Below are 144179 nucleotides of genomic sequence, written 5' to 3' on the forward strand. Positions count from 1 at the left end.
CATGTTCACCTTCTGTATGTATGATCTAAACATAGACACATTCATGAATAATGGAGTACAATGGTTGTTGTTGTTGTTGTGCAGGACGAAAACCTCAATGGTATGCCTTGTCATTCAGATGGAACATATTTTATTCAGTGTCAACAAATTGTAATGTTTACTGTATTTTAGCGAGCACAGCTTGAAATCTCTCTTAGAGAATCTCTCTGTGTTTGGTATTCAACTCTCTGTCTCTCTGGTATTGTTCTATGGTCATTTAATTAAGCGTATTCTTTGGAGTGAGAAATCTTTGAGGTTCTTATCAACACGCCTCTTGCAAAACATCTCCAAAATGTAAATGAAAAATGTGTCACCTCAACAACAACAAAAAAACACACCTTGAAAAACAGTTTTCGTTGACGTAGTAGAAAATTAAATCAACAAACCACAATGACGTACCACAGGGGTAATTTGTAATGTCCCAATCAATCCAGTCTAGTGTAGACACACAGGGACATAACAACTGTCAATCAATCACGCTAGTGACGGTAATAAACCACAGAGTTGTCTTTCTCCTCTCTGTCTGTCACACACACATACAATCACGCACACACACACACACCAGTCAGTCTGTCACCTGTCTATTCCTCTGGATCGGATCTGAGTAGAGTATGGATGATCTGTCAGCCTCCGTTGATTGAAAATCTATCTCATTTGCTGTTTTCCTAAACAAATCAGCCACGTCAATCATGGGTTTTGTGCTGAAATGGGTCCTATAGTGTACTAACACAAGTTAGCTAATAGAAAACTCTGGCACTTAAGTTTGTTTTTCCTTTCACCCTTCCATAGCTATTACAAATTGTAACCCTAAAAATACATGGTACCACAAGAAGTCTTACGCTGTGGACATGTGAAACACAATGTCACAGAATGACTGCTCTATGAACTTATTCATATTTCCTCCAAACACCTCCAGGCTTCAACCACATAGCTGCTCTAACAGAATATATTTGAGGGGTGGATCGAAGAGAATAATGCCACATCACATTTTACAGCTTCAAGGAAATCTCTCTGTACAATATCATCACTTGAAGAGGGAATTTCTTTGGTTGTGCGGCCCTTATGATGTTGTCCCCCTCCTCCTCCTCCTCCGTCTTCTTGTTCTCCTCCTCCGTCTTCTTTTTCTCCCCCTCCTTAAACTCAGATGCAGAACCTCTACACACAGTGTGTTCGTCCCAAATGGCACCCTATTCATTACTTTTGACCAGCCCCCATAGGGCTCTGGTTGAAAGTAGTGCACAATAGGGGACACAGTGCCATTTGGGACTTAGACAGTTTTACATGTTAATCATTTAGAAGACGCTCTTACCCAGAGCGACTTACAAGAGCAATTAGGGTTAAGTGCCTTGCTCAAAGGGACATCGACAGATTTGTCCCCTAGTCAGCTTGGGGATTGAAACCAGTGACATTTCGGTTATTGTCCCAATGCTCTTAACCAGCTAGAGTACCTGCCGACAATGTTTCATCAACATTTTTCTGGTCCCTTAATTCAGTCACTGACTGTGGTAACTGTGGTGTTATCTCTTAACCTGCGTCCATACACTTTCTAAACCAACTTAATTCATGTTTGCTTACAGCTAAGGAGCACGTCCCAAATGGTACACTATTCCCTATATAGTGCACTACTTTTGGCCAGGGCCCATAGAGCACTATGAAGGAAATAGGGTGCCATTTGGGATAAAACATGGGCCTTTCAGACGGCATTCTGCACACTCTCCCTTTAATGCAACTGAGTGGTCTAATTTTGGCTGCACTTTAAGTTGACAGGTACTCTGCAAACGCCTGACACCATGTTTTGGATGGTGATGGCACTTGACTAAGGAGGGGTTTGAACCAGGAGACTGCATAACCGTGTACCAAATGGTACCCAATTCCCTATATAGTGCACTACATTACCAAAATGTAGTGCACTATATAGAGAAGAGGGTGCCATTTGGGACGAAGACCATGACTGCAGCCGCCTTTGGAAAATAAAATATAGGTTCTGCTTTCAAAGAAGATGGAGATCAAGTAGTGTTATTATTGGCACTCTCTCCCACCATCTACAGTGCCTTCAGAAAGTATTCATACCCTTTGACTTATTCCACATTTTGTTGTCTTACAGCCCAAATTCAAAATTGATTAAAAAAAAAAAGATCACCCATCTACACACAACACCCCATAATGACAAAGCGAAAACCGTTTCTTTAAAAAAAAGCACATTATTTGAAAATTAATTACATGAATATCTAATTTGCAGAATTGAGCTAAAGTGTCTCCAATTTCCTCTGATCATCCTGGAGATGTCGCTACAACACTGCAATGGCGCCGGAGAGGATGGCTGACATTTTATTGGCTCTTAATTAAGCATTTAATTAAGCATTTCACTGTAAGCATTTCGCAAACCCTCCAGGTTTTGCAGAGGTAGGCCGTCATTGAACATAAGAATTAGTTCTTAACTGACTTGCCTAGTTAAAGAAAGATTCAATAAATACAAATAAAACAAAAGTAAGGTCTACACCTGTTGTATTCAGCGCATGTGTCCGCCGTATTCAGATTTGAGTCCACCTGTGGCTAGGGCTGTTATGGTGACCTTATTCCCGCCGACTGTTTAGTCATGGTAATTAGGCTTCTCCAAGCACTGCTGCTGCTGATGGTCATTAGTAGCCTACCAAACTTGCTAACTCTGTCACGGCATCATAAGAATTAGACCAAAGTGCAGCGTAGAGCGCGTACATTTTCCTTTTATTTTAGTAAATGTCAACAACAAACGAAAAACAACCGGGAAGCTTACAGGGCTATAGTGCCACTAACAAAGGTAACTACCCACACTGAAGGAGGGGAAAAAGGGCTACCTAAATATGATTCCCAATCACAGACAACGATAGACAGCTGTCCCTGATTGAGAACCATACCCGGCCAAAACATAGAAATAAAGAAACATAGAAAACAAAACATAGAATGCCCACCCCACATCACACCCTGACCTAACCAAATAGAGAAATAAGATGGCTCTCTAAGGTCAGGGCGTGACAAACTGCCTGGTACTCAGCACTCTATTGTCCCTCTAATAACTCTAAAATCAATGCAAATGTATTCAAATCTAATCAAACACTTCATGAGTGCCCATGGGCTCATGTTGCGATGCATTTCTACAGGCTTTGCAATTTCGTGAGAAAACATAGTGATGGCCTCTATTAAAAAGAGGAGGATCCCATCAGCTTTCTATAGGCTAGGCCTACTACAGTATATTTATTTCTCAACTTCCCTAATATTAAGCACATTGCTTATCTTTACAACAGGAGTATAGCCTACCTGCCTGGCATGAAAATAAACCACGGGGAAAAAGCATCCTCCATTTGCTATTTAAGTGCATAGATTACATTTTTTTCCCCTTCCCCTGTTTCGAGATAGGTGCATGATAATGGTCCATTCTAAATCCAAACAAATTTCACATATATATTATTTAGTATATGTAAAGACAAGATTAAATCAAGAATAGTGTGATGGTGACAATATTAGCCTATCACTTGAATGATGTGAATGAAAGCTTTTATTGATGTGAAAGCTTTTATTTTGTGCGACTTTTTCAAATTATAGTGCACACCTCATGTAGACTAGCCCATAGGCCTATAGGTTTGTATCACAACTAAAGTGTAGAAATAACTCAAAATTAAGCACATTAAATCAATGACAGCGGGTGTAGAGCCTAACTGGCATACATATGCAGCGCGTGAGTTTCAAGTTTGGGGAAGACAGTTTTCACCATAAAAATGCACCTTTATAATAAAAGCATTGCATGCATATTCACATTTGTGGTCACTTTTGAGAATGGTGTTTCCTGCTAATGGAACATAGCGCTTATAGCCTACTGCCATGTGTGCTTATAATGTGAAGAAATTGCCTAATAGTTTATTAACATTTGAACTAAACATTCTCATCTGTTGAGTCAGCTCATTGCTTAAAACAGTTTTTTTGATGCTAGTGGTTGTATTAATTTGGGATCTATTGCATCCCACAACTGTCCCAGACTATGTTTGGACCATTCATTTCTTGCACAGAATAAAATAGATAAACTTTTGTGCTATGGGGGATAGTAGATTGACATAGGCTAGTGGTTTTGCTGTTCATTAGGCCTACTCATCTTGTTGGCTAATGAAATGTAAACGTGGACAGTATCTTCAATATGCATTTAAGGGGGCATTACGGCCACACAAAGGGGATGTAACCAGGAAATGTTATGCATTATCCTTGTGCTTGTGAAATTGTGAATGAGAGACTGATGAAGTGTGTATAGCCTGCACAAAAAAACAAAGCAGAGCTCATGCTTTTCATGCAACTTTTTCAAATCATCATTAGAGTCGCATCATACAGCCTTATAATGTATTAAAACAGATAGCCCAACATTTGTATCACAACTAAAGTGACATAAAGAAAACTCTAAATTAAGCATGTAGGAGTAGCTGTTTCTTTGTTAACCGCTCAACACTGAATAGCTGCATGTGCGCATGTCACGCCCTGACCTTAGAGAGGCGTTTTATGTCTCTATTTGGTTTGGTCAGGGTGTGATTTGGGTGGGCATTCTATGTTCTGTTTTCTATGTTTTTGTATTTCTATGTTTTGTCCTGGTATGGTTCTCAATCAGGGACAGCTGTCTATTGTTGTCTCTGATTGGGAATCATACTTAGGCAGACTTTTTCCCTTCTGTCATTGTGGGAAGTTGTCTTTGTTAGGGGCACTATAGCCCTTGTAAGCTTCACGGTCGTTTGTGTTATTTCTTGTTTTGGTGGCGACATTTTAACAAATAAAAGAAAATGTACGCTCACCACGCTGCACCTTGGTCTCATTCCGACGACGGCCGTGACAGCGCACTCCCTCAAACCTTTTGGATAAATCATCCTTTCTATTTTATTCAGCTATGTTCAATTGTATTCTTCATACTATAAAATAATGTAAAATAATGCCATGGAATTCTAAGCACATCTTGTCTGCTAATTGAACTAGTGTAGCCCACAGCCATATGGCATATTCAGATCAGGGCCTAACACAAGGACAACTCAGAGTATACTATTCTTTTCTTCTGAAATAGACTACATTTTCTTCATATGCTTACAGTATTTAGGCCTGTCTAAAATAATTAATGTATTTATTGTGATGGTGTAGGCTATATTATACTTTTTTTACATGTAGATGTTCCAAACCTCTGCATCAGTGGCTTGTAGGCTATGCATGGAAGCCAGGAGATGATGAATGTGTTTATGTTAATTAACAGTCAATTAATTACCGTGAGACTGACAGTTATTTACAGCCCTACCTGTGGGCAATTCAATTGTTTGGACATGATTTAGAAGGAAACACACCTGTCCATAAAAGTTCCCACAGTTGACAGTTTATGTCAGAGCAGAAACTATACCATGAAGTCCAAAGAACTGTCCGTAGAGTTCCTAGATAGATTTGTGATGAGGCATATTTCTGGGGAAGGTTAGAAAACATATATCTGGGGAAGAGAGTGTTGAAAGTTTCCAAGACACCAGTGGTCCCCATCATTGGGAAATGAAAAAAATATGTAACTACTCAGATTGTGCCTAGAGCTGGCCGTACCACTAAACTGAGAAACCAGGAAAGAAGGACCTTGGTCTGAGAGGTGACCAAAAACACAATGACCACTCTCACAGAACTACAGCCAGGCGGAGATGCAAAATCATTTGCAAGGAGATTCCTTCAAAAATATTATTTGAAGATGAACCTGCTAGTAGGAACGGTCTCTACAGTACTTCACCAATCTGGGCTTTATGGGATAGTGGCCAGACCAAAGCCACTTCTGAGAAAAAGGGTGTGAATATTGTGTAAATTAGATAATTCTCTATATCAATTTCAATACATTTGATGAAGGCACTGTATGGGATCTTTTTTCTAGATATTATCAATGTACCTTCTCTCCAACTCACCGGAGCCCTACAGGAGCTGGCAGACACAGCAACACTATCTGGAAGACAGGCATCAATGTTGTGATTCCACATATCAATCACAAATGAAGAAGTTTTGGCAACCATTGCCTCACCTCTCACGATAGTGCAGTGTGTTGCCAGATTTCATGACAGTTGTAAATTGGCATACACAAAGCATTGTGTAAAGTTATTCTCCACTACAATGAAAAGGTCATCTAAAGTTGATCATTTATGAGGGCGGCCAAAACGTTCAATATGAAAATGTTCATTTTAAAAGGGTAAGGATAGCAATTTACTTTAGAGTTTGGTTAGTAGGTTCTGTAGTCTTGCCAACTCCTATGGCCATTGTAACATCAAACACAAGGCTGTACAGCAAAAACAGATCTGGGACTAGGCTGGGGTAATAGATGGCAGGGGGTGGGGTTAAAGGTCCGTTCTAAAAGTATCCAGTCAGCAGGTCTTCTGTCAGGAGACAGCCAATCAGAACGGAGCCAGCTGGCATGGTTTGGGATGCCAGAGGAAACGACAGGCAGGTTACAGGATGGTCCTCCCTCCCCCTGTGTCCGTGAGTGTGTGCATGCTTATATCAGCATATCCCACGTGTGTGTGTATGTGTTTGTGTGGATTCCCATATAGGACAATCTGGTTTCTTTTGCAGTCACATCTTAAAGGAAAATTCTCCTTCTTACTAGATAAATTAGAATTAGAACTAGAAGTCACTGTAAAACACCACACCTTCAAGGAACCAATGATTAAACTCTCAAGGTTGGCCTTTCTTTACATTTTCCAACTGTAGACCCACCATGCATCCATCCCCTGAATCATAACACTCTTATTCAGACTACACATTATTGTATTGTACCCTAACTTCAAAAAATTGTCACAGCATTCTAAATCTGATTGATGCTGGCAGGAGGATCCGGAGGACGTAATGAGTTTGTGTGTTTTGTTGAACTTTTTGTTTGGCCAGGCCACGTTGGCCATATGGCTAATAAGGCTGAACCAAGCCAAAGGGATGGTCTCTGTGTGCATTTCGGTTGAATATGAGTTTTATAAAAAAATTATTAACTGTGTTGAGACGATTCAGGAGGTATGGGGGATCAGCGGAGCTGTCTGTACGTCTGGAGAGGATGAACGGTTGTAATGTGGGGCTGGAGGGTGCAGGTAGCCTAGTGGTTAGAGCAGGTAGCCTAGTGGTTAGAGCGTTGGGCCAGTAACTGAAAGGTTGATGGTTCACATCCCTAATTGCTCCTGGAAGTTGCTCTGGATAAGAGTGTTTGCTAAATGTATCGTAATGTGATTTTGTGGAGGTTGTAGTGGCTTGCTATGGGGGTGGTGGTGGTTTTAGTGTAATGAAGATGTCTGATTAAAGCAAGACAAGAAGTCAAGTCTCTCTCTCCCTTTCTCTCTGCTGTGGAGGTGAGAGTTCAGGTTGGCAACAAGCCTCCTTCTATCCCAGCTGCACTGAAATGAGGAGCCAAACAGCCCATCAGTTCAGCCACTGTGGGAGACAGAGTTAAAAACCGCGAATGCATCGTTAATTACTTGGGTTTGGTTTGTGGGTTAAGGACTTCAGAGCTCCCCTTTGTGTACCTTGTGTGTGACCTCCCTCTTCTCTCTTCCATCCTCTTTCCTCCCTGCTCCCACCTCCATCCACCCCAACCCATCCCCATCATGAAGAGTTCTGCAGCCAGGTGGAGGTGTGTGTGGGTATGGGGGAAGGAGAGCAGCATCTTCTGTCACTCAGACCAGACCGTGTGTGTGGGTCTGGCAGGCCCCGCTAGGACCAAGTGGCAGATGGCTGCTCCAGGATAATGAACCTGTGACATCTGAAGCGCCTTAGGGCCAACCCGCCAATGGCCCGACAGGCTAACAAACTCACCTGGATCCTCCGGGGAACCAGTCCATTCTTCTCCTCTCTTCTTCCCCCTCTCCTCTCTTTGCCTCCTCTCCACCTCCTCTCCTCTCTCTCCTCCCACTCCACCAGCTAAAATAACTTAAGAACTAGAATCAGAAGTAAATTGATTCTCCTCCACACGCAGGATAAGAAGTTAAAGGTCTGGAGGATAAAAGCATAGACAGAATTTAGGTGGGTGTTTTAGTGGAAGAATAGTGCTGTCTTGGATTGAATTTTCTGTCATTCACTGGAAGAGAGACAAATCAATTCTGGCGATGTCTTTATTTGTTAAGTGCTGCTGAATTGGATTAGGTTAGGTTTTTGTTTTGCGTTGGTTCGTGCCGTATTCGAAGTTCAGCTGCCTGCCGTAACCAACGGGCAGCATATAAACAAATTCAGGTTCATGTTTACAGCAAGTTATAAAACATGTTAACTGCAGGCTTTAAAGGGACATCCAGCAGTGGGCTACATTAATAATATGTACCCATTTGATTCTTGAAGAATAGAACTTGCCTCATGAGCTTAGTTTAAATGTCGCACCCCGTCAGAACCCAATATATACGTTTATTTTACTCCAATGTTGTAAACAAAGTAAATGTAAACAAACTCAAAATATGGTCTTGCTTTAATGGCCATGTACTATCTTAATTTCCACCCAGCACAGCCAGAAGAGGACTGGCCACCCTTCGGAGCCTAGGTCCTCTCGGCTTTTCCTAGGTTCTTACCGTTCTAGAGTTTTTTCTAGCCACTCTGCTTCTACATCTACATTGCTTGCTCTTTTGGGGTTTAGGCTGGATGTCTGTAGAAGCACTTTGTGACAACTGCTGATGTAAAAAGGGCTTTATAAAATAAATGTGATTGATGGATTAAAGCCCCCATGCAGTCTTTGTAATGTTATTTTTAAATCATCACTGTATGACTGATAGGATGGTTTAGAACCCACCCCCTTACTCAGATGAACAGTCATTGGTCTATTATAATCAGATCACATTGTGAAAATAATGATAATGCTCTTTTTGTGTAAGAGCTGTTTGAAAAAATTGCATTATCATTATTTTCACAATGTGATCTGATTATAATAGATATCATTATTTTCACAATTTCAGAGTGTAATTTCGACCTCATAGTGTGGAAATATCCTAAAAGAAATAACCTTTTTTAACCCTTTTTCTCCCCAGTATTTGTGGTATCCAATTGGTAGTTACAGTCTTGTCTCATCGTTGCAACTCCCGTACAGACTCGGGAGAGGTGAAGGTCGAGAGCCGTGCGTCCTCCAAAACATAATCCAAACCAGCCACACTGCTTCTTGACACAATGCCCGCTTAACCCGAAAGCCAGACACACCAATGTGTCGGGGGAAACACTACACCTGGCAACCATGTCAGTGTGTATGCCCCCGGCCCACCACAGGAGTCGCTAGAGCGCGATGGGACAAAGACATCCCTGCCGGCCAAACACTCCCCTAAACCCGGACGACGCTGGGCCAATTGTGCGCCGCCCCGTGGGTCTCCCGGTCGCAGCCAGCTGCGACCGAGCCTGGACTCAAACCAGGATCTCTAGTGACACAGCTAGCACTGCGATGCAGTGTCTTAGACCACTGCGCCACTCAGGAGGCCAGAAATCACATTTTTAACTGCACTGCCCCTTTATCAAATCAAATGTTATTGGTCACATACACACGATTAGCAGATGTTATTGCGAGTGTAGCGAAAACAGTATATCCATATGAGATGAAGAAATGCAAGATATGTAAGCATAATTATGTGAATGAGATACTGTAGAATAGTATAGAAAACAGTATATACACATGAGATGAGTAGTGCCAGATATGTAAACATTATTAAAGTGACCAGTGTTCCATTCCTTAAAGTGGCCAGTGATTCCTATAAGCCCCATCCCTCAGCTTTTGACCAAAACAGTGGCAGGGACAGAACTTTGGTATTGTTTCAACTGCTGATTGGCCCTTTAAGTGAAGCTTATCAAACTTCTTTTAGAGTTTATTTCATGATTTATTAATCTTTATCATTGTTGTAGCAACTCTGAATAATCCAAGCCATAAACTGACCCATTTTAACCTTTTTTTAATGATTTTGCTCACAGCTTGGCTTTCAATGCTGAGTTGTTTGAGAAGTGAGTGAGTTTTTAGAGGTTTTAACCTAGACTGCACTACATGGGATCTATTCCAAAAAGGGCATTCTCTGACAGCATCGGGATCATTGAAAGGGCAAACTCCCTGTCTGTGCCATTTGGAAGAGAGGCAGACCGATGCCAAACTGTCAATATCCAATCAGCTTTCCTCTTTTCAAGTTGAAACTCAATAACTGCACAAATTATGTATGAATCTTATTTCATTTATTGAGAATTAAATTACAAAACATTACTAGACTAGAAGAAAACAACCCTTTACTTTTCTCTCCTATCATACATTTAACATGGTGCTAAAACATTTACATGTCAACTAACAGAGACCATAAAGACACAATCAAGGGTGCATGGTGGGATGTTTGTAGCCTAACAGACTGGAAGGGTGAGGGGAGAAGGTTCAATCATTCAATTTCCATCAAGATGGCTTTCATTAATGTTCAATTTAAATTTGCTATGACAGGACTCCAAATTGACTGGCAAAGGTTCATTTCTATGCTCACCAGTATGAAAAGATAATGAGGCAAGCCAGCTGTAAAGGAGCATCACTGTAATTTGTTTCAATGTATTTATATTGTATTTATATATCTAGGATCCTAAAATGTCAATCTATTGTCACATCCGGTTAATTTATATTTTCCAATCAGCTCAGTCTTTACCTGTTTGTTTCAATGTTAGATTGAGTGGAATGTCCCTTTAATTGATAGAGGGTCACTTTCAAGCATTGCTAAATAGCTGATTGAGCACAACTGTGGCCTACTGCCTCAAGAGCTTCAGTTTGTTTAAATGGGGGATGGTATTCAGTGTGTGTGAAGGTGACTGCTGGTATGTCATGCAAGTTTTAATAAAAATATTACCTATTTATTATGATATCACCGTCTCATCAATGTGAGATGGCATCGGCCAGCTACCTCACACCCGGCTAGCATACCGTCAGCACTGAATCTGTGGGAAGTCAGTGGAAGAGAAGACAGTCCAGAGATAAGTTAAATGGACATTTTAATCTAGAGAGGTGGAAATCTGTTGTATTAAAACACTGAATTAGTTAAGGAGGCACTGCATCTTTTACCTAACTACTCATGTCTACAGTGCATGTGGAAAGTATTCAGACCACTTGTCCTAAAATGTATTAAATCGTTTTTGTCCCTCATCAATCTACACACAACACCCAATAATGACAAAGCAAAAACAGGTTTTTAGAAATTAGCAAACGTATCAAATAAAAAAACTGAAATATCACATTTAAATACGTATTCAGACCCTTTACTCAGCACTTTGTTGAAGCACCTAGGGCAGCAATTACAGCCTTGAGTCTTCTTGGGTATGACGCTACAAGCTTGGCACACCTCTATTTGGGTAGTTTCACCCATTCTTCTCTGTATAGCTGCTGCACAGCTATTTTCAGGTCTCTCCAGAGATGTTAGATTGGGTTCAAGTCCAGGCTCTGGATGGGCCACATTCAGAGACTTGTGCCGAAGCCACTCCTGCGGTGTCTTGGATGTGTGCTTAGGGTCATTGTCCTGTTGGAAGGCTGTACATTGCTCTGTTCATCTTTCCCGTGATCCTGACGAGTCTCCCAGTCCCTGCCACTGAAAAACATCCCCACAGCATGATGCTGCCACCACCATGCTTCACCATAGGGATGGTGCCAGATTTCCTCCAGAAGTGACGCTTGGCATTCAGGCCAAAGAGATAAATATTGATTTCATCAGATCAGAGAATCTTGTTTCTCATGGTCTGAGAGTCTTTAGGTGCCTTTTGGCAAACTCCAAGTGGGCAGTCATGTGCCTTTTACTAAGGAGTGTCTTCCGTCTGGCCGCTCAACCATAAAGGCCTGATTGGTGGAGTGCTGCAGAGATGGGAGAACCTTCCAGAAGGACAACCATCTCCACAGAGCAACTCTGGAGCTCTGTCAGAGTGACCATCAGGTTCATGATCACCTCCCTGACCAAGGCCCTTCTTCAACGATTGCTCAGTTTGGCCGGACGGCCAGCTCTAGGAAGAGTCTTTAGTGGTTCCAAACTTCATCAATTTAAGAATAATGGAGGCCACTGTGTTCTTGGGGATCTTCAATGCAGAAGAAATGTTTTTATCCTGCCTCTGAGCTCTGCGGATATTTCCTTCAACCTCATGGCTTGGTTTTTGCTCTGACATGCACTGTCAACTGTGGGACCTTATATAGACAGGTGTGTGCCTTTCCAAATCATGTCCAATCAATTGAATTTACCACAGGTGGACTCCAATCAAGTTGAGATGTTTCTACAAGAATTATCAATGGAAATAGGGGTGGCAGGTAGCCTAGTGGTTAGAGTGTTGGGCCACTAACCGAAAGGTTGCTAGATCAAATCCCCGAGCTGACCAGGTAAAAACCTGCCGTTCTACCCCTGAACAAGGCAGCTAGCCTAGGAACAGTGGGTTGTCATTGTAAATAATAATTTGTTCTTAACTGACTTGCCTAGTTAAATAAAGGTTAAATAAAAAAAAATAAAAAAACAGGATGCACCTGAGCTCAATGTTGAGTCTAATAGCAAAAGGGTCTGTATACTTATAAGGTATTTCTGTTTTTGTTATATATATAAATTAGCAAAAATGTCTAAAAAAACGTTTCGCTTTGTCATTATGGGGTATGTAGATTAATGAGGGAAAAAAATATTATCCATTTTGGAATAAGGCTGTGATGTAACAAAATGTGGAAAAAGTGAAGGGGTCTGATTATTTTCCTAAATTAACTGTAATTGAATATAGCCTCTACAGTCTCATAATACTGTACGCTTTTAAATCATTTCCAAGATTACTGAGTGGCGTGAGGGATACTGTTAAATGTAAATAGAAAACCTGACAACAAATCGAACCATATTGATAAGGCATTGCTGCTGGTCAGTAGATAACCAGGGGCGGGCGGAGAAGAGGGAGACAATGTGAGACTACCTGGAGATTAACTGCACCTACATGTGTAATATATGTATTGTACATATACTTCAGTAAAGTTTCTTCTCTGCATTATACAGGCCTCTTCTTTTGTCTTCTTTGACCACTGGAGACTTGGCTGGAGGAAAGGAACTTGGGTTGTGCCCTAGGGTGGGGGTCAAATGTGGGCATTGACCACAGGGAGAGGACAAGCCTGGGAAAAGTAGAAACATAAGCCTAGACTTAATCAGCTCAAGCGTTAACCCGGAATAGCCGACACTGGCATAGCTGACGTTTTGGTGGTGTCAGAGTTGTAACTACATTCGAGCTGTCAAATCGGTGAGAGGTTTCTTGTGAAGCCACACCCATCCCACTCACATTACAAGTTCAGAATGAGATCATATAGGCTATATAGAAATAACAACACTTGAATTGAAATCATTAAACAAAATAATAAGGATTTATATCAGCCTAATTGAGGTGTAAATTACAACACACATTCCAACTTGTAACAATGCTGGGATTATTACTAATGTGAGTGGGTGCATCCAATGGCCAGGTTCTTGATGGGTATAATGCTGGGAGACATTCACTGGCTCTAATACCTCCGACGCTGTCTAAATAAAAACAATGGAACTGATGATGGGTATAATGCTGGGAGACATTCACTGACTTCAAGGCACTAATACCTCCGACGCTGTCTAAATAAAAACAATGGAACTGCTCTGCAGTTGTCGGTTATCCCCAAAGCCGTTTGCTGATTTGACAGCTCTAACGCAGTTCAAATCAAACCAAATCAAATGTTATTTGTCACATGCAACGAATACAAGAGGTGTAGACTTTATGGTGAAATGCTTTACTTAGGAGTGCTTTCCCAACGGTGCAGAGTTTAAAAAATGAATAACAGATTAGCAAAAAAATAAATAAAATAGTAACAAGATAAAAACAATAACAAGGCTATATACAAGGAGTACCGGAACCGAGTCAATGTGCAGTAGTATGAGGTAGTTGAGGTAATTGAGGTAATATGTACATGTCGATAGGGGTAAAAGTCACTAGGCAATCAGGATTAACAGAGTGTGAACGTGTGTGTGAGTGTGTGTGTTGGAATGTCATTGTAGTATGTGTGAGAGTTTGGGTGAGTCCAATGAAAGAACGTCAGTGCAAAGAAAAGGTGGGTCAATGCAAATAGCCATTTTAATGAGCTTCTGGTTATCATATATCGTGTGTGTGTGTGTGTGTGTCAGGACCCACTGAGATGGATACTCCCAGTCATACCAACTAGGGCTATATGCCAATACATTTGGTCATGACTACCATGCTCTTTGTGGGTGTATGCATAAGAGGTTTTTAGAAATATCTAATCGTTTGGGTGTTGAGTCAATTATTCTCTAATTGTACAGCGATACCAAACAGTTCTCTTCCGCTATAATATCAAACTGTTCCATTAATGGTACAATCATACTGTGATTCCATAGACACGTGGCTTATTATAAAATAATTAGAAGAAAGAAATATATATACACACAAAGGCATATAAAAGAAATCTGAGATGTCATAAATGTATTGAATGTCCTTGATGCATGTATGGTTGGAGCATGTTCACATTTTCCAGATAGCATGTGTAACTCTATGGCCCCTGGTCAAATGAAGTACACTATAGTGAACAGGGTCCCATTTGAGACACAGTCCATAAGTCCACACACTCACACACGCACACACACACGCTAGTAGTTTTAATTAGTTGCAGCTTCTCAGTGAAGAAGTCATAAAGCTGTCTCGGCCTCAGTGGTGCAGAACAGACAGAACAGGAAAAAGACTCAGACTCCATTTCGACTCCCTTTTGTTCTCTGAAAACCCCTTTTTTGTAGTGTTGCTACCTCGTCCACAGGTTAATTACTACCACATATAAAGAGAGATGGTTGGTGGACAAGACTACATCTATATTCCCTAGTTAACTTACTCTCTCAGGTCCAATGTTTTACTATACTGAACGAAAATATAAAAAGCAACACGCTGTACAAGACTGTGTGTGTGTGTGAAGGCCCTCTGAGATGGATACTCCCAGCCACGCCAACTAGGCCTTTATCTGAATACATTTGACTATGACCATCATGCTCTGTGGGTGTATGCACACACAGTAAGAAATGTTTAAAAATATCTTATTGTGTGGGTGTTGAGTCAATTACGCTCTATTTGTACATCAATAGCAAACCATTCTCTTCCCCCTAGAATATCAAACTGTTGCATTAATGATAAAATCATATTGTGATTCAAGTAAAACCATACACGTGGCTTAATTAGAAAATAATTAAATAATTATACAAAAGTACAACTATACACAGGAGGCATTCTTAGTAAATCTGAGATGCAATCAAATTAATTGAATCACATTGATGTAGCCCATGTATGGATGATTCATATGTACCAAATCACGCGTTTCACCCTAGGCACGCATGCACACACTTTTGTCTATATTTTTCTTGTCTAATTAAAAGGTATTAGTTATGCATGGTCAAAGGCAAGGAGCTCAAATCCACACGCACACACAGCAGACTCCAGTAGTTTTAATTAGGTGCAGCTTCTCAGTGAAGAAGTCATAAAGCTGTCTCGGCCTCAGTGGTGCAGAACAGACAGAACAGGAAAAAGATTCAGACTCCATTTCGACTCCCTTTTGTTCTCTGTAAACCCTTTTTGTAGTGTTGTTACCTCGTCCACAGGTTAATTACTACCACATATAAAGAGAGATGGTTGGTGGACAAGAATAGAGCTATATTCCCTAGTTAACTTAGTTTCTCAGGTCCACTGTTTAACTATACTGAACAAAAATATAAAAATGCAACACGCAACAATTTCAAAGATTTTACTGAGTTACAGTTCATATGAGGACCTCTATCTATTGAAATAACTTAATTGGGCCCTAATCTATGAATTTCACATGACTGGAAATACAGACATGAATCTGTTAGTTAATTATTTTCACATATAAAGAGAGACTACATCTAAATTCCCTAGTTAACTTAGTTTCTCAGGTCCACTGTTTTACTATATCGATGTATCCATTTACTCTTTGTCTAGAGGTGTATTAGGTTTTTATCTTTCTCACTTTTTTATTTATTTATCTACACTTTATGGAACAAATTCACTCTACTAATGAATTGCATCCATATCCTTTATGAGTTAGCCCCACATACTTATGAACGGCCGAGTCTGATGTCCTTTGCCTCACAAGTTCTCAACTGGCAGCTTCATTAAATAGTATCTGCAAAACACCAGTCTCAACGTCAACAGTGAAAAGACTCCGGGATGTTGGCCTTCTAGGCAGAGTTCCTCTGTCCAGTGTCTGTGTTCTTTTGCCCATCTTAATATTTTCTTTTTATTAGCCAGTCTGAGATATGGCTTACTCTTTGCAACTCTGCCTAGAAGTCAAGCATCCTGGAGTCGCCTCTTCACTGTTGAAGTTGAGACTGGTGTTTTGCAGGTACTATTTAATGAAGCTGCCAGTTGAGGACTAGTGAGGCGTTTGTTTCTCAAACTAGACACTAATGAACTTGTCCTCTTTCTCAATTGTGCACCGGGGCCTCCCACTACTCCTCTTGCTATTCTGGTTAGAGCCAGCTTGCACTGTTTTGTGAAGGGAGTAGTGCACAGCCTTGCACAATATCTTCAGTTTCTTGGCAATTTCTCACATAGAATAGCCTGATGAGTTTCAGAAGAAAGTTATTTTTTTCTGTCCATTTTGAGCCTGTAATCGAACCCCCTAATTCTGATGCTCCAGATACTCAACTAGTCTAAAGGAGGCCAGTTTTCAGCTGTGCTAACATAATTGCAAAAGAGTTATCTAATGATCAATTAGCCTTTTAAAATTATGAACTTGCATTAGCGAACACAACGTGCCATTGGAACACAGGAGTAATGGTTAACATTAACAATGTCTACACTGTATTTCTGATCAATTTGATCTTATTTTAATGGACAAAAAATGTGCTTTTCTTTCAAAAACATGGACATTTCTAAGTGGCCCAAAACTTTTGAACGGTAATGTATAATGAATATACAGTGGGGCAAAAAAGTATTTAGTCAGCCACCAATTGTGCAAGTTCTCCCACTTAAAAAGATGAGAGGCCTGTAATTTTCATCATAGGTACACTTCAACTATGACAGACAAAATGAGAAAAAAAATCCAGAAAATAACATTGTAGAATTTTGAATGAATTTATTTGCAAATTATGGTGGAAAATAAGTATTTGGTCACCTACAAACAAGCAAGATTTCTGTCTCTCACAGACATGTAACTTCTTCTTTAAGATGTTCCTCTGTCCTCCACTCGTTACCTGTATTAATGGCACCTGTTTGAACTTGTTATCAGTATAAAAGACACATGTCCACAACCTCAAACAGTCACACTCCAAACTCCACTATGGCCAAGACCAAAGAGCTGTCAAAGGACACCAGAAACAAAATTGTAGACCTGCACCAGGCTGGGAAGACTGCATCTGCAATAGGTAAGCAGCTTGGTTTGAAGAAATCAACTGTGGGAGCAATTATTAGGAAATGGAAGACATACAAGACCACTGATAATCTCCCTCGATCTGGGGCTCCACGCAAGATCTCACCCCGTGGGGTCAAAATGATCACAAGAACGTTGAGCAAAAATCCCAGAACCACACGGGGGGACCCTGTGAATGACCTGCAGAGAGCTGGGACCAAAGTAACAAAGCCTACCATCAGTAACACACTACGCCGCCAGGGACTCAAATCCTGCAGTGCCAGATGTATCCCCCTGCTTAAGCCAGTACATGTCCAGGCCCGTCTGAAGTTTGCTAGAGAGCATTTGGATGATCCAGAAGAAGATTGGGAGAATGTCATATGGTCAGATGAAACCAAAATATAACTTTTTGGTAAAAACTCAACTCATCGTGTTTGGAGGACAAAGAATACTGAGTTGCATCCAGAGAACACCATACCTACACTGTGAAGCATGGGGGTGGAAACATCATGCTTTGGGGCTGTTTTTCTGCAAAGGGACCAGAATGACTGATCCGTGTAAAGGAAAGAATGAATGGGGCCATGTATCGTGAGATTGAGTGAAAACCTCCTTCCATCAGCAAGGGCATTGAAGATGAAACGTGGCTGGGTCTTTCAGCCTGACGATGATCCCAAACACACCGCCCGGGCAACGAAGGAGTGGCTTCGTAAGAAGCATTTCAAGGTCCTGGAGTGGCCTAGCCGGCCTCCAGATCTCAACCCCATAGAAAATCTTTGGAGGGAGTTGAAACTCCATGTTGCCCAGCAACAGCCCCAAAACATCACTGCTCTAGAGGAGATCTGCATGGAGGAATGGGCCAAAATACCAGCAACAGTGTGTGAAAACCTTGTGAAGACTTACAGAAAACGTTTGACCTCTGTCATTGCCAACAAAGGGTATATAACAAAGTATTGAGATAAATAAGTATTTGGTCAATAACAAAAGTTTTCCACCATAATTTGCAAATAAATTCATTAAACATCCTACAATGTGATTTTCTGGATTTTTTTTTCTCATTTTGTCTGTCATAGTTGAAGTGTACCTATGATGAAAATTACAGGCCTCTCTCATCTTTTTAAGTGGAAGAACTTGCACAATTGGTGGCTGACTAAATACTTTTTTGCCCCACTGTATATATTGGGGTCAATAGAGGGTGGATTAGGGGGAGCGCAGAAAGTTTACATTCTGTCAGAACATGTTATTGTTAAATCTCATGGCTCCTAATGAGAGAGGCAAAGGGCAACAGTCTGGTTTCAGTCACTGATAAGTTTGGAGAGCCGTGGATTAGGCAGGAGTGAGGAATTCGGCCCGCGATCAGGTCAGATGAAGTGTGAAGGAACAGTCCTATGACATACACACATAGGAGGTAGGGCCATGACAAAACCAATGAGAGGAACAAATTAAGTTATTGCCTAGCAACAGAGATGTATTGGCTGTCTGGATGTGCAAGGAGGAAACTCCGCCTAGAAGGAGGGTATAGTATATGTGCTTGTGCAAACATGTCTTGTCTTCTCAGCTGTTTGACCCAGTGGGTGAATAAAGTTGTTTTGAGCTTTGACTAGTTGTCCGTTAGTTTCACTCTGTTTGTCAGAACCTAACATCATTAAACAAATAATCATCCTCCCTCATCATACAAGGCACCGACCGCCACTGTTTTAGAAATAAGTCAAATCCCAAAGGCACTTGATGTGTCTGAGTTGAATTGAGGAGAAAACTCTCTAAAGAGAGAGTGACATTTCATTTTCTAGCATATTGGATGGTCATGGCTCTGAGTTCATAACAGCATTTAAAACTTTTTGTTCTGCAATGACTTCCGTTCGCTGACATCACCACACCAATTCACACAGCACTTCTAACAATTCACTTTCTGCACTGGAAACACTGAACGACTTTCACTCTCTCTGAAAATTCTCTCCATCCTCCCTAAGCTCTTCCAGCTTATGCACACTGCTTAGGCTGCATTTTCAAGGCGGTTAACCCACTTTCCATTCTAGTTTAAAGACAAAATGTACTTCTGGGGGTTTCAGCAATTTTTCACTCAAGTGCAGCTATTCAAGGAGTTTGTTCATAGTACCCTGAAACAGTCTATATAGCCTCAGTGGAATGCAATATATAACCGTGTGTACCTAAATGGGGAACACATTCCAAGAGTGTGTTCTGTTCTTTATTTGAGTTCTAATTCTAACTAAATTTGTAAAACATAAATCCTCTAGAAATTACCTGAAATGTTAAGCGTGTGAGAGCAAGATATTTCTTGATGAGTGTTTTCTACCTAGTTCCAATTGTATTAAGTATCAAGGGAGGCAAGCCTGGAACCTCAGTAGTGCAGTCTGTCTAGAAAAAAAATGCCTATAGGCCTAAAATGACTATAAGCTACTCAATTTAACATGAAATTGCAGACATAGCAACATTATAGCCAAAGTGTGTGTGTCTTGATTTTCATCAAGGGTGGCCCAAATAGACTGGATGACAAAGGCAGGTTTCTGTAGAAACACACACACTACTCCTCCCACTCATGTAATTATAAAGACCTTAGAGGTTTACATGGTGGGGTTGACAAGACTCAATGTCCTCACGTTGCATCATCTCCTCTGTGGGTGGTGTCTGAGTCAGTCTCAGCAGTATTGGTGTTCCTACTCGGCTGACCCCCCTACTTTTTCTGGTAGGTTACTTAGGCTCTCTGTACAGAAGCAACCACTTATCCCCTAGCCCCGACTCCCCTTCCCCTCTAGCCCCTAGTCCTTCCCCCTAGGCCATAGTCCTTCCCCCTAGCCCCTAGTCCTTCCCCTTTAGCCCCTTCCCTCCTAGCCCCTTTAGCCCCTTCCCCCTTAGCCCCTAATCCTTCCCCTTTAGCCCCTTCTCCCTAGTCCTTCCCTCCTAGCCCCTTCCCCCTAGCCCCTAATCCTTCCCCTTTATCCCCTTCTCCCTAGTCCTTCCCCCTAGCCCCTAATCCTTCCCCTTAGCCCCTTCCCCCTAGTCCTTCCCTCCTAGCCCCTTCCCCCTAGCCCCTAATCCTTCCCCTTTATCCCCTTCTCCCTAGTCTTTCCCCCTAGCCCCTAATCCTTCCCCTTTAGCCCCTTCTCCCTAGTCCTTCCCTCGTAGCCCCTTCCCCCTAGCCCCTAATCCTTCCCCTTTATCCCCTTCTCCCTAGTCCTTCCCCCTAGCCCCTAATCCTTCCCTTTAGCCCTTCCCCCTAGTCCTTCCCTCCTAGCCCCTTCCCCCTAGCCCCTAATCCTTCCCCTTTAGCCCCTTCCCCTAGTCCTTCCCTCCTTGCCCCTTCCCCCTTGCCCCTAATCCTTCCCCTTTAGCCCCTTCCCCCAGGGCCTTCCCTCCTAGCCCCTTCCCCCTAGCCCCCAATCCTTCCCCTTTAGCCCCTTCCCTCCTAGCCCTTCCCTCCTAGCCCCTTCCCCCTAGCCCCTAATCCTTCCCCTTTAGACCCTTCCCCCTAGTCCTTCCCTCCTTGCCCCTTCCCCTTGCCCCTAATCCTTCCCCTTTAGCCCCTTCCCCTAGTCCTTCCCTCCTAGCCCCTTCCCCCTAGCCCCCAATCCTTCCCCTTTAGCCCCTTCCCTCCTAGCCCTTCCCTCCTAGCCCCTTCCCCCTAGCCCCTAATCCTTCCCCTTTAGCCCCTTCCCTCTTAGCCCCTAGTCATTCCTCCCTAGCCCCTTCCCCCTAGCCACTTCCCCTCCTAGCCCCTAGTCCTTCTCCCTAGCGCCTATCCCTTCCCCCTGGTACCCTAGCACATAGCCCCCTAACCCTTCCCCCTGGTGCCCTAGCCCTTCCCCCTGGTACCCTAGCACATAGCCCCCTAACCCTTCCCCCTGGTACCCTAGCACATAGCCCCCTAGCCCGTCCACCCTGGTGCCCTAGCACATAGCCCCCTAGCCCTTCCCCCTGGTGCCCTAGCACATAGCCCCCTAGCCCTTCCCCCTGGTGCCCTAGCACATAGCCCCCTAGCCATTCCCCCTGGTGCCCTAGCACATAGCCCCCTAGCCATTCCCCCTGGTGCCCTAGCACATAGCCCCTAACCCTTCCCCCCTGGTGCCCTAGCCCCGACACTTAGATCAGTATATCTGAAAAGATAAGCGATATGCAAAATGTCCACCTTGCCTATTAGGTGACAATATCAAACTACTAGATTGCTTATACCTAAGGGGGAAGGGGCTAGAGATTGTTTCTGAATCCGTTTCAGAAACAAAAGCTTCTCTCATTACTCTCAGTAGAGGTGTGTAGAATAGCTACAGTACAGTATTACACACACGCGCACACACACACACAGTAGCCTAGCTCTATCTCTGATCAGGCTGGCAAAGTTTCTCTCTGTTAAACCCTCCAGCTCTTATCGCTTTCATGTCCCACAGTTCCACTGATTGGTTTTGTTGCTTGACGTCTGATGTTGTTTGAGAATGAACTGGTTCCTTGACTTTATGTGGTTACAGACAGACTCATTTGCAATATGGTGGAGTGTGGTTAAGCTAACAGGTGCTCGAGTTACAGTAACAAATGTCTAGTTTCATAGCTGTTGTTCAAGGTGCAGTTGGAAATTACATGATGAAGAAAGATTCAATTGCAATGCTGGAGATTCTCTTTCAGAATGTGGTGGTTAAGTGGAACAACAGGTGGTTGAGATAAAGGTGTGGTTTCATAGCTTCCTGAAGAAAGGGTTTGTGAAAATAGGATTTTGGGATACATGAATCGTATAACATGACATGGTTTCTGCATCTCAGTATTCTAAGCTTGATGAAGCTTTGTAAGTGTATGCTACTGATTGCTTTGAATTAAGTGCATCTTTGTTGGCATGATGCAATTTTATATTAATTGGAAGCTAGTGGAGTGCCAGACAGCCATACAATTGATCTCAATGTTTAACTTCTAATTTATTTCCGTCTTGTGCAGGAGGGATTCAATCAGCCTATCTCTCTGAGGAACAGAAAAACATTATCCCTTTCCACCCACTTTATCTGCACACACACACACAGAGAGAGAGACACAGACACACAAATAGATACACAGAGACAGACACAGAAACACACACAGAGACATACACACTTTATCTACTCAAGAGAAAATGTGGGAACTGCCTGAGATTTCTAAACTAAATCTAATAAATAATGTCTGTGTTCTGAGCAGTGTGCTGGTTTCTCTTTGAAGTAATCACATTCCCACGCACCGGAAACATGATTACTCAGATGTGCGTGTGCTTTAAAAAATTATAATTATAAACAAAATCAAGAAAATTAATTATGTGACATCTCATCAAACTGCGTGGTGGAATATGGGCACAGTTACTATGGAAACATGGAATAAGAAACATAATATAATTGCTTACTGTAAGTTCCAAAATAAAGGAAGGTACTTGAGTATAAATAGAAGACACTAAAGCAATAAAGGTATGAAAAATAAATTCTCCGGTTTCTGTTGATTGGAGTTGACGTGCTTGTGTGTGAGTGTGTGTGTGTGTGTGTGAGTGTTTGCTATACGGTTCACGACTTCAAGAAGAGGAAAAAGAACAGTGAACAATGTGAGTGAGACAGAAATAGAGAGGGAGCATCCAGGATGGGAGGAGTGTGTGGGTGAGTAGCATGGAGACATGATACGTGTATGTGAGTATGTATGCAAGGGAGGAGGTGTGAGAGAGGAGGGAGGGCGGGAGGGAGAAGACTCTCCTGTGTTCCTCTCTCTATATGTATCCTACCCTGTTCCTCCGTATCCCTTTCTCATCCTAAGCCTCACTCTTTGTCTCTAAATCTCTGCTGTAATCTCTCCTCTCCTGCCTCCTGTTCTCTCTCATTCCCTCTTCTACCCTTTCTCCTTCAGTCCCTTTCTCAGCCATGTCAACAGCTCCACCAAGAGGTAGAGAAAGCTTCCTCACATGCATCTCTCTCTCCATCATAACCCTCAATCTACCCACTGACATCTCCCAACATAAAACACTGTTTCACTAATATACCTAATTGGGCTTTTCCCCCCATATAAATACATACACAGAATACATCTTAAATGCATGCAAATACTATCCAATAAGTACTTTCTTCAGGTTAAATATATAAAATTGGTTAGTAATAGACAAACAATTAAGACATACTGATGATCATGTAAGCTGTGGAAAAGTTTGTTAGACTTCCTCATCTTGTCTGTATTTACAGTATGTGTTCTGTCTTCCAGTCAATGCGTCCATTTATAGTAAATACTCCCTTTCCCGTGGGGTCGTCCCAAATGGCATCACATTCCCTACATAGTGCCCTCGTTTTGACCAGAGCACTACGGCCCAGGTCAAAAGTAGTGCACTATGTAGGGAATAGGGTGCCATTTGGGACACACAGTCTGCCTCCTCCTTGGCTCATCTCTGACATTTATCTCTTGCTCTGGAAGGGCCGAGCCAGAAGATGCTGACCAAGCAGAATATGAACGACATGAATAGCTGCACAATTGAGAAAACAAGGACGGTAATAAATGCCTATAGAGACATGAAATATGATATGATCTTACAGCAGCCATGCAGATAGTCTCTCTGTCGGTGCAGTTTTTGTGTGGCTGAGATCTTCTGTTTATAATGATGTGTCCCAAATGGCACCCTATTCTCTATATAGTAGACTAATTTTGACCAGATCCCATACAGCTCTGGTCAAAAGTAGTGCACTAAATAGGAAATAAGGTGCCATTTGGGAAGTACTGTAAGTCACTGCTCTGTCTGCACAATTGATATTGTCACTCAACGTCTCAATCTGCTGTTCTAAAAAATGTCCACTGGGGGCAGAGTTGAGGCATTGTCTGGCAAGGTATCGTGCCTGAAGGTGTGTCCATTCTCCACCAGACATAAATGATGCAGGACACGGTCAAAAAACCACCTCAAGCAGAAAGTGAACTGCACAGAATGTTTAATAAAAAAGGCAGAAGAGTAAGTATATATTTTCCTATTAAACATTTGTTCGGGGTTTTAGTAAGAAAGGTTGAATGATATGTACAAAATATAATCTTGTCTAACACTGGTTTGCTGTATCTTTTTTTAATAAGTTAAGTTCACTAAAAGTATTTATACTATAACTTAACTTGAATATTATCTTATTCTTTGAGGCCTACATTTTTTTGATAAAGCAATAGCCTAAGAGGATGGATGGCAAATCACTAAAATAGGCCTATGTCCCACATATAGATTATGCCTTTCCAACATCATTAAATACATACAATGTTAAAGCAGACCAGACCAGAAAAAGTAGTTGAACAACAACACGATTGAGGAAGTTCAGCCATTTAAATGAGCCCTCACTTACCTCTACCGTCTCCCCTCTGCTCAGTCATTATTCCAGCAGGATTTTTCCAATTTACAGTAAGAGCTTGTGGAGGAGACCGACCCATTCCTCTGTGGCTGTCCTAACATGAATGTGTCCCGTCCCCTAGAGACACATACACACTCAGAGAGCGAAACACACACACTGTCCCCATCCCCCAGAGACAGGACCATCAGAGTACATCGTCTGTGTGTCTGGGGAACTGAGAACCTGCCTGCCTGCTGGGGGAAGAGGAATCCTAATGAGCACAGTGCACCTGCCTGGCTGGATTTTCTCTCTCTCTCAGCATGAATGACAAAGCCACTGTTGCTAAAGGGAAGTGAGATAATGACTCTCTCTCTCTGTCTATCACTCTCTCTGTGTTTTAGAATGAAACTGACATTGCACAGATGGTTCCACCACCTTCAATTAGAATTTTGTTAATATAATGGCAGATTGTTTTTCACACATCCACACACACATATACAGTATACATTCATGCTACACACACATCACAACTGCTGCTACCAGACTTGCAAAATACTGCACAATTTAAACTCTTGCTCCCCAATCGCCCCTTCCCCACAACACGTGTAAATATTGGACAATAAATTGTACCTTCCTGTATTATACGTATGTTAAAAAATGTATTCTATTCTACTGAGCCATTTACTTTACATTCGTATTTGTATATTTTATTATTTCTTATTGCTGTTGCATTTTTGAGAAGGAACCTGCAAGTAAGCATTTCATTGGACGGTGTACTATGTGTATCCTGTGCATATGACTAATACAACTTGAAACAGTTTTCTGCACACCAAGTTCAAGTCAAATGCAGGTACAAAAGCATGTTATTTTTCATAAATTATTTTGTAGAAATTGTACAATTCATTACTTTTCTTCACAGTATGCAGCTACCAAATATCAATACTTGTATTAACATTTTCAATTTTGTGAACATTAGAAACGTTGCTAGAAAAAAAGCCAGTTTAGAGAAAACCCTGAGTTTCCAAATGTTGTCACCAGGGGGCAGTCTTCTGCTTGACAGACTGACCAGGTGAAACCTATGATCCCTTATTGATGTCACTTATTAAATCAGTGTAGATGAAGGACAGGAGACAGGTTAAGTATTGATTTTTAAGCCTTGAGACATTTGGTACATGGATTGTGTATGTGTGCCATTCAGAGGTGAATTGGCAAGAAAAAAAGATTTAAGTGCCTTTGAACGGGGTATGATAGTGGGTGCCAGGCGCACCGATGTGTGTCAAGAACGGCAACGCTGCTCAACAGTTTCCCGTGTGTATTAAGAATGGTCCACCACCCAAAGGACATCCAGACAGTTTGACGAAACTGTGGGACAATACACAACTATACATTTCTGTGTCACCAGAGGATTTTAGCTCCACAAATAAATTATTACTGTATTAGTGATTTAAATACCTGGATGGCTCACAACATCCTCCAGTTAAATCAAGACAGGACTGAGGTACTTATTGTTGGAGCCAAAGCACAGAGAGAATCTGTCCACACATTTTAATTCACAGGCAATAAAGATAAAACACCAGGTAAAAAAACTAGGTATTATTTTAGATTCTGAACTCTATTTCGAATCACATTAGGAATGTGACCAAAATAGCTTTTTACCACCTGAGGAACATCCCACGGTGTGTCAATTTCTCACTTAGGCTGTTACAGAGAGGCTCATCCATGCTTTTAATACAAGCAGGCTTGACTTCTGTAATGCTCTCCTGTCTGGTCTACCCAAGAAAGCCATTTGCCAACTGCAAAACATACAGAATGCTGCAGCATGTGTACTGACCAAGACCAGATGGAGAGCACACATTACACCGGTTTTAAAGGTCTCTGCACGGTCTTCCTGTACGTTTAAGAATTGATTTTAAGGTTATTCTATTGGTTTTTAAATCAATCCACAATTGTGCACCCCAATACATGTCAGACATGCTTTTTAGTTATGTACCCAGTAGGTCCTTCAGGTCCTCTGGCACTGGCCTTTTAATTATCCCAAAGCATCGGACCAAGAGACATTCAGAGGCAGCCTTTAGTTATTATGCCCCCAGCCTCTGGAATAGCCTGCCAGAGAACCTGAGGGGGGCTGAAACTGTGGACATTTTAAAAAGACTTTAAAACCAATCCTTTTATCTTCGCTTTTCCATAGCGTGTTTTTTAGCAGTGGTATAAAGTACTTAAGTAGAAATAGTACTAAAGTCGTTTTTTGTGGTATCTGTACTTTGCTTCATTATTTATATTTTGACAACTTTTACTTCACTACATCACTAAAGAAAATGGTGTACTTTTTACTCCACATTTTCCCTGACACCCAAAAGTACTTGTTACATTTTGAATGCTTAGCAGGACAGGAAAATGGTCCAATTCAAGCACTTATCAAGAGAACAACCCTGGTCATCCCTAATGCCTCTGATCTGGCATACTCACTAAACATAAATTATTGGTTTGGAGTGTCCCCTGGCTATTGGTAAATAAATAAAAAACTAAATTGTGCAGTCTGGTTTGAAATATTGTGCAGTCTTACATTGAAATAGTAATTAGAAATAGTTTACTTTTGATAGTTAAGTATATTTTAGCAATTACATTTACTTTTAATACTTTTAGACAAGTATTATTTTACTGGGTGACTTTCAATAGTCATTTTCTATTAAGAGCTACTTTTACTCAAGTGTGACAATTAGGTACTTTTTCTGCCCGTTTTTTAGTCGTTCAGCTGGCAGACAGAGTGAGGTTAGGCTGTGCATGAAGATTAGTCTATTTTTTTACATTTGATTTAACTAGGCAAGTTAGACAAGAACAACTTCTTATTTTCAATGATGGCCTAGGAACAGTGGGTTAACTGCCTTGTTCAGGGGCAGAACAACAGATTTTTACCTTGTCAGCTCAGGGATTCAACACTCTAGTCCAACACTCTAACCACTTGGCTACCTGCCGCCCCAAAAATGAGATCATGGATAAAAAACAGAATATTTGTCAAACAGCAATCACCAGAATATGACCCTCGATGGTTATTGGAAAGGAGCATCAAATGTATAGCGTGCACTTTCAACACCCTGTGAAGTTAATTCATCATAATTGACTTAATATGTATCCTAAAGAACGGCCTGGTTTCCTGAGTCATCGTGGGAGGAACACATATCGCGTGACTCCAAGTTTGCTTCGATATGATGGTTATTATATCAGTATTTGATCATAAAGTCGTTTCCACCGCCATTTCTCGCATAATACATTTTACCGACACAATGTCGAATGAACAAATTATATGTAACATGGTTTACAATTTACCGAAACGTCCTGTTTCCGTCACAACGGTCGTGACATGTTTGTATACTGTATTACTTTTTTTTGTATACGGTATACACGCATGGAAACTTGGTTAGTGAAGCCGATATGTCAGATGTGCTTCAAACTGAACTATAACCAGACAACTGGGTAATACATTTGGACTTACTTTTCAGTTTCAGTAAACGCTAACACGGATGTACCGGAAATACACGTGGCAAGCGACGAGCTATTTCCTGGTTGCTGTGTTGACAAACGAAAGAGACAGCCAGATGGATTCATAATTGTACAATTACCCGGAAACTAAACCAGTTTTATCGGTGGTTAGCTATCTTACGCATTGACAGGCACCATAGAAGGTAGTTAGCGAACCAGCCTTGCAGAGGCAATGGACCGGACTAGGCTGCTGTTCGTGTTGTTTGGGGGTTTGTCTGAGTTGTGTTGTCATGTGTCGGCTAACAGAGGGGGATCTCCTTCGTTTTCTGATGAAATCCCATTCAAAATCAACTGGCCCGGGGACGAATTCACCTTGGTGAGTGTTGTGTGTGTGTGTGTGTGTGTGTGTGTTAAATCATGGCTTTTAAAAAGAAAATGATTTATTGACAAACGTTTGTTGTTTTAAATGGTGATAAAGCATGTTAAGTCTACCTAGCTTGTCAATGATTGTCAATGAAAAGCTGATGATATATAGTCTCTGTCATTGCCTGTTATGACTCCTGTAAAGGGTTGCACCTCCACAACATTTACAATCTGAGATGATGTAGCCAGTAAACATGCATGCTTTCAGTACAGTATTATTAACTGACCTAAAATATGTCCTTCCATAGCCAACCTCCGGTGCCCTCTACAAAGATGATGACTTTGTCATCATGACAACAACAGAGAAGGAGAAATACAAATGTCTCCTGCCTTCCTTGTCAAATGGAGACGACGTGAGTATAAAGATTAGCTAGATAAAGAATTATGTCTGGCTCCTTTTTCAATTATTGCTTCTCACTTATCCTCCTCTCCTGGTCTCTGTCTCTCCATCTCCCCTATGTCTCTCTTCTCCCTCTATTTCTATCTCTCAGGATGATGTCAAGGAGTACGCTGGTCCCACTCCAGGTGATCTACTGGACCCACTGTTCAAACAGAGCAGCTGCTCCTACAGAGTGAGAACCGCCCAGTTTCACTTTTACTTCTGTCTAAATATAGGCTATCTTGAGTACCACTGCAATACTAGCAACACCAATGTCATGGGTTTAACCCCCTTAGTTAGTGTTGCACGGTACACCGGTACAATGGTAATATCACGGTACCAAAAGGTCATGATACTTATGATACCAACATTTTAGCGTACCGTTTCATATGATACTACCAAGTTTTTCGTCTGACTCCTGTTATAAAATTCAGTTGAATTTAAGCAACAGCCATTAGTATGCACTGGTCCAATGATATCCACACCATTTCATGTGCATATCACACGTGGCAGCTGTAATCAACCAGCCTCATCCTCTACCAGCCCTCACTCACCTGCTTCTCTCAGCATCCCCTACCAGCCCTCACTCACCTGCTTCTCTCAGCATCCCCTACTAGCCCTCACTCACCTGCTTCTCTCAGCATCCCCTACCAGCCCTCACTCACCTGCTTCTCTCAGCATCCCCTACCAGCCCTCAATCACCTGCTTCTCTCAGCATCCCCTACCAGCACTTACTCACCTGTTTCTCTCAGCATCCCCTACCAGCCCTCATTCACCTGCTTCTCTCAGCATCCCCTACCAGCCCTCACCCACCTGCTTCTCTCAGCATCCCCTACCAGCCCTCAATCACCTGCTTCTCTCAGCATCCCCTACCAGCACTTACTCACCTGTTTCTCTCAGCATCCCCTACCAGCCCTCATTCACCTGCTTCTCTCAGCATCCCCTACCAGCCCTCACCCACCTGCTTCTCTCAGCATCCCCTACCAGCCCTCACTCACCTGCTTCTCTCAGCATCCCCTACTAGCCCTCACTCACCTGCTTCTCTCAGCATCCCCTACCAGCCCTCACTCACCTGCTTCTCTCAGCATCCCCTACCAGCCCTCACTCACCTGCTTCTCTCAGCATCCCCTACCAGCCCTCACTCACCTGCTTCTCTCAGCATCCCCTACCAGCCCTCACTCACCTGCTTCTCTCAGCATCCCCTACCAGCCCTCACTCACCTGCTTCTCTCAGCATCCCCTACTAGCCCTCACTCACCTGCTTCTCTCAGCATCCCCTACCAGCTGTCACTCACCTGCTTCGCTCAGCATACCCTACCAGCCCTCACTCACCTGCTTCTCTCTGCATCCCCTACCAGCCCTCACTCACCTGCTTCTCTCAGCATCCCCTACCAGCCCTCACTCACCTGCTTCTCTCAGCATCCCCTACCAGCCCTCACTCACCTGCTTCTCTCAGCATCCCCTACCAGCCCTCACTCACCTGCTTCTCTCAGCATCCCCTACCAGCCCTCATTCACCTGCTTCTCTCAGCATCCCCTACCAGCCCTCATTCACCTGCTTCTCTCAGCATCCCCTACCAGCCCTCATTCACCTGCTTCTCTCAGCATCCCCTACCAGCCCTCACTCACCTGCTTCTCTCAGCATCCCCTACCAGCCTTCACTCACATGCTTCTCTCTGTGTGCGTCTATTCCTCCATCAGTTTTTAAAATATAATTTAGCAGTGATGGCGAGCGGGATTGCAGACCCTGATGAGTCTTCTGCAGAGCGAGCAAAGTTGATACATTGAAATTATACATCGCCTGTTATAAACATGGGCACAGGCCAGTCTGAGGAGACAGCAAGTTCGCTGTCACACAGCCTCTGAGTGCCAGAAAGAGAAAATTGAGCAGAGCTTCACGACAGCCATACTTGCAGCTTTAAGGCAGAGAAAACAGCTTGTCTCTAGCCTAAACATTTGAAAATACAGTATATGACCCATATTACCAATATACCTTTTTTCTTTCTATCGGGATTTGTCCTCATTTGATATCATTTCACAATCCATGTCGCAGGCTGTTTTGAACTAATCCCTGGTCGCTTATTATTGGTTTGATAACAAACAACGTTCAGTCATGTTACCTTGCTAGCTAACAACCCGGTAAATTGACAGTAGGTTTAGGCAAATTCAATTGGCACAGGAACAAAGAAAACGAGTCTGCTACTCATGAGATGTGCTTCAGAGGTAGGATTCATGTAGGACTAATTGAAACCTAAACTATATCATAAATTCAATCTCTTTCTGGTGATCCTTGAAATCTGTTTGGTGCCTAACATTTTAAAAGTTGGTAGCAGTGTGTGTTTGTGGGACTGAGAGAGAGAGGTGTGTGTTTGTGTGTGTGTTTTTTATAAGAGGGAGGGAGACAGTGTGTGTGAGGAAGGGAGGGAGGTATGTGTCTGTGTTAACTGAAGAGTAAAGGTTTCATGCAGTGTTTTCCCTTACTGCCACAATGACATGCAGATCATTATGCATGTATACTCCTCCCTCCCATTCCTCCAGCCAAATCACAGCTAGGCATTTGAAAATATGAGCAAATCGGCCATTCTATTATACGCTGAACCGTGTGAAGTCAGTGTGTTGTATTGAGTAGAAGTGTGAATTTCAGTGATAGGTTTTTTGCGTAGCAAATGCGCAGAACATTTAGAAAATGGGAGAAAACGTCAGGTGGACGGGGCAAAAAGGATACTAGGCCTCAATGGTTTCCCCCTTGGTATCGGGATACTAGGCCTCTGAATGGTTTCCCCCTTGGTATCGGGATACTAGGCCTCTGAATGGTTTCCCCCTTGGTATCGGGATACTAGGCCACTGAATGGTTTCCCCCTTGGTATCGGGATACTAGGCCACTCTGAATGGTTTCCCCCTTGGTATCGGGATACTAGGCCACTCTGAATGGTTTCCCCCTTGGTATAGGGATACTAGGCCACTCTGAAAGGTTTCCCCCTTGGTATCGGGATACTAGGCCACTCTGAATGGTTTCCCCCTTGGTATCGGGATACTAGGCCACTCTGAATGGTTTCCCCCTTGGTATCGGGATACTAGGCCACTCTGAATGGTTTCCCCCTTGGTATCGGGATACTAGGCATCATATCGGTAGTAATGTTTTGGCATCGTGACAACACTACCCTTAATGTACTCACTGTGCTGTCAGTCACTTTGGATAGGCTAACCACTCTCTTCTGGCATGTGTTGTGGTGTTAATTGTAGATCGAGTCATACTGGACGTATGAGGTGTGTCATGGGAAGCATGTGAGACAATACCATGAAGAGAAGGAGACGGGACAGGTGGGAAATTATTACTTTCACCATAATTAAATTGTCTACCATTTAAGTATGTTGCAACACATAGAAAAAAAGCAATCAATGTGAAAGGTGAAATTATTTTTCTCTGTTTTATCTAGCAGATCAAACTTCAGGAGTACGTCTTGGGAAGCATGACCAAGAAGACTGAGTCTTCAACCACTTCAGGAACAGAGACTGCAGAGAAAGTTGAGGAGACGAAACCTAAGTCAGAACCGGAGAAAGAGGTTTGTTGTTTGACAGCGACCCAGCAGTTTGGCTCATATACATTTGAAAAAACACCTGATAAGACTTCTTTGAATCTTTTGTCTTATTTTTGTTTAATTTCTCTTTCTAATCATTGGTCTCTACCTTACTTGCTGTGATCTGGTTAGTTTATCTACCTAAGTTGAATACACAGATTATCTCTGTTGAAAGACACAAATATAAATGTCTTTAGGTTCCCACTAAGAACGTGGAAGGCCAGCTCGCTCCATACTACCCGGTGTTGATGGGCCACGGGACGGCCTGCGTCCTGAAACAGAACACGCCTCGCTCCACCAACGTGCTGTATGTCTGCCACCCCGAAGCAAAGCATGAGATCCTCTCTATTGCTGAGGTCACTACCTGCGAGTACGAAGTAGTGGTGCTGACCCATCTGATCTGTGCACACCCCAAATACAGGTGTGTGTGAGTAAGTAAGTAAGTAAGTAAGAGGTGCACACCCCAAATACAGGTAGCAGCAGATCTACCCAATCAGTTTCCCTTGTTAGATCTATTTCAGAACTAGCATAGCTGATTTAACTCATTTACAGAATTACATAGTGAATAGTCTTGTAGTTAGTATAAGTTAAGGCAGTGGTATTCAAACTTTTGGGACCCCATGTTTTCCACCAGAATTTCTGGGGAACCGTGTTCGCAATAATTTCTCGAGACCCCAATATGACAACCTTAAAATCTGTATATTTATTTGCATCAACAAATAACCTCAAATGTAATGAATTTTCTTATCAAAAATTAAAATTAACCAATAAATAATTGTGCTCAATTTTTTTATTTATAATTCTTTCTCAAAACGTTAGTATATTGTCCCATGTTTGAGATGTAATGGAGTCATATCTTTATCCCATGGTGTGTTAGGTTCAAGTCGTCCCCAGTGAATGCCATCTTCTGCCAGGCCCTGTCTGGTTCTCCCCTGCAGCCTCACAGTCTCTCTCAGATGAACCGAGAGCAGGAACAGCTACTGAAACCTCCCTTCACTGCTCCTACTGCCCCAGAGATGGAGAGAGAGGTGAGGGGGAGATGAAACTGGTGGAAGATGGGAAGGGGCAGGGGTAGTGGAAGACTAGTAGGCCGCACCATGGTAAAGCGTTTTGCATTCCTCCCTACTCTACTGAACAAGACTCTGGTTTAGAAGCCAACCACCTCCCCTCCCTTTTTTTCTCCAGGAGGAGAGTATGTCCCCGGTGAGAGAGGAGGCCTTCTCCTCTACCCATAAGCCCCTGGTGGTGGGCGGGCAGACTCATATTACAGTGGGAACCACCCACATCTCCCGCCTGACGGACGAGCAGCTGATCAAAGAGTTCCTGAGTGGCTCCTACTGTCTCCATGGGGTTAGTATGAGGCATGCTGATTGGCTGGCTGTTGAAGAAGACACCTACTCATTGGCTACAGTTCCATATTGGCTACTGCTCATTGGCTGCTGTTTATTCAATTCAATTGAATATAACGTTATTGTTCCCTGATGTATTACATGTATACATACCAAAATACTTTTATCTCCCTCACCAACTTTAAACATCTGCTATCTGAGCAGCTAACCGATCGCTGCAGCTGTACATAGTCTATCGGTAAATAGCCCACCCAATTTACCTACATCATCCCCATACTGTTTTTATTTATTTACTTTTCTGTTCTTTTGCACACCAGTATCTCTACCTGCACATGACCATCTGATCATTTATCACTCCAGTGTTAATCTGCTAAATTGTAATTATTCGCCTACCTCCTCATGCATTTTGCACACAATGTATATAGACTGTTTTTTTATTGTTCTACTTTTTCTACTGTGTTATTAACTTGTTTATTGTTTACTCCATGTACTCCATGTTTACTCCAACACACTGTGTTGTTGTCTGTTCACACTGCTATGCTTTATCTTGGCCAGGTCACAGTTGTAAATGAGAACTTGTTCTCAACTAGCCTACCTGGTTAAATAAAGGTGAAATAAAAAAAGGGGAACTGACAGAGGAGGTTAGAAGAGGTGCTCAAGTAACACACACCTCTTCTGTAGCTCATACTGTAGCATACTGTAGCATCTGTCTGATGTCTGGAATCTGTGTGTTCCAGGGAGTGGGATGGTGGAAGTATGAGTTCTGCTATGGGAAGCATGTGCATCAGTACCATGAGGTAAGGGTTCTCTATTGTGTATCAAACTTATGGAAACAACGTGTTTGACTCCATTCCATTGATTCCATCCCAGCCCTTACAATGAGCCTGTACTCCTTCACATGGAGTTGATTGTGGCCTGTGGGATGTTGTCCCACTCCTCTTCAATGGCTGTGCGAAGTTGCTGGATATTGAAGGGAGCTGGAACACTGTCATACACGGCGATCCAGAGCATCCCAAACATGCTCAATGGGTGACATGTCTGGTGAGTATGCAGGCAATGGAAGAACTGGGACATTTTCAGCTTCCAGGAATTGTGTACAGATCCTTGCAACATGGGGCCGTGCATTATCATGCTGAAACATGAGGTGATGGCGGCAGATTAATGGTACGACAATGGGCCTCAGGATCTCGTCACGGTATCTCTGTGCATTCAAATTGCCATCAATAAAATTCAATTGTGTTCGATGTCCGTAGCTCATAACATAACCCCACAACCACCATGGGGCACTCTGTTCACAACGTTGACATCCGCAAATTGGTCACCCACACGACGCCATCTGCCCGGTACAGTTGAAACCAGGATTCATCCATGAAGAGCACACTTCTCCAGCGTGCCAGTGGTCATCGAAGGTGAGCATTTGCCCACTGAAGTCAGTTATGACACTGAACTGCAGTCAGGTCAAGCCCCTGGTGAGGATGGCGAGCACGCAGATGAGCTTCCCTGAGATGGTTTCTGACAGGTTGTGCAAACCGGGTGGCTGGTCTCAGCTGATCCTGCAGGTGAAGAAGCTGGTTGTTGAGGTCCTGGACTAGCGTGGTTACACGTGGTCTGTGAGGCCGGTTGGACGCACTGCCAAATTCTTTCAAAAAGTGATGTTGGGGGTGGCCTATGGTGGAGAAATTAATGTTCAATTCTCTGGCAACAGCTCTGGTGGACATTCCTGCAATCAGCATGCCAACTGCACACTTCCTCAAAACTTGACACATCTGTGGCATTTTGTTGTGTGTGACAACTGTACATTTTAGTGTGGCTTTTTACTGTCCCCAACACAAGGTGCACCTGTGTATTGATCATGCTATTTAATCAGCTTCTTGATATGCCACACCTGTCAGGTGGATGGATTATCTTGGTAAAGGAGGAATAATCACTAATAGAGATGTAAACAAATTTGTGCACATTTGAGAGAAATAAGCTTTTTGGGCTTCTGGAACATTTCTGGGATCTTTTATTTCAGTTCATGAAACATGGGATTAACACTTGCGTTTTATATTTTTGTTTAGTATAATATAGGATGGTTGATTGATGTATGTGTTCTCTCCCAGGATAAGGAGCAGGGGAAGAACATGGTGGTAGTGGGCAGTTGGAACACTGAGGAACACCTGGAGTGGGCCCAGAAGAACGTGGCCCGGTCCTACCAGCTCAAAAACGATGGGGTGCAGAAAGTCAAGTATGTCAGCCAGCTCTACAATCAGTTTATTAAAAGATCACACTGATCTGCAGGATGTTGATAATGAATATACCACTATTTTAGAAATGGGGCATTAGAGGCTGGTGTCTGGGACAAAGGTTAAGCCTACCTCTGGACTAAAAAACGTGCTCGATGGAGAATACTGATTGAAAGGGCCTTTAAGGGCCAGTAATAGAATTCACCTGTTTTCAGGAAACCTAAACATGTTTAATGAGAAGAACACATTTGTGATTGATAATGAGGATTTCATGGTTGTACTTTCTTCTCCCCAGACTGGTGTCTCACTTCTACGGCCACGGGGATGTGTGTGACATGACGGGGAAACCCAGACAGGTCATCGTCAAGCTCAAGTGGGTCATCATTAGTGTTTCCACTCTCTTCCTGAGAGAGGCCTGGTCTAGTATTGACACACTTAAAGCTGCAACGTCATTTTTGGGGGCGACCCGACCAAATTCACATTGACAGATCTAGAACTTAGATTTCTTTCTCATTGAAAGCGGGATATTTATTCTATGTGCATATTTCTATGCTTTCCCGTCAAAGTTTTTATTGCGTCTTTTTACTTTCAGCTTTGGACACCAGATTCAAACAGCTGAAAATAAAAGATGTTTGGTTCTGTAAAATCTATTTCACAGCGGTTTAGATGGTACGATGATTCTCTACACTACATGTATATTGTGGACACCTGCTCATCGAACATCTCATTCAAAAGTCATGGGGATTAATATGGAGTTGGAACATTACTGCGGGGACTTGCTTCCATTCAGCCACAAGCATTAGTGAGGTCGGGCACTGATGTTGGGCAATTAGGCATGGCTCGAAGTCGACGTTCCAATTAATCCCAAAGGTGTTCGATGGGTTTGAGGTCAGGGCTCTGTGCAGGTCAGTCAAGTTCTTCCACACTGATCTCGGCAAACCATTTCTGTATGGACCTCGCTTTGTGCACGGGGGCATTGTCATACTGAAACAGGAAAGGGCCTTCCCCAAACTGTTGCCACAACGTTGGAAGCACCGAATCGTCTAGAATGTCATTGTATGCTGTAGTGTTAAGATTTCCTTTCACTGGAACTAAGGGGCCCAGCCCAAACCATGAAAAACAGGCCCAGACCATTATTCCCCCTCCACCAAACTTTAGTTGGCACTATGCTTTGGGCAGGTAGCGTTCTCCTGGCATCCGCCAAACCCACATTAGTTCGTCAGACTGCCAGATGGTGAAGCGTCATTTATCACTCCAGAGAACGTATTTCCACTGCTCCAGAGTCCAATGGCTGCAAGCTTTACACCACTCCAGCCGACGCTTGTCATTGCGATCTTAGGCTTGTCCATGACTGCTCGGTCATGGTAACCCATTTCATGAAGCTTCCAACGAACAGTGCTTGTGCTGACGTTGCTCGGTAGTGAGTGTTTTAACCGAGGACAGACAATTTGTTTGCGTTCCAGCTGTCCTGTTCTATGAGCTAGTGTGTCCTACCACTTCTTGGATGAGCTGTTGTTGCTCCTAGATATTTCCATAATAACATTTCCATAATAACAGCACTTACAGTTGACCGGGGCAGCTCTAGCAGGGTAGAAATTTGACGAACTGACTTGTTGGAAAGGTGGCAACCTATGACGGTGCCACAGTGACTCACTGAGCTCTTCAGTAAGGCCATTCTACTGCCAATGTTTGTCTATGGAGATTGCATGGCTGCTTGCTCAATTTCATATCCCGGTTAGCAACGGGTGCGGCTGAAATAGCCAAATACACTAATTTGAAGGGGTGTCCACATACTTTTATATATGACATTTAGCAGACATTTATCCAAAGCAACTTAGTCATGCATTTTACGTAAGGGTGGTCACGGGAATCAAACCCACTATCATGGCATTGCAAGCACCATGCTCTACCAACTGAGCAACAGAGGACCACTTCCCCATTGGAGTGACATGTGGAGCTTAAAAGCTCATCAGATAGAAATGTATGGTGTAGAACAGGGAATCTTGTCAGCTCTACTGATTATATTTCTATCTGCAACGTTCAGAATGTTTCACATCACTGAATACACCACGAGTCTCTGATTCAAGTCTTTTTCCTCTCCTCTGCCTCAGGTGTAAGGAGTCTGCGTCTCCCCATGCCGTCACTGTGTACATGCTGGAGCCTCAGACCTGTCAGTACGTCCTTGGGGTAAGACTGCATACACACATCACTGTCGCATCGTCTTATGGTTCAACACTTGAACACATTGTTGCAGATTTCCAATGTATTCACTACACATGGCAAATAAACTCAACCCTGTTATTTTTTCTCAATCAGGTTGAGTCTCCAGTCATATGCCAGATCCTGGACACAGCTGATGAGAAAGGCCTTCTATCTGTCTCCAGCTAACAGAACAGGAGGCCAGAGAGACGAAGAAGAGGAGGGATGAGCAGAGGGGAATAAGAAGAGCAACAGAGAAGGACATGGATTTAGGTGGCATAAAACGGACAACTGAAGAATGGATGCACCAAGGCCCATGGCACTGCTCAGGAGGTTCAGACAGACATGGAGAAAGTGTTGATCCGGGAACGGCCACTGGAAGCCAGGACCACAGTCCCTCGCTAATGCCCTGGCTTATACCTCCTCTATGGACTGTACCAGACCCATTCTGCTTAAAAAGCCTTATGATAAAAGCATGGAAATCCTATTCTAAATGGGACAGAGACTCACAGAATGTGACCCTGCTCACTCCATAAGGCAGTGGATCTATGGCCTGGACTTCATATCTTCCTTGTATGCTTTATCTTCGGCACATTAGTTCTAGTGTCTTTTCTGGCCATATGCCAGGACAGAGAACCACCAATCATTCAGATAACCTCATCAGGAGAACCAGTTTCCATGGTGTAGTTGGTTTTATTGTCAACATTCTAAATCATTGTAATTTATTTCAGATTGATTTGATGCTTGTCCGTGACACTTTGGTTTTGTAGATATCTTTGAGCATGGTCAGTTTGAATTTTAAAATGTGCAGACAAACTAACTGTGGGTATAGTAAGATTGGGGTTCTGATGTCATGGTTGGGATCAATTCCATTTCAATTCAGTCGATTCAGGAAGTAAACTGAAATTCCAAATGCTACAGTATTTCCTCATTCAAAAGCAATAATTTAAATTGGGATTTGAATTTGCCAGTTCACTTCCTGAATTGACCCCGACCATGGTTGTTATGTTACAGGGTGAGTGCGAGTAACTTAACTTGATGTGCTGTGAATTCAAATCCCCCGATGTAATTGACAAGTTCTGATGAACATTTGTTATGTACTGAATCAGATGTTTCCTGTGAATTTCTAAATCTGGTGTGTTCTATGGTTAAAATGAGGGAAAAAAATAAATAGTTAAATAAAAATATAACAAAAATGAGTTAAAATGATTGTCTGGGAGAGCTAGCCACAACATAATAAAGCTCTTGTTTAACTAGCATTCAGTTTGAACCATTATACACTTAGTAAAAAAAGGCCAACTGAACAGAATTCTGTTTGACCACAGACTTAGTTAGACAACTCATCTTTGTATCTGTCCCATTATGGTCGTCAGAGCATGGGCAGCGCCTTTAAGGCTCTTTATTTTGAAGTGGTCCAAGTAGAGCGCTCTATGGATAGACACATGCACTGTGCATAGCTGTCAAATGACAAACGCTTGAGATGCAGGTTGATTAGCTGACCACCAGAGGGCTCTGATATTTTCCTTCAAAAGGTGCTGTTCACCTTTATGGATCTTCAACTTGACCTGAAAATCAGAGGAGTAATTCCATAACTCCTGCTGCTAATTGTCTAACCTTAAAAAATCTTGAGGAATTTATATGATTATTTACGTTATACAATGTAATATAACGTCTGTACATAGAACACTATAAAATGAAGAATTTCTAATATACTGTATGTTCTTTGGCAGGAGCGCACTGGACACATTACACTTGCAAAATATTTATTGATATCATAGAAAATGTATGACACTCACAAATACTGTATTATTATGAAGAGAGACTTTCAGTCAGTTCAACAATGTCAATAACACTTTGGGATCAGTACCGTTACGTATCTCTCTATTCTTCGCACTTTTCCCTCTGGAATAGGATACCTATCTTTATATTCCTGGGTAAAGTCGATGGGGGTTATTCTATACCGTAACTTTTTTTCCACCTAAAAAAAAAACTGTTCAATACCGCATGATATTCAGAAAATGAGCATCTGTTTACTCTCTGGTCTTGTAGTAACAGTAGTGGTGGTATAACAGTATAGTGACCCCTTAGTATCACTGACCTATATGCCCAAACCCTCTCCAGGTTAGACTGAAGGTGCAGTAGCTGATCAATCAATGAATTAACACATCAAGGTGGTAAGTTAGTCTGAAGGTATGGGGATCTGATGCACTGAGGTGCTCTCAAAGTCTGGCAGAACCGCAAGACTATGTTGGACCACTGAGCTAAAACCTATTAGCATTAGCTTGGGGAGCCAAGCAAAGGTTATTCATCACATTAGACTGAAGGGATGGGTATCTGATCAAACAATCATAGTGGTTAGTTAGACTGAAGGTATGGGTATCTTATGGGCAGAGGTGCTCTCAACATCCTGCAGCATCTCGGGTGGGTGTGACAGTGCATGGCAACATAGGACTTAGCTAACCCAAAGGCCTGGGAGGAGGAGTTGGCAGCAGGCTGCAGATTGTTGGTAGTGGAGCCCGGTCCCGCTAAGGGGCTGCTGTTGTATATACTGTAGTATGGCTCGATACGGGTGTTGATGGGGGTGGAGGTGCTAGGGGGCCGTGGTTTACGTCCACCATGCCAGCCCGTAGCTCTCAGACTGGGGGCACAGTCCCAGGAATGACTGGGTCCACAGGCTTGATCCACCAGTCTCTTTTGGAGCTTGGGTGAGAGGACAGAGGCTGAGTTGGTCTCGTGGTGTGAGGACTTGTTACGGTTGACCTCGAGTCTGCCTTGGCCCATGGCATGGAGCCGTGTCTTGTGTTGCAGCAGAGGAACACCAGAGCCACCCATTGGAGGCAGCAGAGGATGCGGCGGCGGAGCCCGGCGCTGTTGCGGGAGTACACAAACGGGTTGATGCACGACTTAAAGAAGATGAGCGCGAAACAGCACAGTTCAAGCTGGTAGTGAGCGAAGCTGCTCTCCGGGTGAAAGGATGTCCTGGGCTAAGACGACGCCTATGGTGAGACAACAAAGGAGGACGGAGAATACAATCACCACACAGGTTACTACAAGTCCTTGACTGTGGCCAGGTTGACGGTAGTGACTAGTTGGCAGCAGGTAGCTCCCTGGACAGCCCCAGGTACTAGACCCTGGCTAGTGGGTCTGTTAGTGTAGGAGTGAGTCTGAATGTGTTGTAGGCCTGCTTGAGGTAGCGAAGGAACCTGGACAGCACACTACATGACCTCTAACCTGGCCGCCATGAGCAGGGGAGGGAGTAGCGGCGGATGAGTGGCGTCAACATTATTTAGGTTTATACTGTACCTGTTTATAGAAAGTTATAAGTAAAGTTCTTAAAAACAAATAATCCCATTGGTGTGGGTTGCTAAGGTAATTTACCTGACAAGAAAATCAAATGCCATCCCATTCTCCCTCTCCCTCCCTCTTGTTCTCTCACCCCCTCCCTCTCCCTCCCTCTTGTTCTCTCACCCCCCTCTCCCCCTCTTGTTCTCTCACCCCCTCCCTCTCCCCCTCTTGTTCTCTCACCCCCTGTCCCCCTCTTGTTCTCTCACCCCCTCTCCCTCCCTCCTGTTCTCTCACCCCCTCTCCCCCTCTTGTTCTCTCTCCCTCCCTCTCCCCCTCTTGTTCTCTCACCCCCTCCCTCTCCCCCTCTTGTTCTCTCACCCACCCTCTCACCCCTCTTGGTCTCTCACCCCCTCTCAAAAAGTATACTCTTAAGACTTTTGCAAACTTTCAAGAATCAGACCTGGGTTCAAAACGTGTCAAAATAATTTCAAAGGGTGTGTTCGAGCAGTAAGGCTAACGAAGCCGACTGTAGACGAAAGTTGGCAAGTGAAGTTGGCAGAGTTGCATCTGTGAGAGCCGAAAGTCAGACAGTGAAGTAGTTTTCCAGCAGCAAGGCTCAGATCAATACGGCTGCTATTATTTAGAAAAGTTGTTCTTTATAAATATAGGTAATAAAAACTTTTCTATACCCCATATCACACAATCATAAACTGAAAACATAGCATGTGTTCAATTAATTGGTTAGATAGAGGTTTCAAATATCACTTTAATTTGTGTCCCCTGTGGCTTTAGAATCACAGAAAAGTTGGTTCCTCTTTCAGTCTCTTCTTTGGTCACATTAGCATGGGTCAACCAAAAATACCCTACTGATTGGTTGACAAATAGTGCCTCCCACAATGCAGGTGATGGCTGTATGGTGCTTGCTACCCAGCCACATCGCTACAGCCAAACTGATGTTTCTTCTCCACAATGAGACTGGATTGCCTCCCTACCCGCTTTCTAAAATGCGAACATATTCTGACCATTCTGATTGGTCCCAAAAACCGATGGGTTGGGCCAGAGCCAGCTAACATAATGACGTTATCAACTTTGATACTGATTGGTTCGATTTGTTAGAGATGATCCAATTACTGAAGAATTTGTTTTGTGCAATGACAGTCAGCGATTAGACCAAATTGATTTGCTCGATTCACCTGGAGGGCTAGATGGGCAGAGTTTGCAGTTTTAGGACTTTTCTATTGGTTTCCTAAGCCAGGCAAGCTCAAACAGGCAGACCACAGAACCAAATAGATCCAAAGCAAAACTGGGGACAGACAGGGCCCAGGGTCTTAGCTGAAGCAAGAGAGAAGAATGAAGCAAAGAACAGAAAGAAGTAAATACAATCTACTCACCTGAGTACAGAAAGAGCACCAACGTGAACATCAGCGCCATCACTCAACAGAACGATAAGGTCAGGATCATGAAGTGGAAGTTGGTGTGGAACTTGCGGAAGGCCGGGTTGAAGGGGTGGAACACCACCAGGTTGCCATAGGAAACCAGACAGAAGATAAAGATGAGGAGCAGGGAGCAGCTCAGTGTAGCCTCGTGGATCAGGGCCCAACCAATGGAGGAAGAGGAGAGGAACCTAAAAGGAGGCAGATGACAAGGAGGAAGAGGTTAAGGAGGAGGAGAATAAGGAGTAAGAGAAGAAGATTTTAGATATACTTTCCTTACATTCCACAGACATTTATATTTTGCTTTTCAACCCACTCACTCACTCACTCACTCACTCACAGACACACACGCATGCATGCACACACACACAAGCACACACCCCTTACAGAAAAAACACATGATTTCACATGGTAAATCATGTGAAAACATGTTTTCCGAACACTTCACATGATCAGGTTCTTTTTTTAAAAGTTATTTTTTAGTTATTTAAAGCTTTGAATGGGTCGATTGGGTTCTGGAGGTGTGTGGTTACAGCAATTGCGCAGGGTTGGTGTGGCTTGTGGTAGTGGGGCCCAATGTGATATCTTTTCATGGGGCCCAATGTGGTAGGCACCACCACATTTGCATGTATCCGTTTGTTCGTCTGAATGCTCTGTGATGTAAAAGCATTTCAATGTCAAGAGAGTAAACGGGTCATCATGGTCATTTAATTACGTATGATGAAAACCAATACAATAGCCTACTGAAGGTTTCCTCTCTCCGTTCCTGCCTAACCCCAGCTACAGGCATTACAAAGGAAAAATGATTCCTTCACAGGTGATGATCAGAAGCAATAAGACCATATAGCCTATTTATTCTGAATGCAACCTAATATTGCGGGTTACTTGAAAAAGCGCATCTAGAAAAATGATAGACTTGATGTGTAGGCTAGAGAAAACAAAATGCGAAAATGTACATCGTTGATATATAACCCGTACATTTTCATATTTGGAATTGGAAACTTTACCGCCCGCCTCCATAATAACCACACACATTTTTATTCACACTATATCATAAAAAATGTATGTTTTTTTTAATTTTATTGTTAATGTGATCCCCCAGAAATATCCTGGAGAAGACGGCGGCGCGCTGTACATCGACAAGAAGTGGGAGATGAGTGTGTGAAGTCATGGGAGACGTGCGGCGCTTGATACCACCTCGGGATGTCCACCTCTCTAGCTCGAACGTCTCACTCTAATGGACAAATCACAATTTACTGGGGGGTAGGGTGGTGTCCTAAAAACCACCCTGTGTTTATAAACGTGAATATGGACTTAGCCAATTAGCATGCTTTTGTGGCACAGCATAAACAGGGCTATCTATGGGGGTTGGCTGACCACCACGAACAAGCGCACTCTCCCTGCCCACCCTCCCCTGCTTGTTCCATTAGTCCTACACTATGATCATAGCCAGCTGCAGACAATAATCAGCTAGGGGGGAAATCAGATTGAACATTTTGATGTTATATTTTGAAGTATATCAAATATATGCAACACATTTTCCACCAACAGGTTTCTGTGCCAATGCAACACACAACCAATAAACAAACCATACCAACTTCAGGCACTTCAACATTATGGTTTGCGTTTTCAACACCACAATAAATAGACAATGTCAATCTCAACAAACAGAAAATACACCACTCTCTACCTTGTAGGACTACCCCGTATGGAATCCTGGGCTTGACAATCTCCACATCATTAAACTTGTTGGTGTTTTGTAACAGACGTCTCTTTATATTTATCAAATGGCCGCTGCAAAGTTTGCAATTGATTTTATTTGTCAGTTAAAAAATATATACATACAGTACAAATATTTGTTTAAGTGACTGGGATTGTACAATAAAGTCGAACATACTATATATCCATTGTTGTCCCTACTTTTTACATAAATACATATACAATTGCATAGATACAGACACATTAAGTTAATGTGAAATTAATATGGTTGATTTTTAAGGTTAGGGAGAAGTGCAGTGAATAGTGACACTTTTTAGGATGCCAATATAAATGAATGTATTTATGGTTGTTCGTAATTTTGTCTTGCCTTTTAATCATTATATGTGTTATTGTTTTTACCATCGCGGACCACTTTGGAAACAAGCGTTTTAATGAATACTTTCAAGTGATTCCCTCTGGGTCCATGTTTTACATTTTGTTGTATATGCCTGTTACCCAAAATAAATTCAATTCAATAGACAAAAATAGTTTTTACTGTTCACACACTAGCAATCTTTTGACATTCTTTTAAAAAGTGGTTATGGTTGCTATTGTTTTGAGTTGCTGTGGTAGTTTGTTCCACTCAACAGTACCAATATATGTTCTTACCAGATAAGACTCATATTTCGAACAGTGAATATTAGAGTCTCTGGCATTATGCTGGTGGACATCTAACAAATGAAAAATAGTTGGATAGATATCTGGGGGCTGAGTCTGTGATAATTCTGTGGACCAGACCTAAATTAATACTACTCTTTTTCCCCCACAGATAGCCAGCCTAGCGTAAAATCTTCTACCTCCAGATTAGTATGAAGGGGGAGTTTCAGTGCACTTGTTACAAGCTTGTTCTGGCTTACTCTTTTAGATGTTTGTGACTCCTGGTGAACCATAATCTACAAGCATAATCAAAGTAACACTGGACTAGGGCACTTGCCAGAGTCTTTAGGGTGTCTATAGCTAGGTTCCCATCCAACTGGTAAAAAAAAAAAATCTGCATAGCGTTTCCATCAAATTGACTTGTTGAGGATAAAAGTCTGTGATCAAATACATAGTCTAGGTCAACATAAATTTTGCGGTTAAATTCCCATGTACTGAATAAAAAATACAAGTTAAATGGGTTTCCATTGCATTTTCAAATCTAGGCCTACTGATGGTTCTGTCACTAAAAATGTTGATTAGGTATAGTGAATGTGCCCACTCTGGTATTGGCACATGCGGTCTAGCAAACAGCTCGCAGATACAGCGCAGGTATAGCCTACATGAGATTTTTATTTGTCAAACAGCCAAGCAACCAAGCAACGATCAGCCAAGCAACGATTAGCCAAGCAACGATCAGCCAAGCAACGGCCAAGCAACGGCCAAGCAACGGACAAGCAACGGACAAGCAACGGCCAAGCAACGATCATCATGTCCCCAGAATAAGACCCTCAATATTTATTGAAAGGAGCATCAAGTTCATCACTGTGCACTTTCACCACCATATGAAGTTAAACATGGATTTAATCTAGCCTAATAAACTGCATGTTGTGACAAAACAAGTGTACAGATAAATATTTAAGCAGTTAGATTAAACAACTCCACTGTAAAATACATTTTTTTAAATGAAACGTATGGAAACAGGTGAATTAACACTCAGTTAGGAGCTCAAGCAAGCTAAAACCCACATGGTAGCAAAAACTAACTAGTAGAAATTGTTAACAAGTTAGAAATTATTTAAACACTTTGCTGTAGGCTACTATTTACTAGTTAACAAAAAATTATGTGTCATATAAAATATATTCACCCCACCATTGTAATCAAAATTTAGCAGAAAGCATGTAATCCTTGGCTCGGACAGTTTAGTGGTGTGGGCTCAATAGCATCTCATTAGTGTGCAAGATCTTGAGAATCAGCTGTACATGTGATGGAAAAGTGTATTGTGCATAAAGATGGTTGCAATTGCATTTTTTTACCAGGCAAGTCAGTTAAGAACAAATTCTTATTTTCAATGACGGCCTAGGAACAGTGGGTTAACTGCCTGTTCAGGGGCAGAACGAGATTTGTACCTTGTCAGCTCAGGGATTTGAACTTGCAACCTTCTGGTTACTAGCCCAATGCTCTAACCACTACCCTGCCACCCCAGGGGATTGGGGATAGTTTAACCAAAATATGCCACAATACCTTGAATTGCCTTGTGTATCCCACAAAAAGGTTCCCTTTAAGCTAACTTTTTTGATTAATTTATCTAAATTCTCAGGCTTACTGTTATGGAAAAATTCTGGAAATGTACCGACCCTTTGCAACACTAATGTCAAGCCATTTTGAGGATGCTGGAATCATATTTTGGACACACGGGCGCATGCCTACAGGAGACCTTTGAAGTAGCCTAATCAGATTAAAACATCGTGACTGGTTGTGTTTATGCCACATATAAAAGTTACATTTTAAAAGTGAAATGACAAATATTTAGGCTATATTGAAGCACTAGGTTATAGGTGCGTAAAGAATAGGCTGCTCAGATTGGAGAAGAGGCAGAGTGCACATGAAGCTTTCCTGAATAACTGCGCCAGCCAGGAGCATGTGTGGCCACCCTATTATAGGACGATTTGGGAGAATGAAGATCTGCAACAGATTGCACATATCAGTTCTAGAAGTAAAAATACCGCCAGACTGGCCTGCTACTGTCCCGTTCTAGTTCTAGAAGTAAAAGTACCGCCAGACTGGCCTGCTACTGTCCCGTTCTAAACCTTAAACTGTCTAGTCGACCCACAACTGATTCAAATGGGAGTGAAAAATTCAAATCATAGGGCTTTTGAGCCATTATTTACATTAACTGCAGCTTCGAGTACAAGTTTGTCCTCACTTGAAAACAATACAATTGTTCATTGCATTGTGGTGCTAGTCTAGGTAGGATAATTGTATTGTCCCTTAACAAGAACAATAGGGGAGCTTTTTGAGCCACGTGTCATGTCTTTACTTCATGAGCTATGAGCCTGGCCTCTCCGCTGCCTATCAGCTATTTGTATTTGTTATTGTGGATTCAAATAGACAATTGGTGTAGCTTTGAATTTATGTGTGGTATGATTGCTAGTTAGCCTTTTGCAGATCTGACAAACGACCCACCTACCACTAATGTCACGATGAATGGTGGATAGAGGGCCTGGATGAACAGACTATTTTGACCTGTGGTATTGTAAAGGTTAGCACGCGGGAAAAGCGTAGTGCATAAGGGAAGTACCACCTTGATATAGAGGTGCATTCAAGCAAATTAGGACATATGTCAAGGATGGAAGAAATTATATAGGAAAACATGCAAAATGGTGAATGTAAACCCAATAAAAAAACACTCCCCTAATTTGGACCCCCCCCCCCTATTTTAGACCTTGGTGTAAGATAAAAGGACCCTCTCAACATGGTACAGTTAAACCAGTCAAAGTGCTACTTTATATTGCACTGCATATCCAAGACATGTCTACTTGATATGAATGTATGTGCACTGTACCATATTTTCTAATGTCAATTGCTGCTCTATTCATGAGGATGCATATGGCCCCAGCTGTGACTAACTTCAATATGAGTCATCTCAAAACCAACTGGCACAGACACACACTAGAAATGTGTTACAAGCAACCCATTTATTTATTTTCTTCATTAAATAAGCAAACAGTACATCTAAAATAAAAATAAATCAATTCAGTTTTGGCACTACACTATACATGAGTGAAGTACTAAACTGAACCGATGCTTCAATGAGACTAGCTTTTCAAGTCTTCATGGATAAACAAAATATTGAACAAAAAATAACTCACTAGGATTTTTAAAAAAGAATGGAGAATAATATTGTATTGTAGAGTAGAGGAAGGGGTGTGATGCTAAGGTGGTGGACAGAAGGTTTGGTTATTCCTCGGGCCTGTTTCCCGGACACTGATTTAGCCTAGTCCTGGACTTTGGCTTTTTTGTCCCGGAAAAGCCTCGTTTCAATGGAGACTCTCCAATTATCTGTGTCAAGGAATTACCAGTCCCTTGGGGTTCTGAGAGGTGTTTAGACACATGCCATGACGATAAAACTGTGCTCATCAGCTCAACACAGCACACACATACAGCCTTGGGGAATGAACACACACAATCACTCCATCTATACCATTGACAATGAGAGAGCAGGATGAAATCAAAAGCTCTGTCACTAAAAAGCTGAACAACCCATTTACTCACAAACCAAAATCTTTCATTACTAGAAACTCTAAGAATAATAATATCAGCACTTCAAAAAACAATAAATAAATAAATACATGTTTGTGCATTTATGTTATATACATATGCTATATACACATTATAAAATATGCACATATCATATATAGATTAAACAATGTACACAAACGTCATGTACGTAAATGTGTGTGGCAGGTTCAAATCTAATTCCCAAATGGCACCCTATTCCCTATATAGTGCACTACATTTGACCAGAGCCCTATGGGCCGTAGTCAAAAGTAGTGCACTCAACAAATAGGCTACCATTTGGGATACATTCTCAACCTAATCTAAACGCATACAGACTGTGGCTAAGAACACGTCACTATAGGAGAACTGGGACAGTACGGTTTCTACCCTCTACTGGGATAATACAGTTAGTTGGCTCAGAGTTGATAACATTGAGGGGATTTTGTGCTGAGAGCAATAGTACGGAGGGGACAGGGAATAGCTCTGGTGCAGGGCGTAGCGTGCACTCCTCCACAAGTAGTGGTGCATTAGTGGAGAAACGCACACTACACCTTGGACCAGAGGTAGGGTATCATCAAGCATTCCACATTAACACACGCAAGCAAATAAAGAAAATAAAAATTTAAGAAAAACTGTACAGTAGTATTACAAACCGCAGGACAATCATCCCTGCTATGGTTTATCCTTAAATATTAAGTATAGTAAAAATGTAAATCAGCGCTAAATACACAACCTTTATTCCATCCATTCAACCATTACGCATTCGTGTTCCCCCCGTCCCCCCTTTTTAGGGTCTTCAGGGTACATCATAAAAAAAACACAGAAAAAGCCCCCCCCCACACACAAAAACAAGCGGTCCTTAATGGACAAGTCCCAGGTAGTTCCTCCCTGTTTTTCATTCTATTGTCTTCCGTTTGATGCCTAATGAATACGACCCAGATGTTGTCCGTTGGTCTGGCCAGAGTGCAGGGTCCTGGATGTGAGGGTTTGGTCTACGCCTCATGCAGGCTGGTGTGTTCTGTTCTGGGCCTGTATTCACACAGTGTCTCAGAGTAGAGGTGCTGATCGAGAATCAGGTCGCCCTGTCCATATAATGGTATTCAATATGATCTGAAAGGCAAAACTGATCCTAGATCAGCAATCCTACTCTAAACCACTTTTTGAATACGGGCCTGTTCTGTTCAGTCTGAGACCTTCCCAGTCTAATGCCCTCTTTGAGCCTTTTGACAATTCCTCACTCTGGCATCGAGGATAACGTTCCTCCATTAAGAAAACATAAAAATCTCCTGAAAGTTGCACCAGGACCCTAAAGAGAGACAGAATGGATAGCAGGATTAATGCTTGGCTCTAAAGAGACAGAATGCATAGCACAACTAATGCTTGGCCATAAATAGAGAGAATGGATAGTGAGATTATTGCTTGGGCCTCGAGACAGAATGGATAGTGGGATTAATGCTTGGCACTAAAGAGAGACAGAATGGATAGGGGGATTAATGCTTGGCCCTAAAGAGAGACAGAATGGATAGTGGGATTAATGCTTGGCACTAAAGAGAGACAGAATGGATAGGGGGATTAATGCTTGGCCCTAAAGAGAGACAGAATGGATAGTGGGATTAATGCTTGGTACCTTGTATTGTTTATAATGTAATTTGTTTTGGGATTTTTCCACCCAAGCATGAATTTGAATTGTGTGTGTGTGCGTATGTACCATGGATCTAGGTTTAGTATCAGGGAGAGACCAGCAGGTGTGTGGGTGTTACTGTTAGCTGCTGTGTGTGTACCAGGTATCTAGGTTTAGTATCAGGGAGAGACCAGCAGGTGTGTGGGTGCTACTGTTAGCTGCTGTGTGTGTACCAGGTATCTAGGCGTAATAGCAGGGAGAGACCAGCAGGTCGGTCAGAACCAGCAGCTGGTCGTCAGTGAACTGCTGTTTATGCTCCTGCCAGTTGTCATGATGAGTCCGTCTAAAGTTCGACAGGGTCTTCTTCACCGTCATCTGCAGGAGTAGACACAAGACGCATTCAGAAACAAGATGCCCGGGAATGGGGAGAGAGGGACACGCGTGTTTGGGGTACCCCTCATCTCTATAGGCTGTGTGTCGTTGAGGTGTGTGTGTTTGTGTGAGAGAGCAGTGTGTGTGTGTGTGTTGTTTCTTCCTCTGTGTGTGTGTGTGTGTGTGTGTATATATGTATGTGTTAGTCCTCCTCACCTCAATGGGCTGTGTGTCATTGAGGTGGGCACTGAGGTCCATCAGTAGTTGGGGCATCCAGGTGGGAACATCGTAGGGGCTGGACAGAATACAGGCACTCAGACCTAACACTCCAGCATGACGCCGCACCAGATCTACACACACAGGGAGGAAAAGACTATAAAGGAGCTTTGAAAAGCTGAGGTATAACAGGTTTAGTAAGGTCAAGGAAACTACAATCTAGAAGACCATCTAACTCAACTGTGTTCCAGGTAAGGCAATGGACCGTTGCACGTTGACCAGGGTCCTCAGGAACACAAGGGGTGCACGTTCTGGCTTTCCCCCTAGCACTACACAGCTGATTCAAATAATCAACTATTCATCAAGATTTGATCATTTGAATCAGATGTGTAGTGTTAAGGCAAAATCAAAGACATGTACCTCCTGGGGTCCCAAGGACCCGAGTTTGGGAAACGCTGATGTAGACAGTGGTTGTTCCAATATCCACACTAGAAATAGCACTTAGAATGAAGCTTTGCATTGGCCATTCTAGTGTAGATATTGAACCGAGCCAGTATGCTTGTAGCACTACCAGGAACAGTATGCGTTCTAAGTAAAGCATTGGAAAGTTGTGTTAGTAGCTACCTCCGGAGGGGATGGTGTCCACCACGGAGCCCAGCTCCCTCTTCCGCTTCTTGGGCAGGCGGGTCTTGCAGAGGACCTCGAAGTGGCTCTGCATGGGGCCCTCTATGGACAGGAAGTTACACTGCAGGAAACCGCTCAGCGTGGTGGCAGCCATCTCCCTCACCTGGGGGACAGAGGGAGAACAGAGGTAGAGAAGGAAAGGGGGAAAGAGTTCATTATTTACACAATTTGACAATTTGAGTGTGTGTCCATATACAGTTGAAGTCAGAAGTTTACATACACCTTAGCCAAATACATTTAAACTCTGTTTTTCACAATTCCTGACATTTAATCCTAGTAAAAATTCCCTGTCTTAGGTCAGTTAGGATCACCACTTTATTTTAAGAATGTGAAATGTCAGAATAATAGTAGAGAGAATGATTTATTTCAGCTTTTATTTATTTCATCACATTCCCAGTGGGTCAGAAGTTTACATACACTCAATTAGAATTTGGTAGCATTGCCTTTAAATTGTTTAACTTGGGTCAAACATTTCAGGTAGCCTTCAACAAGCTTCCCACAATAAGTTGGGTGAATTTTGGCCCATTCCTCCTGACAGAGCTGGTGTAACTGAGTCAAGTTTGTAGGCCTCCTTGCTTGCACACGCTTTTTCAGTTCTGCACACACATTTTCTATAGGATTAAGGTCAGGGCTTTGTGATGGCCACTCCAATACCTTGACTTTGTTGTCCTTAAGCCATTTTGCCACAACTTTGGAAGTATGCTTGGGGTCATTGTCCATTTGGAAGACCCATTTGCGACCAATCTTTAACTTCCTGACTGATGTCTTGAGATGTTGCATCCTGCCTCCTGATGCCATCTATTTTGTGAAGTGCACCAAGCCCTCTTGCAGCAAAGCACCCCCACAACATGATGCTGCCACCCCCGTGCTTCACGGTTGGGATGGTGTTCTTTGGCTTGCAAGCCTACCCCTTTTTCTTCCAAACATAACGATGGTCATTATGGCCAAACAGTTCTATTTTTGTTTCATCAGACCAGAGGACATTTCTCCAAAAAGTATGATCTTTGTCCCAATGTGCAGTTGCAAACCGTAGTCTGGCATTTTAATGGCAGTTTTGGAGCAGTGGCTTCTTCCTTGCTGAGCGGCCTTTCAGGTTATGTCGATATAGGACTCGTTTTACTGTGGATATAGATACTTTTGTACCTGTTTCTTCCAGCATCTTCACAAGGTCATTTGCTGCTGTTCTGGGATTGATTTGCACTTTTCACATCAAAGTACGTTCATCTCTAGGAGACAGAACTCTCGTTCCTGAGCGGTATGACGGCTGCGTGGTCCCATATACTTGCATACTATTATTTGTACATATGAACATGGTACCTTCAGGCATTTGGAAATTGCTCCCAAGGATGAACCAGACTTGTGGAGGTCAACAACAAAAAAATTCAGAGGTCTTGGCTGATTTCGTTTGATTTTTCCATGATGTTAAGCAAAGAGGCACTGAGTTTGAAGGTAGGCCTTGAAATAGGTCCACAGGTACACCTCCAATTGACTCACATGATGTCAATTAGCCTATCAGAAGCTTCTAAAGCCATGGCATCATTTTCTGGAATTTTCCAAGCTGTTTAAAGGCACAGTCAACTTAGTGTATGTAAACGTCTGACCCACTGGAATTGTGATACAGTGAATTATAAGTGAAATAATCTGTCTGTAAACAATTGTTGGGAAAATGACTTATGTCATGCACAAAGTAGATGTCCTGACCGACTTGCCAAAACTATAAGTTTGTTAGCAAGAAATTTGTGGAGTGGTTGAAAAACGAGTTTTAATGACTCCAACCTAAGTGTATGTAAACTTCCGACTTCAACTGTACGGAGCTGGGTGGCACAGTCTGTACTGACTACCTCGGCTCAACTAAGAAGCTCTATCCAAATTCTCCTCCTCGCTGCCGCCTCAAAATGCATTGGAGAAGGTCCAAGGTCACTCCCCCTAAGACCTTCTCCAATGCATTTTGAGGCGGCGGCAAGGAGGAGAATTTGGACAGAGCTTCTTAGTTGAGCCGAGGTAGTCAGTACAGACTGCGCCACCCAGCTCAGTACAGTTGAACAACACTGTTGGCAAGGAGATGGCAAGCGAGGAATCACAGGACTAATTTAGATGGAGCTAGAGAGAGAAAAGAGGAGAAAACAGAACAGGGAGGCTGGAGTTCATTGAGTGATTCAGTCTCACCATTGAGCGCACAAAGGCTCAGGACTGTTTTGTAGCTAGGCTGGGGAAGAGATCAGAGGCTGTGTACTGTATGGTGGGAAAGAGGAGGTCAGAGGCTGTGTACTGTACGGTGGGTTGGGGAAGAGGAGGTTAGAGGCTGTGTACTGTACGGTGGGAAAGAGGAGGTCAGAGGCTGTGTGCTGTACGGTGGGTTGGGGAAGAGGAGGTTAGAGGCTGTGTGCTGTACGGTGGGCTGGGGAAGAGGAGGTTAGAGGCTGTGTACTGTACTGTGGGCTGGGGAAGAGGAGGTTAGAGGCTGTGTACTGTACTGTGGGCTGGGGAAGAGGAGGTTAGAGACTGTGTACTATACTGGGCTGGGGAAGAGGAGGTTAGAGGCTGTGTACTGTACTGTGGGCTGGGGAAGAGGAGGTTAGAGGCTAGGCTGTGTACTGTACTGTGGGCTGGGAAAGAGGAGGTTAGAGGCTGTGTACTGTACTGTGGGCTGGGAAAGAGGAGGTTAGAGGCTGTGTACCTTACGGTGGGCTGGGGAAGAGGAGGTTAGAGGCTGTGTACTGTACTGTGGGCTGGGGAAGAGGAGGTTAGAGGTGGGTACCTTACGGTGGGCTGGGGAAGAGGAGGTTAGAGGCTGTGTACTGTACTGTGGGCTGGGGAAGAGGTTAGAGGCTGTGTACTGTACGGTGGGCTGGGGAAGAGGTTAGAGGGGCTGTACGGTGGGGAAGAGGTTAGAGGCTGTGTACTGTACGGTGGGGAAGAGGAGGTTAGAGGCTGTGTGCTCTACTGTGGGCTAGGGAAGAGGAGGTCAGAGGCTGTGTGCTATACGGTGGGCTGGGGAAAGGAGGTCAGAGGCTGTGTGCTGTACTGTGGGCTGGGAAGAGGAGGTTAGAGGCTGTGTACTGTACTGTGGGCTGGGGAAGAGGAGGTCAGAGGCTGTGTACCTTACGGTGGGCTGGGGAAGAGGAGGTCAGAGGCTGTGTACTGTATGGTGGGCTGGGGAAGAGGAGGTCAGAGGCTGTGTACTGTATGGTGGGCTGGGGAAGAGGTCAGAGGCTGTGTACTGTATGGTGGGCTGGGGAAGAGGTCAGAGGCTGTGTACTGTATGGTGGGCTGGGAAGAGGAGGTTAGAGGCTGTGTACTGTACTGTGGGGAAGAGGTTGTTAGAGGCTGTGTACTGTACTGTGGGCTGGGGAAGAGGAGGTTAGAGGCTGTGTACTTTACGGTGGGCTGGGGAAGAGGAGGTTAGAGGCTGTGTGCTGTACGGTGGGCTGGGGAAGAGGAGGTTAGAGGCTGTGTACTTTACGGTGGGCTGGGGAAGAGGAGGTTAGAGGCTGTGTACCTTACGGTGGGCTGGGGAAGAGGAGGTTAGAGGCTGTGTACTGTACTGTGGGCTGGGGAAGAGGAGGTTAGAGACTGTGTACTGTACTGTGGGCTGGGGAAGAGGAGGTTAGAGGCTGTGTACTTTACGGTGGGCTGGGGAAGAGGAGGTTAGAGGCTGTGTGCTGTACAGTGGGCTGGGGAAGAGGAGGTTAGAGGCTGTGTGCTGTACGGTGGGCTGGGGAAGAGAAGGTTAGAGGCTGTGTACTGTACGGTGGGCTGGGGAAGAGGTTAGAGGCTGTGTACTGTACGGTGGGGAAGAGGAGGTTAGAGGCTGTGTGCTGTACTGTGGGCTGGGGAAGAGGAGGTCAGAGGCTGTGTACTGTACGGTGGGCTGGGGAAGAGGAGGTTAGAGGCTGTGTGCTGTACGGTGGGCTTGGGAAGAGGAGGTCAGAGGCTGTGTACTGTACGGTGGGCTGGGGAAGAGGAGGTTAGAGGCTGTGTGCTGTACGGTGGGCTGGGGAAGAGGAGGTTAGAGGCTGTGTGCTGTACGGTGGGCTGGGGAAGAGGAGGTTAGAGGCTGTGTGCTGTACGGTGGGCTGGGGAAGAGGAGGTTAGAGGCTGTGCACTATACTGTGGGCTGGGGAAGAAGAATCTAGGAATCTACAGCTGCAACCAGCATCAGGTCTTTAGTGTCGTTGGACTTCTCGTTAAAACATAATTATGAATAAGTTGTATACATGTGACTTCGCAGCTCCTGATCAGTATATGTATGTTATTAAACAGTCACACAGTCCAACGTTTACACAACCGTATTAAACCCAATCCTGTCATTGATTGAGGGAACCAATTTATGTCGCCTAGCAACGAGAGGTGTCAAGCAGCCAAGGGAAGTCAATATATTAGGCTCCAGAGTAAGGCTGGTATAATTATGGACAATAACCGTGAACTCATTTTGTTGTTGTCATAATCGTCTTAATACACGCATTTTAGGAGGAGGCTGGATTCAACTTCAAATAGATATTGTTTACCCAATAGCAATTCTTCCATTTTGACTTCAAATGGGTAAAGTTGTTTATCATTTTACGAGCAGAACGACACGGTCGTGAGGAGAAGGTTCATTTTCAAAAGTTCCAAGGCCGGCAAAACCATTTGTTTTTTAGACGTAAAGCTGCATTAAACATACCATTAAAACAAACTAGAACTAGAACTACAATTACCATTCCCCTTTGCATGACAATGAATCGTTACCTAAATTTCCATAATCGTAACAGCCCTCCCTAGAGGACCGTTGGATAGAAAGACAGAAATGGCTAAATCCATCTGTTCACCCCCTCCCCCTTAATATCCTCCACATAGCAACAGAATACTCCTGCAGCCAGTGGTTTCCATAGCAACAAGTGAGAGAGGGACCAGAGGGGGAGAAAGAGGAGGTAGACAGAGGGAGGAAGAGTGCCTAATCCCTACATACATAGAAGTGTAAAACAGGGAGGAAAGGGCCTGTGAGCACCCCCCCACACTCTGTGACAGATTGCTCAGCAATTACACAATGTGATACACAATGTGATCTGTAACCAATAGGCCTACCTCCCCACACTGCTCTGTCCCCGCTCTTTCAGCCGTGATGTTATCTGGCATTAATCAGTCTAAATATCCATGTCTTTGTTCTGTATAATGATCATCCACTCATGCCTGTTCAACTCCTTTTCTACATCAATTTCCTGTGTGTGTGTACAGTACACGTCTGTGTGTGTGTGTGTGTGTACAGTACACGTCTGTGTGTGTGTGTGTGTGTGTGTGTGTGTGTGTGTGTGTACAGTACACGTGTGTGTGTGTGTGTGTGTGTACAGTACACGTCTGTGTGTGTGTGTGTGTGTGTGTGTGTGTACAGTACACGTGTGTGTGTGTGTCTGTGTACAGTACACGTCTGTGTGTGTGTGTGTGTGTGTGTGTGTACAGTACACGTCTGTGTGTGTGTGTGTGTGTGTACAGTACACGTGTGTGTGTGTGTGTGTGTGTCTGTGTACAGTACACGTCTGTGTGTGTGTGTGTGTGTGTGTGTGTGTGTGTGTGTGTGTGTGTACAGTACACGTCTGTGTGTGTGTGTGTGTGTACAGTACACGTCTGTGTGTGTGTGTGTGTGCGCGTTACCTCCAGCTGCTCGTCCTCCAGCAGGCGTATGACCAGTGCTCTGACGTCGTTGACGGCTCCCTGGTTGCTCAGGAAGGTGAACAGGTTGTAGAAGACCATGATCTGTAGGTACGTCAGCACCGTGTAGCGAGCATGCCACGAACTGCTGCCCGCTATCTGGAAGATAACATAGAATGTTAATTACAAAACAACAACTATGGGTGTAAAGGTTCACCAAACCCCTGGTTTGGTACGCATCTGACGTTTTGGGGTCACGGTTCAGTGTCGGTACAGCAGGTTACATTTTTGGGGGTAAAACATGCAAAACTAAGAAAGAAATAGATGAGGCATAGAATATAGGGCCCTATAACATTTTCAATTTACCCCCTAATTCAGTTACTCCACGTTTCAGATTTTCAGTCTCAAAATCAAACTTGTTTAATAGAAAAACAACACAATTGGAGGTTCTAAGCCCACAACAATGTTTCAACCCCATCAGGAGACAATTGGAGGTTCTAAGCCCACAACAATGTTTCAACCCCATCAGGAGACAGTTGGAGGTTCTAAGCCCACAACAATGTTTCAACCCCATCAGGAGACAATTGGAGGTTCTAAGCCCACAACAATGTTTCAACCCCATCAGGAGACAATTGGAGGTTCTAAGCCCACAACAATGTTTCAATCCCATCAGGAGACAATTGGAGGTTCTAAGCCCACAACAATGTTTCAACCCCATCAGGAGACAATTGGAGGTTCTAAGCCCACAACAATGTTTCAACCCCATCAGGAGACAATTGGAGGTTCTAAGCCCACAACAATGTTTCAACCCCATCAGGAGACAATTGGAGGTTCTAAGCCCACAACAATGTTTCAACCCCATCAGGAGACAATTGGAGGTTCTAAGCCCACAACAATGTTTCAACCCCATCAGGAGACAATTGGAGGTTCTAAGCCCACAACAATGTTTCAACCCCATCAGGAGACAATTGGAGGTTCTAAGCCCACAACAATGTTTCAACCCCATCAGGAGACAATTGGAGGTTCTAAGCCCACAACAATGTTTCAACCCCATCAGGAGACAATTGGAGGTTCTAAGCCCACAACAATGTTTCAACCCCATCAGGAGACAATTGGAGGTTCTAAGCCCACAACAATGTTTCAACCCCATCAGGAGACAATGTTGTGTTCTGGTGAAAATAAATATTCATTTTTGGGTTTAGATATCCTTGAACTTAACTGAAAACTCTTACTGACAGTTGTGGCTGCCTCGTGTGATGTATTGTCTCTACCTTCTTGCCCTTTGTGCTGTTGTCTGTGCCCAATAATGTTTGGACCATGTTTTGTGCTGCTACCACGTTGTTGCCATGTGTTTCTACCATGCTGTGTTGTCATGTGTTGCTGCCTTGCTATGTTGTTGTCTCAGGTTTCTCTTCAGGTAGTTTTGTGTTGTCTCTCGTCGGGATGTGTGTTTTGTCCTATATTTATATTCATATTTAAATCGCAGCCCCCGTCCCCGCAGGAGGCATTTTGCCATTTTGGTAGGCTGTCATTGTAAATAAGAATTTGTTCTTAACGGACTTGCCTAGTTAAATAAAGCAATGTAGTTGCACACCAGCAAGAGCCTTGCTTGGTTAGCGTTGCTTCTGTAGCACACGTGATTGCAGAGTTTGCTGAACAAATCACCACTGAAGTGATGTAAATACTCCTGGTATCATTCTGCCAGGTCAGCATCGACTACTTTGTAGGTTTTTGGGAGAGCCTTTCCATCTACCAGAAGACCGTAGTCATTAGCATAATCGCACACAGACGGGGGATTTCACACGCTGTTGCCGCTTCAGAAAGTTGAAGGAAAATTTGAATCACTTAAGCATGTCTTTTTATCTGGGACAAATTAATGAAATGGTCTAATAAATACATTTAGTTGATATCCTACAAACTTCAATACATTTTTGCTTCTATTAGAAAGCCAAAATGTTCCCAAACTGGAGATATAAACAATCGTTCAAATCTGATTTATCGACCACACCACTCGCCATCGCACAGAACTCGTTCCCGGCTGCACCTCACAAAAGACGTTTCAAATGCACCAAGTAAGATTTGGAATTTGATTACAATGTGTGCATAGGGTGTAGTTGTTTGAATGGAATAGCCTACGCTGTTTTCTCCTCCTCAGATCTACTCAGGAGGCATACAACGCAGCGTAGGTACAGCCTATAGGCCTACTGGTTTAATTACAGTGCCGTCAGGTAGCATTCAGAACCCTCGTCTTTTCCCACATTTTGTTACAGCCTTATTCTAAAATTGATTAAATTAAAATAGATCATCAATCTACACACAACACCCCATAACGACAAAGTGAAAACAGGTTCAAACATTATTTCAAATGTATTAAAAATAAACTTTACCTTATTTACATAAGTATTTAGACCCTTTGCTATGAGACTCGAAATTGAGCTCAGGTGCACCCTGTTTCCATTGATCATCCTTGAGAGGCTTCTACAACTTGATTGGAGTGCATCAGTAGTAAATTCAATTGATTTAGACATGATTTGGAAAGGCACACACCTGTCTATATAAGGTCCCACAGTTGACAGTACATGTCAGAGCAGAAACCAAGCCATGAGGTCGAAGGAAATGTCCATAGAGCTCCGACAAAATAGTCAAGGCCCCAAAGAAATCTAAAAACCTGTTGTTTTTGCTTTGTCATTATGGGGTATTGTAGATTGCTGAGGATTTTTTATTCATTTAATCAATTTTAGAATAAGGCTGTAATGTAACAAAATGTGGAAAAAGTGTGTGTGTGTCAGAAATTAAAGGCACATGGCCCAGTGACTCACCTCCCACACTGCGTGCACGTGTGTGTGGTGACCTACCACCTGCATAGCATGCGTGTCCCTACCTCTTGCAGGGCCAGTAGGACCAGTGGTATCTGCTCTGTGTAGAGCAGTCCCTGGGACATCAGAGACAGACAGGTCTTAGCGTCCCGCTTCAGCTCATCATAACTGTCATCATTTTCCACCGGAGCGATCTACAACAGGAAGAGAGTGAAGAGGGATTAGGGATAGGCCTCCCCCTTTGAGTCTGGTTCCTCTCCAGGTGTCTTCCTTCCTTGACCCACCCACCTTGAACAGCAGTGGCAGCAACTGGAGCTGCTCTGGAACAGCCGTGGAGAAGGAGCGTCCAGCACTGGCCATCAGCCACTTGAGTACTGGAAACAAATAGAAAACCTTTATTACATTGTATGCTCTGACAAAGGTCATTGTACCCGAAAGGTTGACACATTAAAATGACAAATGTGCATTGATCTTGTATGTACGGAGACTGTTTTCTTTTGCTTTACAACTGGGATTATCATCATCAATATGCTCTCGCTCTCCCTATCCTCTGGTCTCTTACCAGTCTTCAGTAGTTTGATGGTGTGTGTTAAGGTTAGGGGTCGTACCTGTCTTCAGTAGTTAAGGTTAGGGGTCGTAACTGTCCTCAGTAGTTTGACGGCCTGTGCTAGGGTTAGGACTCGTACCTGTCTTCAGTAGTTTGATGGCCTGTGTTAAGGTTAGGGGTCGTACCTGTCTTCAGTAGTTTGATGGCCTGTGTCCTCTCGTCCTGCTCCCCCACATCGTTCTCCTCTACCACGTGGTTCTGGATCTCCTCGTCCCCCTCCGTCAGGGGTTTGAGGCGCAGCAGTACCCGCTCTGTGAACTCCTTGATGCGAGGCGAGGCTGTGGGCTGAGTGTACGGCAGGTTGACGTCTATCATGAAGATGTAGGTGAGGACACTGGAGAAGAGAGACAGAGAGAGGGGGGAGGACAGCGAGCGAGAGGGGGGAGGACAGAGAGCGAGGGGAGGACAGAGGGAGGACAGAGAGGGAGGACAGAGAGCGAGAGGGAGGACAGAGAGCGAGGACAGGAGCGAGAGGGAGGACAGAGAGAGGGCGAGGACAGAGAGCGAGAGGGAGGACAGAGAGCGAGAGGGAGGACAGAGAGCGAGAGGGAGGACAGAGAGCGAGAGGGAGGACAGAGAGCGAGAGGGAGGACAGAGAGCGAGAGGGAGGACAGAGAGCGAGAGGGAGGACAGAGAGCGAGAGGGAGGACAGAGAGCGAGAGGGAGGACAGAGAGCGAGAGGGGGGACAGAGAGGGAGGGAGGAGAACAATAAGAGAGCATGATGGTGGGTGTGTGTAGTCCTTTACCATCATCTTTTGGGCAGTTTCCATTACACCACCAGCGTGTTGCCAGTGATTATGACTACGTGGGCTCTAGTGTTGTTTTTTGGGAACTGTGTTTCCATATAGACAGGGCTGTAACTGAGGACTTGTGAAGAGCCGAATAAACAACCTCTGCATCATCAAGACAGTTCGTTGTGACTAGTTGTTAACCATGGAAGGTATTCATCCATGTTCACAGTCAACCATTGTTAAGTAAATGAAAAGTACCAGAGGCCAGAGCCTTAGCTCCCAGTGAGAACCTGGGGCCAGGCCGTGGAGGTGGAAACAAGTCAGCCTTTTGGGTAAAACACTGGGGTAAGTGTTAGTGGAAATACGCCATTTGAAAAGTATATCGATAGTATACTTTTAAAATACTGCATCAGTGTTCGGTCAATGGATGTAAGAGAGGTCCTACCTGCCGATGCGCTCGCGGACGTTCTTGTAGACCTGTGTGAGTTTGGGCTCTAGGTACTGCAGTAGTCTGTGGAGCAGCTCAGGGACTCTCCACTCCTGCTGAGCCAGGCCCCCCTGCAGCACATACAGACGACTGGAGAGAGGAGAGTTATACACACTAACACAAAAAGAAAGTGTTTCCCCTACCTACCATTGTACATGTGGGGGGCTACACTGCCTAGCTCTTTTGCTGCCCCCCCCACCTAAAAGAGTTTGGTTTTTATTGGTTTCAATTGACAAGAGAGCCTGATTGTTGCTTTGGGGGCCTTTGTGTGTGCATGGAACATCATCTAGGAGAAAGACTGTACAGAGACCTGCCTGTCTATCTGACAGTTCATAATCTAGGAGAAAGACTGTACAGAGACCTGCCTGTCTATCTGACAGTTTATAATCTAGGAGAAAGACTGTACAGAGATCTGTCTGACAGTTCATAATCTAGGAGAAAGACTGTACAGAGATCTGCCTGTCTATCTGACAGTTCATAATCTAGGAGAAAGACTGTACAGAGATCTGTCTGACAGTTCATAATCTAGGAGAAAGACAGGCAGCTCTCTGTATAGTCTATCTGACAGTTCAAGCGTTGGTAAAGTTTCTCCTCACCAGGCGTCTACGAAGGATCCCCCCTCCCCGTTGACTGGAGATTCCATCAGCATCTCAAACAGCCAGTGGAGCTTCCTGGGGTCTCTGCTCTCCTGTGCCATACAAAACCACAAAGGTCAAAGATGTGGATGCAGGAAAACAGAATCATGTCAGATGGGACAGTCTTTCCCCATTCCTGCATTCACTCCTCGTCTCCTTAAATGCATTGGAAGAGAAGATCCAAGGTCCTTCCCGTTCTGGCCTTCTCCTCTAATGCGTTTTGAGAAAGAAGCAAGGAGAGAGGATGCATTTGGGAATGGAGGAACTACTGATTGAGAAAGAAGCTGAAAGAAATGGATTGCTGAATGAGATGAGGGCTCGAGGCTTACACAGGCAGTGGCGATGCAGGTGCCCCAGTCAGCGTAGGTCTCTACAGTGATGTTGTTCAGTGCTGTACGAAGCAGAGGACACAGCAGCTCCCACAGACTCTCAACCTGGCAGGGGAACACAGGTCCAGAGTCAAAGGTCAAGAACTTCAAAAATATTTAACTTTCATTTATCCAGGTAAGTCAGACATACACACGTTATTATTTGCCTGGCAAGTGGAGAAATGTAAAGTACTGCTTGAGTCTGGTGTGTGCACACGCATTTGACCATGGTGTATGCATCTCTCTCCTACCTTGCCATAGCTCCAGTGTGTGTTCGTTCCTACCTTGCCATAGCTCCAGTGTGTGTTCGTTCCTACCTTGCCGTAGCTCCAGTGTGTGTGTGTGTTTGTTCGTTCCTACCTTACCATAGCTCCAGTGTGTGTGTGTTCGTTCTAGCTTGCCGTAGCTCCAGTGTGTGTTCGTGCCTACCTTACCGTAGCTCCAGTGTGTGTGTGTTCGTTCCTACCTTACCGTAGCTCCAGTGTGTGTGTGTGCGTGTTCGTTCCTACCTTGCCGTAGCTCCAGTGTGTGTGTGTGTTCGTTCCTACCTTGCCAAAGCTCTAGTGTGTGTGTTCGTTCCTAACTTGCCGTAGCTCCAGTGTGTGTGCATTCGTTCCTATCTTGCCATAGCTCCAGTGTGTGTGTGTTCGTTCCTACCTTGCCAAAGCTCCAGTGTGTGTGCTCGTTCCTAACTTGCCGTAGCTCCAGTGTGTGTGCGTTCGTTCCTACCTTGCCGTAGCTCCAGTGTGTGTGTGTTCGTTCCTACCTTGCCCTGGCTCCAGTGTGTGTGTGTTTGTTCCTACCTTGCCGTAGCTCCAGTGCTTGCTGCCTCTGATCAGTCCAGAAGTGATCTCTGCTACACAGCGCTGTTTGCTCTCGTGTGTGTCGGCCACCAGACGCTCCATGTGTGGTTTCAGCACGGGCAGGAAGGCATCGTTGAAGTTACGGAACAGACCCTGAAAGATAGAGTGTCAATAAGACAGAGCTAAGGAAGCCAAAAGATTTGGCTTACAAAACCCCCCTCCTGGGTTTATGCTTTCCTCGTTCCTCGCAGCCTCGTTCCTTGCAGTCTCCTTTTCAAAACATCAGACGGAAGCGAATAGACTATGAAGAGAGAACTCACGTCCTCCGATGTTTTGAACAAGAGGCGGGATAGAGAACAAGGTATTAATGAAGGTTCAGGAAATACCTCTGAGATTGGGAGGGTCTGATCTCAGGGTCTGATCTCTCTCTCCCTCACCTTGAAAAGGCAGAACCTGCGGGGGCTGAACTTGTCCTTGCCCTTCCGGTCCTCCAGAGAGAGGAATTCAATCAGCTGGTTGATGAACACTGGGTCTGAAAAGTGGTCGTAGATGATCTGCTCTCGCTGGAAGGAGAGAAGAAGAAACTGTTATTACAGTGGACTGGAGATATCACATTTTACAGCAGAGGATGTTATATAGCGTTTTCAAAGAGAGACTGCATTCTGATTATCTACCCTTCAGCCAGAAGTGTGCACTTGTTCACTCCCGCTCATACATTTAAAAGCATTGTATTGAAAGAGTGCATGGCTGGAGGGAGTTTCCACCATATTCCCTACACGAATACAGTCATTTCACATCAATCAGGGAGGAGTGACCAAGTGTACACTTCGGGACAAGGGTAGCGAATTAGACTGTGGCCATTGTGTGTGTGTGTGCCGTGTCATCTCCTCACCTCTGTCATCTCCTCTCTGGTCAGTCCCTGTTTGGGCTGCTCCTCAGAGGGAGAGTACATCATGAGTTTCTGTGGCCAGCTGTAGTATCCCCAGTGGGTCTTCTCTACGAATGTACAGCCCTCCCAGTCCTGCTGGGTACGAGGCAGACTGCTACTGTTATACTGGAGCCATTGGTTATCAGGCCTGTCTCCTGCTATCATACCAGCCGGCTCCTTTAGATCACCTGGTAGAGGGAGAGAGGCAGTGAGAGGACCAGACTGCTACTGCTACTGCCACTGGTTATCAGGCCTGTCTCCTGCTATCATATCATCAGGAGAGGAGAGAGGCGTTGAGATACATGCTGTATAGCTGTTATAGTCACACCTGGGGTCAAATAGTATTTGTTTACTTTCAAATACAGTACCAGTCAAAAGTTTGGACACACCTACTCATTCTACTTTATTTTTTACCATTTTTCACATTGTCGAATAATATTGAAGACATCAAAACTATGAAACACATATGGAATCATGTAGTAACCAAGAAAGTGTTAAATAAAAATATATTTTAGATTCTTCAAGGTAGCCACTCTTGGCATTCTCTTAACCAGCTTCACCTGGAATGCTTTTCCAGCAGTCTTGGAGTTCCCACATATACTGAGGACTTGTTGGCTGCTTTTCTTTCACTCGGCTGTCCAACTCATCCCAAACCATCTCAATTGGGTTGAGGTCGGGGATTGTGGAGGCCAGGTCATCTAATGCAGCACTCCGTCACTCTCCTTCTTGGTCAAATAGCCCTTACACAAGCCTGGAGGTATGTTGGGTCACTGTCCTGTTGAAAAACATAGTCCCACTAAGCGCAAACCAGATGGTCGTGTCGCTGCAGAATGCTGTGGTAGCCATGCTGGTTAAGCGTGCCTTAAATTCTAAATAAATCAGAGCTTATCACCAGCAAAGCACCCCCACCTCCATGCTTCACGGTGGGAACCACACATGGGCAGCTCATCCAAAGGACAGATTTCCACCGGTTTAATGTCCATTGCTCATGTTTCTTGGCCCAAGCAAGTCTCTTCTTATTGGTGTCCTTTAGTAGTTGTTTCTTTGCAACAAACCGACCATGAAGGACTGATTCACACAGTCTCCTCTGAACAGTTGATGTTGAGATGTGTCTGTTACTTGCTTCTGTGAAGCATTTATTTGGGCTGCAATTTTTGAGGCTGGTAATTAATGAACTTATCCTCTACAGCAGAGGTAACTCTGGGTCTTCTTTTCCTGTGGGGGTCCTCATGAGAGACAGTTTCATCATAGCACTTGATGGTTTTTACGACTGCACTGGAAGAAAAGTTCTTGAAATTTTCCGGATTGACTGACCTCATGAAGCTGGTTGAGAGAATGCCAAGAGTGTGCGAAGCTGTCATCAAGGCAAAGTGTGGCTCCTCTGAAGAATTTCAAATATAAAATATTTTGATTTGTTTAACACCTTTTTTGGTTACTACCTGATTCCATGTGTTATTTAATAGTTTTGATGTCTTCACTATTATTCTACAATGTAAACATAAATACACTTTTGACTGGTACTGTAGGTGCTTCTACATCTGCATCGCTTGCTGTTTGGGGGTTTAGGCTGGGTTTCTGTATCAGCACTTTGTGATATCTGCTGATGTAAAAAGGGCTTTATAAATACATTTGATTGAAACACTTTTAGAGCCTACCTGAAGTGCCAGATGGAAAGGGTTTGCAATTTTGGGACTATTCCTTTGGTTCCATTGCACCAGAGCAAGCCCAATCAAGTACAGCTTGAAACGAATACTATTTGAACACAGGTAAGGGGACTAGTGAGCGAGGAGACAGGAAGTGCAACTCGAGAGTGGGTACTTACAGAGCTCGTTGGGGCTGACTGGTACTTTTTTATGCGGCCTCTTGAGTTGCTTCATGATCCCTGCCACTGCTGATATCGCCAACTAGAGGGGGAAATAAACACAAAAAATATGTTTCTATATCTTAAAATGAAACACTATAACGACGATTATGCATACGTGGCTGATGTGTGAAGATAAATGTGAATTTATGTGTGAAACTTTACTGTAACGTTGTTGACTGCTGCCATCTTGAAGAGTTCTCATGCAAAATAGATTCTCTCAATGTAGGGAACGAAACTGAATGCATGACTGGGTCTGTCCGTTAGTGATTCTGTGTTTAGCGCGCGTGTGTGTATGGATAGTGGTAGTTGTGTGGGAGCGCCCACCTTGCGGACCAGGAGGGAGTCGTGGTTGAGGCTCTTGACAAAGAACAGGACAGCAGGGGAGGGGAGAGGGTGGTCATCTCTCAGCAACAGAGACATGAATCCAATGGCATTGTGCTCAAACTTCCAGGGCCTACAACATGCAGAGCAGTGGGTGAAAAACGTTTTGAGACAGAGTGAAGGGAAGTACTACCTGGGTCATATTCATTAGTAATAAATCTTTGTACAACATGATATAAATGGTTTCCGTTGCACAACGTTTTGCTACAGAGTGCACTGATGAATAGGAAGTTGAAAATGTTGCAGTTAGAAACGTAAGGAACTAAGCTGACATGATTCCCTTGTTCTATACAACAGACTATCATATCTGTTAAACACAATACATTTCTATGCTCGTTTCAGTCATTGAGACAAGGTGAACCTACATGTTTCTGTCGTTGAGGCAGTCCAGAAGTTCACCAACCAGACTCTCATATTTCCTGAGGGAGACAGACCAGTAATATATTATAAAGTGGCTTATACTAGGGACATTATACTGTAGACATAACTGAGAAATGACTTTAACAACAGGAACGGCAGACCTTTGCTAGACTGCAATAAGACACCAATAGGGCTGTAATTTGAAGATTTTGTGTACAGTTCATCAACAGTTTTGAAGGTTTATTCATTAGCAGTGACAGCTCTTCCTCTGGTACTTACTGAACTGAGTCGAGGTTCTTCTCCTCCTGCTTTCTGAGGCCCTCTGCTTCTTCCTGGTCTGAGGGGACAGGGTCCTGAGGCAGGGGAACACCGGAGGTCTGGAGCTGCACCGCCGTTGCACGACATTCTGATGGGATCTACAGCAAAGAGTTAGTTTCATCAGAAATTATTATATATGTTATACAGGATATGATATATATAGCTAGTGGAGGTAAAGACAGGTCATCTCAGGCCAAGCAGACTAATATATAGATTACCTGTAGATTCCCAACTTCAGAGACATGTTTGAATCCTATTCAGTCACAAAGCTTTACTCTCAAGGGCTTATGTCACACTGTACTTCTATACGCCTAACAGGAAATAGTATATACATTTTGTCATTGATTGAAAAAAAGAGTTGAGAGTAAACCCAGCGGGCAAAGTTGGAAGGAATGATATCCTTACTTTCAGTTTACAAATCAGATCAAGTTGAAATTACGTCAGAACAAACCATTCACAACCAGATGGTAGCAATGACAATTTCCACCAGTGGAAAAGCAGGAAGGGTATCTTACAGCAAAGTGGATGCCGATGGTCTCGTATTGGCGGTGGACCTTGTCAGCGAGGTCGTCGAACAGGCGGACGATGGAGGGCTTCTCCAGGGACATAGCTGAGCTGAGTCCTGAGCGGACGATGGCAGGCCAGGTCAGGGTGATGCAGTCCCAGTCATGCAGGTTGGCCAGGCACACCCCACTGTGGTTCCCCAAGAGACAGTACAAGGCACCCTGAAGAGAGGAGAGACAGGGGGGTAAGGAAGGATGAGGAAAATAATGAAGGATGGCGAATGAGGACTCAAAGTTATATTCCATTTCTCTATTTACATCATCCAGTCAGTCAGTCAGTTAGTCAGTCAACCAATCGATTGATCAACAATCAATCTGCAATAACCAGCCTAGACCATGTGTATATGTGTGTGTGGATAAGGTAGGGGAGTGTTTATGTGTGTGGTCAAGATAAGAGAGACACAGGACAGAGACAGGCCAGCCGTACTTTGAATTGCTGCTGTGTGACGTCGGAGCGGTCTGGCTCCAGGAACTCCAGCACACGGGGATCAGGTCCCTGCAGCAGAAGTTATAGGTCCCCAGAGCTGTGAACAGCACACTCTGAGCCCGGCTACGCACCTGGAGGGACACACGAGGTACATACCCTCAAATGTTTCTTGATTCCTTGCATCCTATCTCCTCGCCACCTCCTCAAAAAACAGAGGAGATGAATGTGTTGAGGTGGTGAGGAGAGAGGAAGAGAAGCCAATTTTATATTGATAAAATATCTCTCTCACCACAGTAATGTTTTGTTTACCTGCTGGAGCTACTAAAACAAACATCTGTGGTAGTAAACTGAGCTAACCTGACTGTAGGTGCTGGTAGAGAGCCGCAGCAGATCCCGCATCAGTTCCTGGTGGATACTCTTGTACTCACACCCCTCCACTGTTAGCTTACGCAGCTGGACAACACAAAACACAGAGGCTAGGTTACAACCTGGGGTAAACACACAGATTCTTCCATGACAGCAGCAGACACTTGAGGATGGACAGAACAGAGAGAGGGCAGAGAGAGAGAAACCCTACCTCGTGCTGTAGCATGACTCTGTCGATTAGCAGGGCTCGGATGTGCTGCTTCCTGCCGTGAAGCTGTAGGTGTATTAGAAGACAAATGAGTAAGTGATTACGGGTCAGCACCAGAATCAACAACAAAAAATGACAAACTCAACTCTTACATAAGATATGTCAGATAAGTATGTGGGTGCTTTAAACGACCAGCATTCATTCACTCAAGAGAAATACAACTTCATTCAGGAGGTCCACCACAATCTCAGCCATGGCTCCAGTATGGAGTTCTAGCTATATCGCTCACCCTGTTCTCCATGGACTTCTTGACCAGGTTGAAGCTCTTCCAGCGAGAGTCAAACTCTTGTTTGTGAGAGCCTTTGAAGTGCAGCAGGTCACTGATGATCTTGATGATGGAGAACAGAGACTTGGTGTCGTCCTCTGAGTGCTCCAGAATGTGATCTGAGAAAATAAAACGGAACAAACCATTACATGGAAATGTTTTAGACATGGTTTATTCAATCTTAATATGTGAAGAGCGTCATAAGGTGGTGAACACAAAGCAATTAAAAAAACATTACACTTATAGGAAGGGAAATGATCTGGATAGGTTTACACTTTCTGTGTTAGTTAGATCTGGACATGTGCAGAAAAGCCAAGTACAGCAGAAGACAAGTTCCCGTTGGACATCTGTGTACATTGGACAATAAAGTAATCTTGCCAAGACAATGATAATACCGCAGTCGATGACAGGACAAGTATCTGGAAGGTAGAGGTGTTAAGTGCCACATGGTATAACAACAGTTGTTTGGCTGGCTGTAGTTTGATGTTGGGTTTGCGGTTGTGTTGTGGTTACAAAAACAGGAGGGGACAAGGGTTTGTTCTTGGGTGTGGTGTTGTTACAGAGGCAGAGAGGATGTGAATGTAATGTTAGGTGGGGTTGTGGTTACACCGACAGAAGGGAAGCGGACACTACTCACGTAGCAGCTGCCTCATCACTCTGCAGATAGCATCTCTGTAGTTCTCTCTGGACACATCTGCAGGGAGGGAGAGCGAGTTGAGGCATTACAACTCTGGCTAGCCACACTATGAACACATCCCACTCACAATATGACTGCCCACACAAAGAAATCAGAGCACAGCTAACTAGAAGGGTAGTTAGTAATACTCCCTACCATCGGCCATCCCTGTGAAGAGGTTAGTCTCCCCCAGATTCACCATGCTAGTCACCCTGATGGAGAAAGAGGTTTCAAAGTTAAAACACACTGTTGGTAAAACACTGACAACAAATTACTTTATAAATACATTTTATTGATGAACTTGTTTGCAAATTAAATGTGTCCTACTCACAGTTCAGGGATGGGCTCTCCTTGCAGCAGGGGCAACAGGCTACCTGCTCCCAGAAGGCAGTGCTGTACAATGGACAAACTCTGGAGGACGTCATCCCTGAAAAACAGAATGAAGACAGTTACATGCAGGGTCCACATAACTGACTACACATTATAGAGCAGAACAGGGTTGTGTTCAGCGGGGCGAAAACGTTTTGAAATGGAGGTAGCAGCTAAACTCTTCAAGACAATAGCACACTTGTCCATTGCAAAACGTTTTTGCTACTGTGTGCATTACTGAAGTAGTGGTGTAGTAGAGACCCAGGCTTGTTTTAAAAATGGTGTTCCTGCTTCTGGTTCAGAAGAGCATAAAAAGGTTAGCTTATTCTTGGATGTTCAGTATCCTAATCTTGCACCTCCACCTGTCTACTCCAGACTTAACCAGTCGCTGGCACACTGTTTAATGGGTCTTCAACCTGGTAAAGTCCTGGAAAAATGTGTTTCTCTAATTGGGAAAGTTTATGTAGTCCTTCTGTGTTTGTCTGTTTGATAACAGATGAATAGGACCATTTTCTCACTATCTTTTAGTTAGTTACTTTGTTGATCCCTCACCTGGTCATGTCCCGTTCCCCCTGGGCGTATCTCTGTAGTCGGAGCAGCTCTGGCTGTAGGATCAGGTCTAGAACGTAGAACACAAAGCTGGTCTCCTCCATTCTGGGGACGTGCCACTGGATGTTCAGGTTCCACAGGTCCCCCGGACGACCCCAATCCTGGAGACACAGAGAGAAAAATTGTTTCATTCTGGATCAAAAAGGGGTTTAGGTGGTGGGCGTGAGTAGAGCCCAACCCATATATCAGACGATATTGTCCTTTTACTGATACATCGGTCAATAATTCCGCCGATAACCAATATTCAATAAATATGATGAAACAAACTCATCTCAATCCAATCTGAACACTTGCGGCCATTCTCATTATGTGTTATTGTAACCATGTATTAGACATTTGCTCTGTTGGATGGAAATTTGCGAGAATTCAGTGTGGAAAAAATTATACTTTTTAATTTCTTTGCAGTAAAACAGTATAAATCAACATCAGTATGTTTTGTCCCCCCCAAAAAACACATTGGTTGGGCTGTAGGGGTGTGGCCAGTGGCGTAGCTTCAGCCGGTGTAGCCGCACCATACATGGGCCCAGTGACGGGCCCAGATTTGTGGAGCCATGGGTCCCCTATGTAATTTGAATACTGCCCCACCATGCCCAAGTATTAATTGTTAACGCAGGTCCATCTCGTATACGATTTGACGAGAAGATCTTTCTTTAAAGTAGGCGATATGATAAATAATCCCACTGCTGGCTTCACCAACTAAATGTATTTTTGACATTACATAGGTCAGCATGATATTTTAGTGTATTGATGACGATAAATCAAATAAAATTTGCTAAATAAATCATATTATTCAAAACCATGTTAAGATAATGAAATGCATTATGGGATTCATTGTGCAAATACTCTCTAAAGCATTGTTGTTTGTGTCATCATTTTAAGCAATAGTTGAGCTAGCTATCAAGAGACAACGGCCGAAAAAAGAGAGAAAGTTGAGTAACGTGAGTAATGCAGCAAATTTCTGGCGGCAGGTGTTGGAGCGCATAGTTAATGTAACTCTCATACTTACATCATATAATTCGGCGTTCAGATGGCACCTTGAAAAGCTGGGGCAGGCCAACAGTGGGAATTTTCTCAGTATAATCAAACTGCTGTCATTTTTACGACCCAGTTCTGAAAGAACTTTTAGAACGCCCAGCAGGTTCCGTTAACTATCTCTGTCCTCAAATCCAAAATGAGCTGATTTATATCTTAGCTGCGTGAGTGAAGTGTGACATTCAGGGAGAGATGCAGGAAGCCCCATTTTTATCCTACTATTATGGACACCACACCAGATGTATCCAAATTAGACCAGTTAAGTCAAAGTTTCTCTATATGACCGTGATAAGGGATGCAAATAATGTGGCCACCACAGAGTTTTGGCGATTTCTGGAGACTGCTTACACATCAGTAGCTGAGATTCAACATAAAATCCTGGCAGCATAGAGGATAATGGGCTGGATATTTCAAAATGTGGTGGGCAGGGGTATGATGGAGCTGCTAACATGAGCAGGGTCTATTCGGGTGTGCAGGCCAGAATATCCATGTGCATTGTGCGCGGCGCAGTCTTAACCTGGCTCTCAACAACTGTTAAAAATGTGCCATCGATTAAACAGTTTTATGATATTGTTGAACTGTTATACACCTTCTCCGGGCATAGCATAAAGAGATGGTCAATGATGAGTGGTATTTTTGATTTTGCATCAGAAACAGAAAATGTAACTAAAACGACTGTGTCCCACCCGCTGGTCATCTAGATAGGAGTCCCTTGCCACCCTGAGATACAGATATGTGGACGTAATGAAGGACCCCACCAAGATGGTGCTTTTAAGTGACAAGAAGGACGAGAGGGATGATGATTTTTTTTACCTTTATTCGTTCTGCAGACTAAGGTTTTAGAAAATGTGAAGGTCAGCCTACTAAGGACATAGAGGTCCTGTCCGGATTCCCACAGGATTTTGACAAAGCCAAAGTCACTGCAAAGACCCTTGCTGACAGGAGCTCAGAACACATTTGAAGACACTCGGAGAAGGAAGGCGATGCGTCATTTTGATGAGCTATGTGAGGACAAGCGACTGTCTGATGGGGAGAGTCAATTTAGAGCCAGCGTCTTTAATGCAAACCTTGACATCGTTATCCACCAGCTGTCAAACAGATTTAAAAGTCTGCGGGCAACAACGAGTCTGTTTGACTCCATCCATCCCACTACCCTGGCCAACGCAGATGATGCGCTCTACGAGACAGCCAGCCGGCTGACTGAACATTACAGATATATCAGCAAGTTTCCCTGGCCAATTACTCTGTTTCAGGGCCTGTTTTAAGAAGGAAATAGCAAAGCACACTACAGTGAGAGACCTGGCCAATATGCTAATTTTGAATTACAATTCAGTCACTGCTACATTTGGGGAAGTAGTTACAGCGATGCTCCTTTTTGTGACTGCCTGTAACGGTAGCCAGTGCCGAGCGCTCCTTTTCCAAATGGAAAATAATTCAATCATGGGAGCAGCTGAGAAGCAGCATGGGACAGGAGAGACTGAGTGGGTTGGCCATTCTGTCCATTGAAAACACCAGGGCCAGGACCATGGATTTGAATGCCATAGTCCCGTCGAATGCCAATCAAATAAGTGAGTAAGCTTATATTTTTAAAGGGCAGGCTACCCAGACAGCCTATAGAATTAATTTACATTGCTTGTCAATCTACGACTATGATCGATATGTCTTTGGAAACCATGTTCTGGTGCACGGCCGCTGAGCCATTTCATTGTCATCATAGCCTATACTTTTAACTAGGCTATAAGAATAATAGTAAGCACATACACATCATATACTGTTAAAAAGCATGCTGCCATTTAAGACATCTGTTTGAATGCTCCACTTGATTGACTTGCTGGTGTTTTTGCAATAGGCCTCTGCGGGAGGCAGGTCATCTGAAATAGCGGTATGTCAGTTTTGACCCTCTGCATAACTTCAGCGAACATGTACTGGGTCATCAGCTGTGTTTCAGTGTCTGTCAAGAGATTGATCTATATATTTATGTTTTATAATATAGGCTATTACCTATTATTTGCAGATAAAATAGGGTGGTTTCTGACCGCTTTGTGTTTCTGTGGTGCTGAACGACTTATATGGGTTCATTTCTGACCACCGTCCATGGTGCTGAATGTATTGGCTATATTGCGGCTTCTCTGGTAACAGCTTCAAATGTGCCCTTAGATTAGGTTCTGCTCTGCTGTTACAATGCTTAGTAATATTAACGCACAGCCTTACCAACAAAATGATTTACATTTTACGGGAAATATTGGTGGTGACAGGGGACTAATGTTTTTGGGCACCTGGACCCGTCATGATTAAGCTACACTACTTGGCATGGCAATGGCCATGGTCGGTCTGTCAGCACAGCTGAAATTTGTCTGACCACTAGGAAATAACATTTGAGGCTCCCATCTTGGTGGTGGAGAAGATTTTGGTGTTTTAAAGCAAATTTCCTGCATTCTACACATTTCTTCAGTAGCTTAGAGACATTTTTCAATTTAAAGCAAATTTCCTGCAATTCTACACATTTTGCCTTGGAGCTGAAATACAGGAAATTTTTCTTGAGGCAAGCCCAAATCGGTGATTGGTCAACAGTTGGAATTCTTCAGTAAGGTCATTGTTGTCCTTCAACGAGAGAAGACTAGTTTTTGTCATTCACATTTTGCCATTTAGAAATACTGCACCAAACATCTTAGTTAGATGTACGACAAATCTCCTCAGCAAAAACGTTGAAATCAATGACAGATTTCTTGAGTCATCTTAGATTAATTAAGACTATTTTGAGGAAGTGTATACTGGACAAACAGTACTATTGACACTTTTTTCTTGTTTTTCAAGCGAATGTCTTAAGGGAGTATGCGAGCACTCGTTCGGGTCGCCTAGCCCACTTTGGCTAGCAAAACTGAAGCATGCTGACACAATTACTCAATGAAAGGGGGCAGCAATGAGCGAGCCTGCAACATCACTTCCTGTAGTAGCTCAAACTGCGCATGTTATGTCTCCATGAGATGTCATCTTAACCAACTTCGTTTGGCCTAAATGCACTATTGAGTCTTCACATAGGAATCAATGGTTTAGTCCATTCATATATAGTCAATGACATGCACGCAAATAACACACACACACAGACATACAAAACACACACGTGCTTGTCTTGTAGTCCTGACATCAATTCTAAGAACCTTATTTGGCATCTAGTGCCATACAGGCTTTAATCCGTTCAGCTAGCCAACAAGCTGCCCTGGGGTGTGTCCCAACAATCTCTCCTTCCTCCTGAAGTGAACATTCATTCACTACTCCACACACATTTTAAAGCATTGAATTGTTAAAAGGCATGGCCTGGATATACCAGGTATTTCCTTTAAAATCCATGAAAGTGCACACTTCAGGGAGAAAGGTTATGTCTCTACCTCTACTGGGGGTGACAGAGTGAAGACATAATAGGATCACATGCCAGGCCATAGAGATGGATAGAGGGTGCACTTGCCACAAAAGCCTTTTAGTGTGGGCTGGGATTTCACAATTGTACTTCCTATGGGCAAAGATAGGTGTCCTCTATCCATCTCTATGGACCCTTCTCACTGACTAAGTGGACAGGGGGAGGGCTGAAGAGAGTAAATGAGGAAGGGAGGAGGGAGAAATATAGAGTTAACAGGGCAGAGGCATGTTATGCACTGGACCACTACTAGTCTGGTCTAGTTCCTTTGACACACTTTCTTACCGAAGGTCCAGAGTGACTGATAAATGATAAGACCAATCAAGAAGATAATGTAAAAAGGTATAAAATAACACCATTTGTGATAGAAATGTGCTCGATAATCACCATTTTTCACGGTCTTCTGGGTTATAAATATATATTCCTAACAAAGAATATGTAGCAGAAATTTGGCAGGCAGGAATCTGAAAAAATATAAAACTAAAGTTTTGAACTTGATACCTTGATGGTTAGGTAGTCCTATATGGGCTGTTGAAAGTCACCTGGTACACTGCAGTACTCTGTGGGGTAGATAGATGTGTTACCCCTAACACCAGCCCTGCATGTACCACTAACTCTAACCTAGCCCTGTACTTAACCCTATACTGTACATACCTTGATGGGCAGGTAGTCCTGTGTGGGCTGCTGAAAGCCTCCAGGTACACTGCAGTACTCTGTGGGGTAGATGAGGGCTGTAGACCTCAGGATATGATGCAGCAGGTTACAGGCCAGGGTGTAGCCCTGTTTACACTTTAGATGGAGGGTCAGCTGCAGGATCTGAACCAGCTGGGTGCTGTAGGGAAGGATCTTGTCCCCGTCCACACGAGTCACCTGGGGAGAACAAGGTTAGGAGAGAAAATACAGACTGCACCTGTGTTCTGTTCATTAGGGCACAATTATTTTTATTTATTTTGCTACGGAAAACAAAAATAAGCTTTCTTATCAGATAACATTAGGTTAGTAACTCCCGCATTTCAAAAATGTTTTCCTGTTTGGTGTCTACTGACAGGTGAAGGGAACAAGAGAGTCTTTCAGTCCAGTCGGTATGAACACAGGATGATGACCTCACCTCTGACAGTAGCTGAAGGTTCCATAGTAACTCCTTATCCAGTTCCTCCTCACTCAACACCTCTTCATCTGGAAATCATCAAGAACAACACGACAGAGATAGTGAGATACTCTGAGGCCAACTCAGAACAAGGACCCAATGATTCCCACTTCTCCCCAACTCTAAGCCCTCCATAGCAAATCAGCACACAGCATCATCATGATCAAATCATGGCTTGATTAAATCAAGATTTGAATTTATAGCCCTGCACATAAACAGAACACACGTCCTACTTAGTGAATACTTACTGACAGCGATCTGGTTTATGGCATTGCAGCAGTGGGGTACAAAAAGCTTCAGAGACTGTGCCGGGTGACACTTGGAAGCTGCTCTGCACATGTCAGCCACCATCCTGCCAGCCACACGAGTCTCAAAGATGTTGGTGGTGGCAAAGTTGAAGACCTTCTCCAGAGCCACCTGAGTACAGCCAGGAGAAACAAACGGTTGAGTGTGAGTGAGTGAGTGAGTGAGTGAGTGAGTGAGTGAGTGAGTGAGTCTACCTTGAAGATGTCTATGGAGCACTGTGTGAGAATGGTGCTGAAGGTAGAAGATAGTCCCAGCTCCACCAGGCTCTCCAGATGGGTCATCTTCTCTGTCTCTGTCTCCTCTCTGGTCTGCTCTAGAGTACTGCTGTCTATCAGGGCAAAACACCTGGACAGAGATAAACACATGCACAGACACAGTTTAGAACTGCTATGCTGTTCCACTGATGACATGTATGCATACATAGGCTACATACATCACCAAAAGTATGTGGACACCTGAACATCTCATTCCAAAAATCATGGGCATTACTATGGAGTTGGTCCCCAATTGACTGCTATTACAGACCACTCTTCTGGGAATGCTTTCCACTAGATGTTGGAACATTGCTGCGGGGACTTGATTCCATTCAGCCACAAGAGCATTAGTGAGGTCGGCACTGATGTTGGCCAATTAGGCCTGGCTCACAGCCTGCATTCCAATTGATTCCAAAGGTGTTTGATGGGATTGAGGTCGAACGATTATGATTTTTCAACGTCGATACCGATTATTGGAGGACCAAAAAAAGCTGATTCCTATTCACACATTTGTAATAATGACAATTACAACAATACTGAATAAACACTTATTTCAACTTAATATAATACATTAATAAAATCAATTTAGTCTCAAATAAATAATAAAACATTTTCAATTTGGTTTAAATAATGCAAAAACACAGTGATGGAGAAGTAATAGTGCAATATGTGCCATGTAAAAAAGCATTTAAGTTCCTTGCTCAGAACATGAGAACACATGAAAGCTGGTGGTTCCTTTTAACATGAGTCTTCAATATTCCCAGTTAAGATTTAGGTTGTAGTTATTATAGGACTCTCTATCTCTCTCTCTCTCTCTCTACCATTTGTATTTCAAATACCTTTGACTATTGGATGTTCTTATAAGCACTATAGTAATGCCAGCCTAATCTCGGGAGTTGATAGGCTGGAAGTCATAAACAGAGCTGTGCTTCAAGCATTGCGAAGAGCTGCTGGCAAACGCAGGAAAGTTCTGTTTGAATGAATGCTTATGAGCCTGCTGCTGCCTACCACCGCTCAGTCAGACTGCTCTATCAAATTATAGACTTAATTATAATATAATAAAACACAGAAATACGAGCCTTTGGTGATTAATATGGTCAAATCCGGAAACTATCATCTAGAAAACAAAACGTTTATTATTTCAGTGAAATACAGAACCGTTAAGTATTTTATCTAACGGGTGGCATCCTTAAGTCTAAATATTGTTGTTACATTGTACAACCTTCAATGTTATGTCATAATTATGTTAAATTCGGACAAATTAATTACGGTCTTTGTTAGGAAGAAATGGTCTTCACACAGTTTGCAACGAGCCAGGCGGCCCAAACTGCTGCATATACCCTGACTCCCTAGTTTCCCTAGTTAATATTGCCTTGCTAACATGAATTTCTTTTAACTAAATATGCAGGTTTAAAAAAATATAAGGCAGGCAGGCATTGATGTTTATGGTTAGGTACATTGGTGCAAAGACAGTGCTTTTTTCGCAAATGCACTTGTTAAAAATCACCCGTTTAGCGAAGTAGGCTGTGATTCGATGATAAATTAACAGGCACCGCATTGATTATTTGCAATGCAGGACAAGTTAGTTAAAATAGTAATATCAACAACCATGTGTAGTTAACTAGTGATTATGTTAAGATTGATGGTTTTTTATAAGATAAGTTTAATGCTAGCTAGCAACTCACCTTGGCTCCTTGCTGTACTCGCGTAACAGGTAGTCAACCAGCCACGCAGTCTCCTCGTGGAGTGCAATCTAATCGGCTATAATCGGTGACAAAAAAATGCCAATTACCGATTGTTATGAAAACTTGAAATCGGCCCAAATTAATCGGTCATGCCGATTAATCGGTCGACCTCTAGTCAGGACTCTGTGTAGGCCAGTCAAGTTCTTCTACACCGATCTCGACAAACCATTTCTGCACGGACCTCGCTTTGTGCACAGGGGCCTTGTCATGCTGAAACAAAAAATGGCCTTCTCCAAACTGTAGCCACAAAGTTGGAAGCACAAATTTGTCTAGAATGTCATTGTATGCTGTAGCGTTAAGATTTCCCTTCACTGTAAGGGGCCTAGCCCGAACTATGAAAAACAGCCCCAGATCATTATTCCTTCTCCACCAAACTTTACAGTCAGCACTATGCATTGGGGCAGGAAGCCCTCTCCTGGCTTCCGCCAAACCCAGATTTGTCCATCGGACTGCCAAGAGGTGAAGCGTAATTCATCACGGCAGAGAACGCGTTTCCACTGCTCCACAGTCTAATGGCGGTGAACTTTACACCACTCCAGCCGACTATTGGCATTGCGCATGGTGATCTTAGACTTGTGTGCGGCCGCACGGCAACGGAAACCCATTGAAGCTGACGCTGTTTCCAGAGGCAGTTTGGAACTCGGTAGTGAGGGTTGCAACAGAGGACAGAAGATTTGTACATGCTTCAACACTCGCGGTCCCGTTCTGTGAGCTTGTGAAATAACCAAAATCACTCATTTGAAGGGGTGTCCACAATACTTGTATATATAGTGTACATTGACTTCGTTCTCCATACTCATACCTGTCCATGAACTGAAGAACAAAGTCCTCAAACTCTGCAGAGGCTGAGCACATCTCTCTCTCCACCTCTGTCAGGTCGCTCCTTTCATGAACAGCAGATGAACAGTCCACCAAAGGCACAAGAGTCGCAAACGTAGCAATGAATTGGAATGTTATCTGGAGAAAGGAGGGAGAGCAAAAGTTAGACCTGCAACACACACACACACACACACACACACACACACACAAACACACACACAAACACACTTCCAAATTGATGACAATCTAGGCCTACGAGAGCTTCTTCTTTCCCCTGAACTCCATTACCTACCATGCACTTGCTGAAGTCGTTGGGGTCGACCCCGGGAAGGGCCCGCATGAGGAGGGGCAGCATGTGTGTGGGGCCCTCGGGGAAGCGCTGGCCCCCAGACACCAGGCTGCGAGCCACACCGATCATACAGCTCAGGGTGGCAGTCAGTTGGTGGGGCTCTGTCAGTGTCTCCATAGCAGGGTAGGTTCTATAAAGAGAGCACAAGACAGAATTGAGAAACATAAATGTCAAATACTGCCAAAAATATTGTGATATGATATTTTGGCTATATTGCCCAGCCCTAAGACAAATAGCTTTGTTTAATGTGTTTGTGATATTTGCCTTAGAACTGTAGTTAATCTGCCTCTTGGAATACAGAACCCCATTCCAATTCTTCCCTCTGTATCCTCTACCCAGTGTTTCCCATAGATTAGCCTATTTTCCAGGCAGAGTACACAAGTCCCGATTTAACATTCAGGGAGTCTAAAGTTAAATAGAAATCAACTAAAGGGTTGAAGGCTTTAGGCATTGAGGGACAACAGATGTTGTGGGGCCCGCCCCATCTATACAATGAAAGAAGAAACACTGCCCATCCACTATTCAGACAGAAAGTTTAATTTGACTCACTTCTCCAGCACTGGTGGTATGACAAGTTCGGGCCTCATGAGGGCCAGGTTCTGCAAGGCTTGAGCAGCGTCCAGACTGCCTGTCTTACTGAACATGGCCAGCAGCACCGGCTGCATCATACTCTCCACGAACGCTGTGATGTCCGCCTCTGTCATCTTGTGGCTGTCCGGTACTGGCGTGAGCCACGTGGGTTTCCGGTAGCGCTCCCGGTGGAGCCGCCGCACCACACTGGCCGGGAGGCGCTGCAGCAGCTTCATCAACTTCATCTGGGGATAAAGAGACAGACAGGTGTGAGGACATGAAAACAGAGACAGGTGTGAGGACATGAAAACAGAGACAGACAGGGTTAGAGAGACACTGGCTGAGAGACCGGTGGAAGGACATAAAGACAGACCGGTGGGAGGACATAAAGACAGACCGGTGGGAGGACATAAAGACAGACCGGTGGGAGGACATAAAGACAGACCGGTGGGAGGACACTAGCTACACTAGTTCATTTAGCAGACAAGATCTGCTTAGAATTCCGTGGCATTATTTTATAGTAGAAGAATAGAATTGAACAAAGCTGAATAAAATAAAGGATATTTTCTGTCATGCTGGAGGATGTTTCAGGCAGCAGAAAGTCTGGAGACGCCGTCGAGAACGATGTCACGTGCTCAGTGTGAACCTGCTTTCATCTGTGAAGAGCACAGGGCGCCAGTGGCGAATTTACCAATCTTGGTGTTCTCTGGCAAATGCCAAATGTCCTGCACGGTGTTGGGCTGTAAGCACAACCCCCAACTGTGGACATCGGGCCCTCATACCACCCTCATGAAGTCTGTTTCTGACCGTTTGAGCAGACACATGCACATTTGTGGCCTGCTGGAGGTCATTTTGCAGGGCTCTGGCAGTGCTCCTCCTGCTCCTCCTTGCACAAAAGGCGGAGGTAGCGGTCCTGCTGCTGGGTTGTTGCCCTCCTACAGCCTCCTCCACGTCTCCTGATGTACTGGCCTGTCTCCTGGTTGCGCCTCCATGCTCGGGACAATACGCTGACAGACACAGCAAACCTTCTTGCCACAGCTCGCATTGATGTGTCATCCTGGATGAGCTGCACTACCTGAGCCACTTGTGTGGGTTGTAGACTCAGTCTCATGCTACCACTAGAGTGAAAGCACCACCAGCATTCAAAAGTGACCAAAACATCAGTCAGGAAGCATAGGAACTGAGAAGTGGTCTGTGGTCACCACTTGCAGAACCACTCCTTTATTGGGGGTGTCTTGCTAAATGCCTATAATTTCCACCTGTTGTCTATTCCATTTGCACAACAGCATGTGAAATGTATTGTCAATCAGTGTTGCTTCCTAAGTGGACAGTTTGATTTCACAGAAGTGTGATTGACTTGGAGTTACATTGTGTTGTTTAAGTGTTCCCTTTATTTTATTGAGCAGTGTATAATTCACAAGTGATAGGCTAATATTGATACCTATCAACCTATTCCTGATTTAATTTTGTCTTTACGTATACTAAATAATATATGTGTGACATTTGGTTTGATTTAGAATGGACCATTATCATGCACCTGTCTCGAAACCGGGGCAGCGGGAAAAAAATACATTTCGTTGATTCAATTAAATAGTGAATGAAGGACACTTTTCCCTGTGGTTTATTTTCATGCCAGTCAGGTAGGCTATACTTAATATTAGGAAAGTTGAGAAATAAATATAGTAGGCCTAGCCTATACAAAGCTGATCCTTTTAATAAAGGCCATCATTCTGTTTTTTCATGCAATTGCATAGCCTATAGAAATGTTGGCAACATGAGCTCATGGGCTCTCATGAAGTGTTTGATTAGATTATTGAACAAATTTGCATTGATGTCAGAGTGATTAGAGGGACAATAGAGTACTGAGTACCAGGCAGTTAAAGTTTTGAAGGCTACTAAAGACCATCAGCAGCATCAGAGCTTAGAGAAGCCTAATTACCCTGACAAAATGGTCATGTGGAATTTGACTGCCTTCATGACACATGACCGCCGGTGTGGCGGTAATACAGTCACCGCAACAGCCCTAGTCAGGACAGCATGGCCTTAGAACCAATAACCCATCAGGACAGCATGGCCTTAGAACCAATAATCCGTCAGGACAGCATGGCCTTAGAACCAATAACCCATCAGGACAGCATGGCCTTAGATTGTGCACAGTTTCATCTCTATATAAAGACCGACGAACTAAGATCTGAAATGTCTGTCACAGATCCAGCTCCCTAAGTGGCTGACGGAATGTCAAATGTCAGGCCAAAGTCATTTTATTAATCCTAAACAAACCCTGTGTCTTTCTATGTCACTTCAGTGATGACCATTACATTACACAATACAACTTTTGCCAAGCCAGGACACATAGTACCCTCAAATTGGACACAGGTCCCAAGAACGTCAGGTTGTCTGTACACATTCACCTACTTGCAATAAAACCTCAACATCTGAGGGGTCAGGAGAGAAACTCACGAGTTGCTGGGGGTTTCCCAGCAACAAAACAGGGTCACAAACAACTCTCCCTCCAGACCTGGGTACAAGAACAAAATCTTTCAAATACTTTTAAAGTTCACTTTAGCTGGAGTGCCAAATGAGCAGGGTGTGCACTTTTATGAGCATTCTATTGCGTCAGAAAGGCTCAATCGAGCCCAGGTTTTGTATTTGTAATGGTATCTGAACCCAGGTCTATGTCCCTCACCCATAAATAAAGATTTGTGTATGACTGAAGACACTGCCTGTAGCCAGAGGCTCTGGTCTGATGACGGAGGGGGGGGATGTTCCTAGAACAGAATGGCGTGTGCCCCCGATATCAGGTTAACCTTTAATAGCACGGCTGGTTGCTGCCTCTCTCTCATATGTCATCAGGGTGTTATTTCTGAACTAACAGTACTAGCAGATCCTGTGCCTTCCAAAGAAGGCATCCACAGGAAGTGAGAGTTCTAGTGACTCACCAGCCAGCGTCCATGGTTGGATGGGTGGAAGAAAGATGTGATGCTGTTGAAAAGGCCACTGAGCTGTGCCTGGGCTTGCTTACTGGGGCCTCCCTGCAATCACAGAAACAGACGCTTAACATTAAAATACACACACACACACACACACACACACACACACACACACACACACACACACACACACACACACACACACACACACACACACACACACACACACACACACACATATATATGTACACTAAAGAGGCCTTTCTACTGACTGTGAAAAACACCAAAAGAAAGATGCCCAGGGTCCCTGCTCATCTGTGTGAATGTGCCTTAGGTATGCTGCGAGACATAAGGACTGCAGATGTTGCCAGGGCAATAAATTGCAATGTCCCTACTGTGAGATGCCTAAGCCAGAGCTACAGGGAGACAGGATGGACATCTGATCGTCCTCGCAGTGGCAGACCACGTGTAACAACACCCGCACAGGATCGGTACATCCGAACATCATACTTGCGGGACAGGTACAGGATGGCAACAACTGCCCGAGTTACACCAGGAACGCACAATCCCTCCTTCAGTGCTCAGACTGTCCACAATAGGCTGAGAGAGGCTGGACTGAGGGCTTGTAGGCATGTGTAAGGCAGGTCCTCCCCAGACATCACCAGCAACAACGTCGCCTACGGGCACGAACCCACCGTCGTTGGACCAGACAGGACGGGCAAAAAGTGTTCTTCAGTTGTGGTTTTGTCTCACCAGGGGTGATGGTCGGATTCGCATTTATCGTCGAAGGAATGAGTGTTACACCGAGGCCTGTCCTCTGGAGCGGGTTCAATTTGGAGGTGGAGGGTCCGTCATGGTCTAGGGCAGTGTGTCACAGCAACATCGGACTGAGCTTGTTGTCATTGCAGGCAATCTCAACGCTGTGCGTTATGGGGAAGACATCCTCCTCCCTCACGTGGTACCCTTCCTGCAGGCTCATCCTGACATGACCCACCAGCATGACAATGCCACCAGCCATACTGGTCGTTCTGTGCGTGATTTCCTGCAAGACAGGAATGTCAGTGTTCTGCCATGGCCAGCGAAGAGCTCGGGTCTCAATCCCATTGAGCACGTCTGGGACCTGTTGGACCGGAAGGTGAGGGCTAGGGCCATTCCCCCAGAAATGTCCAGGAACTTGCAGGTGCCTTGGTGGAAGAGTGGGGTAACATCTCACAGCAAGAACGGGCAAATCTGGTGCAGTCCATGAGGAGGAGATGCCTTGCAGTACTTAATGCAGCTGGTGGCCACACCAGAACCTGACTGTTACTTTTGATGTCAACCCCCCCATTTGTTCAGGGACACATTATTCCATTTCTGTTACCACATGTCTGAACTTGTTCAGTTTATGTCTCAGTTGTTGAATCTTGTTATGGTTATACAAATATTTACACATGTTAAGTTTTCTGAAAATAAACGCAGTTGACAGTGAGACGCAGTTTCTTTTTTTGCTGAGTTTAAATATAATTCCATTGTTCTTTTTCGTAACCTTATTTAGGGGTACTATGGCATCTTGTTAAAGTATTTTTATGGCACGTGAACAAGCACAGTGAAATGCCTTTCATCAATCTCTAAACCCATTAATGCATGAATCAATAACAATGTAAAACTAAAAATAACTTAAGGTAGAACAAAAACACATGAGGAAGTACGTAATCATAGTACATACAGGGTCAGTTCCAGTACCATATTTGCAGTGTGCAGGGATACTGGAGTGAGAGGGGTAGATATGTACAATATACGGTTAAGGTGACTAGACGTCAGGATATATGATGATTGTATATGAGTGGGTGTGGTTGTGTCAAGTGTCCATATAAATGTACGTGCATATTATGTGTGTGTGTGAGCTAATGATGGTGTGTGTGTTTGTGTGTGTGCACGCGAAGGGCCCTGTGAGTGTGCATAGACTGTGCAAAAATAAAAAATATACAATGCACGGGTCAATTCAGATAGTCCATATAGCCATTTTGTTAGCCATCTTATGGCTTGGGGACAGAAGCTGTTCAGGAGCCTGTTGGTGTCAGAGTTGATGCACCGGTACCGCTTGCTGTGCGGAAGCACAGCCATACCAAGCAGTGATGCAGCCAGTCTATATGCTCTCAATGGTTCAGCTGTAGAACCTTTTGAGGATTTGACGGCCCATGCAAAACCTTTTCAACCTCCCGAGGGGCAATAGGCGCTGACGCCCATTCTTCACGACTGTGTGCAGACCATTTTAAGTGCTCGCCTCTCGTTTCCTGTAGTCCACAATCAGCTCCTTTGCCTTGCTGACGTTGAAGGAGAGGTTGTCCAGGATCCAGTTGCAGAGGGAGGTGTTCAGTCCCAGGGTCCTAAGCTTGGTGACGACCCTGGAGGGGACAATGGCGTTGAATGCTGAGCTGTAGACAATGAACAGCATTCCCAAATAGGTATTTCTCTTATCTAGGTGGGTGAGGGCAGCGTGGAGTAAAATTGACATTGCACTGTCTATGGATCTGTTGGGCCGGAGTGGGTCTAGGGTGTCTGGGATGCTGGAGATAATGTGTGCCATAACCAGCCCCTCAAAGCACTTTGTCCATATAAATGTATCCCACAAGTTGCTATAGGGTAATAGTTATTGTGGCACGAAGCCTTAAGAGTTCTTGGGATCAGGGATGACGGTGGTCATCTTAAAACATGTGGAGATTACAGACTGGGACAAGGAGAGATAAAACAAATTACTGTGAAAATGCCTGCCAGCTACTCTGCGCATGCTCTGAGAACGTGTTCTTGAAGACTGTTGGGCCCCACGGCTTTGCAGGTGTTGGCCTGATTAAAAGACCTTACTCACGTCGGCTTCAGAGAGCGAGATCACCCAGTCCTATGGGTCGGTGGCGGCCCTCACACCCGGCACGATGTTATCATTGTCAAAGTGTGCATAAAAATTAATTGTGTTCATCTGGTAGCGGCATCGTTGGGCAGCTCACGGCTGGTACTTCCTTTGTAATCCGTAATGGACTGTAGCCCCTGCCACATGCGGCAGGCGTGAGAGACTCTGTAGTATGATTCCACCTTATTCCTAAGGATGACTCTAGAGGTCACAGCGGGACTTCTTGTACTCGTTCCTGTCCTCAGCCGTAGCTTCAGGGTTGTCTACGATATCCCTTTAGTTTAGCACCAACCTCTCTGATAAACTAGGGCTTAATGGTATTGCATTGTATGATTACAGTACCCCCCCCCCTCTAAAATACATTTACTTCATTTCTATAAGCCAATTATACATGAACAAAATGTAAATAAACTTGGAGAAATAAAAAGGATTGATTGGGCAACACAGATTGTGTACAGTAACTGACCAGTAAAGCTGAGACCCAGAGGACCACGTGCCCGACGTCGTAGGCGTTTGTCAGGTATCTGGGAACCAGCATCTGACTGGTCCCCACCGGGAGGTTCAGACTACGTAGGATTCTGGTGAAGATCTGGAATCATAAAGGAGCAAAAAGTGTGAAAATGAATACATTATTGTACTTTCATTGAATGTGTTGTCCAATGCAGTGGTTCCTAACTTCAGTCCTCGAGTACCCCAAAAGCATATATTTTTGTTGTATCCCCGGACAAAAAAACCCACTTGATTCAACTCATTGAGGTCCTGATGATTAGTTGACAAGAATCAGGTGTGCTTGTCTGGGGCTACAATAAAAATGTGAAATGATGGTGGTACAGAAGGACAGGAATTGACAACCACTGGCAAATTACATTCTGATCACAGGATACAGTGCATTCAGAAAGTATTCAGACCCCTTGACTTTCCCCACATTTTGTTACGTTACAGCCTTGTTCTAAAAATTATTCAATAATTTTTCCCCCACATCAATCTACACAATACCGCATATTGACAAAGCAAAATCATGGTCAGATTCTTTAGGTGCCTTTTCGCAAACTCCAAGCGGGCTGTCATGTGCCTTTTACTGAGGAGTGGCTTCTGTCTGGCCACTACCTTTAAGGCCTGATTGGTGGAGTGCTGCAGAGATTGTCGTCATTATGGAAGGTTCTCCCATCTCCACAGAGCTCTGGAGCTCTATCAGAGTGACCATCAGGTTCTTCGTCACCTCCCTGACCAAGACCCTTCTCCCCCGATTGCTCAGTTTGGCCGGGAGGCCAGCTCTAGGAAGAGTCTTGGTGGTTCCAAACTTCTTCCATTTGAGAAATATGTTGGCCACTGTGTTCTTGGGGACCTTCAATGCTGCAGATATTTTTTGGTAGCCTTCCACAGATCAGTGCAGAGACACATTCCTGTCTCAGAGCTCTACGGACATTTCCTTCGACCTCATGGCTTGGTTTTTACTCTGACATGTACTGTCAACTGTGGGACCTTATATAGACAGGAGTGTGCCTTTCCAAATCATGTCTAAATCAATTGAATTTACCACAGGTGGACTCCAATTAAGTTGTAGAAACATCTCAAGGATGATTAATGGAAACAGGATGCACCTGAGGTCAATTTCGAGTCTCATAGCAAAGGGTCTGAATACTTATGTAAAGAAGGTATTTCAGTTTTTTTTTTAAATTTTTGATAAATTTGCATTTCTAAAAACCTGTTTTCGCTTTGTCATTATGGACTATTGTGTGTAGATTGATGAGGATTTATTTGTTTTTGAATCCATTTTAGAATACGGCTGTAATGCAACAAAATGTGGAAAAAGTCAAGGGGTCTGAATATGTTCCGAATGCACTGTATATTGTTTTTCATTCATATTTTTTGGGCTACTCAAAAAAAAACAAAAAAATTTTTTCATTCCATTCCATCAGATTTGAGATCAGGGCCTGTTGGCATAATTAAGTCAGATAACTGTGACGTATCTGTATCAAAACACACTAAAAGACAAGCCAGGAGGATCAACAGGGAAATGTGATACCTGTTAGTGGCATTAACTACTGTATCACTTTCAATGGCTGTCTGGTCATGTCTAGCCTGCTATAACATGCACACCAACAACCAATGGTCACAGGTCAAATTATCAGGGAAAAGATCTTTGCAGCCACTACCCTTTCCCCTTCAATGTTTTGCAGATCTGAAGGGTCTGGAAAGGTTTAAGCAGTACAGTGCTTGAGCTTACACCTTATAGATCTGCAAACATGAGTGTTAAAGAACGACTGACCCTAAAAACCAACTAAGCCCTTTGAAAACAACTTATGTGGCATCGATACGAGTCAGAAATATTGATTCTAGTGTCACAATTGACTACAAAATGTAAATAGGATCATTTTGGTAATAAAGTCAGTGTTGTCTAAAACAGACTTTGGAACCCTAGTGCATCACAATAGGGAAATGAAGGTTGGGTTGGTTACAATTATGTCAACAATTCATGCCCCCTTTTGCCCATTAACACGTGAGGCACCGTGTTTTCTGGGAAAAGACTGGGCGAGTTCGCTTTGCATGGCCCAGCTGGGCGGTCAACCTGAGACTGGTGTGTTGTTGGTAAGTAGCTATATTTTGTTTATAGATAGCTATCAACATGTCATTATTTGATAGGCTATGCCACTATGATACTAGGCTATAATAATGTGTTGTAACTAACTACATATATAGCCTCTCCCTAACGTGTAACATGAGGAAAATGTGTATTCCTAACGTTGCACCCGAAGACAAGTTTGATCCCTGCTAGCTAACGTAAGCTAGCTAGCTCATAAATCACACAAACGTGACATGTTTGATGCAGGTTGCCAGCTTTCTTTCAATAACTCAACTGGCTAGAAACTGTCCTTGTTTGTTGTGATTGAAAGGCAAAGACACACCAAAGAAACACCCATAAACCACACCCCCAAGACAACTCTTGTTATTATTCTGTCACTGCCAATAGCATTTCTTAATGAGCATTGATGAAAAACGAGGCCAAATCAGGAAGTAAAGTTGACTTTAAGGCCAAGGGAGTGAATTGGGATCTGCTGGAAGAGATGAATGGTGTGATGGGGTAGGGTGGAATTGATGGGGTAGTGTTATAGGCACAGCTAGACAAATGTGTCCTTACCTTGGGTATATAAGGGTCCCAGTCAATGTAGCCAATGTTGTCGTTGGCCAACCGGGCAAACAGGTTGACAAGATGCTGAGGAAAACATTCATTGAGGAATAAGTTAGCGAATCGCTCAAAGTTTCTGTTTCTATCAAAAGTAATGATGGAAACTGTACCACACACACACACACCGGGCTAATACTACCACACACACACACCGGGCTAATACTACCACACACACACACCAGGCTAATACTACCACACACACACACTCCAGGCTAATACTACCACACACACACCAGGCTAATACTACCACTCACACACCGGGCATCAGGCTAATACTACCACTCACACACCAGGCTAATACTACCACTCACACACCAGGCTAATACTACCACTCACACACCAGGCTAATACTACCACTTACACACCAGGCATCAGGCTAATACTACCACTCACACACCAGGCTAATACTACCACTCACACACCAGGCTAATACTACCACTCACACACCAGGCTAATACTACCACTCACACACCAGGCTAATACTACCACTCACACACCAGGCTAATACTACCACTCACACATCAGGCTAATACTACCACTCACACACCAGGCATCACACACCAGGCTAATACTACCACTCACACATCAGGCTAATACTACCACTCACACACCAGGCATCAGGCTAATACTACCACTCACACACCAGGCTAATACTACCACTCACACACCAGGCTAATACTACCACTCACACACCAGGCTAATACTACCACTCACACACCAGGCATCAATACTACCACTCACACACCAGGCTAATACTACCACTACACACAGGCCAGGCTAATACTACCACTCACACACCAGGCTAATACTACCACTCACACACCAGGCATCAGGCTAATACTACCACTCACACACCAGGCTCACACACCATACTACCACTTACACACCAGGCATCAGGCTAATACTACCACTCACACACCAGGCTAATACTACCACTTACACACCAGGCATCAGGCTAATACTACCACTCACACACCAGGCTAATACTACCACTCACACACCAGGCCAGGCTAATACTACCACTCACACACCAGGCTAATACTACCACTTACACACCAGGCATCAGGCTAATACTACCACTCACACCACCGGGCATCAGGCTAATACTACCACTCACAGGCACCAGGCATCAGGCTACTACCACTCACACATCAGGCTAATACTACCACACAGGCATCAGGCTCACACACCAATACTACCACTCACACACCAGGCATCAGGCATCAGGCTAATACTACCACTCACACACCAGGCATCAGGCTAATACTACCACTCACACACCAGGCACCAGGCTAATACTACCACTCACACACCAGGCATCAGGCTAATACTACCACTCACACATCAGGCTAATACTACCACTCACACACCAGGCATCAGGCTAATACTACCACTCACACACCAGGCATCAGGCTAATACTACCACTCACACATCAGGCTAATACTACCACTCACACACCAGGCATCAGGCTAATACTAACACTCACACACCAGGCATCAGGCTAATACTACCACTTACACACCAGGCATCAGGCTAATACTACCACTCACACACCAGGCTAATACTACCACTCACACACCAGGCTAATACTACCACTCACACACCAGGCTAATACTACCACTCACACACCAGGCATCAGGCTAATACTACCACTCACACACCAGGCTAATACTACCACTTACACACCAGGCATCAGGCTAATACTACCACTCACACACCAGGCTAATACTACCACTCACACACCAGGCTAATACTACCACTCACACACCAGGCTAATACTACCACTCACACACCAGGCTAATACTACCACTCACACACCAGGCATCAGGCTAATACTACCACTCACACACCAGGCTAATACTACCACTTACACACCAGGCATCAGGCTAATACTACCACTCACACACCAGGCTAATACTACCACTCACACACCAGGCTAATACTACCACTCACACACCAGGGGCATCAGGCTAAATACCATCACACACACACCAGGCTAATACTACCACTCACACACCAGGCTAATACTACCACTCACACACCGGGCACCAGGCTAATACTACCACTCACACACCGGGCATCAGGCTAATACTACCACTCACACACCAGGCTAATACTACCACTCACACACCAGGCTAATACTACCACTCACACACCAGGCTAATACTACCACTCACACACCAGGCTAATACTACCACTCACACACCAGGCTAATACTACCACTCACACACCAGGCTAATACTACCACTCACACACCGGGCATCAGGCTAATACCATCACACACACACCAGGCTAATACTACCACTCACACACACCGGGCACCAGGCTAATACTACCACACACACAGTGTGTCAATCAAGTGAGCGATGTCTAACTTACCACCTCCCAACCTGGAAGGTTCTGTACTGCCACCCACAAGCTGATGAGTTCATCAAACCATAACCTGGTGAACATCAAACAGTCTGTCAAACACCATACTAACGCTTACTGTGCTCCACACACACAACAAATGTCATACGTGTGGCAGTTACAGCATGCTCAAGATATTATCTTGCCTTTCATTAGAGAATAACAATTGTGATCATGTTTTGGGGGCAACATTGAAATAGTATTTTTTTAAATGGTAAAGTTTTGGGATGTGTAGAGATGAACAATTCTGGAAACCTTCCTGTAATCATGATAGAATAAACAGTAAGGGAATCCACCATATGGGATTTATGAAAAACCTGGGAACTTTTCAAAATGTTCCATTATCTTTGCGACCCTATGACATGGTGGAGATGTGTGTGTGTGCGTGCGTGTGCGTGTTCTCACTTAAAGCCCTTGTGGTGCAGCTCTGGGGGTAGGGTGGTGGGGAGGAAGAGCTCAAAGTATCCTATAGCTCTCTGCATGGTCACATCAAATGGACAGAGCAGTGGACGCCACTCCTCCAACATCTCCTGGGTGGCCGTCTCCGGGAAGTACCTGAAGAATAAAACAATTCGATTATTTATTGGACTACTGTGTTGGTGTAATGTGTATGAGCCATATGCCTACAACCTAAAGACAATATCTACATACATTAATTTTCACTCGCCACGGACTAACAAGATGTGATATGGCAATAGTTATTTTTTAAACGCCTGCAGAATAATCACAGCTAATGAATTTATTTCATAACTGACCCCACAGATAAAGGTTCAATTTAAAAAATCCCACACCAAGACATGCAAAGAGCAACGTTGCACGTAGAAAATTCTCAAAAATCAAGGGCTGGTAGACAGAAATATATTCCTTTATAATAGAATTTATATTTTCGCTGCTATGGCTTAGCATTCCATTTGTACACGGTATATTAAACAATGGTAGTTAAGCTGGTGTTTAGTTTAGTAAATGGAATCAGATCATGAGAAGACGTGTGAACACAATGTCAACAGCACTTCGACCTCAGAAGAGCTGTTATGCAGCGTTATAGCCCCACACCTCACCTCACGCCACCTCTATTCAATTCAAAGGGCTTTATTGGCATAGGAAACATGTGTACATTGCCAAAGCAAGTGAAATGGATAAACAAAAGTGAAAAACAAAAAGTGACCCGTAAATATTACAAACTACAAAAGAACAAAGACATTTCAAATGGCATGTTTAAATACAGTGTTGTAACAATGAGCAAACAGTGGAAAAAAGGGAACATAAATATGTGTTGTATTTACAATGGTGTTTGTTCACTGGTTGCCCTTTTCTTCTGGCAACAGGTCACACATCTTGCTGCTGTGATGGCACACTGTTGTTTCACCCAATAGATATGAGTTTATCAAATTATTATTATTTTTTATTCTTTGTGGGTATGTGTAATGAGGGAAATGTGTCTCTCTAACATGGTCATACATTTGTCAGGAGGTTAGGAAGTGCAGCTCAGTTTCCACATCATTTTGTGGCCGGTGTGCACATACCCGGTCTTCTCTTGAGAGCCATGTCTGCCTACGGTAGCCTTTCTAAATGGCAAGGCTATGCTCACTTGAGTCTGTACATAGTCAAATATTTCCTTAATTTTGGGTCAGTCACAGTGGTCAGGTATTCTGCCACTGTGTACACTCTGTTTAGGGCCAAATAGCATTCTAGTTTGCTCAGTATTTTTGTTAATTCTTTCCAATGTGTCAAGTAATTATCTTTTTGTTTTCTCATGATGTGGTGGTGTCTAATTGTGTTGCTCTCCTGGGTCTCTGTGGGGTCTCCTAGTGTTTGTGAACAGAGCCCCAGGACCCGCTTGCTTAGGGGACTCTTCTCCAGGTGATGGCTTTGTTATTGAAGGTTTGGGAATCGCTTCCTTTTAGGTGTAAAATGCAAGTTATTTTCTGGATGTTGATCATTAGCGGGTAATCGTCTGAATTCTGCTCGGCGTGTATTTGGTGTTTTACGTTGTACACAGTCTCTCAATTTAGTGTTTGTCCCATTTTGTGAATTCTTGGTTGGTGAGCGGACCCCAGACCTCACAACCAAAGGGCAATGGGTTCTAAACTCAGCAAAAAAAGAAACGTACTCACTGTCAACTGCATTTATTTTCAGCAAATTTAAAATGTGTAAATTTTTGTATGAACATAACAAGATTCAACAACTGAGACAAAAACTGAACACGTTCTACAGACATGTGACTAACAGAAATGGAATAATGTGTCCCTGAACAAAGGGAGGGTTCAAAATCAAAAGTAACAGTCAGTATCTGGTGTGGCTACCAGCTGCATTAAGTACTGCAGTGCATCTCCTCCTCATGGACTGCACCAGATTTGCCAGTTCTTGCTGTGAGATGTTACCCCACTCTTCCACCAAGGCACCTGCAAGTTCCTGGACATTTCTGGGGGGGGGGGGAATGGCCCAAGACCTCTGATCCAACAGGTCCAAGACGTGCTCAATGGGATTGAGATCTGGGATCTTCGCTGGCCATGGCAGAACACTGACATTCCTGTCTTGCAGGAAACCACGCACAGATCGAGCAGTATGGCTGGTGGCATTGTCATGCTGGAGGGTCATGTCAGGATGAGCCTGCAGGAAGGGTATCAGATGAGGGAGGAGGATGTCTTCCCCATAACGCACAGCGTTGAGACTGCCTGCAATGACAACAAGCTCAGTCCGATGTTGCTGTGACACACTGCCCTAGACCATGACGGACCCTCCACCTCCAAATCGATCCTGCTCCAGAGGACAGGCCTCGGTGTAAAGCTCATTCTTTCGACAATAAACGCGAATCCGACAATCACCCCTGGTGAGACAAAATCGCAACTTGTAAGTGAAGAGCACTTTTTGCCAGTCCTGTCTGGTCCAACGACGGTGGGTTAGTGCCCATAGGCGATGTTGTTGCCGGTGATGTCTGGGGAGGACCTGCCTTACACAGACCTACAAGCCCTCAGTCCAGCCCCTCTCAGCCTATTGCGGACAGTCTGAGCACTGATGGTGGCATTGTGCGTTCCTGGTGTAACTCGGGCAGTTGTTGTTGCCATCCTGTACCTGTCCCGCAGGTGTGATGTTTGAATGTACCAATCCTGTGCAGGTGTTGTTTACACGTGGTCTGCCACTGCGAGGACGATCAGCTGTCCGTCCTGCAGCGCTGTCTTAGGCATCTCACAGTACAGAAATGGCAATTTATTGCCCTGGCCACATCTGCAGTCCTCATGCCTCCTTGCAGCATGCCGAATGCACGTTCACGCAGATGAGCAGGGACCCTGGGCATCTTTCTTTTTATGTTTTTCAGAGTCAGTAGAAAGGCCTCTTTAGTGTACTAAGTTTTCATAACTGTGACCTTAATTGCCTACCGTCTGTAAGCTGTTATTGTCTTAACAACCCTTCCACAGGTGCATGTTCATTAATTGTTTATGGTTCATTGAACAAGCATAGGAAACTGTGTTTAAACTCTTTACAATGAAGATCTGTGAAGTTATTTGGATTTTTACGAATGATCGCTCACAGCTTTGTTGAAATTACCTGTGGTGCTGATGTTTAGGCCGAGGCATGTATAGATTTTTGTCTGCTATAGGGCAACAGTGTTTAGATGGAATTTGTATTTGTGGTCCTGACAACTGGACCTTTTTTGGAACACCATTATTTTTGTCTGCTTTAGGCCCTCCATGGTTGGGGACAGAAGTCCAGATCATCAGCAAACAGTATACATTACTTCAGAAAGGGTGGGGCTTAAGCTCCAGTCCTGTCTCACCCCACAGCCCCGTGGAAAGAAATGTGTTTTTGCCCATTTTAACCGCACACTTGTTTGTGTACATGGATTTTGTATGTTTTCCCCCCAATACCACTATCCATCAATTTGTATAGCAGACCCTCATGCCAAATTGAGTCAAAGGCTTTTTTGAACAAAGCATGAGAAGACTGCCTTTATGTTTCTTTCTCAGTTAGGGTGTGCAGGGGAGTACGTGGTCTGTCATATGGTCATTTGGTAAAAAGCCAGTTTGACATTTGCCCAGTAGAAAATGTTTGAGTCTGCCGTTAATGATAATGCAGAGGATTTTCCGAAGGTTGCTGTTGACGCATAGTTATTGGGGTCAAATGTGTCTCCACTTTTGTGGATTGGCGTTATCGGTCCTTGGTTCCAAATATTGGGGAAGATGTCAGGATGATACATTTTTTTGCCTGAAATGACATTCCCAAATCTAACTGCCTGTAGCTCAGGACCTAGCTCAGGATATGCATATTCTTGATACCATTTGAAAAGGAAACACTTTTGACTTTTGTGGAAATGTGAAATGAAAATAGGAGACTATAAAACACAGATCTGGTAGAAGATAATACAAATAAAAAACCATGAGTTATTTTTGTACCATCATCTTTGAAATGCAAGAGAAAGGCCATAATATATTATTCAAGCTCAAGTCTACCGATCCTGTAGAGGTTAAAAGAGTTAAGTATAGCCAATTGGAATTTGTGGTCTGTAAATGTTATCATTTCTATTAGGATACCATCAACACCACAGGCCTTTTTGGGTTGGAGGGTTTGTATTTTGTCCTGTAGTTCATTCAACGTAATTGGAGAATCCAGTGTGTTCTGGGAGTCTTTAATAGTTGATTCTAAGATTTGTATTTTATCATGTATATGTTTTGCTCTTTGTTATAAGGCCAAAAATACTGGATCCGTAGTTTATCGGTACATCTCCGTTTTGGATAGATAACTCTTCGTGTTGTTTGTTTAGCGGTTTCTAATTTTCCCAAAAGTGGTTAGATTCTATGGATTCTTCAGTTACATTGAGTTGGTTTCAAATGTGCTGTTCCTTCTTTTTCCATAGTGTATTTCTGTATTGTTTAATGATTCACCATAGTGAAGGCATAGACTCAGGTGTTCTGGGTCTCTATGTATTTGTTTCAATTTCTTTTAGGTTTTTGCATTCTTCATCAAACCATTTGGGGTTCCTGAGTGGCACAGCGGTCTAAGGCACTACATCTCAGTGCAAGAGGCATCACTGTGGTCCCTGGTTCGAATCCAGGCTGCACCACATCCGGCTGTGATTGGGAGTCCCATAGGACGGTGCACAATCGGCCCAGCGTTTGGCCGGGGTAGGCCGTCATTGTAAATAAGAAGTTGTTCTGAATTGCCTAGTTAAATAAATAAAAAATTGATAGGGAAGCCGAGAGGTCAAATATACTGTTTAGGCATTCTACTGCCATGTTCACACCTTCACGATTACAGTGAAATGTTTTGTCGAGGGAAGTTGTCTAAAAGGGATTGACTGTTGTTGCCTAATTGTTCTTTGGTAGGTTTCGACACTACTTTCCTTCCTTGCATTTCTTAATATTATTCAGTTCCTTTGGCTTTGATGTCTCATGATTGAGTATTGCTCTGTTCAGGTAGACTGATTTTGCTCTGATCTGATAGGGGTGTCAGTGGGCTGACTGAACACAGAGACTCTGGGTTGAGGTCAGAAATAAAGTAGTCTACAGTACTACTACCAAGATATGAGTTATAGGTGTACCTACCGTAGGAGTCCCCTTGAAGCCTACCACTGACTATGTACATGCCCAGTGTGCAACGGAGTGGCGCAGTGGTCTAAGACACTGTATCTCAATGCAAGAGGAGTCACTGCAGTACCTGGTTCAAATCCAGGCTGCATCACATCTGGCCTGTGATTGGGAGTTCAATAGGGCGGCGCACAATCGGCCCAGCGTCACGCGGGTTTGGCCGTCATTGTAAATAAGAATTGGTGCTTAACTGACTTGCCTAGTTAAATACATTTTTAAAAAGATCTGCAGGAGTTGTGACCTATTTTATTTGGTTATGTTGTCCTAGTTGAACCTAGGGGAGGGAACGCTGTAACCTCCAGGTAGGTGTTTGTCCCAGTCTGTGCTGAGAGTGTCAGGTTCCTGTTCAGTTCTGGTATTTAGGTCACCAAAGACTAGTACATGTCCCTGGGCCTGGAAATGGTTGATCTCCCCTTCTAGGATGAAGAAGCTGTCTTCATTAAAGTATGGGAATTCTAGTGTGGGGGTTATAGGTAGCACACAGGTGGATATGTTGCCCTGTTGAGATCATTTCCTTTAGAATTTCCAGCCAAAATGTAAAATGTTCCTGTTTTGATTCATTTAAGAGTGTGAGTAAAGTCTGCTCGATTCCAAAATAGCATACCCCCTGAGCCACTTCCCTATTTCACACCTGGTAGTTTGGTGGATGGGACTACCAGCTCTCTGTAACCTAGACGGCAACCAGTGGGTCCACCTCCTCTATACCACCCACCTGGTAGTGTGGTGGATGGGACTACCAGCTCTCTGTAACCTAGAGGGCAACCAGTGGGTCCACCTCCTCTATACCACCCACCTGGTAGTGTGGTGGATGGGACTATGAGCTATCTGTAACCTAGAGGACAACCAGTGGGTCCACCTCCTCTATACCACCCACCTGGTAGTGTGGTGGATGGGACTACCAGCTATCTGTAACCTAGAGGACAACCAGTGGGTCCACCTCCTCTATACCACCCACCTGGTAGTGTGGTGGATGGGACTACCAGCTCTCTGTAACCTAGAGGGCAACCAGTGGGTCCACCTCCTCTATACCACCCACCTGGTAGTGTGGTGGATGGGACTATGAGCTCTCTGTAACCTAGAGGACAACCAGTGGGTCCACCTCCTCTATACCACCCACCTGGTAGTGTGGTGGATGGGACTATGAGCTCTCTGTAACCTAGAGGACAACCAGTGGGTCCACCTCCTCTATACCACCCACCTGGTAGTATGGTGGATGGGACTATGAGCTATCTGTAACCTAGAGGGCAACCAGTGGGTCCACCTCCTCTATACCATGTTTCTAGTAGGATGACAATGTCTGTATTCCACCTCTCGCTCCCTCTCTTCTCTGCTCACAGTAACAGGAAACTCTCCCCAGGACAGAATTAGATTTAATAGGATTATTAGCCAACTAGTAGGTACACTAGCAACTCAGGGACTCAGTGACTAAGCTTCGACACACATGCTCACACAAACCTAGTCTTGCTTTGCATCCAGGGATGGAACTAGCCATTATGACATTCGCAAATTGTCAGTCAATATGTCTAAACTAAGTCCCTAAGGAAGAATTGTTCCTGACAGTTCAGTTTCACAGAATGTGTCTTATTTAATCCTGAGTAGACACGTGCCTCTGTCTGCATCTCTACTCTAGGTCTATCATTCAATTGCAGGAGTGCTGAAGTAAGCACAATAGGTTAACATGCCATGTGAAAGAATCAGGTATTTTGGAACAGAAGAGACTGATTTGTTGCCGTACTTCCGAGAGCACACACTTGTTCTTTTCTAGCGAGGGATGGAAGACAGGAGTGGCACAGTATAGGCAGGTCGGCCACCTGGCAGGCAGACAGAGAGGCCTAGTGCATGGTTCTATCTGCAATCAAAAGCTGTACCTCACAATGGCATGCTGTATCTCACAATTTCCTGGCTTGCAATGTTTCACAACTTCAGTAAAGCAGGGCCCATCATCAATGAAGGCTAGGATATTCTACACGCAACAGACCGAAGACTTAACACACAATCGCATCATTAGTGAAGAGAAAGAGCAGGCGAGCCATCGCGAGGCTCTATCACATTAGTGGAAACCAAGATTGTTCTGGGCAGGTCTTCTGGTTTTGACAAGCAAAAGTGATTTTCGTAGCAAGATTGTAGAATTTATGCAGCAGTTTAGGAGAATTAACACAGCAGGTTAGAAGAATTAGGTTAAGGTTAGAAAAGGGTTAGCAATTGTCCCAGATGACACGACTTGAACATATCTATCTATCTATAACCAGGCCTGCCCTGAAAACGGTCTTGATTTCCACTAATGCGATGCTGCCAGGGCAAGGGAGAATGGGAGGAGGCAGGCAGAATGAACCGTGGTGCGCATATGTCTTGGTAATCTGTGTCTTGCCTTGCAATATGTGTTGTGATAATTGCACAAGTGCTGTCACGTTACCAGAGTTTGGACTTCGACACCAGGTTTAGTATCCCGATACTCTATACCAAAACGATACCACGGCAACAAAACAAAAACAGAGTATTAGCTAAAGTCACAGAATAAACAAGGGTCTTTATTTTTTTCAACATTGAACAATATGATGATAACTGGTAGAACTAAAATAAATAGAATATCCTCTACTCTACACTGAATAAAAATATAAATTCAACATGTAAAGTTTTGGTCCCAAGTTTCATGAGCTGAAATAAAAGATCCCAGAAATGTTTAAACACACAAAAAGCTCTAAAATGGTGTGCACAAATTTGTTTGCATGCCTGTTAGTGAGCATTTCTATTTTGCCTAGATAACCCATCCACCTGACAGCTGTGGCATATCAAGAAGCTGATTAAACAGCATGATCATTTCACAGGTGCACCTTGTGCTGGAGTCAATAAAAGGTCACTAAAATGTGCAGTTGTCACAATGCCACAGATGTCAAGCTTTGAGGGAGAGTGTAATTGGCATGCAGGAATATCCACCAGAGTGGTTGTCAGAGAATTTAATGTTCATTTCTCTACAATAAGCCGCCAACGTCACTTTAGAGAATTTGGCTGTACGTCCAACTGGCCTCAGTTTGCTGATGTCAAGATCGTGAACACAGTGCCCCATGTTGGTGGTGGGGTTATGGTATGGGCAAGCATAAGCTATGAACAACAAACAATTGCAATTTATCGATGGCAATTTGAATGCACAGAGATACCGTGACGAGATCCTAAGGGCCATTGCCATGCCATTCATCTGCTGCCATCACCTCATGTGTCAGCATGATAATGCACAGCCCATGTCACAAGGATCTGTGCACAACTCCTGGAAGCTGAAAATGTCCCAGTTTTTCCATGGCCTGCATACTCACCAGACCTGTCACCCATTGATCACGTTTGGATGCTATGGATCAACGCATACGACACATGTTCCAGTTACGGCCAATATCCAGCAACTTCGCACAGCCATTAAAGAAAAGTGGGACAACCTTCCATAGGCCACAATCAACAGCCTGATCAACTCTGTGCGAAGGAGATGTGTCGTGGCGCATGAGGAAAATGGTGGTCACACTGCACAGTGATTTTATTTAGTGTGGGGGATTGTTTTAGGTTAGGGATCATAAATGTTAAGATCTCAATTTCATTTAAACATTATAACGTTCACACCCCTAGACAAAATAACTCTTAAGGTGGTCCTCCAACTGTGTGAGTGTTGACCACAAGTGTCCCAAGAGTAGGCCTAAATGCAACCACGAGCTCAGCAACTGAATTCATTAACAAATACATAGATCATAGGGGTTTAAAAATATACTTACGGTCTGCAGCTTCTCACAAGTGTTTTCAAAACGTTTTCCACTGAGCTAGAAACAGAGAGGGAGGAGAGAGAAAAAGAAAGAAAGGTGAGGCATCAGAACAGAGACAGATGTGTCTAAGGTGACTTAAATCAAACAATGAACACACTGAACACACCAACGCAACTAGGACAAGGATGAGTGACTGATTACAGGTACAGCCAAACCACGCATTTAAAGTGTACTGATCAAGTGTAGTGGGAAAAGTCCTGGCTCGCTACTCCTTTAGGGTGTGGTCACTACCAGTATGTTCATATATTATGGTGACTGTAATGAAGCAGTAGAGACTAGTGTATGTACCGGATCAACTCAAACACAGATGAAAAGTAAGGGATGTGTTGGGCAGGTGTGTACATCCACACAGCAAGGGAATCGAGGACACACAAACTGGCATAGCGTGACAAAAGGGACTACAGAAACACCCGCCCCCACACAATGTGACTATTCCAGGGCCGTTCAACCTTTGTCCTGGATGGCCATGGGCCAGCAGTGTAACAGCAGCACATGAATGGTACCTAATTAACAGATTTACTCTGTTCATTCACAATCATCAGAATTAAGTCTTTTATCAGGCTTGGGGAAATGTCTTGGAGGGAAAATGACTAGGCCTGAGGCTTTATGTAAACAGTAGGACTAGCTGAGGCTTTATGTAAACAGTAGGACTAGCCGTTATTACTTGTAATGAATGCTGACCTTGACAGTGGAGATAGTTGCCCAAAAGGCAGATGCCCTCAGCCATTGTCTGAGGCTTTTTATCACCTAGCCTGACTAAACAGTAAACAAACTGGGGAATGTAACAGAAAAGGTTTACCAACAGAAAGTGGTTTGGACAAGTTCAAGTAGTCCCTTGAAATGAGCACAACTTACTGCCATTGTCCATTTTCTTCTGTTTGGTGCCTAAATAATAAAACCAATACTAGGCCTCCATTACAGGACTTCTGACTGCTGTGGTTTTGGTTTGGTTACTTTTATTTTTTTGGCACAGTTACAATAGGGCCTCTGTATATAATGGCTTGTAAAGGTTAGACTCGTGTGACTAAACTCAGTGTCACATAAGTGTCAAAAGATTTAGCTGAGGACCAATATAACCCCAGCAGTTAGGCTCAAACACCCTCAATCCCCTGCCTTGCCCTCCACTCGTACATGCACGCTGAGCTCAAGTCATGCGTTCTAAACTGCCCCTCTGTCCCATTCAACCGCGCTCTAAGCTCTGTTTCATTTAAGTATTTTTCAAATCAACCTGATTGCATTGCTTTAATTCAATAGACTAATGGGAACTACAACGAGTGATTTCTGCCAAGGACTCTTGGCTTTGCATCTCAGGGCTTGAGTGAGGAGAGCCTAATCTCTCCTTTCTCATGAAATGTGCACTTGTTCACTTCCCTTTATGGATTTCAAAGGAAATGATTGCTAGGCCTATATTGAAACTCCCTCTAGCCCTTTCCAACACAAATATAATTATTTTAAATTTGTGGGAAGTAGTGAAAGAATGCACACTTTAGGAGGAAGGAGAAATTTGTGGGATGCAACCCACAGACAGACCACACTGAAAATCACCAAAGTAATGCACCAAAATAATAATGCAAAGCAGCATGACCAGAACACCATTACCAATGGCCAGACACTCAACCCTGGGGAACATCCAAATGTCCTTTAGAGTTTGAAGTGGGGGGCGAAACATCACGCGATGATGATCACCCCTCTCTCATTCCAGTATACCGGGGGGTATGAGAGAGGGGTGATCACAGCAACATTTGCGGTGCAAAAGTGAACAGAACCGCAAAGATATAAGCTACTCTAAACTTAATCATGCTGCCAGATAATAACTAAGGCAAAAAAAACATAAGCATTGAACCATATGCATTATAAGCACAGATTTGTGCTCTTTTGTACCACAAAGATGTCATCCATCATGGCCGTTTAGAAACAGGTGACTTCAGAATGGGCTAGGCTACTCTAGTTGGTCAATCCACCAAATCATATGGGACTTGACAAAGGGGGAGGGGGATACATAGTCCAGTTAGATGCAGTGCGACAGTGTCCAATATGAGAGAAATGTTAACATTTCTTTTTGGTTCATTTGTAGTTGATTTTATGTCAAACAAGCTGCGTGGGGGTGTCCAGTGTGCTTTTTGGTTTTCAACATGCAACATAGAAAAATTAAAACCAAAAAGAGTGCCTCAATAAAAGGATGAAAAACAAAAAAAAACACAAAAGAGAAGCGTTGTCCTTACCACCTCTGAAACAATTTTATCATTACGTGTTTAGAGGAAGCACGAGGCCGTAGGGAACTGAATGTGAGAGGAGACAAAGGCATAAAAACACATTCAGATTCACACTATGAAAAGCCAATCCATTTCAATTAAATACATCCCAAAAAATTACACCTTTTTTTGTACTGCAGCAGCGCATTGCACATTTGATTTTAGATTTTTTTTCACTGCTCGTTTTCTTTAAAAACAAAGAAGGGCCAAGCATCAGTAAACAAACAGTAGCAGCTTGCTTCCCTTGGTGAAAGAGCTGATGACTGTTATGTGCTAGCAAGGCTTTGTAGTGACACACAATGTTCCCATAGACCCATACAAGAGCACCTCGCACTGCTTGCTGGGAGAAAAGGTGGGGGGGGGGGTTCCACTAGATTCCACAGCCAAAACGTGCTATATCGTAAAAAGCCATTAAAACAAACATTTGCTTTTAAGTCTTAATTTAAGGTTAGGGTTAAGCACAAGGTTAGCAGTGTGGTTAAGTTGGGGATATGATTAAAATAAAAACAAATCTAGAAGATAAAAATGTTAGAAATAGGCGGGGTTTACAACTTTGTGACTGTGGAAGCTAGTGATGACCAGGGAAGGCAGCTCTAGGGCTATATGCCACCTGGAGGGGAAGGTACAGATTTTTCCACATTCAGAAATTAGCCCAGGCAACAACTGGGGGCAGGGACAACAGAACATATGTGCATGTAAGAAAGGATGCATCGGAGGAGGGGGGGGCTGAACTGTATTAGGCAGTACCATAGCAATAGGCAGTACCTATACAGCGCCAACAGATAGCAACATATTATAGCAATGTTTTTCACAATAAACCCATTTATAACACCACTAGAGATTCAGGAGTGAGGTCCATTTAAAAATAAAAGGTAATATCGATGAGTCTACATCATTGTGCGAAGCGGGGCACCGCCACCTTCCTGCTTTTAGAATCTTCCAAGCATGCCTCAAGGAAGGGCTCAAAATGGGAAGAACCAATAGTGGCAGTCTTGGATGACTTTTGGATGTCATTGTGTTGACTCTAATCGGGAAGTCACCCCGCAGTGTATGATGTCATAACACAGATGTTACCTTGAAGGTTTTACAGCTAAGTAGGTTGGTTTCAATGTGTCAATATGCAGAGTTATTTTTATTTTCAAAGACTGTTTTAACCGTGCTGGTAAAAGAGAAGAGGGGCGTACTTGGGGAACCAGTTTAGTCCCAGGTGTTCAGTCTTTGAGTAGAGGATTCTGTCTTGCAGCTCATACAGGGGTCTCCAAGGCAACTCAAGATCCTCCCGCGACAGCAGCTCTCTTTTCCTGTCAGAAATAATAGTAGGTGGGGTTAAAACATGTAAAAGTACTTCATTTAAACGGTCTCTGTTGCCTCAGACCTTCACACAATTAGGTGAGGGCAGGCCTCAATTTACAGAGTATTTCAACTCTTAAATGTAAGCGACACTTGAACTTCTCACACAATTATGAGGAAAACAGTAGACCCGCCAGTCACTGACAAACAAATAAATAAAGTCTGTTTAGAGTCCTATAATGTGACATTGATTGATGAGGATGGCAAAGACCTTGCATCATACTGGTCTCAAGCTTGTTGATGGGGTTTTGTGTGTTGCTTACTTTAGGAGGTTGAGTGTGCGAGGCCCTCCATGAGCGAGCGAAGCCCATCACTGTGTGTGTAGCAGTAGCCCATGCTAACTTGAAGTTGATGAGGCGGGCCAGACCTCGCATCATGCCGATCTCCAGCATGTCAATGTGTGTGTTTGTATGCGTGACCGTGTGTTTAGCCCATGGGTCTTACTTAAGGAGGTTGATGAGCAGCCGGGCTAGTCCTTGCATCATACTGATCTCCAGCTTGTCGATGGTGATCAGCTCGTACAGCAGCTGGATGAACAGCACATGGTCCTCCTTGCTGAACTTCCTGCCGTACAGCCGCATGTACCTACAAGAGAAGAAAAGCTTTAGGCTACAGCCACAAAGACGCAAGAACGCGGATTAAATCATATTCATTCAACAACTGTCGGTTTTTACCAGTCAAAAGTTCAATTCAACGCAACTATTCTCGGACGAACTGAATATCCAAAAAGGACTAAAGCCTAGTGTGTTTGACAGACTATCAACTCTGTTTACCAACATCTGTCAAAGGAGGACTCCCACTGGAAAAATAAGGAATTTTCAGACACAAAATGTGTGGCCCCAGCCATGGGGCTAGGCTTATAGCTAGCCTGAACATCCACAGTTCAAAGTGAGCTGGCCAGGGAATAATAAATGCTTGACTTCTTGTATTGCGCAGAATGGACAGAAAAGGAGCTTTGGGCTATCCCTATATATAAAGTTAAATATAATATAAAGTTGCTGCTGCACAATAAAATATGTGCAAACGCCACAGAGACTCATGCTCCTGAACAACAAAAACAGATATGGGTATAGCCTAGTATAGAGCAGGTGAATAAGAAATGTAGTACGAGGGTTTTTCTTTATTTTGACTCTTTTCTACATTGTAGAATAATAGTGAAGACATCAAAACTATGAAACAACACATATGGAATCAGGTAGTAACCAAAAAAGTATTAAACGAATACAAATATATTTTAGATTCTTCAAAGTAGACTCCCTTTGCATTGATGACACTCTTGGCACTCTCTCAACCATGTTCATGAGGGATGATTTTCCAACAGACTTGGAGTTCCCACATATGGGTCCTGCTTTTCATTCACTCTGCGGTCCGACTCATCCCAAACCATCTCAACTGGGTTAAGGTCGGGTGATTGTGGAGGCCAGGTCATCTGATGCAGCACTCCATCACTCGCCCTTACAAAGCCTGGAGGTGTGTATTGGGTCATTGTCCTGTTGAAAAACAAATTATAGTCCCATTAAGCGCAAACCAGATAGGACGATGTATCGCTGCAGAATGCTGTTGTAGCCATGCTGTTTAAATGTGCCTTGAATTCTAAATAAATCAGACAGCGTCACCAGCAAAGCACCCCCACACCATCTCCTCCATGCTTCATGGTGGAAATCACACATGCAGAGATCATTCGTTCACCTACTCTGTCTCACAAAGACACAGCGGTTGGAACCAAAGGACAGATTTCCACAGGTCTAATGTCCATTGCTCGTGTTTATTAGCCCAAGCAAGTCTTCTTATTGGCGTCCTTTAGTAGTGATTTCTTTGCAGCAATTCGACCACGAAGGCCTGATTCACGCAGTCTCCTCTGAACAGTTGAAGTTGAGATGTGTCTGTTACTTGAGCTCTGTGAAACCTATATTTGGGCTGCAATTGAGGCTGGTAACTCTAATGAACTTATCCTCTGCAGCAGAGGTAACTCTGGGGTCTGGCGGTCCTCACTCAGTGCGGAGTGCAATTGTGTCATCTGTGGATCTGTTGGGGCAGAGTGGAGTGGGTCTGGGGTGTCCGGGAGGATGCTGTTGATGTGAGCCATGACCAGCCTTTCAAAGCACTTCATGGATACCGACCTGAGTGCTACGGGGCGGTAATTATTTAGGCAGGTTACCTCCGCTTTCTTGGACACAGGGACAATGGTGGTCAGCTTGAAACATGTTGGTATTACAGACTTGGTCAGGGAGAAGTTGAAAGTGTCAGTGAAGTCACTTACCAGTTGGTCAGCGCATGTTTTGAGTACACGTCCTGGTAATCCGTCTGGCCCTGTTGCTTTGTGAATGTTGACCTGTTTATAAAAGGTCTTGCTCACATCAGCTACAGAGAGCGTGATCACACAGTCATCTGGAACAGCTGGTACTCTCATGCATGCTTCAGTGTTGCTCGCCTCAAAGCAAGCATTTAAAGGCATTTAGCGCATCCGATAACAGATATTTAAAATTTTAGCGTCCTTTTAAGCATTCTCATACAGTTAGTTAACACACACACATGGAAGCAGCGGTCTTAGGCACTGCATCTCAGTGCAAGAGGCATCACTACAGTCCCTGGTTCGAATCCAGGCTGTAGCCCATCCAGCCGTGATACGGGAGTCCAATAGGGTGGCGCACAATTGGCTCAGCATCGTCCGGGTTTGGCCGGGGTAGGCAGTCATTGTAAATAAGAATTTGTTAACTGACTTGCCTAATTAAAAAATGGTAACACACACACACAAAAAAAGGTTGTTTTGTTGGCATTTATGTCTCCATTACCAGTAAAACATAATCAAAACCTATTTCTTTCACTTACTTGCTGTGCTGTTTCGTTGTTCATTTGTTCAGTCGTTTTATTCTCAACCAGGATTTCTATGGAACGCCGTTTGGATATTTGCGTGTCAAATAAGAAAACAATGACCAGTTGATAACACTATTTGATGTGTCAAATAAGCTTGTTGACCAATCAGGACCTGAATATGGCTGCACGTCACAATTTAACACGTTCATTAATTTTTTACATCGTTATTACACATCGATTACACTATCACTTGTATTTGTCACAACGATTAATCGTTACGTATGCTATGATGCTGGTAAAGTTGTCTCGCGCACCTACAGTGCTGGTCATAAAAAATAGCTATCTAGCTCATGGATGCAAACAATGTTCTTCCCCAAAAACATAGCAAAATGACATCTGTTTCAGTAGCTATATAGTTAGCTAGAGAAGAGTCTATGACTTGGGTGGCTGGAGACATTGACCATTTTTAGAGCCTTCCTCTGACAGCACCTGGTACAGAGGTCCTGGATGGCAGGGAACTCCGCCACAGTGACATACTCGGCCAAACTCACTACTCTCAGTAACGACTTGCGATCGGATGCCAAGCATTTCCCATACCAAGCTGTGATGCAGCCAGTAAAGATGCCATCAATTGTGCAGCTGTAGAACTTTGAGGATCCGAGGGCCCATTACAAATATTTTCAGCCTCCTGAGGGTAAGAGGTGTTGTCTGGCCCTCATCACGACTGTGTTGGCGAGTTTGGACTACTATAGGTCTTTAGTTATGTGGATGCCGAGAAACTTGAAGCTCTCGACCTGCTCCACTACAGCCCCATCGATGTGAATGGGGGCGTGCTCGGCCCTCTGTTTCCTATAGTCCATGATCAGCTCCTGTGTCTTGCGGACGTTGAAGGAGAGGTTGTTGTCCTAGCACCATACCGCCAGGTCCCCGACCTCCTCTCTGTAGGCTGTCTTATCGTCTTCAGTGATCAGTCCTATGTTGGAGTCATTTGCAGCCACACAGTCAATGGTGAACAGAGATAACAAGAGGGGACTAAGCACACACCCCTGAGGAAACCCTGTGTTAAGGGTCATCGTGGCAGATGTGTTGTTGCCTCCCCTCACCACCTGGGTGCTGCCCAACAGGAAGTCCAGGACCCAGTTTCAGAGGGAGGCTTTTAATCCCAGTCATCACTAAGCTATGGCATTGAATGCGGAGCTGTACTCAATGAACAGCATTCTCACATAAGTGTTCATTTTGTCCAGGTGGAAAAGGGCAGTGTGGAGTGAAAAAGAGATTGCACCATCTGTGGGTATGTTGGGGCGGTGTGCGAATTAGAGTGGGTCCCCCAGTGTCTGCATTGATGGTGTTGATGTGAGCCATGACCAGCCTTTTAAAACATTTCATGGCTACAGATGTGAGAGCCATAGGATGATAGTCATTTAGACAGATTACCTGGGCGTTCTTGGGAACAGGGACTATGGTGGTATGCTTGAAATAAGTAAATAAGTAGAAAATGTCAGTCAAGACACTGAGTACGTGTCCTGGTAATCTGTCTGGCCCTGCGAATGTTAACCTGTTTAACTTCTCTAGGGTAGGGGGCAGCATTCGGAATTTTGGATGAAAAGCATGCCAAAATTAAACGGCCTGCTACTCGGGCCCAGAAGATATGATATGCATGGATTTGGATAGAAAACTCTAAAGTTTCCAAAACTGTTAAAATAGTGTCTGAGTATAACAGAATTGATTTGGCAGGTGAACTACAAAACCAACAGACAAAAAAAACTTCCTGAATGGATTTTTCTATTCAATGCCATTACAGTATCCATTGACTTAGGACTCAAATTGCAGTTCCTATGCCTTCCACTAGATGTCAACAGTTTTTAGAAATTGTTTCAGGCTTGTATTCTGATAAGAGGGGGTAAGACCAGTCTGAATGAGTGGACCCTGACGTGTCACAGAGATTTTTCATGCACAATCCCGAGAGAGTGCATTTCTTATTTTCCTTTTATATTGATGACGGTATTGTCCGGTTGAAATATTATAGATAATTTAGGCTAAAAGCAACCTAAGGATTGAATATAAACATCGTTTGACATGTTTCTATGAACTTTACAGATACAATTTGGATTTGTCTGCCTGTTTTGACTGTGTTTGAGCCTGTGGATTACTGAAGAAAACGCAAACAAAACTGAGGTTTTTGGATATAAAGAGACTATCGAACAAAACTAACATTTATTGAGTAAATGAATGTCTTCTGAGTGCAACCATATGAAGATCAAAGGTAAGGGATTCATTTTCTCTCTATTTCTGACTTGTGTAACTCTTCTACTTGGCTGGCTACTGTTTGTAATGATTTGTCTGCTGGGCTATGTTCTCAAATAATCGAAAGGTATGCTTTCGCCATAAAGCATTTTTAAAAATCTGACACCGTGGTTGGATTCACAAGAAGTTAATCTTCAAACCTATGTAAAATATGTTTTGTTTCCTGAACTTTTATAATGAGTATTTCTGTATTTGAATTTGGCGCTCTGCAATCTCACTGGATGTTGGCAAGGTGGAACGCTAGCGTCCCACAAACCCTAGAGAGGTTAAAGGCCTTACATTGGATATGGAGAGAGTGATCACACAGTACGGAAAAGCTGATGCTCTAATGAATGGTTCAGTGTTGCTTGCCTCGAAGCAAGCATAAAAAAAAGGTATTTAACTCATCTGGTAGGCCCGCGTTTCCCTTTCTTATCTGTGATAGTTTGCAAGTCCTGCCATATCCGACGAGCGTCAGATGCTTTATTCAGTACTTTGTTGAAACACCTTTGGCAGCGATTACAGCCTCGAGTCTTCTTGGGTATGGCGCTACAGGCTTGGTACGCTTGTATTTGGGGAGTTTCTCCTATTCTTCACTGCATATCCTCTCAAGCTCTGCCGGGTTGAATGGGAAAAGTCGTTGTACAGCTATTTTCAGGTCTCGCCAGAGATGTTCGATCAGGTTCATGTCCGGACTCTGGCTGGGCCACTCAATGACATTCAGGGACTTGTCCTGAAGCCACTCCTGCGTTGTCTTGGCTGTGTACTTAGGGTCAGTGTCCTGTTGAAAGGTGAACCGTCACCCCAGTCTGAGGTCCTGAGCAGGTTTTCATCAAGGATCTCTGTACTTTTCTCCGTTCATCTATCCCTCGATCCAGATTAATCTCCCAGTCCATGCCGCTGAAAAACATCCCCACAGCATGATGCTGCCACCACCATTCTTCACCGTCCAGACGTGATGCCTAGCATTCAGGCCAAAGCGTTCAATATTGATTTTGTCAGACCAGAGAATCTTGTTTCTCAAGGTCTGAGGGTCTTTAGGTGCCTTTTGGCAAACTCCAAGCAGGCTGTCATGTGCCTTTTACTGAGGAGTGGCTTCCGTCTGGCCCAGCTACCATAAAGGCCTGATTGGCGGAGTGCTGCAGAGATGGGAGAACCTTCCAGAAGAACAACCATCTCCACAGAGGTACTCTGGAGTTCTGTCAGAGTGACCATCAGGTTCTTGGTCACCTCCCTGACCAAGGCCCTTCTCCCCAAACTGCTCAGTTTGGCCAGCTCTAGAAAGAGTCTTGGTGGTTCCAGACTTCTTCCATTTAAGAATGATTGAGGCCACTGTGTTCCTGGGGACCGTCAGTGCTGCAGAAATGTTTTGGTACACTTCCTCAGATCTGTGCCGACATAATCCTGTCTCGGAGCTCTAAGGACAATTCCTTTGACCTCATGGCTTGGTTTTTGCTCCGACATGCACTCTCATCTATGGGACCTTATATAGACAGGTGTGTGCCTTTCCAAATCATGTCCAATCATTTGAATTTACCACAGGTGGACTCCAATCAAGTTGTGGAAACAGGATGCACCCGAGCTCAATTTCAAGCGTCTTGGGCTCCGATCCAAACACTTAAGACACACCCTGTCCTCTCAAACCTCAAATGAAGTGGACACTTCTGATGACGTATCATGATGTCTGACAAGTATACACTTGCAGGGCGAGGGAAGGAGGAATGATTTTTAAATTAACCACCCTTGGCTGGAAATTCATTACTTGTTCATCCCGCGATGATTGTGTTTTCAGCCACAGGTAGCTTGTGGGTGCTTTATATGCGCTTCAGTCAATTATGAATGCATGTCTGCTTATATTAAATATTATTAATATGCCTACTCTATGATAGCTAGCAAATTAATTAGCTAAATAACGTTAGCCTGCCTAGCTGGAACTTCTTGAAGGAAAATGTTATTTCCACAATTTCCTAAAGATAAAAAGTTTTTGTTTGGTTAAGAGACGCGTTTGTGCCGTCATGTGCATTAGTAGCACAATTTTTAACTTATTGCATTTGTTTTTACTTACACTTAAATGTTCATTTCTCCATTGATGTTAAGTTCACTGACTTTTCTTAGCGGATGTACAATTGTCGCAAAATGGATTATGGGAAGTTTCAGGCCCGAGTGAACACAATTGTACACTTGCAACGCCGACCAAAAACGAGGGCTGAGGGGCTTACGTTTTAAACTTCCTTAGCTTGGCTAATAATTTGGACCGCCTTCCAAGATGGCGACGGGGATTCCCCCAAGGGCATAAAGCGAGGGTAAGTGAACGAGGGTGTGTCTTATGCGTTTGGACCGCAACCATAGCAAAGGGTCTGAACACTTATGTAAATAAGGAATTATTTTTTTATTTTGTATACACTTGCAAAAAAATCTAAACTTGTTTTCGCTTTGTCATTAGGAGGTATTGTGTGTAGATTAAAAATATATACATATATAATATCTTGCTAATCATTTTTAGAATAAGGCCGTAAACTTTCAAATGCACTGTATGTGTGTCACCAAATACCTCAGAAAACCACACAGAATTTAAGTGTGACTGCATGTCATTAAAGGACTGGCAGTGATAAGGCTATATGTGAACAGTGAGTGTGAAAGCAAACATTGAACAATTAGTGAGCCCTGAGCTAGGGACTACGTAATTTGGGAAGCCTACTTGTGTTGTGTAGTTATGACCAATAGCTGAATGCCATGTGACAGCAAACCTGAACTCCCAACTGGAAAATAATATTGATTATATTTAGGAATGTTTGGGGAAATTAAGAAAAGCTTGTTTCACTTTCTGAGTGTTTGGTTTTGTAGTCTCTAATCAATACAGCTAGCTAAATCATGGGACTGATGTAAAACCATCAACACACATACATATATATATATATATATACACACAATCTAATGGGAAGACTCAAGAATCCCATTTATTTATTTAAACCAAGGCTGTTGTGATCACTTGCTAAGACTTCACGTGCTTCTGATACAGTCAGTGACTATGCAATGCCTGGCCAATTTAGCCAGCCTAAGTGAAGGCATGGTTTGTTAAAAGGGATTTGGGCAATAGGGTCATGTCAGTGACATTGGGCGAAATCGTTTTGCATAGCCCGGTGTCCCGGGTGGGTGGACATTTCACTTTGGACCAATGAAATGGTCTCAATTGAGTAAACCCCGCCTAGCCGAGCAATGTAAAACAAACTCGCTCAGTGTCTCAAGTAGCTAACTAGCTGTGCCATTAGGGAACATGGCAACTGATGTTAGAAATATAAAGTAATGACTCTGTGGCAAGTTACCGGTAGTACAACCAACTAGTTAAGACCACAAGTATGTTTACAAACAAGATGCTTAGGGAGTATTAGCCAAGTTAGTTAGCAAGCGTCATATTCTAATGACACAGCAATTGGTAGCATGGCGTTGCTTATGGCCAGTGCTAACGTGAATCATATCGTGATTTATGACATGGCATTAGTTATGTTGCTTGCTATCTCGGGCTTGACATTTTAATGTTTACTCTCTGCTGCATGGCTATGTTAGCATTCTTACACGTTTGAGCACAAAACACATCTAGCTAGCTACCTCACGTAAGAGCTTGTTTCTTGGCCTGGCTAATCCTGCTAGCTAGCTAAATCCACAACCGCCCGCCCAGTCAGTGATGCCAACACCGATCAAATAGTTAGCTAACTACCGGTGGGCAGCCCACTCGCTCCAACGTAAAACGAGCCTTAGCTAGCTATTGGCAGCTTCTAAACACTATTTGGCAAAAGCAAATGTATTATGTAGCTAGCGGCCCAAATTAACTTAAGAGTAGATGAATGATTAACTTCGTGCTTCTACATCTGCATTGCTTTCTGTTTGGGGTTTTAGGCTGGGTTTATGTATAAGCACTGACATCTGCTGATGCAAAATTGACTTTATAAATACATTTGATTGACTAACTAGTTATCTACAGTAGCTATCTAGAAAGCCAGACAACTGAACTGGGTTAGCTAACGTTAGCACTTACGTGGAAAGTTTCCTGGTCCAAAACAAGACACCCGGCCATATCTCTCGAAGCTGGACAGCCCGGCCCAAGTTTCCTTTGATTTTACCCAAAAGGTCATTGGATTCCTCGTCTAATATATCCGCGTAAGGAAGAAGTTTGTTGTAGACTATGTCTTTTTGAGGGACAAATCCTAATTTCTCCGACACGTCTTCTTTCATATTACAATTTCCCAAATGTTGGTTGTGTTCTCTTCGTTGCTTGACAAGATAATGTAGTTCACTACCGTTGGCTCGTAGTATATCAGCTAGCTTTGGATGATCAGTTTGTATCCTTCTGTGTAACTTCGTGATAACGTTAGCTTGCTAGCTACAACATCTTAATGTTTCCTTTGTAACACCATGCTAGCTAAATATCACACTTGGGCATTGATATGGCTACACAAAAATGTAAATATCCGATTCAGTCGAATATGCTTTCTTGAAAGAGTGCGTTAGCACTTAAAATGGGTTCCTTCTCATTTAGCTAGCTACTTATATCCATCTGACTACTTTCAACGTTTCTTTACCAGACACCCATCCCACGCAATCGGCTCCTCCCCTACAGTCATTTTCGCAAGATACAATAATTAGATGTTTCTTCTTCTTCTTCTTCTTTGGGATTGGGTTGGCGGATCGTAAGGTGCATACACCGCCACTTACTGTACTGGAATGTGAGTCCATTCACGGTCAACCTACATTCAATTATTTGTGATACGTCGCCATTTAAATAAACAATCTCAACCAAAGTTGATGAAACCAATTTGTTTCTTCTTCTATTGGTTTAATGGCGAACTACACATTGACAAAAAACTAAAACTTCCTTAATCTCCATATCTCCCTTCTCAGGTTCTATGACCAAGGTCCTAGGCTAGGAATGGTACGACTTGTGACAAAACTATGCAACTCCTCCACTGAGCAGTGGCGGTTCTAGACCATTTCAAACTGGGGCCAGTTAGAGGGGCCACATTAGACGTTATTGTCGTCATATCGGTTTTTTTTTCACTGCATTGCAGGCAAAATACCATGTTCATAATCATTCAACAATTTATTTGCATTTTCTGTCTAATAACAGATGTAAAAAAAGAACAATAGCAAAATTGAGTTATGTAAAAATTATTTCTTACTCCACATTTAGGGGGGCCACAAGGGGGTCCAAAATTATTGTCACAGGGGCACTGCCGCCTTTTTTTAAATTGAGTTTATTTAGTAAATATTTCATTAACTATATTTTCATAAAACTGCATTGTTGGTTAAGGGCTTGTAAAGTAAGCATTTCATGGTAAGGTTGTACCTGTTGTATTAGGCGCGTGTGACAAATACAATTTGATTGGATGACTTGAAATGTCACGTCAACTGCTTGTATTCAAGGGAGAGAGATGCTTAGCCATCTCCGATATAAACACTTTTTTTTCTCAAAGTTCCCGGGATGTTACGTGTCCTACTTATATCAGTACACTAATAACACCTTAAACATTACAAAACGTACAAAAATTCGATCAAATAAACCTCCCGTAGCAAAAAAACAACCATTTGTTTGTTGACCAGATTCGGAACTCTCATGGACTTCCATACAAAAAGTCATTGCTTGTTGCCGAAAACAACGAAAAATCGCCACCTGCTGGAGGGAGACAGATTTTCTGCCGAGTTGGGCCTCTCTTCCTCTCTGCTACGACCAAAGACAGTATAGTATGAAGATAGGCTAAAACTGCTTCTGCATTAGAAATCCCAGATCACACTTGTTGGCTAGCTAAACTCATGCGTAGAAACACGCCATCGGTTCTAATAGTCGTCTAGTGCCGAACTCCTTCGAGTGTTTTAGACACAACTTAAAGTGTGTCAGTTTGTCACATTCACGAGGTAAACATAATAACATGTTCAACTACTGACGATATTGGCTCGAATCTAGGTTGTGCATTTAGATTTCGAGGAAAAACAAAGGAATCATTTTTCACTTCCCCCAATGACTTCTCAAACCCCAGTCAGCCTTGTCTGTTTTGCAAGCAATCCCGAAAGTCTCGCAATGCTCCGTCTCTGGGTTTAGAAACTCTGCTACAACTCCCATAACTACGGAAGTGCAGAGAGGACAAATGAATACAAATCCATCCTCATGTCGAGATCACAACTTATTTATCTCATGATCACAACATAACAAAAGTTGTTTTGTCGAGATCACAAAGATACATTCTATAAATACGAGCGGTCGTGTTGATACAGCGCTGTCGACTTTCACGCACTGGCTGTGAGAGATGCATTTGACCCTCTTCTCACGTTCAGACGCAACAAGCCAGGGCCAAACATTTTTTGACAACCTATATTGTGAAAATATCTTTGTTTTCTCTATAACCCATTAAAATGCATTCTAACGTTTACAGACAGTTCCAAAGTACAAATGTCACACAGTGGCGGAATAAATTCAAGTCCACAAATAAAATATTGCATGCAACAAACAGTTACATGACCTACACAGCATGGTCAAATGCAAGTTTGCAGTTAGTTGGCAAAGCTAATTTCACCATTGGTTTGCTCAAGTTATAATAACATCCTTACTAAAATGTTTTCCGAAGCAGCACGATTAAAATAGCCTAATGGAAAATACAACAGAAATGCACTTCAACTTGGACATGTTGTAGGCTAACTATAGGGAGAAACCCCTGGAATACTGATGTTAACCTGTGGTAACCCCAAGATGTGCATTAAAACAGACTCTGAGCACATTAACTATTGATTCAGGATCACAGAGAGTTTAGTTTAGTTTATTCATTTGACATTATAAAAAACAAGCACACATAAAACCTGAAAAAACCATACATACACACAAGTAAAATCATTTAAGATAACATACATTAAAGTCCGGGACTTATTTCCATTGTGGTCGTCTTGAGACAAGATGGCTAGGCAAGATCAAAACACGGTTGCACATGGTATAGCAGCGAGATAAAGAGTTACTGGTGCGGCCTCCGCTATCAGCACCGCCAGTTGGACAGCGCCTCTCTCAACGAGCACATTCACACTGACTCGTCACAATAATATATGCAATTTAGAATAAACCTGTGCAGAATATATGCCCACAGTCCAGACAAGATAAATAGTTAAGTATTACCATCTTGCTGCAAAGATGGAAGCAAACATGAAATAAACCGAGCTAAAACAATAAATTAACAATGAACATGGTACACAAATTGTAAGCATATAGACATTGATCATCTTACGGCAAAGATGAAAACAGAAACCATTTAAACAACAACATTAAGTATATGCCTAGTCTATTACAATGGCAATTTAATAACGCCATAAACAATTCAGTCAAATCAATCTGTGTGTGTGTGTACGAAGAGAACAACATGTTGACTCACCCTACTTGTAGAGGAATGCCATCCTCCTGTCTTTCATGCTGGCAAAATGGTCAATGACTTTGTCATACAGTACTCCGCTGGTTCATGCAGCACACACGTTTCCATTGCCATTTTAGCCAAATGTGTGAGTCTCTCTTGTCCACAGCTATTGCGTAGGTAGGTTTGAATTATTTTCAGGCAGGAAAATGACCTTTAAGCAAGTGTACTTGTAACAGGGATGGTGAGCATCAGTTTCAGGAGCTTGGGTAAAGTGGTGTACAGGTCATATTATTGCAGCAGCTCACCTGGTGGTTTGTGGAAGGAGGCATCAGCATAGGGTACCTGCAGCTATTCTTTCAACCACTGGTTGTCAAAGAAAGGGTACATCTGGAACAGCTGTGTGAGTACTTTGTCAAGAAACCCCTCTTGCCTTGAATACTCAGAAAATGACCCATGATCAAGAACATGGAAGAAGTCGATGCTCTTCATGTCAGCAAACCTCTTAACATGAACTCTTTCAGTTTCTATTTCAGAGCACTACTCTGGGCAATTTAATCTTTATCACAGTAATGATCCGATCAAAAGCAATGTCCAATAATCTCTGGCCTTTGTGCACAGCATGCACTGCTCTACTTTTGAAGTTCCAAGGAGTGGCACAGCCTCCCGGTACCTGAATGGTATTGTCAACCTCAGTAAGCATGACTGTGTTTCTGCATGACCGGGTAAAGAAGTTATGAAAATTGTCAATAGATGCAACAAAAAAAACAATGCATTTTGAATATTGTTTGTCCCCTGTGCTAAAACTAAGTTTAGTTTGTGGGCATAACAATGAATGAACAGGGCATATTAACAATGGGTTTTCACGAACGCCTAAACCCCACGTCACTGCTCACTAATGCAGCTTGCACCATTGTAAGTCTGGCAGATGAGTTTGGCTGCTGGGTTGTATTTGCTGATAGTTTCCATTACAACAGTGCTAATCACCAGTTAGTTTTTGTCTGCTCTCTAAAAAAAAGGCATCTCCCACATTTACACCCTTATCATATCTGTTGTGTCATCCACCTGGACTGCTATGAAGGGTGCTGAACTGATCTCACTGTCAATTTCACTTTGTATCACATCTGTGATGCTCTGAATGATGTAATTCTGTATGGTGTTTGACATACCTGTAAATATGGTGATTGTCCCAAGGTGTTCAGCCATGGCTGTATCGAACTCTGCAAATGCATTGACAAGTTCCCAAACGAGAGCCTTGTTGACCCGGACTCGACCAAAGAGCTTTAGTTTCAGGCTCGCCAGAATGTGTTTTTATTTTATTTTCATGTAGGTGAAGGGACCTACCAAGGTTAGCAAGATTTTGCTGCACCAAGACCATTCAGAGTTGAGCTCGCTCATCTCAGCTCAATGCTGATTGGCTATTATTTTATGATTATTTTTATCAAGGGAAGCCAAACACTAGCTGGTTTCCCTTGCGATGGAATTCAATTCCAGGGGTGGCAACATAATGTTATACTCTTTTTGACCTGACAGCATCAGGTACATGGGCTACAGAATACACTACTGAGAGAGAGAGGATCTGTTTCCTTCGCTTTGACGATTTCTCTGTTGAGATATAGATTCAACCTGGCCACTTGCGAATTGAATGAAAATTACAAAACAGAGATAGACCAAAAATAAATTATATGCTGTATATACTGATCAAAAATATAAACGCAACATGTAAAGTGTTGGTCCAACTGAAATAAAAGATCCCAGAAATGTTCCATATCCACAAAAAGCGTATTTCTCAACATTTCTGTGCACAAATTTGTTTACATCCCTGTTTGTGAACATTTTTCCTTTGCCACGATAATCCATCCACCTGACTGGTGAGGCATATCAAGAAGCTGATTAAACAGTATGATCATTACACAGGTGCACCTGGTGTTGGGGACAATTAAAGGTCACTCTAAATGTGCAGTTTTGTCACACAACACAATGCCACAATGTTTCACGTTTTGAAGTAGAGTGCATGCTAACTGCAGGAATGTCCACCAGAGCTGTTACCAGATCATTTAATCTTAATTTCACTAGCATAAGCCGCCTCCAATGTCTTTTTAGAGAATGTGGCAGTACATCCAACCAGCCTCACAACTGCAGACCATGTGTAACCATGCCAGCCCAGGACCTCCACATCCGACTTCTTCACCTGAGGGATTGTTTGGGGGGGGGGGTTCCTTATATGAGCTGTAACTCAGTAACATTTTTGAAATTGTTGCATTTTGCATTTATATTTCCGAATACCCAGCACCAGGGAAAATAGAAAAAATAGCAAGCAGGATTTTCTTCCAGCCCTATGTTAAAGATATAGTTCACCCAAATTACAAAATCAAATATATTTATAAAGCCCTTCTTACATCAGCTGATGTCACAAAGTGCTGTACAGAAACCCAGCCTAAAACCCCAAACAGCAAGCAATGCAGATGTAGAAGCACGGTGGCAGTCCTCTTCTGGCTGTGCCGGGTGGAGATTATAACAGAACATGGCCAAGATGTTCAAATGTTCATAGATGACCAGCAGGGTCAGATAATAATAATCACAGTGGTTGTAGAGGGTGCAACAGGTCAGCGTCTCAAGAGTAAATGTCAGTTGGCTTTTCATAGCCGATCATTCAGAGTATATCTACCGCACCTGCTGTCTCTAGAGAGTTGAAAACATCAGGTCTGGGACAGGTAACACGTCCAGTGAACAGGTCAGAGTTCCATAGCCACAGGCAGAACAGTTGAAACTGGAGCTGCAGCACCACCAGGTGGACTGGGGACAGCAAAGAGTCATCAGGCCAGGTAGTCCTGAGGCACGGTCCTACGGCTCAGGTCCTCAGAGAGAGGGAGAGAAAGAGAGAGAGAGAGAGGTTAAATTCAGACTGACCCTAGCCCCCTGACACATTAACTATTGCAGCATAAATACTGGAGGCTGAGACAGGAGGGGTCGGGAGATACTGTGGCCCCGTCCGACGATACCCGGACAGGGCCAAAAAGGCAGGACATAACCCCACCCACTTTTCCAAAGCACAGCCCCCACTAGAGGGATATCTTCAAACATCCAACCTACTATCCTGAGACAAGGCCGAGTATAGCCCATGAAGGTCTCCCCACGGAACCCGGGGGGGCAACCCAGACAGGATTGTCACGTCAGTGACTCAACCCACTCAAGTAATAGGTAATACAGTAATAGGGTTTGAGGCAGGGAATCCCAGTGGAGAGAGGAGAACCGGCCAGACAGAGACAGCAAGGGTGGTTCGTTGCTCCAGTGCCTTTCCGTTCACCTTCACGCTCCTGGGCCAGACTACACTCAATCATAGGACCTACTGAAGAGATGAGTCTTCAATAAAGACTTAAAGGTTGAGACCGAGTCTGCGTCTCTCACATGGAAAGGCAGACCTTTCCATAAAAATGGAGCTATAAGAGAAAGATCTGCCACCAGCTGTTTGCTTAGAAATTCTAGAGACAGTAAGGAGGCCTGCGTCTTGTGACCGTAGCTTATGTGTAGGTATGTACGGCAGGACCAGATCGGAAAGATAGGTAGGAGCAAGCCCATGTAATGCTTTGTAGGTTAGCAGTAAAACCTTAAAATCAGCCCTTGCCTTAACAGGAAGCCAGTGTAGAAAGGCCAGCACTGGAGTAATATCATCACATTTTTTGGTTCTAGTTAGGATTCTAGCAGCCGTGTTCAGCACTAACTGAAGATTATTTAGTGCTTTATCCAGATAGGCGGAAAGTAGAGCATTGCAGTAGTCTAATTTAGAAGTGACAAAAGCATGGGTTAATTTTTCTGCATCATTTTTGGACAGAAAGTTTCTGATTTTTGAAATGTTACGTAGATGGAAAAAAGCTGTCCTTGAAACAGTCTTGATATATTCGTCAAAAGAGAGAGTAGTGTCCAGAGTAATGCAGAGTTCCTTCACAGTTTTATTTTAGACAACTGTACAACCATCAAGATTAATTGCCAGATTTAACAGAAGATCTCTTTGTTTCTTTGGACCTAGAACTAGCATCTCTGTTTTGTCTGTAGAACATTTGCTGCCATCCACTTCCTGTTGTCTGAAACACAGGTTTCCAGGGAGGGCAATTTTGCGGCTTCACCATGTTTCATCGAAATGTACAGCTGTGTGTCATCCGCATATCAGTGAAAGTTAACATTATGTTTCCGAATGACATCACCGAGAGGTAAAATATAGAATGAAAACAATAGTGGTCCTAAAAATGGAGCCTTGAGGAACACCGGAGTTTACAGTTGATTTGTCAGAGGACAAACCATCTACAGAGACAAGCTGATGTCTTTCCAACAGATAAGATCCAAACCAGGCCAGAACTTGTCCGTGTAGACCAGTTTGGGTTTCCAATCTCTCAAAAAAAATGTGGTGATTGATGGCATCAAAAGAAGCACTAAGGTCTAGGAGCACGAGGACAGATGCAGAGCCTCGGTCCGACGCCATTAGAAGGTCATTTACCACCTTCACAAGTGCAGTCTCAGTGCTAGGACGGGGTCTAAAACCAGACTGAAGCGTTTCATATACATTGTTTGTCTTAAGGAAGGCAGTGAGATGCTGCGCAACAGCTTTTAAAAAATGTTTGAGAGGAATGGGAGATTCGATATAGGCCGATAGTTTAAAAAATATTTTCTGGGTCAAGGTTTGGCTTCTTCAAGAGAGGCTTTATTGCTGCCACTTTTAGTGAGTTTGGAACACATCCGGTGGATAGAGAGACATTTATTATGTTCAACATAGGAGGGCCAAGCACAGGAAGCAAATCTTTCAGTAGTTTAGTTAGAATAGGGTCCAGTATGCAGCTTGAAGGTTTAGAGGCCTCGACTATTTTCATCAATGTGTCAAGAGATATAGAATTTAAAAACTTGAGCATCTCCCTTGATCCTAGGTCCTGGCAATGTTGTGCAGACTCAGGACAACTGAGCTTTGGAAAAATATGCAGATTTAAAGAGGAGTCCGTAATTTGCTTTCTAATGATCATGATCGTTTTGTCAAAGAAGTTAATGAATGTATCACTGCTGAAGTGAAAGCCATCATCTCTTGGTGAATGCTGCTTTTTAGTTAGCTTTGCAACAGTATCAAAAATACATTTGGGATTGTTCTTATTTTCCTCAATTAAGTTGGAAAAATGGAATGATCAAGCAGCAGTGAGGGCTCTTCGGTACTGCACGGTACTGTCTTTCCAAGCTAGTCGGAAGAATTCCAGTTTGGTGTAGCTCCATTTCCGTTCTAATTGTCTGGAAGCTTGCTTCAGGGCTCGGGTATTTTCTGTATACCAGGGAGCTAGTTTCTTATGACAAATGTTTTTTTGTTTTTAGGGGTGCGACTGGGTCTAGGGTATTACGCAAGGTTAAATTGAGTTCCTCAGTTAGGTGGTTAACTGATTTTTGTACTCTGACGTCCTTGGGTAGGTGGAGGGAGTCTGGAAGTCATCTAGGAATCTTTGGGTTCTCCGAGAATTTATAGCACGGCTTTTGATGATCCTTGGTTGGGGTCTGAGCAGATTATTTGTTGGTTTGTGTCCTTACCTTGAAAGAAGTCTATGGACAAGGAGACTGCAATCTATGATATGATTACCCACGGCCATCAACCATAATATTGTTATTATTACTTTATTATTATTTCCTGAATAAAGTGTCAAACCACCAAAAGAATATGTTGAAAACAATATTTGCATACTTTAGATTTCATTCCTGAAAATCTGAAAGTTACAAAGCGTCAAATTTTGAGTGTTCAATTAATGTTCAAGGCATCCTGAAGACACCTGACCTGTTTTTTAATTTTTGATTTTTAAAACTGTAACATTATCCTGGGGGAGGATGCCTAGACTCTCCATCTAGCAGTTGTGCCAGGGGGCAATTAAATTCACATAGCAAATCTCACTCCAAGCTTTCTTCAAAAGTATGCTACACTGTTAGAAAAAAAGGTTTCCAAAAGGGTTCTTTGACTGTCCCCATAGGAGAACCCTTTTTGGTTCCAAGTAGAACTCTTTTTGGTTCCAGGTAGAACTCTTTTGGGTTCCATGTAGAACCCTATGTGGAAAGGGATCTACGTGTAACTCAAAAGGGTTCTACCTTGAACTAAAAAGGGCTCTTCAAAGTGTTCTCCTATGGGGACAGCTGAAGATCCCCTTTAGGCTCTAGATATCACCGTTTTTTTCTAAGAGGGTAGGTAGTATTGTTAGCTAGCTAGCTAGCTTGTTATCTATGCTGGTTCTTAGCTTCTGTAACTGATATGTATATAATTGTAAGGGACACTTCATGTTTTATGGATCATACTTAAATTTACAGAGTGAGTGATCTCCATTCCTGACAGGCTGATCAGATTCAATTTCAGCCTCAGAGCTGAATCAGATTCCCTAACAGCCTCAGAGGCTGGTAAGTCAGGATTCTGTCTTGTAGACTGTTTCACAGGTAAGGCTCCTTGCAGGCAGATTAGTAGTAAGTGCATTATGTATATAATCAAGAGTGTGTGCTCTCTATTCCTAGTGCACTGATCAGATTCAATAGCAGCCTCAATGGCTGATAAGTCAGGATGCTGCCTTGTAGACTGTCTGCAACAGCCTACAAAGCAGCATAATGACTTATCAGCCTCTGAGAACTATAATTTAATACCTTCAGAGGAATCTGTTAGCAGAAAAAGTATTTTATTAAAGGTCCAATGCTTTTTTATCTCAATATCAAATCATTTCTGGGTAACAATTGAGTGGAAAAAGAGCTCACCCACTCTGGATCATATGCATCAGCCTAAAAGGCAATGATCTCTACCTATGAAACAGCCTACAAGGCAGAATCCTGATCTGTTAGCCTCTGAGGCTGCTAGCAAATCTGATCAAGCTCTGAGGCTGAAATGGAATCTGATCGGTTGTCAGGAATGGAGCTTTAAATTTAAATCAGTGGAGGCTGCTGAGGGGAGGACTGTTCATAATAATGGCCAGAATGGAGTGAACAGCCTCCACTGATTCAAATATTATACACATATCAGTTACAAGGCTAACAACCAGCATAGATAACAAGCTTGCTAACAAGACTACCTAGCTAGCTCACAAGAAGACAAGTTAACTGCGTTGTCTCTTGCATGCGATTGGCTGTGGTCTTGGGGGCGGCTCGCAGCCTGGGAGAAAGAACTTCATGTCAGGGATCTTTCAGGGCTTAAATGTCCCACAAGCGCATTGCGATCACAGGGTTCCTTGAGGTGGTTATTGTGCATCTGTACAAATTAATGGATGATGCATGCTACTTTTGATGATTATGATCTCAACAAAACAACTTCTGTTATGTCGTGATGAAGAGAAAATGATCTTGTGATCTCGACAAGATATATACCTATTTTTTTTCACATGTCATTTCTGGACTTCTGTACATAACAATATCGTATCAGTAAAATGCTTATCCTCCTAGTTTTTTTATCCAGATAAATTCTGCTCCCTCGTCAGATGTGGTCCCTACATGTTTTTGGAAGCAATTTTTAAGAGAAAAGAGAAAATCCCTAACATACCACATCATATGCTACAATGAAGATCATTTTATATGATTCCATGATCATGATATTTGGGCGAAATGTTGTCTTTCTGCTGGGAACAATTTAATGCGGGTTCAGGCTTGAGACAGCACAGCATAATTTTGATTAAATATTTAGAAAAACTGGGCCCTGGACTTTATTTGTCACGTGCGCCGAATACAACAGGTGTAAACCTTCCAGTGAAATGCTTCCTTACAGGCTCTAACCAATGGTGCCAAAAAAAGGTATGTGTGTGTGTGTAGGTAAGTAAAGAAATAAAATAACAGTAGAAAGACATTTGAAAAAAGAGTAGCAAAGCTATATACAGACACCTGTTAGTCAGGCTTATTGAGGTAGTATGTACATGTAACGGTTCTCTTTTGGTGAAGGAGAGTCGGACCAAAATGCAGCGTGTAGATTGCGATCCATGTTTAATCAACAAACGTAAAACACGAATCAATACAAAAAAACTACAAAAAACGTGGAAACGTAACGAAAACCGAAACAGCCCTATCTGGTGAAAACACAGAGACAGGAACATCACCCACACACACACACTGAAACCCAGGCTACCTAAATATGGTTCCCAATCAGAGACAATGACTAACATCTGCCTCTGATTGAGAACCATATCAGGCCAGACATAGAAATAGACAAACTAGACATGAAACATAGAATGCCCACTCAGCTCACACCCTGACCAACCAAAACATAGAAATATACAAAGTAAACTATGGTCAGGGTGTGACAGTACATGTAGGTATCGTTAGAGTGACTGTGCATATATGATGAACAGAGTAGCAGAAGCGTAAAAAGAGGGGTTGGCGGGTGGTGGGACACAATGCAGATAGCCCGGTTAGCCAATGTGCGTTAGCCAATGTGAGGGAGCACTGGTTGGTGGGGCCAATTTAGGTATTATGTACATGAATGTATAGTTAAAGTAACTAAGCATATAAGATAAACAGAGAGTAGCAGCAGCGTAAAAGAGGGGTTGGGGGGGGACACAAAATGCAAATAGTCCGGGTAACCATTTGGTTACCTGTTCAGGAGTCTTATGGCTTGGGGGTAAAAACTGTTGAGAAGCCTTTTTGTCCTAGACTTGGCAGTCCGGTACCGCTTGCCATGCAGTAGTAGAGAGAACAGTCTATGACTGGGGTGGCTGGGGTCTTTGACAATTTTTAGGGCCTTCCTCTGACACCACCTGGTGTAGAGGTCCTGGATGGCAGGCAGCTTTGCCCCAGTGATGTACTGGGCCGTACGCACTACCCTCTGAAGTGCCTTGTGGTCGGAGGCCGAGCAGTTGCCGTACATGGCAGTGATGCAACCGGTCAGGATGCTCTCGATGCTGCAGCTGTAGAAATGATTGAGGATCTCAGGACCCATGCCAAATCTTTTTAGTTTCCTGAGGGGGAATAGGCTTTGTCGTGCCCTCTTCATGACTGTCTTGGTGTGTTTGGACCAATCTAGTTTGTTGGGTTTCTAGGGTTTCTGGGATAATGGTGTTGATGTGAGCCATGACCAGCCTTTCAAAGCACTTCATGGCTATGGACGTGAGTGCTACGGGTCTGTAGTAATTTAGGCTGGTTGCCTTTGTGTTCTTGGGCACAGGGACTATGGTGGTCTGCTTGAAGCATGTTGGTATTACAGACTCAATCAGAGACATGTTGAAAATGTCAGTGAAGACACCTGCCAGTTGGTCAGCACATGCCCGGAGCACATGTCCTGGCAATCCGTCAGGCCCCGCAGCCTTGTGTATGTTGACCTGTTTAAAGGTCTTACTCACGTCGGCTACGGAGAGCGTGATCACACAGTCGTCCGGAACAGCTGATGCTCTCATGCATGCCTCAGTGTTGCTTGCCTCGAAGTGAGCATAGACGTTATTTAGCTTGTCTGGTAGGCTCGTGTCACTGGGCAGCTCGCGGCTGTGCTTCCCTTTGTAGTCTGTAATAGTTTGCAAGCCCTGCCACATGCGATGAGCGTCGGAGCCAGTGTAGTATGATTTAATCTTAGCCCTGTATTGACGCTTTGCCTGTTTGATGGTTCGTTGCAGGGCATAGCGGGATTTCTTGTAAGCTTCCTTGAAAGCGGCAGCTCTACCCTTTAGCTCAGTGTGAATGTTGCCTGTAATCCATGGCTTCTGGTTGGGGTATGTACGTACAGTCACTGTGGGGACGAGGTCCTAAATGCACTTATTGATAAAGCCAGTGACTGATGTGGTGTATTCCTCAATGTCATCGGAAGAATCCCGGAACATGTTCCAGTCTGTGATAGCAAAGCAGTCCTGTAGTTTAGCATCTGCTTCATCTACAAACAGGATCACATTAAATCCCCTTAAGATTTTTTTCTGAGCACTGCCTAGGGATATTCCTATCACATTGGCATGTTGCTATATTAAGGACAGGTCTCGGTCTGATTGAATGATGACATGAACACTAGGTAGCTACAACAAAAGCGTACAGTATTTTGAGCACTAGGTACAACTATGCGTACAACAAACATGTATTTTTAGGTTGTCAATTGGACTTGGTTAAAAACAGCTTGAGAATTATTATAAAAAGCAAATATCATCCATATTGTCAACTACATCATTGACAGCTGAATATCCCCAACCTGTCCCAGAAGCGTTGTTTATGGTGATTGTACCTGTGGGCATGAATATGTGTGTGTGTGTGAGTGTGAGTGTAAGTGTGTGTGAATGTATGGATAGAGACCTGTGAGTGTGCATAGATTCAGTGCAGATAGACCATGTTAAGGGTGGGCACTGGGCAGCCATTGATTGATTAGCTGTTCAGCAGTCTTATTGCTAGGAGATAAGCCTGTTGGTCTGAGACCGGAGGCCAGACGGTAGTGGAGAGAACAGTCCATGGCTGGGGTGGCTAAAGTCTTAGGCAATTTTATGGGCCTTGCTCAGACAATGCCTGGTATACTTTTTTATTTTTAACAGGGATTGTGGGTTTATTGCCAATTATCAGCTATTATCAACTGTGACCCTGGAGCAACGAGGCTTCCGCTAGATAACACAGCCACAAAGTCAAAATATGTCTATATTGTAAAAAATAAGGAAAACAAAAAGTGATTTTTTTGTCTTAATTTAAGGTATGGTCAGGCATAGTGTTAACAGTGTGGTTAAGGATAAGGTTAACGTTGATTTAAAATAAGATTTTAAGACCATACATTTTAGAAATGGGCAGGGTTTATGACTTAATTAGTGACGACTGAGCAATAGGGTTTAAGTGCCTTGGTTAAGGGAACTTCAACAGAAATCTCACTTAGTCAACTTCGGGATTCGAACTAGCAATTATTCAGTTACGAGCCAGACGCTCTAAATACTACCTGCCACCCCACAACACCGGTCAATCACACCTCCTTCTCCTTGTGCTATCGAGCGAGGACAGTTACGTTTAGATTGTGACCAATGTTATAAGTTATTTATCCTCGCCCATTGAAATAATTAGAAGGTTTGGCTGTTGACGTTGCGTTAGCCAGCATACAACAGTTGTGACCCGGCCATTCACGATCCAAGATCTCTGAAAACCATGCACATGACAACAGTATCATCTGGCGGTAGGTGCAAGTACTACAACACATGTGAAAGGGGAAAACTGAGCATCTGCTGTTGTTGTCCCTGGTATCCAGGCAACCCTCCAGAATACTTTTTGACCCATATTGCAGGCTGTTGGTTGGTCTAGAAGGGTGTAGTGAGGAATTTGCTATATTTAGCTAGAGATACAATTAACCTGCATTTATTTTAAGGTGGGTGACTATCTATGTTGCAGAATATATTCTACTGTTAGAATACGACTGTTGCCTAAAGTATTAGCTAACGTCAGTTTGCAGGACATGTGCTCTGTAACCCATCTAGCTAGTTGGCTAACTTTAGCTAGCTGGGTAATCCTTACCACAGACCACATATAGCTCTTAGCTATTACCTACTGGAAAGACTGTCGGTGAGTGACAGTGCAGCTACTGCAACAAATATAGTGATAAATAATATTTTAGCTGCTCCGATTTGGGTTATCAATATGGTTTTAGTGGGTTATTAGCCTAACTAGCTATCCATTTATTTCAATTGATTATGATTTCTTTATTTTGCTGTTTTCAGAGTAACTACATAGCTAGAAACGATCACCATGGATGGTTGTGGGGAAGGCAGCGGGACCAACAGACTGATGGTGGAAAAGCTATCCTTGTCCTGTGATAGACTGCTATCTCACCTACAGCTGGCCTGCTGTCCATCTCACTGTGCCTCACCACTACAAGGAAAGGACCTGTTGATACACTGTCTCCTGGACACAGAGCTGAAGGTCAGTTACAGACAGTCCTACAGTATAAGTTGGAAACGGATGTTAGCCGAAAGGATGTTCTGTTTTATCTCCCAACCCCAATCCCACACAGAGACACACAGAGACATACACACACACACACACACACACACACACACACACACACACACACACACACACACACACACACACACACACACACACACACACACACACTAGCTTACTCAAGGTCACATCAGGAGAAGATGGCATCTTCGATTTGATATTATAAAAATACCTATATGCCCTCCTCAGTAGCTTCCCACCATTAAATACATGCATCTGAACTTTGGCGACTACAGTGCATTCGGAAAGTATTCAGACCACTTGACTTTTTCCACATTTTGTTACATTACTGCGTTATTTTAAAATTGATTAAATTATATTTTTTCCTCATCAATCTACACACAATACCCCATAATGATGATACAAAAACAGGTTTTTAGAAATACCTTATTTACATATATATTCAGACATTTTGCTATGAGACTCAAAATTGAGCTCAGGTACATCCTGTTTCCATTGATCATCCTTGAGATGTTTCTAACACTTGATTGGAGTCCACCTGTGGTAAATTCAATTGATTGGAGATGATTTGGAAAGGCACACACCTGTCTATATAAGGTCCCACAGTTGACAGTGCATGTCAGAGCAAAAACCAAGCCATGAGGTCAAAGGAATTGTCCGTAGAGCTCCGAGACAGGATTGTGTTGAGGCACAGATCTGGGGAAGGGTACCAAAAAATGTATGCAGCATTGAAGGTCCCTAAGAGCACAGTGGCCTCCATCATTCTTTAATGGAAGAAGTTTGGAACCACCAAGACTCTTCCTAGAACTGGCCACCCGGCCAAACTGAGCAATCGGGGGAGAAGGGCCTTGGTCAGGGAGGTGACCAAGAACCCGATGGTAACTTTGACAGAGCTCCAGAGGTCCTCTGTGGAGATGGGAGAACCTTCCAGAAGCACTCCACCAATCAGGCCTTTATTGTTGAGTGGCCAGATGGAAGCCACTCCTTAGTAAAAGGCACATGACAGGCTTCTTGGAGTTTGCCAAAAATCAAGGCTATGGGTGGCTACTTTGAAGAATCTCAAATATAAAATATATTTGGATTTGTTTAACACTTTTTTGGTTACTACATTATTCCATATTTGTTATTTCATAGTTTTGATATCTTCAATATTATTGTACAATGTAGATAATAAAATAAAGAAAAACCCTAGAATGAGTAGGTGTGTCCAAACTTTTGACCGATACTGTATATGACGTAGTACGCAGTTTTTGGGGCCCACTTTTTGCTCATGAGCGCTACTTTCAGAACCACTGGCTATAAATTATACAAAAGTACTGGAGAATTTCTTTAAAATGTAAAGAAATCTGCCTGTTCAATCATTGCATCACTTGGCTCCACCACACTCCAATGCATCTCCTCCCCTCTGCAGGCCCTGCGACTGACTGGTCACCATGGAGACATCTCTGCCATGGTGTTTGGGACAGGTAGAGACCCTCTCCTGCTCTGCTCTGCCTCTGCAGATTATGTCATAGTCTGGGACATCCGGCGCTGCTACAGGAGAACTAGGGAGGGTGAGAATGTTTGCTTCATAGCTGTATGAACAGTAAGACGACAATACATTTCAATTCAGTGGCAACATTTTATATACTGGTAAGGCCTCATTTACTCACTCACTCAATTTATCAATTTACAATGCTATATAGTACAATTATTGAAATACTATTATTGAAATACTAAATACATAGATGTTTTCAGGGGTAGTTGCGTCTGGTACAGTTATTGGGACACTACTGGGCAAGGTAGTCCATCTGTCATTTTGTCCCTGTGATGAGCGAGTGGCTGCATGCTCAGGGGTGAAAGTATACATACTCAACTCCAATGTAAGTACAGCATGCTGAATGTGTACTCTACCCCTCAAATTCATCCTTTATAACAAGTGTTTGTGTTATGTTTTTATAATTCTTGTAAGATGATGACAAATGAATGGACAATAAAGTTGGACAATAAAGTTATCTTATCTTCTATTGCATATACTGTTTGTTTGACTGACCTCCAGATAGAGGATGTGTTGTCTGTTTGACTGACCTCCAGATAGAGGATGTGTTGTCTGTTTGACTGACCTCCAGATAGAGGATGTGTTGTCTGTTTGACTGACCTCCAGATAGAGGATGTGTTGTCTGTTTGACTGACCTCCAGATAGAGGATGTGCTGTCTGTTTGACTGACCTCCAGATAGAGGATGTGTTGTCTATTTGACTGACCTCCAGATAGAGGATGCGTTGTCTATTTGACTGACCTCCAGATAGAGGAAGTGTTGTCTATTTGACTGACCTCCAGATAGAGGATGCGTTGTCTATTTGACTGACCTCCAGATAGAGGATCGTTGTCTATTTTGACCTCCAGATAGAGGATGCGTTGTCTATTTGACTGACCTCCAGATAGAGGATGCGTTGTCTATTTGACTGACCTCCAGATAGAGGAAGTGTTGTCTATTTGACTGACCTCCAGATAGAGGATGCGTTGATTTGACTGACCTCCAGATAGAGGATCGTTGTCTATTTGACTGACCTCCAGATAGAGGAAGTGTTGTCTATTTGACTGACCTCCAGATAGAGGAAGTGTTGATTTGACTGACCTCCAGATAGAGGAAGTGTTGTCTATTTGACTGACCTCCAGATAGAGGATGCGTTGTCTATTTGACTGACCTCCAGATAGAGGAAGTGTTGTCTATTTGACTGACCTCCAGATAGAGGATGCGTTGTCTATTTGACTGACCTCCAGATAGAGGAAGTGTTGTCTATTTGACTGACCTCCAGATAGAGGAAGTGTTGTCTATTTGACTGACCTCCAGATAGAGGATGCGTTGTCTATTTGACTGACCTCCAGATAGAGGATGCGTTGTCTATTTGACTGACCTCCAGATAGAGGAAGTGTTGTCTATTTGACTGACCTCCAGATAGAGGAAGTGTTGTCTGTGCTGGCTGGCCACCTGGGACCTTTGACAGCAGCTGAGTTCTGTCCATGGGACAAAGACATCCTGGTGTCCATATCAGAAGACCGCACATTTAAGGTACAGTCAGGTTATTCACTAACCAGTGAAATCACTTGGCTTCAGTTGTTTTGCTTGAAGTCATTTTTGCGTCCCTTATCAAAGTGTACGCTACACTGTAGCTTTCTAAGTACAAATGAAATGACTAGCTACTAAGTCAGCTGTAGCTTGCATCATTTCACATGTGCGATCATCTGTTTATTGCTCCAAGAGAGACTGTTGTCCATAGGAACAGGTTTTAAACGTTTACTTATTGATCATTTCTCTTTTCGAAAGGTTTGGGGATTAAAAATGGAACAGATTCTCTATCAGTCTGCTGTATTGTCAGGTATGTGAACAGTGGATACACCAGTTTACGGTCCATTTGGTTTGATATTTAGTAAATAATAACTCTCTGTCCACACCCTCTGTCCTCCAGCATCTCCACTACTCAGTATGTTGTTCTTGGAGAAGAGCAGGCAGCTTGTCACTGGTTCTGCTGATGGACAGGTTGGTCTCTCTCTCACTCACTCACTCACTCACTCACTCACTCACTCACTCACTCACTCACTCACTCACTCACTCACTCACTCACTCACTCACTCACTCACTCACTCACTCACACACACACACACACACACACACACACACACACACACACACACACACACACACACACACACACACACACACACACACACACACACACACACACACACACACACACACACACACACACACACACACACACACACACACACAGTACATCTGGGATTTCCCATTGTTTCCAGGTGTGGAGCTTCACTCTTCCTGAGGACCACAGATGTCATTTGGTGACCAAATTGGACCTTCACAAGGTGCAGCAACGACACCAAAGACACCTGGACACAGTGGCCCCACAGACTGGTGGTGTACTAGGTAAGAGGAGATAGTAAAGTAGTTATGGACATGATTTGTTTGTTTCCTGTGATGTGTTTTAGCCATACGCCTGCTAGCCAAAGACACATTTTCATTTTCACACAACGTTTGGAACATGAACTTGAACTTATTTCCCACTTTTTCTCTCACATAATGAGTAAAATAAAATGTAAACTTGAAAGTGTTTTTCCTAACACTAGATGGAATCAGAACACTGAGTTATGTTCTGTAGGAGGTTTGGGGTTATATAGTAATATGCAGTGTCTAACTGTCCATCCAATAACTCAATAGCATTTTTTGCTACATTTCGTAAAGACTCTATCATGGACACTCTTACTGACAGTTGTGGCTGCTTTGCGTGATATATTGTTGTCTCTACCTTCTTGCCCTTTATGCTGTTGTCTGTGCTCCAATGTTGTTTGTACCATGTTTTGTGTTGCTACCATGCTGTGTTGTCATGTGTTGCTGCCATGCTATGTTGTTTTCTTAGATCTCTCTTTATGTAGTGTTGTCTTGTCTCTCTCTTCGTGATGTGTGTTTTGTCCTATATATTTATTTTATTCGTTTTATTTTTAATTCCAGCCCCCATCCTCACAGGAGGCCTTTTGTGTTTTGGTAGGCCGTCATTGTAAATAATAATTTGTTCTTAACTGACATGCCTAGTTAAATAAAGGTCAAATAAAATAATAACTGACCCCAAGCCACCTCTTGTGTTACATTCCAGGAATCACTCCAGACCCAGTGGAGACGGCAAAGCCAGTCCTCAGAATTGGTCCTTATCACAGACTTGACATTGATCATGAGCAGCAGAGGTAAAATGGGTTTCTCTCCAGGGTCCATGTGCTGTAGATAAAAGGGGTTAATGCAACACATTTCCTAATTTATCACTTGACACATCACGTGTTTAACCCATTGTCACAGTCAATTTTAGCAGATGTTTGATGCCTTTCTAGTTTATATCAGTGTTTCTAAACCTTTTTCGATTACTGTACCACCAAGTACATCTTACTCTGCCCGGACTTCCCCTGAAATACCTCTCATGTGAAGTGCCCCCTCATCAGTAGCCACGAAATGCTTTGAAAGGCTGATCATATCTCACACCAACACCATTATCCCAGACACCCAGGACCCACTCCAATTCGCATACGGCTCCAACAAATCCACTGATGACGCAATCTCTATTGCACGCCACAATGCCCTTTCTCACCTGGACAAAAAGAACACCTACGTGAGAATGCTGTTCATTGACTACAGCTCAGCATTCAACACCATAGTGCAATCCAAGCTCATCACCAAGCTAAGTATGCTGGTACTAAACACCTCCCTCTGCAACTGGATTCTGGACTTCCTGACGAGCCACCCCCAGGTGGTGAAGGTAGGCAACAACTCATCCGCTACGCTGACCCTCAACACGAGGGCCCCTCAGGTTTGCGTGCTTAGTCCCCTCCTGTTATCCCTGTTCACCCACAACTGCGTGATCGCGCACAACTCCAACACCATCATTCATTTTGCTGACGACACGACAGTGATAGGACTGATCACCTACAACGATGAGACAGCCTACAGGGAGCAGGTCAGGTACACTGCCAGGACAACAACCTCTTCCTCAACTTGAGCAAGACAAAGGAGCTGAACTACAGGAAACAGCGGGCGCCACCATCCACATCGACAGGGCTGTAGTGGAGCAGGTCACTAACCTATTGTGGTCCACACACACACCAACACAGTTGTGAAGAGGGCACGACAACGTCTCTTCCCCATCAGGAGGCTAAAAAAGATTTGGCATGGGCCCTTAGATTCTCAAAACCTTTTACAGCTGCACCATTGAGAGCATCTTGATTGGCTGCATCACCGCTTGGTATGGCATCTGATCGCAGGGCTCTACATAGAGTAATGCGTACAGTGCAGTACATCACTGGGTCCGAGCTCCCTATCATCCAGGACCTCTATACCAGGCGGTGTCAGACGAAGGCCCTAAAAATTGTCAGCCACCCAAGTCATAGCCTGTTCTCTCTGCTACCGCAAGGCAAGTCTGGAACCAACAGGACCCTGAACAGCTTCTAACCTCAAGCCATAAGACTGCTAAATAGTTAGTTAAATAGTTAACCAATAACTACCTGGACCATCTGCAATGACCATTGACTCTTTTGTCTCATCACATACGCTGCTGTTACTGTTTATTATCTATCCTGTTGCATAGTGACTTTATCCCTACAAGTATGCTACAGTACCAGTCAAACGTTTGGACACACCTACTCATTCAAGGGTTTTTCTTTATTTGTACTATTTTCTACATTGTAGAATAATAGTGAAGACATCAACACTATGAAATAGCACATGGAATCATGTAGTAACCAAAAAAGTGTTAAACAAATCAAAATAATATATATTTTATATTTGAGATTCTTCAAAGTAGCCACCCTTTGCCTTGATGACAGCTTTGCACATTCTTGTCATTCTCTCAACCAGATTCATGAGTTAGTCCCCGGGAATGCATTTCAATTAACAGGTGTGCCTTGTTAAAAGTAAATTCTTAATGTGTTTGAGCCAATCAGTTGTTTTGTGGCAAGGTAGGGGTGGTATACAGAAGAAAGCCCTATTTAGTAAAATACCAAGTCCATATTATGGCAAGAACAGCTCAAATAAGCAAAGAGAAATGACAGTCAATCCGGAAAAGTTCAGGAACTTTTAACGTTTCTTCAAGTGCAGTCGCAAAATCCATCAAGTGCTATGATGAAACTGGCTCTCATGAGGAACGCCACAGGAAAGGAAGACCCAGGTTTACCTCTGCTGCAGAGGATATGTTCATTAGTTACCAGCCTCAGAAATTGTAGCCCAAATAAATGCTTCACAGAGTTCAAGTAACAGACACATCTCAACATCAACTGTTCAGAGGAGACTGTGTGAATCAGGCCTTCATGGTCAAATTGCTGCAAAGAAACTACTACTAAAGGACACCAATAAGAAGAGACTTGCTTGGGCCAAGAAACATGAGCAATGGACATTAGACCGGTGAAAATCTGTCCTTTGGTCTGATGAGTCCAATTTTTTGATTTTTGGTTCCTACTGCTGTGTCTTTGTGAGACGGATGATCTCCGCATGTGTGGTTCCCACCATGAAGCATGGAGGAGGAGGAAGTGTGATTGTGTGGGGGTGCTTTGCTGGTGACACTGTCTGTGATTTATTTTGATTTCAAGGCACACTTAACCACAGCATTCTGTAGTGATATGCCATCCCATCTCATCTGGTTTGCGCTTAGTGGGACTATCATTTGTTTTTCAACAGGACAATGACCCAATACACACATCCAGGCTTTGTAAGGGCTATTTGAATGAGTAGGTGTGTGTCCAAACTTTTGACTGGTACTGTACATATCTACCAAATTACCTCGTACCCCTGCACAATGAATCGGTTCTGGTATCTCGTGTGTATATATCGTTACTCATTGTGTATTTATTCTTTGTGTTATTATTTTTCTATAAATTCTCTTTTTTCCTCCTTGCATTGTTGGGAGTAGCCCATAATCATTTCACTGTTAGTCTACACCTGTTGTTTACGAAGCATGTGACAAATATTTGATTTGATTTGATTAGACTTTACCAGTAGGCCTATGGTCTAATGATTCTTTTCAAGTACCCCTGTGCATAGGCCAAGTAGTCCTGTTTGGGAACCACTGGTCTTTATTACAGTCTACTAGGCCTGTTTCCCCAGGTCATGTAGAGAGTGCTCGATTCGTCATTATTTCCACAGACCAGGAGTTTTGAGTGATCCAGGAAAATATGATATCATAAATGTAAATATATAACGTAGCCATTTACATTTCTCCAGCCTTACAGGTGTTCATGTCTTTATTGGTAGTGACTAACAGGGTATGTTGGGGTGTCAGAGTGGTGTTTCCACAGCGATAGCAGGACACTTCCTATTAAAGGTTAGTTAAAGTGCCGTTAACAGTCTCAGGCTGTCCAATCAGCACTTGTTGCCATGGTGAAGTACTGTAGACACTATGCAAAGCCTGGGATGCACAAGGGGTGCACGTGCCGCTGTAGGCCATAGGATGACTGGGTGATTAGTATAGAATGGTCAGGACTCTCAGGGCACAAGACTCTGACTTTGATATGTCTATCACAAGGAGTCTTAGAGTAGGCATCAAAGCTATGCAGTGTGTCACAACAGAAGCCGGGTCCCAGATTGGTTTGTGCTATATAGCCAACTCATGTCAGTATACATAACCATCTGTACAGCTAACTCATGAAGGCATGACAGTGACCATAGGAGGTGACAATCTGAGACCAGGCTACCATATCAGTATATACAAATAAATGTTTTAGCAGTTATAGAGACACAACTTGTATCACAGACTTATAGGCCTAGTCAATCATGGTTTGTTCTTTCCTACTACAGTACAAGTTTATTTGTCAAGTCGAGACAAGGCATGGATTTCACTACTTAAACTAAACAGTGGACTATGTTGGACACGATCGTTGTTGGTTGAAGAGCCTCCTCTCCCTCTTCCTGTCTCCTCTCCTCTGCCACCCTGTCTTATTTATTCTACAGCGTGAGATGGCTATAGTTCCCTGGTTTCTACCTTATGATGTACATACAGTACCTTCGGAAAATATTCAGACCCCTTGACTTTTTCCACATTTTGTAACGTTACAGCCTTATTCTAAAATGTATTACGTTTTTTTCCCCTCATCACTCTACACACAATACCCCATAATGACAAAGCAAAAACATGTTTTTATACATTTTTGCAAATTTATTACAAATAAAAAACTGAAATATCACATTTACGTAAGTATTCAGAACTTTTACTCAGTACCTTGTTGAAGCACTTTTAGCAGCGATTACAGCATCAAGTATTCTTGGGTATGACTCTACAAGATTGGCACACCCGTATTTGGGGAGTTTCCCCCCATTTTTCTCTGCAGATCCTCTCAAGCTCTGTCAGGTTGGATGGGGAGCGTTGCTGCACTGCTATTTTCAGGTTTTATCGACCCAGAGAATTTTGTTTCTCATGGTCTGAGAGTCTTAAGGTGTCTTTTGGCAAACTCCAAGCGGGTTGTCATGTGCCTTTTACTGAGGAGTGGCTTCTGTCTGGCTAGTCTACTATAAAGGCCTGGTTGGTGGAGTGTTGCAGAGATGGTTGTCCTTCTGTAAGGAACTTTGGAGCTCTGTCAGAGTGACCATCGGGTTCTTGGTCACCTTCCTGAACAAGGCCCTTCTCCCAAGATTGCTCAGTTTGGACTGGGCGGCTAGCTCTAGGAAGAGTCTTGGTGGTTCCAGACTTCTTCCATTTAAGAATGATGGAGGCCACTGTGTTTTTGGGGATCTTCTATGCTGCAGACATTTTTTGGTAGCCTTCCCCAAATCGGTGCCTCGACACAATCCTGTCTCGGAGCTATACGGACAATCCCCTCGGCCTCATGGCTTGGTTTTTGCTCTGACATGCACTGTCAACTATGGGACCTTATATAGACAGCTGTGTGCCTTTCCAAATCATGTCCAATCAATTGAATTTACCACAGGTGGACTCCAATCAATGATGTTGTAGAAACATCTCAAGGATGATTAATGGAAACAGGATGAACTTGAGCTCAATTTCGAGTCTCATAGCAAAGGGTCTAAATACATATGTAAATATGGTATTTCTGTTTTTTATATTTTATACATAAACTGTTTTCGTTTCATTATTATGGGGTATTGTGTGTAGATTGCTGACTTTTTAATTTATTTAATCCATTTTAGAATAAGGCAGTAACGTAACAAAATGTGGGAAAAGTCAAGGGGTCTGAATACTTTCCGAAGGCTCTGTATGCAGCATTAAACCAGGGGAAAATTCAGCCTTGGCTTGGATCAAACACAATGCTCCCAGTTGGTTGTGTGTGTGTGCGCCTTGCCAACTCACCAGTTGCCGGCCACACTGTCTTTCTTTAGTGTGGGGTTACAGTATCTCCTCTTTAGTGTGGGGTTACAGTATCTCCTCTTTAGTGTGGGGTTACAGTATCTCCTCTTTAGTGTGGGGTTACAGTATCTCCTCTTTAGTGTGGGGTTACAGTATCTCCTCTTTAGTGTGGGGTTACAGTTGGGGTACATCTCCTCTTTAGTGTGGGGTTACAGTATCTCCTCTTTAGTGTGGGGTTACAGTATCTCCTCTTTAGTGTGGGGTTACAGTATCTCCTCTTTAGTGTGGGGTTACAGTATCTCCTCTTTAGTGTGGGGTTACAGTATCTCCTCTTTAGTGTGGGGTTACATTGTCATCTCCTCTTTAGTGTGGGGTTACTTTAGTGTGGGGTTACATTGTATCTCCTCAGTTGGGGTTACATTGTCTTATCCTCTTTATCTGTCCTCTTTTGTGGGGTGGGGTTACATTGTATCTCCTCTTTAGTGTGGGGTTACATTGTATCTCCTCTTTAGTGTGGGGTTACACTGTCTTTCTTTAGTGTGGGGTTACATTGTCATCTCCTCTTTAGTGTGGGGTTACAGTATCTCCTCTTTAGTGTGGGGTTACATTGTCTTCTTTAGTGTGGGGTTACATTGTCATCTCCTCTTTAGTGTGGGGTTACAGTATCTCTTCTTTAGTGTGGGGTTACATTGTCATCTCCTCTTTAGTGTGGGGTTACATTGTCTTCTCCTCTTTAGTGTGGGGTTACATTGTCATCTCCTCTTTAGTGTGGGGTTACATTGTCATCTCCTCTTTAGTGTGGGGTTACATTGTCATCTCCTCTTTAGTGTGGGGTTACATTGTCATCTCCTCTTTAGTGTGGGGTTACATTGTCATCTCCTCTTTAGTGTGGAGTTACATTGTCATCCCTTAGTGTGTGGTTACATTGTCTTATCCTCTTTAGAGTGGGGTTACATTGTCATCTCCTCTTTAGTGTGGGGTTACATTGTCTTCTCCTCTTTAGAGTGGGGTTACATTGTCATCTCCTCTTTAGTGTGGGGTTACATTGTCTTACATTGTCTCTTCTTTAGTGTGGGGTTACATTGTCATCTCCTCTTTAGTGTGGGGTTACATTGTCTTCTCCTCTTTAGTGTGGGGTTACATTGTCTTCTCCTCTTTAGTGTGGGGTTACATTGTCTTCTCCTCTTTAGTGTGGGGTTACATTGTCTTCTCCTCTTTAGTGTGGGGTTACATTGTCATCTCCTCTTTAGTGTTTACATTGTCTTATCCTCTTTGTGTGGGGTTACATTGTCTTTAGTGTGGGGTTCTCCTCTTTAGTGTGGGGTTACATTGTCTTTAGTGTGGGGTTACATTGTCATCTCCTCTTTAGTGTGGGGTTACATTGTCTTCTCCTCTTTAGTGTGGGGTTACATTGTCTTTAGTGTGGGGTTACATTGTCTTCTCCTCTTTAGTGTGGGGTTACATTGTCTTCTCCTCTTTAGTGTGGGGGGTTACATTGTCTTCTCCTCTTTAGTGTGGGGTTACATTGTCTTCTCCTCTTTAGTGTGGGGTTACATTGTCTTCTCCTCTTTAGTTGTTCATTGTTCTCCTCTTTACATTGTCTTCTCCTCTTTAGTGTGGGGTTACATTGTCATTCTCCTCTTTAGTGTGGGGTGGGGTTACATTGTCATCTCCTCTTTAGTGTGGGGTTACATTGTCTTCTCCTCTTTATTGTCTTCTCCTCTTTAGTGTGGGGTTACATTGTCATCTCCTCTTTAGTGTGGGGTTACATTGTCATCTCCTCTTTAGTGTGGGGTTACATTGTCTTCTCTTTAGTGTGGGGTTACATTGTCTTATCCTCTTTTGTCATTGTCATCCTCTTTAGTGTGGGGTTACATTGTCTTCTCCTCTTTAGTGTGGGGTTACATTGTCTTTAGTGTGGGGTTACATTCTTTAGTGTGGGGTTACATTGTCTTCTCCTCTTTACAGTGTGGGGTTACATTGTCTTCTCCTCTTTAGTGTGGGGTTACATTGTCTTCTCCTCTTTAGTGTGGGGTTACATTGTCATTGTCTTCTCCTCTTTAGTGTGGGGGTTACATTGTCATCTCCTCTTTAGTGTGGGGTTACATTGTCTTCTCCTCTTTAGTGTGGGGTTACATTGTCATCTCCTCTTTAGTGTGGGGTTACATTGTCTTCTCCTCTTTAGTGTGGGGTTACATTGTCATCTCCTCTTTAGTGTGGGGTTACATTGTCTTCTCCTCTTTAGTGTGGGGTTACATTGTCTTCTCTTTAGTGTGGGGTTACATTGTCTTCTCCTCTTTAGTGTGGGGTTACATTGTCATCTCCTCTTTAGTGTGGGGTTACATTGTCTTCTCCTCTTTAGTGTGGGGTTTTAGTGTGTGGGGGTGTGGGGTTACATTGTCTTCTCCTCTTTAGTGTGGGGTTACATTGTCATCTCCTCTTTAGTGTGGGGTTACATTGTCTTCTCCTCTTTAGTGTGGGGTTACATTGTCTTCTCCTCTTTAGTGTGGGGTTACATTGTCTTCTCCTTTAGTGTGGGGTTACATTGAAGAGAAGACAATCTACTGAATCAAAGGCCCTTTGATGGAATAATGTGTAACAGCGTTTTCCACATGGTTCTCTTCCTGTGCCCCTGTGCTGTGTGTGTGTGTGTATAAGTGTTTTTCCATATGGCATAAGGTTCTCTCCCTATGCCACCTGTATTGATAACAGCTGGGTGTGGATGGGAAGCTCTGATGGCCTCTACCTGGTTGACCTGGGCACCTCTGAGCTCCACATGACACTACTTTTCAGAGGTATGCTATTGCCCTGTGTGTGTGTGTGTGTGTGCGAGATAATGAATGATGTGTCGATCTTGTAGGGAAAGGGGAAGAACAGCTTGGAAGATGAATAAGAATAACACTATGCACTGTATACTGTACATCAGTTATGACAGTATTTGTATTTATTATGGGATCCAGTATAGTGTGTCTCACTGACATATGCCCATGTGTATGATAGGTGTGTGTGTGTCTCACCGACATAGACCATGTGTATGATAAGAGTTAGTGGAGATGTGTGTGCCTCACCGACATAGACCATGGTGTCAGAAGTCCCTGAGATCTATGGTTTTACCCTTCAGCAGATATTTGTATTCCACCCTTATTATTTGTTAGCTATTATCCCACTCTGTCTCTCTTACAGACCACCCCAACTTGAGCATCACCATGGCTGGATCATGGGCCATGTCCCAAGGACTGGATAACAGTGTAAGTAAATCACCATTGAGACCTGCTTCACTGTTGTCATGGGCCATGTCCCAATGACTGAATAACAGTGTGAGTAAATCACTATTAGACCTGCTTCACTTCACTGAATAGGAATTTAGGACAAAAGCAAGATGGAGGGGGAGGCAGACAGACACGGGTGTAATTCCCTGAAATTAGGCCTACCTTACACTGTAACACATAATTGCCTCTCATTCATAACAGAAAAACTCACTTTCCTCCTGGATGCAAACCACAGGCAACCCTTGTAAAGCCTTTACATCTCCCATAGTCCTAGTCTCGTGAAACCATAAACTGCTAATTGCATAGTTACACTGAACCTACAGTATTTTTATATGTGAAGTCTCTAAGACGCTCAAAATTAAGTATAGGGAACAAAAGTTTGAAAACAGTGTATTTTTAAGAAATAATTTTTTGTATGGAGTAAAATGTCAGTTGTAAAAAAATATATATTATTATGAAAAATGAGCAGCTTCCAAGAGGTGTGGAAAATACTCAGAGGTATGGGAATTGGACAGAATGGTGGAGGAATACAACACACAGGTCCTCTCAGAGCTAGATAAGATAGTGAGCAGTGTGTCTCACACAGCTCTGTCCTCTACATAAAAAAAATCAGTTATGACCCAGATGCAGACAACGTCAATTAACAATGGTTTAATTGTATTTATTTTAATAACCTTTATTTAACTAGGCAAGTCAGTTAAGAACACATTTTTATTTACAATGACGGCCTAGGAACAGTGGGTTAACTGCCTTGCTCAGGGGCAGAATGGCAGATTTTTACCTTGTCAGCTCGGGGATTTGATCTATAAACTTTTCGGTTACTGGCCCAACGCTCTAACCACTAGGCTACCTGACGCCCAAATAATCCAACAGGGGCAGGCAATAGATAATCCAATAGGGGCAGGCCATAGACAGGTCAAGGCAGGCAGGGGCAATGGTAGCAGACGGCGGGCAGGGTCAGGGTAGGCAGAGGTCAATAATCCAGAGTTGGGGCAAAGGTACAGGTCGGCAGGCAGGCTCAGGGTCAGGGGCAGGCAGAGTGGCCAGGCAGGCAGGGGCAGGCAGATTGGTCAAAACCAGGAGGGAGAGAAAAAGAGAGACTGGGAAAAGCAGGACACAAAAACGCTGGTTGACAAACAAGACGAACTGGCAACAAACAAACAGAGAACACAGGTATAAATACACAGGAGATAATGGGGAACATGGACGACACCTGGAAGGGGGTGGAGACAATCACAAAGACAGGTGAAACAGATCAGGGTGTGACAAAAAGGTTGTCGTATAGTGTGGATCCCTGACTATACATCCCTGACTTGTTTGGAAATGTCCCTTCTCATAACAC

The 144179-nt window shown here is 43.5% G+C and overlaps 3 protein-coding genes and 1 pseudogene across 6 annotated transcripts in view; 2 read left to right on the plus strand and 2 right to left on the minus strand.

Moving 5' to 3' along the window:
* Nucleotides 1-28190: 28190 nt before the first annotated feature.
* erlec1 (endoplasmic reticulum lectin 1) lies at nucleotides 28191-39527 on the plus strand. Of its 2 annotated transcripts, none has more exons than XM_042306237.1 (13): nucleotides 28191-28546; nucleotides 28842-28946; nucleotides 29085-29165; nucleotides 32214-32291; nucleotides 32411-32533; nucleotides 32746-32969; nucleotides 33426-33576; nucleotides 33734-33898; nucleotides 34635-34694; nucleotides 36000-36124; nucleotides 36418-36495; nucleotides 38234-38309; nucleotides 38439-39527. In XM_042306237.1, exons 1-13 carry the CDS (start codon nucleotides 28403-28405, stop codon nucleotides 38508-38510), a joined length of 1482 nt encoding a protein of 493 aa, XP_042162171.1. In that variant the 5' UTR covers nucleotides 28191-28402; the 3' UTR covers nucleotides 38511-39527. The 2 variants fall into 2 exon arrangements, with proteins under 2 accessions (XP_042162171.1, XP_042162170.1); XM_042306236.1 differs by having other exon boundaries at nucleotides 28192-28546; nucleotides 32408-32533.
* A 1153-nt stretch (nucleotides 39528-40680) lies between these two features.
* On the minus strand, nucleotides 40681-43037 carry LOC112223914 (annotated as a pseudogene).
* Nucleotides 43038-48392: 5355 nt separating this feature from the next.
* LOC112224603 (proteasome activator complex subunit 4B) lies at nucleotides 48393-115259 on the minus strand. The gene is given in 44 exon segments (XM_042306238.1): nucleotides 48393-50300; nucleotides 50849-50990; nucleotides 51204-51337; nucleotides 51828-51990; nucleotides 57516-57671; nucleotides 60394-60522; nucleotides 60617-60702; nucleotides 61061-61269; nucleotides 62113-62244; nucleotides 62751-62842; nucleotides 63119-63223; nucleotides 63961-64113; nucleotides 64398-64523; nucleotides 64853-65076; nucleotides 66711-66792; nucleotides 67077-67206; nucleotides 67499-67552; nucleotides 67773-67909; nucleotides 68327-68536; nucleotides 68802-68857; nucleotides 68860-68932; nucleotides 69159-69254; nucleotides 69379-69441; nucleotides 69665-69819; nucleotides 70338-70394; nucleotides 70533-70588; nucleotides 70708-70803; nucleotides 71298-71455; nucleotides 76453-76668; nucleotides 76907-76974; nucleotides 77194-77362; nucleotides 77446-77596; nucleotides 80053-80207; nucleotides 80362-80548; nucleotides 80968-81233; nucleotides 83928-84020; nucleotides 87269-87391; nucleotides 89942-90016; nucleotides 92370-92433; nucleotides 92805-92954; nucleotides 101734-101778; nucleotides 105218-105334; nucleotides 105828-105968; nucleotides 114514-115259. Coding segments are annotated over 43 exon segments (5484 nt in total). The 5' UTR covers nucleotides 114711-115259; the 3' UTR covers nucleotides 48393-50300; nucleotides 50849-50855.
* Nucleotides 115260-128643: 13384 nt separating this feature from the next.
* wdr27 (WD repeat domain 27) overlaps nucleotides 128644-144179 on the plus strand; it is a 170900-nt gene continuing 155364 nt past the window's right edge. Inside the window, exons 1-11 of one of the 3 annotated variants that reach the window (XM_042306240.1) lie at nucleotides 128644-128951; nucleotides 129490-129691; nucleotides 131148-131289; nucleotides 131474-131598; nucleotides 132674-132787; nucleotides 133043-133094; nucleotides 133185-133255; nucleotides 133537-133663; nucleotides 134388-134475; nucleotides 142281-142363; nucleotides 142752-142816. In XM_042306240.1, the coding sequence (XP_042162174.1) occupies nucleotides 129518-129691; nucleotides 131148-131289; nucleotides 131474-131598; nucleotides 132674-132787; nucleotides 133043-133094; nucleotides 133185-133255; nucleotides 133537-133663; nucleotides 134388-134475; nucleotides 142281-142363; nucleotides 142752-142816 (1041 nt within the window). In that variant the 5' untranslated portion in view covers nucleotides 128644-128951; nucleotides 129490-129517. Of the gene's footprint in view, nucleotides 128952-129045; nucleotides 129335-129489; nucleotides 129692-131147; nucleotides 131290-131473; nucleotides 131599-132673; nucleotides 132788-133042; nucleotides 133095-133184; nucleotides 133256-133536; nucleotides 133664-134387; nucleotides 134476-142280; nucleotides 142364-142751; nucleotides 142817-144179 lie in introns of those variants that run through there. The other 2 variants (XM_042306241.1, XM_042306239.1) reach the window with 2 other exon arrangements.

The sequence above is a fragment of the Oncorhynchus tshawytscha genome, linkage group LG25, assembly GCF_018296145.1.
Source record: "Oncorhynchus tshawytscha isolate Ot180627B linkage group LG25, Otsh_v2.0, whole genome shotgun sequence".
In the NCBI taxonomy this organism is placed as follows: Eukaryota; Metazoa; Chordata; class Actinopteri; order Salmoniformes; family Salmonidae; genus Oncorhynchus; species Oncorhynchus tshawytscha.

What these genes read in the sequence shown, in the direction of transcription:
- erlec1 (XM_042306236.1), top strand. Translation starts at nt 28,403, where the DNA reads ATGGACCGGACTAGGCTGCTGTTCGTGTTGTTTGGGGGTTTGTCTGAG. An exon ending in GCTCCTACTGTCTCCATGGG is followed by an intron (nt 33,899 to 34,634) that starts GTTAGTATGAGG and finishes TGTGTGTTCCAG; the next exon opens with GGAGTGGGATGGTGGAAGTA. An exon ending in CAGGTCATCGTCAAGCTCAA is followed by an intron (nt 36,496 to 38,233) that starts GTGGGTCATCAT and finishes CCTCTGCCTCAG; the next exon opens with GTGTAAGGAGTCTGCGTCTC.